We start from the raw sequence: 104590 nt of genomic DNA, 5'->3' as shown, positions 1-104590 counted from the left end.
ACAATGAATGCAGCCTCCGGATAAATGGTTTCCAGTTTGCAGAGAGTTAAATAAAGTTCGTTCAGAGCCATCGATGTGTCTGCTTGGGAGGGGATATATACGGCTGTGATTATAATCGAAGAGAATTCTCTTGGTAGATAATGCGGTCTACATTTGATTGTGAGGAATTCTAAATCAGGTGAACAGAAGGATTTGAGTTCCTGTATGTTTATTTCATCACACCATGTCACGTTGGCCATGAGGCATACGCCTCCGCCCCTCTTCTTACCAGAAAGATGTTTGTTTCTGTCAGCGCGATGCGTGGAGAAACCCGTTGGCTGCACCGCTTCGGATAGAGTCTCTCCAGTGAGCCATGTTTCAGTGAAGCAAAGGACGTTACAGTCTCTGATGTCCCTCTGGAATGCTACCCTTGCTCGGATTTCATCAACCTTGTTGTCAAGAGACTGGACATTGGCAAGAAGAATGCTAGGGAGTGGTGCGCGGTGTGCCCGTCTCCGGAGTCTGACCAGAAGACCGCCTCGTTTCCCTCTCTTTTGGAGTCGTTTTTTTGGTCGCTGCATAGGATCCACTCCGTTGTCCTGTTTGTAAGGCAGAACACAGGGTCCGCGTCGCGAAAAACATATTATTGGTCGTACTGATGGTGAGTTGACGCTGATGTTATATTCAGTAGTTCTTCTCGACTGTATGTAATGAAACCTAAGATGACCTGGGGTACTAATGTAAGAAATAACACGTAAAAAACAAAAAACTCCTAGTTTCCTAGGAACGCGAAGCGAGGCGGCCATCTCTGTCGGTCTGGTTGGACCGTGGGAAAGTTTACTATTAACCTAGTGAAGGCGCCTCTACATAAACACAGGCTAGCCATGCTAAAATGTACATGTTTTCAAGGCCTTGTATACACACGGGCACACACACACACACACACACACACACACACACACACAGGATGTGACATGTCCTTCCACACACTCCACTGTCAATTCACAGTGCAGCTCTCTGTCGGCCTATGGCTCAGTGACGCATACGAAACAAGGACAACCATTCATCTGCTAGTTAAAACCCCAAACTCTATAGTATCATTAAAATCTACCAGTCTGGATAGCTGCAAAGGTTTTGGGCAGTATTTCACCATATATTATAATATTAAGTTTATTTCCGAAACACTTTACAGTAAATTTTCAGAACTGTTGGTAAATTAGCAATTTTTCTTAAAGGAAATCACAAAAGAGATGGCATGGGGTTGTTCAATGACAGACGTGTTTGTTTGAAACCTATCATTGGATTTCAGAGACACAGACAATTAAACTCCCAGTGAAAAAAGTAGCACTGCAAAGTTTGTCAAATGTGACAAATAACTTTTAAAAATTGTGAAAAAGTGTACAAATGATACAGAACTGTGTAATCCTCTGATTCCAAGGGTTGCAAGTTTGAATCCAGCGATAGAAAGTTATTGTTTTAAACCAATTCCAAACTGTAACCCGTACCTTAACCATTCAGAGTTAATGCCTAAATTTAACCTTAAAGCGCTTCAAAATTTGACATTTGAGAAACATGGATAAACATCTAATTCTGACATGAGACAGAGCTAATTGAACCAAACACCATACCTTAAGGCTAGATTCATGATGTCTTGAACTTCTATGTAAAATATACGGGAAAGGAACACTCCATTCCAGCTAAACAATGGATATATAGCGTTTTGGAACAAAACCAATTTTAAATCCGAGGACAGTAATATTTTACAAAGGTACCAATGAGCATTGGTACCTTTGTGGATATAGCATTTTGTAGTGTGACATGTTGAGGTTGGACCCAGCTGCAGAGAAGAGACCAGGAATCAGTGGTTAAGGATAAACATAATACGTAACTGAGAACAGTAACAGAAATATTACAGTAACACTGGGGGGAACAACAAGCACTAAGTCTCAAACTCTCACTCAGGCGACAACCACGCACGGCACAAAACTCAAGCTTCTGCAAAGGACAACCGAAAATAAAAACACACCTCTTTTAACAGGGAAATCATAATGAGTAAACAGGACACACCTGAGTGTCGTTAATGTCTCTAGGACGGTCTCTGCCGCCCACTGGTGACAGGTGGAACCATGACATGTAGGGGCCGATTCCAACCTGAGTTAGCGTCTCCGTGTGTATTCTGACCTTGAACTTAATTAAGCATGAGATTAGCAGGCTATTCACCCGCTATTCGTTTTGGGTAGAGATCAGAGGAATCAAGGTGTGGCGGAGGTGTGTCTACAGATATGCTGTATTCTGACCTCGTGGAGTCTTCATTCAATAGGGTTTGCAGTATTTGTCTCTTTCTCAGCACCAATTGGTAGATTTAAAAATAATCTGATCTTGTATATCATTTAGGGTTTGGAAATTATTTACGATTGACCCCCGAAGATTGATGCCTTTGCCCCCGTGGAAATCGAATTTTGATATATATATTTTTTTAAACATACAAATCTGTCAGTTTAAGCTAGAGATATCTGTCTCAATCCACCTATGTCGCACATCCACACCTGCAGAGAAAGGTGACGGAGCTAGAGCGATGTTTGTCAGACCATGAGACATCCTGAAAATCATCTGTAGCGTGTCGAACGGTTTGTCTTACAAACTATTATGAGGAGGGATGACAGGAAGTGGTCTCAGCTGGGATGGGCGAGATTGGGATCATGGGGATTATGGGAGAGGAAGGCGGTGTGGCATCTGTCTGCTAAACAATAGCAGGGGATGGGTCAGAGGTCAGACAAACAGTGCAACACAGATGAACACCGTGTGATACTTCCCATTTCCCAACATAGTGCACTACTTTTAACCAGGGCTCTGTCCAAAAGTAGTGAACTAAAAAGGGAATAGGGTTCCATTTGGGATGCCGCCCAAGAGAATGTGTATGTGGGAGGGAGGATGAAAGGATGAAGGTGTGTGTGCGAGTATGCGTGTGTGAGTATGCGTGAGTGAGTATGCGTGTATGTTGGCTTCAACAGATGCCCTTTTTTGTGCAGAAATGTAGAAATGTCGGTCTCCATGAATGCATCATTCTCAGAAGAAAACCCCTGTCACGTGATGTAGTAGTTCCCCTGCAGTGAATGCATCCAAGGAGAGAGCCCAAGCTTATTTCTTTCCTTTCCAAAACACTTGAACGTGCTGTCTCTGACCAACTCTCTTGTTGTCTCTCTCAGAACGATTTTCTTGACCCTAACCAGTAAGGCTTCAAGACGGGTCACTCAACCGAGACTGCTCTGTGTAAAGGAGGCTCTCCGTACAGCCAAAGCTGACTCTCTCTCCTCTGTTCTCATCCTCCTAGATCTATACGCTGCCTTCAACACCGTGAACCATCAGATGCTCCTCTCCACCCTCTCAGGGCTGGGTGTCTCAGGCTCTGCATACTCTTTGGCTGCTCCTACCAGGTGATGTGGAGAGGATCTGTGTCTGCACCACATACTCTCACTACTGGTGTTCCGCAGGGCTCGGTCCTAGGCCCTCTCCTCTTCTCTTTACACACCGGCTAGATCATAGGTCATACATGGTATCTCCTATCATTGCTATGCTGATGACACTGAACTGCTTTTCTCCTTACCCCCTTCTGACACCCACACAGCGACACGCATCTTTGCGTCCCTGTCAGATACCTCAACTTCGATGTCTGCCCACCACCTCAAGCTCAACATCGGCAAGACTGAGCTGCTCTTCCTCCCGGGGAAGGCCTGCCCGCTCAAAGGCCTCTCCATCACGGTTGACAACTCCACAGTGTTGCCCTCCCAGAGTGCAAAGAACCTTGGCCTGACCTTGGACAACACCCTGTCATTCTCTGCGAACATCAAAGCAGTGACTCACTCCTGCAGGTTCATACTCTACAACATCCAAAGCGTATGACCCTCCCTTACACAGGAAGAGGCGCAAGTCCTAATCCAGGCACTTGTCATCTCCCATCTAGACTACTGTAACTCTCTATTGGTTGGGCTCCCCGCTTGTGCCATCAAACCCCTGCAACTTATCCAGAATGCTGCAGCCTGCCTGGTGTTCTCGCATGTCACCCCACTCCTCCGCACACTCCACTGGCTAAGCTCACATCCACTCCAAGACCATGGTGCTTGGCTACGCAGCTGGAAGAGGAACTGTACCTCCCTACCTTCAGGCTATGCTCAAACCCTACACCTAAACGCAACCACTCCGTTCTGCCTCCTCTGGTCTCTTGGCCCTCCCACCCCCACGAGAGGGCATCTCCTGCTCAGCCCAGTCCTAGCTTTTCTCTGTCCTGGCACACAAATGTTGGAACCAGCTTCCCCCTGAAACTAGGACAGCAGAGTCCCTGCCCATCTTTCTAAAGCACCTGAAACCCTACCTCTTCAAAGAGTATCTTAAATAATCCCCCTCCTCACCTCGACCCGCCCTCATTCTAAATGTACAGGTACACTTTATATGCAAAAGTATGTGGACACCCCTTCAAAAGTGGATTTGGCTATTTCAAACACACCCGTTACTGACAGGTGTATAAAATCGAGCACACAAACGCCATAGACAAACATTGCCAGTAGAATGGCCTTACTGAAGAGCTCAGTGACTTTCAATGTGGCAGCGTCATAGGATGCCACCATTCCAACAAGTCAGTTCGTCAAATTTCTGCCCTGCTAGAGCTGTCCCGGCCAACTGTAAGTGCTGTTATTGTGAAGTGGAAACATCTAGGAGCAACAACGGCTCAGCCGCAAAGTGGTAGTCCACACAAGCTCACAGAACAGGACCTCCGAGTGCTGAACTAAGAGTGTTGCACAAGAACTGTTCGTCAGGAACTGTTTGTTGGCAGCTTCATGAAATGGGTTTCCATGGCCAAGCAGCGGAACACAAGCCTATGATCACCATGTGCAATGCCAAGCGTAGGCTGGAGTGGTGTAAAGCTCACCGCCATTGGATTCTGGAGCAGTGGAAACGTGTTCTCTGGGAGTCCGACGGACAAATCTGGGTTTGGTGGATGCCAGGAGAACTCTGCCTGCCCTAATGCATAGTAAAGTTTGGTGAATGAGGAATAACGGTCTGGGGCTGTTTTTCATGGTTCGCGCTAGGCCCCTTAGTTCCATTGAAGGGACATTTTAATGCTACATGCAGAAAATGGTTTGTCGAGATCAGTGTGGAAGAAATTGACTGGCCTGCACAGAGCCCTGACCTCAACCCCATCGAACACCTTTGGGATTATTTCGAGCGCCGACTGCGAGCCAGACCTAATCGGCCAACATCAGTGCCTGACCTCACTAATGCTCTTGTGATTGAATGGAAGCAAGTCCCCGCAGCAATGTTCCAACATCTATTGGAAGGCCTTCCCAGAAGAGTGGGCTGTTTTAGCAGCAAAGAGGGGACCAACTCCATATTAATGCCAATGATTTTGGAATGAGATGTTCGACGATCATGAGTCCACATACTTTTGGTCATGTAGTGTATGTGGGTATGACTAATGGTGGCTACCAATAGTGGCTAATTTCTGACATGATACAAATGATAAAAAACACAGTGAAAAGTCTGGGCATATAATTAAAACATAAATCAACTTGGTAGGTTTGGCGCTGTACTGTCATTTGCGTATGGCTACGGAGATGTATAGCTTGGGTAGTTAGATAGATACAGTGCCTTGCGAAAGTATTCGGCCCCCTTGAACTTTGCGACCTTTTGCCACATTTCAGGCTTCAAACATAAAGATATAAAACTGTATTTTTGTGTGAAGAATCAACAACAAGTGGGAATAATTTTGCACGCCCAATTTTTCAGTTTTTGATATGTTAAAAAAGTTTGAAATATCCAATAAATGTCGTTCCACTTCATGATTGTGTCCCACTTGTTGTTGATTCTTCACAAAAAAATACAGTTTTATATCTTTATGTTTGAAGCCTGAAATGTGGCAAAAGGTCGCAAAGTTCAAGGGGGCCGAATACTTTCGCAAGGCACTGTAGCTAGAAAGACATCTAAATAGCTAGATATAAAGATATAAAACAATTGTCATTTATATTTACAATCATCCTCTCCAAGCGGATTGCTCATTTATCTAGCTCTTATCAATAGCTCTTATCAATAGCTCTTATCAATAGCTCTTATCAATTTGTAAATGACAGGGCATGGAGAATGGTGTTACTTCAGAAAAAAAAGAAAGTAGGATGTTCCACTTGGAATTGACAGGTTGCTCGACCTTATTCGTCATGCGATTCTCGTGCTTAAGTTCAAGGTCAGACTACGAATAAGGAGAAAGGTGCATAAAAAGAGAATTACGTTCCATTTACGCACACTTAACTCAGGTCGGAATCGGCCCCTATATTGAATAGGCAGAAAACTCCAGGTGAAAATCATGCATGATAGGTGCTATGTACGCACAGTAGGTGCTATACAAATAAAATGATAAAATGTCAATACTGTCACTTCAGAATGGTCAATATTTACTCTGTAAAATCGGTGTTTGTCTATCCGTGTTCCCTGAGTTAGTCTGTCCATGGTTTATATGGACAAATAACAGGCTATCCATGGTTTATAAGGACAAATAGCCTACCTCCGGCCTAAAATGGCACAAATCATCTCCATTCAGATATTTCAGCCATGGCTCTGTCTCGATCTGTCTCCGTCTCTGTCTCTCTGTGTGTGTGTGTGTGTGTGTGTGTGTGTGCGTGCGAGTGTGTGTGTGATGTTCCTTGTCTCTCGCTAACCGAGAATGACAGTGTGGTGTGTGTGCACAGAAGTGCATGAGTCTGTGTGTTTGCACACAAGCATGTGTATTGTTCCATCCCCGTAGGGATGTTCTCTTCTATGTCCTGACTCTCTGTCGATTGGGGACAGGAAGCCCTTAGGAAACCACAAATGTCAAATTGGTGCCATAACCTTAGAGAATGAGTGTACCGAAATGACACAACCAACTATCTAGTAGTACACACTGCACACTGCCATTACACAAAAGGCTGCTATTAGATCAATCTAGTCTGGCTTTGAGCCATTGATTGATGGATAGAATGTTTATATTGCAGCTATATTTTTTTTTTAGTATGGGCATCTAACAGATTATTCTTTGAAGCCATTCAATTAAGCATTTTTTTGTCTGGCGCAACAAAACATGCCTTGCATTTTGTTGATTGTATGTACAGTGCCTTCAAAAAGTATTTACACCCCTTGATGTTTTCTACATTTGTTGCGTTACAGCCTGAATTTTAAACTGATTAAATGTAAAATGTTGTGTCACTGGCCTGCATACAATACCCCATAAGGTCAAAGTGGAATTATGTTTTTAGAAATGCGTACAAAGTATTTAAAAATACGAAAAGCTGAAATGTCTGGAGTCAATAGGTATTCAACCCCTTTGTTATGGTTGAAGCCTAAATACATTCAGGATTACAATTTTGCTTTAACAAGTAATATAATAAGTTGCAGGGACTCACTCTGTGTGCGATAAGAGTATTTAACAAGATTTTTTAAATGACTACCTGTTCTCTGTAACCGCACATGCAATTCATTATCTGAAAGGTCCCTCAGGCAAGAATTTCAAACACAGATTCATCCACAAAGACCAGGGAGGTTTTCCAACTGCCTTGCAAATTGGTAGATGGGTAAAATACAAAATACAAAAGCAGACATTGAATATCCCTTTGAGCATAGTGAAGTTATTAATTACCCTTTGAATGGTGCATCAATACACCCAGTCACTACAAAGATACAGGCGTCCGTCCTAACTCGGTTGCCGGAGAGGAAGGAAAACAGTTTTAAACAGTTACAGAGTTTTAATGGATGTGATAGGAGAAAACTGAGGATGGATCAACAACATTGTAGTTACTCCACAATGCTAACCTACAAGTAAAAAGAAGGAACCCTGTACAGAATACAAATATTACCAAAAAAAAGCATCTGTTTACAAAAAGGACTAAAGTAAAACTGCAAAAAAAATGTGTCCTGTTTACAAAGCGTTATGTTTGGTGCAAGTCACTGAGTACCACTCTTTATATTTTCAAGTATGATAGTGGTTGCATCAAGTTATGAGTATTGCTTGTCTTGCATCACCTTATGGGTATGTTTGTCAGCGGCAAGGACTAGGGAGTCTTTTTTAGGATAAAAAGAAACGGAATAGAGCTAAGCACAGGCAAAATCCTAGATGAAAACCTGGTTTAGTCTTATTTCCACCAGACACTTGGAGATAAATTCATTTTTCAGCAGGACAATAACCTCAAACACAAGGCCAAATATACACTGGAGTTGCTTACCAAGAGTGTTCCTGAGTGGCCTAGTTACAGTTTGACTTAAATCGTCTTGAAAATCTATGGCAAGACTTGGCTGTCTAGCAATGATCAACAACCAATTTGACAGAGCTTGAATAATTTTTAAAATAATAATATGCAAATATTGTACAATCCAGGTGTGTAAAGCTCTTAGAGATTTACCTAGAAAGACTCACAGCTGTAATCGCTGAGAGTAAAGAGTAGTAAAGTACACACACGTGCAGAACACACACGCACCAGTGTGCACACACACACACACACACACACACACACAGGTATCAATCCAATATGGGGCACAAGGGCACTTGCGCCTTCAGATTTGTCTTGTTTAAAATAAAATAGATGCTCAATGAATTACTAAACTTCCTATTTTAAGCCCACGTTTTATCATAATTATTTATAAAAAGATCTGTCAGTGTTATTTTGAGAGAGGGCACACTGACTGGACCAGGAAAGGAGTAGCCTGGGTAGCGAGGACTGGGGCCTGGTTCCACGTGCATGTAAGGGCCTCCACCACCACATGCTCCTACCACGGGTGCTGGCTTGCTGGCTACTGGGGTTGGGCGGCCCATCCCCAGCCCCACTGACGTCAGTCACCCACACACCACAATACCTCTGTCGGGAGTTTTAAAACAAACTTTGCCTCCTGTCGTCAAGGCAACACGGACCCCGGCAACAGACCACCATGGAAAAAGCTGTCCGTTTGTGACCATGTGTACGGTAAACAGTCAGGTTTCTCTTAATCTGCAGGAAAGAGGAAAAGGGTTTGGGTTTCCGCCTATCGTCTTACGATGCAGCTCATACATCCTGCTGAGATAGGGAAAACAGACTAGACTGAAAATACCTTTTTCTATTTAGATATTACTACTACAGTACCTGTAATATTGTTCATTGATATCACAATTGTAGTAGAAACGAGGAGCAGGTGCTATGGCTACATTACATAGGAATAGTTATTGTAGAAGTGATAGTGACAAGCAGGGTATACATACAATTATGACTGAATAGAGCAAGGCAAGAAATGTACAGGAACGGTAGAGGAAGTTGTCACACTACGGTATTGATAACAGACGTGATAGTGGCAACATGAAAAGGGTAAACTGTTCAGTGTATGCCCTCGAGTTCTCTACCACGTACGCCTGATCCCGATTCTCTACCTCCCTGGGCTGTGACACTGGGTCTGTCGGTCATGGGAGAGTGGTTAGCACCCACTGGGCCTAGCGGATAGCATCGCTATCTCATGCATTTCCTGTTGAAATTTTTTTTTGCCTGCGTGCAGCAGTCTGTTACAGCAAAGTCAACGACATCACAGTGGAGAGAGAGAGAGAGAGAGAGAGAGACAAGCCGTGTCAAAAATGTATCCTTCCTCGCTGGCTTAGATGGGATGATCACACCCCGGGTGAGGCGTAGTGCTCAGGGGATGTGGCCAGTTCAAGTAAAAGCCGGTCAACTCAAGAGGGTCATCTGGATTTTCAATTCAATAATTGAAAAGGGCATTTATGTTCAATGACTTCTCAATAAACAGAAAAAGGATACCCTGATTGACCCCCATCCTTGGTATTGCTACTCTGCTCCTGCCACTGGACCTCTCATTCGGGACATCCGGACTGCCCAAGGTCGTGAACTACCTGGTGAATCTCATCAAATCCCCTCCTGCAGCCATTGCGATGCCCCGTCCTGTCCAGACAGAATGACACAGGGTCCCCTATGTTAGCAGCTGATGTTACTCTTCAATAACACAGACCCCAAAGCAAATCAAGGGGAGAAAAATAGGTTTATTCAAAGAGAACAAATCATGGACGTTATAGTGGGAAGTGGATGGTTCATTCTCCCGTCATCAGTGACTTTCTCCTCAGTGATTCTCTCCAAAGAAGAAAGGGACAGGATGTAGTTTTATAACCCAACCCTATAACCCAACCCTATAACCCAACCCTATAACCCAACCCTATAACCCAACACTATAACCCAACACTATAACCCAACACTATAACCCAACACTATAACCCAACCCTATAACCCAACCCTATAACCCAACCCTATAACCCAACCCTATAACCCAACCCTATAACCCAACACTATAACCCAACCCTATAACCCAACACTATAACCCAACCCTATAACCCAACCCTATAACCCAACCCTATAACCCAACACTATAACCCAACCCTATAACCCAACCCTATAACCCAACCCTATAACCCAACCCTATAACCCAACACTATAACCCAACCCTATAACCCAACACTATAACCCAACCCTATAACCCAACACTATAACCCAACACTATAACCCAACCCTATAACCCAAACCTATAACCCAACCCTATAACCCAACCCTATAACCCAACCCTATAACCCAACACTATAACCCAACACTATAACCCAACCCTATAACCCAACCCTATAACCCAACCCTATAACCCAACCCTTGCCAATTAGAATTCCTTGCAATAAAACTGGGCCAATGTCCAAATAACAAGCATCATATTTCAGGCTCAACGTATAAACAATTTGGACCAATGGGAACTTGCCATGTAGCTATGAGTCCCGGACTGAAATTCCTCCCATGTCTCTGACCCATTGATCATTAATCCCGTTACAGAAAAAAACACTTTCCATTGCTCGTTAGTACTCTTAGTCCTCTTGACTGTTAGTACTCCATTGACCTCTCGTCCTCTGCGTTGTGTATTTCTCTTTGAAATATTCTTACACCTGCATGGATCCTACCACTGCCACCAAATGATTGCAGGTCTGGAGCCCACTGCTGCCACCAACTGATTTCATAGTAGGTGAAAGGAAGGTTTCTATTGGCCTAAGTTGCTTTCACCCATCAAATCATGCCAGATCAGTGATTACGTCAAGGATGGGAGGAAGGAAGGATACATTGTGATAGTTTTGGAATGCAAACAAGAGGCTTTTGAGTAGACTAGAGCAGCCCTTTTCAAACCTCTCCTCAGGACCCCTAGACGTTCTATGTATTTGAACTATTCCAGAACTATCACACCTGATTCAACGTATCAACTAATCATCAAGCCCTTGACTACTTGAATCAGGTGCGCTAGTTCAGGGCTACAACAAAATTGTGAAACGTTTGGGGGGGGTCCCTGAGGAGAGGTTTGAAAAAGGCTGGACTAGAGGCTATTACCACAGTATACTTAATTTGAATTTCCTGTATGTTGTTCCTTTAAAACTAAAGTGTACTGACATCCTATATGACACTAGAATTACAGAAAAGGTAAGACATGAAACAATGCATAGAGTAAATTCATGCTCATTTTAATAATTTCATAAAAAATACGTGTTGAACACAATATACAATACCTTACCATGCACTGTGTGAGACTTCTGAGAAACACATGGGAAATATGGGTACATCTTAAACAATGTAATATTTCAATAAACATAAACAATGACCCGTCACCATACTTCATATAGGTTCACTGCAGCCTTCATATGGCTCCAGATAACAGGAAAACAATGGAAACCGAGGAATTACATTTCTGCCAACCACCTCAGTTTTCTGCCAAGTAACACAGATGTTTAAGAATGTTCTCTGGAAATCTGCAAAAACTTGAGTATTATACATTATAACAAATATTTCACTTGTTTTGACAGGTAATGGTAGTGCATATAAATTATACCAAACATACTTTTTGTGAATAGGATTCTACTTACAGATCAAAGTCATAAATACACTGTTTCAAACAGTTCATGGATCGACATAGGACTAGGTGCATGGACGAGGAGATTGTGCAGCTAAGTTATCCTCACACACACACACACACACACACACACACACACACACACACACACACACACACACACACACACACACACACACACACACACACAAAGGGAAGTATTGTCATCTAGTGATGTTATTCAGATCTCCCCACACTGTAGAAGCTGAGTGTTGAAGCTTCCATGGCAGTACCATTTAGATGTATTGTTGACAGAAGAGCAACTAGGTGCTGAGCTGTCCAGCTCGACAAAGTGCTGGACAGAAATCATGGATTTTTATTTTTTACATTACACTTCAGTATCTCCACTTCCTACAGGGGACCTTTTAGGTGACATTAAATTAACATAGAATCAACTTGTAGAAAGATTCTATTTGTTTTTGGTTTAGTTTCATTGTGTTTGTTGCTCTGCGATTCCTGCCAAACCTCGAGAGATGTGTTGTTGGCGGTGGTCACCTCAAGAGGGACCTGGCAACCAAAAGTATAACATCAGCTGATTGTCAAATATTGTTGTATGGAGGTTTGTTTTTTTGACATTGGTTGACCGTCACAAGGCTAGTCTAGGGCTTCAAAATATCATGTGACATTTTTCTCTTTCTCTTTGGAAAGAAACCACTCAATGGTTCATTTGATTGACCTTAATTGTCTTAAATACTGTGAATGAATTAGATTAGGAGATCCCATTTACTGGACTTCCATTCTTGGAAGGGAGATACGCAGAAATAATTCGATTTTTTTTGCGAAAGAATACTAAGATATTTAATTAAGTGCTAATCAGATGTGGCACAACACCTCTGTTGGACTGAGTTCCATCTGGCTGTTAAAGTGCTTTCATCAGGTCATCTTTGGAGCTTATTGGTTAGGACAGTTTACATTGACTTTCATTGGTTTTTCCCACTGGGAAAATTGGAATGATGGAGATAATTGCTTTTACGGTTGGCAAATACGTAAAATAATAAGGAGCAGGTTTGCAACAGCTTTGCTGCGAATATCCAACTTATGTGGCGTTTGTTAACATTGACTTGAGATTTGTGAGATAACACGTGACGCATAACATTGAGCGCCTAGTGCTATGAGTTGGGTGTGGAAAGAATAACCCGATTCTTTAGTTTAAACGCTGTTCTAGCTCTCAACCCTTGCGAATAAAAGTGCCACTTGTGCTGGGAAGTCCGACGATTTTGGAAAGTCCACAAAGCACAAATTGGGAATACACTATTGCTGAGAAGACATAAGGAAGACCGGAAGTATTTTCCTCTCATTCGAGAGACAACTAAGATGAGTTGTGTGTAGAAAACAAACATTTTATAATAACGACTTAAAACTGTTAAATAAATTATAAAAGGACATACAAAAGACACGGTCATAAAAAAAGGCACACGAAAGTCTTCAGACACGTGTTACAAATACCTGTGGACCACTAGTTGGAACTTTGAACGCTACCCGGCAACATCCCATCCAATCCCGTTACAAAGACCTGTGGACCACTAGTTGGAACTTTGAACGCTACCTGGCAACATCCCATCCAATCCCGTTACAAAACAAAACATATACCCGAAAACAGTCACGAAGAACAACAATCATTCTGAAGTGCAAGTGTCTCTCATCTTGTCCCAATTGAACACCATAGTCTCTTAGCGTAAATGAGCTTCATCTTATTTGTCAGAGCAAAGATTGTAGTATCTGGCTAAGGACTAAGATATGGTACTTCTGCCACACAGCGGTTCAACAGCACTCCTTCAAGGCAATCACGCTCTTCAACTCATCATAATCTGCTTTCGGAGGGTTCCCAAAACAAGTGTTGGGGTCCCCCACCCTCTTCTGCAGGGGCCCTAAGTCAGTCAGGCCCTCGCGCACAAGCAGAGCAGCTTCAAAGAGCCAGATTGCAGGATTCCTCCACTGCAATAAAACAAGATGCCAAACACAGCCTAAAACTGGTGCTTTTATAAAGATCACGGTCAAGGCTTGTTATGTGGGGGAAGCCCCACGTATCTCCATCTCTAGTCCACCCTGGTCCATTGGCGACCGTCCCCCTTCTGTCCCCCTCTCGCCCTCCTCCCTTCCTATCTGTCCATCCTCATCCTGTCCGTCATCTAGCGTCAGCTCAAACTGGAACTTGTGACCTCCTTCTCCGCCCTCTAGCTCTCCGTCTCCGGTGCAGAAGGGGGGAGAGGGGCTCTGGGGGATCATGCTCTGGTACCAGTTCCTGTTGTCTTCCAGGGTATCCAGGATATCCTGGGCGTCAGGGTGCACCAGGTCAGCCCACGTCTCCCACAGAGGGTGGACGATGTAGTCTATGAAGCCCACCTGGAGAGAGCGGGAGAAGAGAGAGAAGGGTGTAAGATTTCAGGATAGAATAGTGTGTACGAATACTGTATTAACAGCAGTAGAGAGGGGTCGAGAGAGCGTGTGTATGCAAACAGTATGTACAAGGAAACGTGTAAGATGTGTATACACGTGAGTATGCGAGCAGTGTGGGTACTGTACTGTGTGTGTACATACCTGTATATGTGTACATGTATTAGTAACCTACCTGGCTCTTCTCCACAGAAGCCGTATGCTTATCACACATGGGGCTGATCTCGATGCCTCTCTCCCTCTCCCGGTCTCCCTGGTGGGAGAACTCGTTCATGATGCGGTCGGTCCACTGGCGGTACAGGTCCAGTGACTTGGTCGGATTGCTCAGGTCTGCACAATGAACCATGTTACGCATCACCTGGAAGAGAGGACGGAGAGAAGATTGTGTGAGTTTGTGTGTGTGCGTGCGTGTACCTACATGCCTGTATGTGCACCTGTATGCATGCCTATGTGCCTGTGTGTGTTTTACTGCATGCGTTCTTGTGCATACGAGTGTGAGCTCCTACCTGTATCTTGTCTGTGTAGTTGTCTAGCAGCAGTACTCCAGAGCTGGTCACCTTCTTGGTCTCCACCATGGTCTTCAGGTCAGCCAGCAGGCTCATGTGTTTGGACATGTCAGTGGCCAGTACCTGGAGGGAGAGAGAGAGAGAGAGTGAGCGAGGTCGTTGTTAGTGATTTAGACATGTTTATGCTTCAGCAATATAGGATATAGTAAAACATATAGTACATGGAATTGAGACAGGGATAGAAAGATGGACCGTCGGACCGACCAACGCACGGTCGGCGACTCATACGAATGGGACATCGGCAACAAACACTTTTGGTCAGAACCGGGGCATTCTCTCACCATGTCTATGACCATTCTCCTGAGGGACTGGCGTTGTTTTTTGGTCAGGTTCTGAAAGATGTCACAGTTGTCCTCCTGCAGCAGCTTGAAGCCCACGGCCAGGTGGTGGTTCTCCAGGACCGACTCGTCGTTATACATCAGGGCCAGCTCGGAGTCTGGACGGACAGAGGGTGGGCAAGAGAGGCGGACTGATTAGAAGAAAAATGTCAAAAGCATTTTCTTATGTGGTTTTTGTGACGATGCATTTCAAACTTGAATATTTTTACTTGCATCTTCAAATATGCCAAGAAATTATAAAATGATAATATAAAGTGTACCAAAGCAGCAGAGAGGATGAATTGGGCGCTGTTGTTAAGATTTTGATGGAGAAAGTACTCACTGGTGTTAATGAGGAACTGGTTGGAGACCCCAGGATGGTCCACATCATGGATGGCTGCCGCAAAGATGGCCGCCAAGATCTCCAGATCTGTGAAGACGGCCTGTGATTGGACAGGAGAGATTTGATGAGTTTTCAACATTGAGAGTGAAGGTTTCACTGCAGTAAAAATCCTGCCTGACAAGACACGGTAACACACATTCATCAGGTAATAACTCATTCTGACATAACGAGGTGGGGTGACGGTGACATATTTAGGTGGAGTGGGGTGACATTGTTCATGTGTGTTTACTGATAACACTTGCTGGTATACATGATTTATAATTACTCGGGGCAGGGCTCTCCAACCCTGTTCCTGGAGAGCACACCTGGTTTGAATAATTAGCTGGTTGATAAGCTGAAATCAGGTTACAACTAGGGTTGACGCGAAAACCTTTTGAGGAGGGTAGCTCTCCAGGAACATGGCTGGAGAGCCCTGACTTAGGGGTTTGCTCCGTGACAGTGTTGCTAGTCACTCCTCAGAATATTCAACACGAAGCAAGAAGACAAAAAGCGGTGTGTATTAAGTGGAGCTGGGTCAGGTGACTTACGTCCAGAGCGGGTGTGGCGAGCAGGATGTGTGTGGACTGGGCCACGTCTGCAGCGTGGAGGCTGTTGTGGTATTCTACGTCGGCGTGGTAGTGCGCTTCCAGGGTCAACATGAAGGTCACGAATGTGTCCGCGGGGATCTTGAACGTCTTCATCAAGTCTCGCTCCTGCACGGGACACACAAAGAAACGCAACGCCGTTAGCTTGATGGGAATAAATGGGACCCATAACGTCTTCATTGGGTCTCGGCTCCCGCACGGGACACACAGAAACACACGACGCCACACCGCCACTCATTAACTAAAAGGAGAAATGTAACCCATTTACATGTGATACTGTATGTAACACAACAACCCATAAACACTCTGATGAACTTGTTACATTTTTCTTCAAATTACCATGGAGTTTGTCTTGTTTAAATTGCAATGACTGCATCAATCACAATGCAAAAGCTGCTGAGAAAAATGAATTGCCTGACTTGGCTGGCACTGTGTGTTAATGTCCACTTATCCACTTATCCATGTGACTAGATTCGTTCCTAGACTAGTTCCTACTACAGTAGCATAAGTAATCATTCAGCTACTGACCCAGAAGATGAGGACACATTATTGAGAACACGCAAGAACATGCTGATGTACAGTACTTTAGGCTGTGCTTTGGTGACTCACCCTCTCTGTGTGTGTGTGTGTGTGTGTGTGTGTGTGTGTGTGTGTCTGTCTGCAAGGCACCTCAGTCAGGGAAAACACAGCAATCTGACAGGAACGAAAGAGGAGGAAGAGGAGAATGAGGAAGAGGAGGAAGAGCACTGACCTGGAAGATGGTGTACATGGTGCATGTGAGCGGGCGGTTGTGGGAGTGCTCGGCCACCCTGAAGATGTTCAGACCCCACTTGTTGATGTCCTCAAGGTCCTGAGAAAGAGAGAGACATTGTCAGGGTACGCTCTTGCAGACAGATGGCCGGAAGGTGCAGTCACAATGCGAAGACAAATTAAATATCCAGATATTTGGATTGGAATTTAAAATTCAACAAATCAGAAAGTGCCGTTTGTTCGACGCTTCCATCTGTGTCCTTGTGCAGAATATGTACGCCTTAGGTTTGGGGACATCTACTTTATAAGCTACCTGTCGCCCCGTCTTAAACCTGAATTTACCCCAACCCCTGAGGTGTATACTACAAAGCAGGATCAATGAGTTAGCCAGCTAACTTGCCTAAATGTTCAGAAAAAGTACATTTGACATTTTTTTTCTTCTAAGATAAGCTTTAAATGGCCATGGTCTATAGTTGTCTCAACAATATTTATCCACATTTTTTTTATTTCTGGTTGTTTATCAAAGTTTGCTGGCTTTGTAGTATACCCCTATAAAGTAGAGACTTCCCCAGTACCTTAGACAGCAGGTCCTCCTGGTCTGTTTTGACCCCGAAGCGGCTGACGCTGCAGCCTTGGAGCACGGGGGTTTGGCTGACCTTCCTGACCCCACTGATCTGGGTCATCGTCCCTTGACACGGAGTCTGACCCCCCTGCTGGGTCTGGTGGTGGGTTCTCTTCTTCCTCTCCCTGGTCTTGGCCATAGGGCACGGCAACTCCAACTCATTCTGCTTGTCTGGAGGGAGAGAGGGATGGAGAGTGGGATGGGGAGAGAGGGATGGAGAGTGGGATGTGGAGAGAGGGATGGAGAGTGGGATGGGGAGAGAGGGATGGAGAGTGGGATGGGGAGAGAGGGATGGGGAGAGAGGGATGGAGAGACGGATGGAGAGTGGGATGGAGAGTGGGATGGAGAGTGGGATGGAGAGTGGGATGGAGAGTGGGATGGAGAGTGGGATGGAGAGAGGGATGGAGAGTGGGATGGAGAGAGGGATGGAGAGAGGGATGGAGAGAGGGATGGAGAGAGGGATGGAGAGAGGGATGGAGAGAGGGATGGAGAGAGGGATGGGGAGAGGGATGGGGAGAGGGATGGAGAGAGGGATGGGGAGAGGGATGGAGAGAGGGATGGAGAGAGGGATGGAGAGAGGGATGGAGAGAGGGATGGAGAGAGGGATGGAGAGGAGGATGGAGAGAGGGATGGAGAGAGGGATGGAGAGACGGATGGAGAGTGGGATGGAGAGTGGGATGGAGAGTGGGATGGAGAGTGGGATGGAGAGTGGGATGGAGAGAGGGATGGAGAGAGGGATGGAGAGGAGGATGGAGAGAGGGATGGAGAGAGGGATGGAGAGAGGGATGGAGAGAGGGATGGAGAGAGGGATGGAGAGAGGGATGGAGAGGAGGATGGAGAGAGGGATGGAGAGAGGGATGGAGAGAGGGATGGAGAGAGGGATGGAGAGAGGGATGGAGAGAGGGATGGAGAGGAGGATGGAGAGAGGGATGGAGAGAGGGATGGAGAGAGGGATGGAGAGAGGGATGGAGAGAGGGATGGAGAGAGGGATGGAGAGAGGGATGGAGAGAGGGATGGAGAGAGAGATGGAGAGAGGGATGGAGAGGAGGATGGAGAGAGGGATGGAGAGAGGGATGGAGAGAGGGATGGAGAGAGGGATGGAGAGAGGGATGGAGAGAGGGATGGAGAGGAGGATGGAGAGAGGGATGGAGAGGAGGATGGAGAGAGGGATGGAGAGAGGGATGGAGAGGAGGATGGAGAGGAGGATGGAGAGAGGGATGGAGAGAGGGATGGAGAGAGGGATGGAGAGAGGGATGGAGAGAGGGATGGAGAGAGGGATGGGGAGAGAGATGGAGAGAGGGATGGAGAGTGGGATGGAGAGAGGGATGGGGAGAGAGATGGAGAGAGGGATGGAGAGAGGGATGGAGAGAGGGATGGAGAGAGAGATAAAGGGTTAAAACTACTGCACCATAGAATGAAAACACTGAGTCGGAAAGACAGACTCACAAACAACATTTGTGGTCATTTCAATCACAAAGCAATACATACAGAATGTACATTTTGACACGACTCCGTTTTCTTTTGCAGTACATAAAATGAATTGACATGATAAAATGGTAATTACACCGCATTGGAAAAATAGGCTATATTGACTTGGAGTGGACAATCATTCAGTCAGACATGTATTTGAGTAACTGGTCTGAACTGGTTCTCTGACCACTCAGTCTTCCTATCTACTGATAGTCATTCAACTACTCTCTCAATCTTCCAAACAATCAAGCCCTTCTCTTGTTCTCTTTTGCCTTCTTCCGTCTCCTCCAGTTAAAATTCACCAGGAAAGAGCCAAATGACATTGAGCATAATACACTATTTCGATATTCAAATGTAGAGGGAACACATAAAGCCATATAAATAACATGTTAAAAACAAATATTTTGCAAAAACATGCCAATGAAAAACAATGGCGTAACATTTAGGATTTATTCGTAGAAAGAGAGAAATTCCATAATATTCAATGAGGCATCAATTCTCAGTGGAGATTATTAATAGTGTTTGCAGATCAATAAAAGTTTGTTGCCAAACCATAACACGGCATAGCAATGTTGGCTGCTGCTTTGTTGTATTAATAAAGGAGAAGCGTTTGGGGGATGGCTTGTTGCAGTGGAGCTGAAGCGAGCGACCTCTCTCGAGGCGCTACATGTTAGCGTCACGGGGTGTGTGCCGCTGACCGTGTGTATCTGCGGCTAACCGTGTGTTTTTCCACACATTGCCTCAGCTCTATTCTCTATGAGGCATAGGAAGATGATTTGCCTCGACCTGACAGGTACTAGCCGCAATGCAGAACACGAACCTTAAATCACTATCCCATTCTCTCTCACTTCCGCCCTCATATCTCCAACCCGCTTCGCTTTATTCTATCAACCTTAGCATCACGGTGTCTTTATAGCTTATCAGTTTTCCTCCCTTCTACACCATCTCCCTCTCTCCATCTGCTTTTTCATCCGTGAAGAGAAAGATGGAGGCTTGTTTACGAGTCGGTGCACTGCGCAGTTCTCTCAGAGTAGCAGTTTTCTCCGTGCTGGCGGAGAAGGTGGTGGTGTGAGCTGGCTAATTGGCAGGGAGCCATGGAACGTGTCACAGTTTTTAAAAAAAATGTATATATATATATATTTTTTTAGAGAGATGAGGCAACACCATATACAGGTAACAAACGCACTCTTTCGTTTTCTCTCCCTCGCTCTGCAGAACGACGGAGTCCCAGGGAAGAGTAGCATCGCTATTCATTTTCTCCCCCTCTCTGCAGCGAGGCAGAGGGAGCACTCCAGCAGACCAGATGAGACTGGTTTGAAACTATTGCAACCCCACGTTGGTACCCCCCACTCCGCAGCGTCTCATTCTCTCTGACCCCCAACCTCTTTTCTCCTCCTGCTTAATCATTTGTGATTATTATGATTTGTTTATCTTTGTGTAAAAACCAATAATAGCTAAAACATCACCATTCAGGCAAAGGTATAGTCCAATAGCAAAGCGAGAGGCAATACATGAGATTAGTTATTTTGTTTGTTTGTGAGTGTGTGTGTGTGTATGTTTTGTGTGGAGGCGTGTATGACTTGACTTACCAAGGAAGGTGTTGGAGATGAACTCTGACACCTGGTTGCCGGAGCGACTCATCTCTGACAGGTGGGTCAGCTCCCGGTTCAACATCCTCTTGAACTGGGGAGACACAAAATGACACAACACCATGTTAGGTCGCCATTAGATAGACACTTTAGCTCACTTGGTAGAGCATGGTGCTTGCGAAGCCAGGATAATGGGTTTAATTCCCGGGGACCACCCATATGTAGAACGTACTTTGCTTTGGATAAAAGTTTACCTCAGGTCAGCCATTTCCTGTTGCCAATTAGCAGTGGGAAGCATATAAACAGTTTTGTGTTGAATTGCAGTAACAGAAAATGACACAACACTGTGTTAGGTATACTGTGTTAGGTATACTGTGTTAGGTACACTGTGTTAGGTACACTGTGTTAGGTGTACTTCATGGAGACCAACAAGACATTGAACTGGGGAAATACAAAATTACACAACACCTTACTAGATATACTGCATGGAGACCAACAGGAAATGGCTTCCCTGGGGTAGTGGTATAACTTGTTTCCAGGGACTTTCCATTGACGTTAAGTAGTGATGAGCGGGTTGACTCATAAACCACATTCCCCCGCGGTGCAGGTGGGTTTAGGGTCATGAAATGTCGTGTGGATAAAGGGCGGGTTGGTGGCGGTCGGGTTGAAACAATACATAAAAAATAAAATATCGATAAATGTATAATTCTTGTGGCAATTTATATCTATAGGCTACATCGTTTTTTCCTCATTTGTAGGCTCTCTGGCATTAGCGCGTACACCTAAGCTTAAGGGCCTAACATTACACGTGCTAAATAGCCTACACTCCAAACCCTTTAGGAAACAGGCAGAAAAAGTTTGGTCTATTCACTAAGAAAAAAAGCTGTGAAATGGAGAGTTGAAAATAAAGAGAAGGGACGGCCAGAGAAGTCCTTTAGTGAAGTGGCAAAAGAGGAAGATAGCAGTGACTATGTTAGGTGTGTTGATTGTGAGGCGCTATACAAATTCGACAGTCACACGACTGGGATTTCAAATAGGCCTATGGCACGTCAAGAGAAAAACTGAAGCTTACTGTTCAAATGGGTTAAATGGAAACTGACTGTAGGTCTATACCTTCTCACAGTCTTAATATTAACTCCTACAGAATTAAGCATTTCTTGCAGTAAAATGATACACCAAATGTATATTTTGACTCGGGAACAAAATAATTATTCTTTCTTTCAGCATCTTGAGAGAATGTGAATGCGCACCTTCGCCTGTAGCAGTGCTACCTTTATCAACATCATAAAAGCTGATAGTATTTCAACCACATAACATAGCTGAACTGAAATCTTACTATAAACATGTTGGGTTGTTTTCACAGCTTTCTCTTTCCTTACAGACCTATTGCTGCACTTTTCCCCCAGTCCCTAAACTTCTTTCCTCCGCAAAAGAAGCAGAGATGACAGAGAGAACTTTTACCTATGTCAACTAGATTGAAGCATTCATTTATGACATTCTGGTGAGCAAGGGTTAATTTAGTCTTCTTGGGCAACATATAATGACAGAAGAGAAGCTGCATGTATCTAATTATAGGCAAGTTGACTAACAAATATCTTACTAAAATGTCGGAAATTCTAAGCAGAAACATATCTAATTAAGGCAACAACAAAAAATTCCTGCAACTTCTCAAAAAAATTGTTCCTCCATCTCTGTCTGTAGCCTACAGGGCATTTGCTACTGTATATTTGCGGATTAGGGTCAGAAGCAGTCCTCAGATTTCCCCTTTATCACATAGTCGGGTGATTGCGGATGGGTTATTAGCAATTGTGGGCGGGTGCAGGCGAACAAACAGCTGACCTGCACACCACCAATTGGAGTCCACTATTGGAGCCCAAGGGAATAGGCTTGTTTGTTTGATACCATTTAAGGACTTTGCATATCTTTATACAGTATAGGCTATTTGAGTGCCCTGTTTTGAGATATTTAGTAAACAAATCAAAGATTTCTGGATTAATATGTACAGCATAGGGTCAGAATCAACCAAATTTCTGCAATAGCTTTTCAACCAAACATTTACCCGCACACACATCTTATTCTGTTTAGAAGCTAATGCATAACATCTATGTTGTGAGATGGGATTCAGTTGAGATCATGGGCTGTAGTACCCAATCAATCTGACGCAATATTCAAATAAATACTAGAACGTGCTATAAGTATACACATATGAACCCCCCCCCCAACCGCCAAAACAACCAGTCTCTCCCCGCGAACACACATTTACCCCCAGTCCCCCCACACACCTTGATGTACCCCCAGGAGACACAGAGCATGGTGTTGGCTTCAGGCATGGTGCTGTACTGTAGCTGTATATCCTGTAGCTGTTCTATAGCTGTCACCCCTGGCTGTCCTCAACAGAAGCCCTGTCTGAATAGGCAAAACCAAGGCTTTCTTTCCTCAACAACCAACAGCCATGTCTCCATCTCTTCTATCTTGGTCTGTCAGCCTCTTTGGTGGTTCTTCGCAGAGTCACAGATGACAGATCAACGATAACCCCCACCAAGACGAGCACCTAGACCCCCGCCGAGTGCTCTTCCTCATTTCTGGAATCTCCCAGTGATATCTTCCCCAGTCACAGCAGCTAGTTGGATAGCGACTGTATTTCCTTCAGCAGTAGACGGTATTCCCCTGAACAGCAATATATAAGTAGGTCAGTAGGTAGGAAGCTTGTAGCTACATATGTAGAAACTATCTCTTAGGTACTGTAGGTGCCTCCCTTTAACCACAGTATCTCTTATCCATGTCTATACAGCCAATGGAAGACAAATGGTTCTCAAAGAGGAGATCCCAGTCCTATTGCATTGCTATCATATCTCTATGCATCCCAGAGGTAGCCAATGGAGGCGGGTTGCGGAGGGGATTCCAGTGCTATATCCATCCATCTGATGAGAGACTAAAAGGAGAGGCTAAGTGGCTTGAACGAGGGAAGAAAGAGCTGGAAGGGGGTTCCAACGGTGGCTAGGGATCCCCGGTGACTGGCTGAAGGGCCAGTGGAGGATCTCTCTCTCTCTCTCTCTCTCTCTCTCTCTCTCTCTCTCTCTCTCTCTCTCTCTCTCTCTCTCTCTCTCTCTCTCTCTCTCTCTCTCTCTCTCTCTCTCTCTCTCTCTCTCTCTCTCTCTCTCTCTCTCTCTCTCTCTCTCTCTCTCTCTCTCTCTCTCTCTCTCTCTCTCTCTCTCTCTCTCTCTCTCTCTCTCTCTCTCTCTCTCTCTCTCTCTCTCTCTCTCTCTCTCTCTCTCTCTCTCTCTCTCTCTCTCTCTCTCTCTCTCTCTCTCTCAGAGTCACGTGTACTGCATAGACGCTCTCACGGAGGTCTCTCCTCCAAACGCACGCGCACACACACACACACACTGCTGCGCATTACTCAGCTGAGTGAAGGGAGGCAGCTGTGCATCGTCCTGACTCTGGCCACTACTTCATCTCAATGTGTATGTCTGTGTCTGTATACATATGTGTCTTATTGCAATGATGCTGCCCCTGTGTGTCTTATTGCAATGATGCTGCCCCTGTGTGTCTTATCTCAATGATGCTGCCTCTGTATGTCTTATTGCAATGGGGCAGTATTTGAAGGTTATTTCAATGGCACTACTTAATTTTAAAAATGGGCTTGCTTTTCCTTTTTCACTAAATTAATATTTTACTTTTTTTATATTTTTCAAGACTTTCATTTAATTTAGCAAAAACCATTAATATAACTCAGACATCCACTGCCCACTCTTGAAAACTGATGCATGAAATCAAAGGTATCCTATTCATCTATATTTTCGACTTTACTTGTCAATTTTTATCTTGATCCAAATATAAAAATGTATGCGTTGTAATATGGTAATATGAGAAATAGCCAATCAAATATCCTGCAGCTAATTTACAGAATCACTTGGATTTGTTTTGTCCTTTCTAGCCAAAACTTGTTTCAAACAGGTGCTTTTTCAGTGAACCATTAAATCGCACCCTCTCTAGCAGTGAATGGCTGTCATATGGCAGACCGCGCCCCCCCCCCCCCCCCCAAAAAAAAAAAACACAACTTCCCAAACTGGAAATGTCCAAATCCAATACGGATATTCTGTTCAAGCGTATTTGTAATATATTCTTACTGAAGGCGTAAAGGTACTGAATCGTGACCTCTGTAAATTGACTCATATGAGTCAGACTATGTCTTCTGTGTTTCCCCGCTAGTCATACCGAGCTATGCCAGCACCATATGGTAGTCATACCGACGTTCAGTAGGCTAGCATACGCCAGCACCGTATGGTAGTCATACAACATCCGCAAACCATGCGTAATGCAGGATGACGGAAACATGAGTGTGTTCGAGTAGAACACATTACCCAACGCGCGCCGTTACTCACGCAGTTATGTCAGACTTGGGGAACACACTTGTGACAACAGGTTGTTATTTGGCACTTTCGAAAGCGAGTGTACATTTGTGTGGCGAATGAGCTCCGAGTATTGAAGTGTTAAGTGTTCACAATGTTGAAATGAACATATTCAAAGTAGGTAGTGATAAGATGAGCGCCACCGCAGGCTATGAAAGATGTCAAAAGGCGCTTTCAACAGGCTCCTTGGCGGATAATGTTATTCTGTATTCAGATAACCACTATCCGACCCACAAAACCATACATTATATTGTGTGCATGAATACACATGGATAGTGGAGGAGGTGAGGTTCCCACTTATATTGTAGGCTAAATTGTTTTGAGCTTGTGCAAAAGCCTCTATGGAAAAAAAATCCAATACATTATTACACTGTATTATCGTTAACTGGTGAACTAGTTTTTTCAAGTCTGAAACAACATATCAGATTATGTTCCAACTAGTCTGAACAACTCAACCATTGTCTGAATGACCCTAATCTCTAAAATAGACACAACATCGGAAATGCAGAAACTAAATTCCTGGACATACAGCATAATACTAAACCACTGTGAGGTTATTAGGTAATTTAATAGAGTTATGATTAGTTATTATGCTATTTATTACAATATTATCCATGAATGCTACTGTACTTTGAATGGAATTCAAAAGAGCAACACGTAGCCCTTTCCTGCAGTCAATGACCAAAAGTGCCCTCTTTGGCCTCATGGGTGGAATGTTATTCATATTTTTCAGAATTTCATCATTAATAAAAACTTTTTTTTTTTTTTAAACCCGATGAAAATCCAGTGTTTCTATGTCAAACCGTTTTGTTATTTCAGTCTTCTGTGATGTATATAAAAGTGTAATATTGGGACGTAAACTCAAAATGTAATACATTTAAACTCTATATCTGACATGGTACAAGTGTCTTCTTCGTTTTAAGCACATAACCATGTGTGTGAGGTGCAAACTTTTGTTTCAAAGTAGATTTGTTTTAGACTACCAAGACTAACTCTGACCCGGATTTAGCCCAATGCAGTAAAAGTGAAGTGAACGTTTTCTGTAAATAAATGACAATGCCAGAGCAAGTGTATGATCCAAACCCATACAATCTGACTAAGTCCCGACATTCAGATAAAAACAAATGTAGTGTACAAACTCACCTGTTTCCAACTTGTAAGCATCCCAAACGTTTTCTTGTTCGTCTCAGAGCAGCATAGTCCCATTATTGCAAAGGCAATGCCACACGTAAATAAAATAAATTATATAAATATCAATGTTAAAAAACTTGTGTTAAAACTTCTCTCAAATATGTTTAGCGTGTCGTGTCGCTGTTTCTCTCGCTCTCTGGGTCCGCTTCCTCTCTGTATTCAAGTCTACTCTCTTCTGGCGACAGTCAGGAAACGTAAAACAATAAAACATGACTGATTGGCTGGCTGGTTGACTGGCCCACACAGAGACTAAGCTAAACAACTCCTCCTCTATCATAATGTAGCGCCGTGCCTGTCGCCACCCTCCCTTCCTTCCCCACCAGCTTCCTCCTTCTGACTAAAGTTACTGTGGCAATTTACTGGTAAGAGCCTCTTGACAATGCCCCTGGCACTGACCTGTAATGTAGGCAAAGTCCCTCATTACAAAATACCAGGCAATCACACTGACGCACTGCACCGTAAACTATTTGGGGAGGAAAGTGAAAGATTACATTTGTGTCTATTTCGCAAGGTCCCACCGAGGGCACACTTGAAACATGTATTTAAATCACAATGTGACGTCCCTGTTTAAATAAAAGATAAAGCAGTGGAGGTCGATTTCCTTGTCCTACTCTCTGAGCAGATTTGCAATGTTGGCACAATGAAACTAGATTGGAGGTTTGGCCTTGATTTAAAGCAAAGAGATACAGTAGATTGCAACGCTAGCATAGTGCAATTCTGACCCAAGCCTAATATGACTCGAACCTGTGCCAGTCCCTGTGTCCTAGTTTGGAATGTTTGCAGGGTAAACAGCTGTAGTGGTCACGGACACACACACACACGGACACACACACACACACACACACACGGACACACACACACACGGACACACACAGACACACACGTATAACTAACCTTATGGAGACACAGAACTCAGTTTCATTCCAAATTCAATTTTTCCCTAACCCTACCCCTAACATTAACCCAAAAACCTAACCCTAAACATAATCCTAGCTCCTAACCCTAGTTCCTAAACCTAATTCTAACCTTAACCCTAAACCCCCTAGAATTAGCATTTTACCTTGTGGAGACTAACAAAATGTCCCAAGTTGGTCAGATTTTCTGGTCCCCACAAGTATAATTACATACACACACGTTTCCCACAGGGCTTGTGGGAAATTGTGTCTAGTAAGAAATCGTATAAAAATCAAGGCCATCATTTAATAGAAACATTTGCAGGTTATTTTGAATAAATCTTTGTGGTCTGAAAAGCAGTTTGTAGATACAAAGCCAATTTCTGTGCAGGCATAAAAAAGTTAAAGGACCTGCAACTCTAGAAAAATAAGTCTCATCTCATTAGTACAACTACTAGTCAAACACTATTATTATCAAACAGTCATTTAAAAAGCATTACCCTCCCTCAAGCCACTGACCCAAAAACTTCCACATCTGTTTCAATAATTCCGTCACTCTGGTCTAAAGACTGCAGCACTTTAAAGTGTAATGACCACATGTGAGTTAAAGTTTCCTACTAGCACTCAATGCTAGGCTAGCACGCTAGCCCGTAAAGCCGCTCTCGCTAACTGGATTCAGATGGCTGTGTTTGTCTAAGGCCCAGAGCTAACGTCAGTATGGACGTGTGAGGAACTTAATGACAGTGGTGCTAGAACAGCAGCTATAGCAGCTCGCTCCTCTGAGGTCATTGGAACTTTGGAGTGGCCTAACAGAACAGTGTGTGTGTGTGTGGTCCAAGCCCGGGATACACCTGTGGAAACCTCTCCTTGGAAACCTCCCCCTGGGGAAATACCCATTATAGGGTTAATTAGTTCCACCCCGAAAACATTGGATTCGATGGGACCATTCCTTCGTTGGGGATGTAGGCCTGCACATTGCTCCTTATGCTGGTCTGAAAAAAAAGCCTCCACACTCAGTGGACCAGGGTTAGGACCAACCAATGGAATAGTCCCCTATTTGAAAGAGAACAAGTACTGTTTGCCCTCCAGCTCTGGTTCATGCTATGAGATTTCCCACTTCGCAAAGTTCAAACGCATAACGTGAGCAGCATTTGGGGATTTTGCACCATTCTCAATATTATAGATCAATAAATGCCACGTGCCTCACAATCCACTGCACAAGAGGAGTCATCTGACCGGGGATTTGAACCTGCGACCTTCTAGCCTCCACTCCCCAGTCCTATTCCCAACACACTGGACTTGGGTTAACCGTCAAGCATCCATCTTAGAGGCCTATGACTCATGGTCAACAATGGCTCCAGTACCCTGTCTGAATGCTGAGTACTGAATGTTGTACTTGCGTGTGTTCAGGGTCTCCGGACTCATTGTGTTGAGTCCCTGTGACGTTGATAACAATAAAGGGAGGCCTTGACCTTAGGGGCCATTGTAGTCTGGTGTCCTGGGGAAAGGGTGAAGAGGAGGCTGTGTGGTGGTCAGGAAAAGAGACAGGAAACGCATGTCATGGTCACCGGTCAACACGGTTAGGGTTGGCGCTTCCTTTTGACCGCAACTCCACTGTAATGTCACTGTGTAGGACAGGGGAACTGAGAAGGGTGACCTACCAAGCTGAATCCTTAGCGTATTTTGGTCACCATACGGTCTACTCTCTATCTGAGTTTGCTGTGCAGTTATACATTATTTTACAGTAGGCTAATTGTAGAAAAGAGTGGAGGTGAGGTTCCCCTTGTAAGAGTGTTGAGAACATAAAAATAAAATAAAAATCACCACATAAATCAAATTCATGATCATTATTCATTAGTAAAAGTGCCATACGGCTAACCAACGTTGCCACCAACAGTATCAGCTAGCCTAGCACGCAAGTGTCAAATTAGACTGACTTCATAATAGTTCATCTAAAACCGTTATAAAACCAGAGTTATAGCAAGAAACGTCAGGTTTTGCTCATGTTTCCTGAAAACTGCTTAAGCCATTGAATAATGTCTGGCTAATATGAGCTATCCCAGACACGATGACGTCATCAGAAAAAAATACCTATCAGGCACGATGGTGACTATTATTCGTATTGTGTATCTAATTCATTAATATCACAGTCTTACACAGAAAAGACAACTAATGGATAGATTGGTATTCAGATAGGCGTCTTATTCAGCGAGAACAGTAGTCTATGGTCCTCTATGCAAACTCTCCACTGTTTGTGCATTTTACAGCAGAGCCATGAAACAGCAGTAGCCGTTGACACACACACACACACAACCGCAGGATGCTAACCACTTGGCAAGTACGTCAATGGGTCGTTCCACGAAATGAGGTCCCCTTCGGATAGTGTAACTTGGTGAGAAATAAACATGTTTTATTTCTCCTCATTTTAACATTCTGTCATAAGGAGCACATGTTCATCTTAATAAAACACTAATTCTCCCATCACAAGAGGTTAAATAAAAAAAAAAGACTATAGTAAGTGTATCAAACGTGCCAAATAAAGTTGATGATTTCATCTTAAATCAGCCATGGATCCCCTTGTGACAGGAGGAATGGAAGCCAGGGAGGGGCATTTTGAATGCAATCTTCACAAACAAAATAAAAATGTTTAAAACATTTCTAGCCTGTCTATCTATGAGTAACAGAATTGACGTGTTTATGCCTGAACCGCTGGGTTTTCCACCACAAAACACCAGAAAATGCCCCAAAATAGTAGAACCAGCTCACCTGCTTTACAGTACTGATTTAACTATTAGATGTTCAATGTTTCTTTAGAATGAAAAAAAAAGGAATACTTTCACTATATTAAAATGAGATCAGTTCACATAACAGGGTTTACCTTAAAATGAGGGTCAGGTTTTTTGATTTATTCCTTAATTAAAATCAATCACTAATCACATGAAATAAACAATCTCCAGAAATTATTTTGTCAAAGCAAGAAAATAACTAGGGCTTTACAATGACGGTGAAAACTTTTGAGGTCCACAGAGGTCATATAGAAAATTTGATTTATAGAATTGTACATGTGGTCTATATTAAAGGGCATTTCATTTAATACAACAGGTGTTTAAAATTCAATATTGGTGCACAATTTCTACTTAAAATATCAAAGGGATGCAAAAGGGACTCATTTCGTGGAACAACCCCAAAGTTAATCAAAGCATTCTTCATATTGCACAGTAAAGACTCAAAAGACACCAAGCAGCCTTAACATAAGTCCAATATTATCTCAAATCGAGTTCAATCCACATCTAGTTTCTGTGTACTATCATGCCGACAAGCTACTAACTAGATCATACAACAAAATATCATCACAGCAAGTCTCAATGCACTTAAGTGGTTCGTTTCAGGTTGTGTTATAGTAAGTTTGTGTGGTTGTTGTTGCATTATGGTCATGTTGAGTTGCAGTTGTGTTGTGGTTACATTACAGTGGTGAGGTGTTGCATTTGTGTTGTTGTTGCATTACGGTCATGCTGTGGTTATGTTATAGTTGTGTTGTGGTTGAGTCACGGTCATATAAACAACAGTTCATCTCAGTTTTACCTTGTTGGAAGCCATGTCGCTGACGGAACGGTAGGTCTGGATGGTCTCCAGCTGGTCAAGACACCAGTCCAGCTCCTCCATCGTCTCCATGGCCAGCTTCTGGTACGACTCGTCTGTCAACAGACACACAGCAGATACAAACTCAGGACGCAGTGGCTCCATGTCCGACACAGAGCATGGTGGGGGTCCCAGGGCAGTGTGGCCATGCCGTATGGGGGTCCCGGGATGTCCGGGTGGGGAGGCGTGAAGAGGCGAGCAGTGATCCTTCATCATACGTGGTGTTCCGGTTAACTCAAATGCACTATCAGTCAAGGAAAGAGGCTAAGAGTTGTAGTAGTGTCACCCTCTCTCTCTGTGTCAATGTGTCTATGCCCCTGCATTCCTTCTCTCTCTCGCTCACCCTCCCTCTCTCTTGCTCTCCCTCCCTCTCTCTTGCTCTCCCTCCCTCTCTCTTGCTCTCCCTCCCTCTCTCTCGCTCTCCTTAACCAAGTCGTGCGAGGTGGTTACGTCTGCTACTCTGCTCGCCTTGTGGCGTTGATGTGTCAGTGAGCCCCCCGGCCTGAGGAGGGTTTGAGGGGGAAGGGGGAGGTGGAGCCCTGCCAGTGCATTTACTCACCCTCCACGCACGAGACGTTTCACTTCAGAGTCGCAGGGCAGACACGCACCAGGGCTACACGGTTGTTTATAATGTACTGTATAGCCTCTATGGCTAATGGGGTTGGCTTGAGGAGAGGGACAGATCCTTAATACTGACAAACATGCAACTGTTAACACGTGTATGTCTAGGAGGCTTACACTGGGAAAACTATTCTGTTGCCCTTGGATAGAGAGTAGAGTCATGGAAAGAGAGAGGCAGGAGAAAGAGGGAGATATAGAGTGGAGAAAAGGGGGTACCAAAGAAATTAGAATACAAAAATGGAGAAAGACAAAGAGAAGAGAGCGATTGATGGATAGATAGACTAAAAGAGAGAGTGAGAAACCCGGCTGAAACATATCGGTCAGCAACTGAAAGCTTCAAAGAGGGACTTCAGAGAGCTGCAGACGCTCACACCACCGTGCTAGACCAACAAGCTCTCCTCACTCTGATCCCCCTGAAAGAGAGACACCCAGCTAACAACAAATGTTCCCACAACTTTAGAGAACGCTCCCTTAATTGTCTCATTAGGTTACGTTTTCATAGGAATGTTCCAGTGATGTGCAAGGACTGTTTCAAAGAGACCATTGACTTAATGTCCAACAGAACTTACACAGAACCATGTTCTCAGGATATTCAATATTAATGTTCTAGACGACACATTTCATTCGAACGTTGCAGGAATATCCCTGTGTCCCGTTTTTGGAGTGTTAGGAGAATATTCTATCAACGTCATGCCAAATATATACAGAACATGGTTTCCAAGTGTGATTTTTGATCAACCAAATTCACATGGAAATGTGAGTTCTAGATTTGTCATTCTCATTGAAAGCAAGTCTAAGAAGAGGTAGATACTGTACGTTCTATGTGCACTATTTCTATGCTTTCCGTTCTTAAGTTGAGTTTTTGCGTCTTTTACTTTTGGTTTTGTACACCAGATTCAAACAGCTGAAATTACAATATTTTTGGTTATGGAAAATATACTGAATGTCACAGCAGTTTAGATGGTACAATGATTCTCTACACAATGACTGCTTGTTTTGTCACATAAACTGAAATTAGGCAAACTATTCGAATTTCAGCAACCAGGAAATGGAGGAGCGATTTCTGCACATTGCACCTTTAAAATACTGTAGAATGAATGTGACTTAACCCCTACAAATATCACCAGGTGACGGGACTGCTCCCGTCTCCAGCATGGCCACATGGTAAGTAGTCTGTTTGCAAACAATTTGGAGAAAATGAGTGAGCAAGTTGGTAAATCATCATGTATTTTTGTGTCACTACCAAACATCCATGCTAAATAGGTTCTCTATGTAAAGTAAGGTTTTGGGACTAAAATATATGTTTGCTTGGATGTACATATGTCCGAAACAAAGATGTTTAGCTATGGGGATTCTTTAAAGTCCAAAATTGTCCACGCCCGAAACGGTCACAACCGACACCATAGAGATAGATACCTAGCGGACTCATCTTTGTATCTGTGCCATAATGGTCTGTGACCGCACGGGCAGCAGCATTGAGGACATCTCTATTATAAAGTTGCATGAGCCATGCTCTATCAACTGAGCTACAGAGAACCACCATGTGGGTAGTGGACAAGTGCACACTTCAGTGTAATGTACTGAGATGAATAGCCAGCAAGAGGGCTCTAACCGGTGGGACAGTATTCGAAAGGTTGCTTGTTCAAATCCCCAAGACGGCAAGGTGGAAAAATCTGCCATTTTGCCCTTGAGCATGGCAGTTAACCACCACACAGTTGTGCAACAAACTAGATATCAAAATCAAATAAAATTGTATTTTTCACATGTGCCAAATACAACCGGTGTAGACCTTACAGGGAAATGCTTAATAAATAAGTAAATACCTAAAAATAGTAAGAAATAAAAGTAAGAAATAATTCAAGAGCAGCAGTGAAATATCAATAGACCCATGGACCACATAAATGTGGTCTTTAACTTGTCATGGGGGAATCTCAATTGCTTACTTCTCGTGTCTTTCCTCGCCTCCTCCTCAAAACCCATTGGATAAGAAAGCCAGAGGCTCTCTCCCCTGACCTCCAATGGTTTTGAGAAGGAGGCGAGGAGAGATGTGAGGAGCATTCAATTGAGATTCTTCCATGGTTTCAACTCACTGGGTCCGGATCTTGGGGCCAATGTCCTCGTATGAATCTTGGTCTTGGCTCCTGGATATTACCTTAGTCTTTGGTATACAAAGCATAGGCAACCCAATTTGAAGAAGACAATGCACTCTGATCATTGATTGATCACTCCCAACCCATAGGAATCCCCACCTAATTGACTGCTTTAGTGGTTAGAGCGTTGGGCCAGTAACCGAAAGGTTACTGGATCGACTCCCCGATATGAAAAAGGTAAAAATCTGTCGTTCTGCCCCTGAGCAAGGCAGTTAACCCACTGTTCCCCGAGCGCCAAAGACGTGGATGTTGATTATGGCAGCCCCCCGCACCTCTCTGATTCAGAAGGGTTGGGTTAAATACGGAAGACACACTTCAGTTGAACGCATTCAGTTGTACAACTAACTAGGTATCCCCCTTTCCTTTCCTGTTAAAAGATGGAAGCCCTCAATGGCAAATGTCTATACTAAAACAAGTTATATCCATCAACAGTCCTCCATTTATCTCTACGATTGACACTTGTTAAGCCTGTTATTTTGCCAAAATAAAGATAGGTAATGTGATTGCAAATACAATTTATCTGTAATCAAAATGAGCATGGTTATCCCTTTATTGCAACTTTTTCACTATGTTTCGGAAGTGACACATTTAGTAAGGTGGTAAGGAACTCCGGTAACTATTTCAAATTTGCAATATTTGCTCCCAAGACTAAGGCACTGCATCTCAGTGCTAGAGGCCTCACTACAGGCACCCTGGTTCGAATCCAGGCTGTATCACAACCAGCCGTGATTGGGAGTCCTATAAGGCGGCGCACAATTAGCCCAGCGTTGTCCGGGTTTGGCCGGTGTAGGCAGTCATTGTAAATAAGAATTTGTTCTTAACTGACTTGCCAAGTTAAACAAAGGTTAAATGTAAAAAATAAACAAAGTGTGTGAGTAATATATATAAAAATATATATTTTTATTTCACCTTTATTTAACCAGGTAGGCAAGTTGAGAACTTGTTCTCATTTACAATTGCAACCTGGCCAAGACAAAGCAAAGCAGTTCGACACATACAACAACACAGAGTTACACATGGAGTAAAACAAACATACAGTCAATAATACAGTAGAAAAATAAGTATATATACAATGTGAGCAAATGAGGTGAGATAAGGGAGGTAAAGGCAAAAAAAAGGCCATGGTGGCGAAGTAAATACAATATAGCAAGTAAAACACTGGAATGGTAGATTTGCAGTGGAAGAATGTGCAAGGTAGAGAGAAATAATGGGGTGCAAAGGAGCAAAATAAATAAATACAGTAGGGGGAGAGGTAGTTGTTTGGGCTAAATTATAGGTGGGCTATGTACAGGTGCAGTAATCTGTGAGCTGCTCTGACAGCTGGTGCTTAAAGCTAGTGAGGGAGATAAGTGTTTCCAGTTTCAGAGATTTTTGTAGTTCGTTCCAGTCATTGGCAGCAGAGAACTGGAAGGAGAGGCGGCCAAAGGAATAATTGGTTTTGGGGGTGACCAGAGCGATATACCTGCTGGAGCGCATGCTACAGGTGGGTGCTGCTATGGTGACCAGCGAGCTGAGATAAGGGGGGACTTTACCTAGCACGGTCTTGTAGATGACCTGGAGCCAGTAGGTTTGGCGACGAGTATGAAGCGAGGGCCAGCCAACGAGAGCGTACAGGTCGCAGTGGTGGGTAGTATGTGGGGCTTTGGTGACGAAACGGATGGCACTGTGATAGACTGCATCCAGTTTATTGAGTAGGGTATTGGAGGCGATTTTGTAAATGACATCGCCGAAGTCGAGGATAGGTAGGATGGTCAGTTTTACAAGGGTATGTATGGCAGCATGAGTGAGGGATGCTTTGTTGCGAAATAGGAAGCCAATTCTAGATTTAACTTTGGATTGGAGATGTTTGATGCGAGTCTGGAAGGAGAGTCTACAGTCTAGCCAGACACCTAGGTATTTGTATTTGTCACATAATCTAAGTCAGAACCGTCCAGAGTAGTGATGTTGGACGGGCGGCCAGGTGCAGGCAGCGATGAATTTGAATTTAGTTTTACTTGTATTTAAGAGCAATTGGAGGCCATGGAAGGAGAGCTGTGTATATATACACACAGTTGAAGTAGGAAGTTTACATACACTTTAGCCAAATACATTACAATCCTTGTAAAAATTCCCTGTCCTAGGTCAGTTAGGATCACCACTTTATTTTAAGAATGTTAAATGTCCGAAAAATAGTTGAGAGAATGATTTATTTCGTTCATCACATTCCCAGTGGGTCAGAAGTTTACATACACTCAATTAGTATTTGGTAGCATTGCCTTAAAATTGTTTAAATTGGGTCAAACGTTTTGGGTAGGCTTCCACAAGCTTCCCACAAAAAGTTGGGTGAATTTTGGCCCATTCCTCCTGACAGAGCTTGTGTAACTGAGTCAGGTTTGTAGGCCTCCTTGCTCGCACACACTTTTTCAGTTCTGCCCACAACTTTTTTATAGGATTGAGGTCAGGGCTTTGTGATGGGCACTCCAGTACCTTGACTTTTTTTTGCCATTTTGCCACAACTTTGGAAGTATGCTTGGGGTCATTGTCCATTTGGAAGACCCATTTGCTCCCATCAGGAGCTTTAACTCCTGACTGATGTCTTGAGATGTTGCTTCAACATATCCACATAATTTTCCTTCCTCATCATGATGCCATCTATTTTGTGAAGTGCACCAGTCCCTCCTGCAGCAAAGCACCCCCACAACATGATGCCACGCCCGTGCTTCACGGTTGGGATGGTGTTCTTCGGCTTGCAAGCTTTTTCCTCCAAACACAATGATGGTCATTATGGCCAAACAGTTCTATTTTTGTTTCATCAGACCAGAGGACACTTCTCCAAAAAGTGCAATCTTTGTCCCCATGTGCAGTTGCAAACCGTAGTCTGGCTTTTTTATGGCGGTTTTGGAGCAGTGGCTTCTTCCTTGCTGAGCGGCTTTTCAGGTTATGTCGATATAGGACTTGTTTTAATGTGGATATAGATACTTTTGTACCCAAACGTTTCCTCCAGCATCTTCACAAGGTCCTTTGCTTTTGTTTTGGGATTGATTTGCACTTTTCGCACCAAAGTACCTTCATCTCTAGGAGACAGAACACGTCTCCTTCCTGAGCAATATGACGGCTGCATGGTCACATGATGTTTATCCTTCTATACTATTGTTGGTACAGATGAACGTGATACCTTCAGGCGTTTGGAATATGCTCCCAAGGATGAACCAGACTTGTTTTTCTGAGGTCTTGGCTGATTTCTTTTGATTTTCCCATTATGTCAAGCAAATAGGCACTGAGTTTGAAGGTAGGCCTTGAAATACATCCACAGGTACACCTCAAATTATGTCAATTAGCCTGTCAGAAGCTTCTAAAGCCATGACATCATTTTCTGGAATTTTCCAAGCTGTTTAAAGGCACAGTCAACTTACTGTATGTAAACTTCTGACCCACTGGAATTGTGATACAGTGAATTATAAGCAAAATAATCTTTATGTAAACAATTGTTAGAAAACTTACTTGTGTCATGCACAAAGTAGATGTCCTAACCAACTTGCCAAAACTATAGTCTGTTAACAGGACATTTGTGGAGTGTTTGAAAAACTAGTTTTAATGACTCCAGCCTAAGTGTATGTAAACTTCCGACTTCAACTGTATATGTGTGTATGTATGTATGTATGTATGCATGTATAATATATAAAATATATATGTGTGTGTAATATATATTGACCTGACATATGTTGGAAGACGTGTGCTGAGAGTTTTGGGAAAATAGGATACAAATTAGACAATTTCAACCCCCAATTTGTATCACTTCTGTAAAATGACCCATATATGATATTCTGAGAACATGGTAACCACATTCTGGGTAAGTTCTGTTTGACATTAAAGGAATGTTCTCCTAACTCTAAGACATGCTAAATAGGTTCTCAGGAGGCTTTCGCTAACATACATAGAATGTTCCCCTAACTAATGGAAAACTGGACACAAACATCAGGGGAACATTACGGGTAACATTACAAAAACGCTCTCTCTCTCCCTAGAATTGTTAGCTGGGGAGAGAGAGAAAGAGATTGAAAAAAAAAAAACATATCAAAAGGCAAGGCACATGCAACACGAGAGGCAAACTTTTACTCCCTAAGCTGGGGGGGGAGGAGAGAGAGACCAGACCCAGGGTTTGAGACACCAAGGCAACTTCCTCCCACAAAAAGCCTGGAGTGGATTTCTGGGAGGATGGATGACTGGACTGGAGTGGTTGGAGAGTCGTGGTGGACCATGACTGACATTTGACATGGAGAGGAACGTTTCTTTGACACAAAATCATGTGAGCCCCAGATCGGTCATACGTGGGGCTAGGAGTTTTCCTTGGAACAAGTGACCTGATCAATAAAGAAAGAGGTAATAGTTATTGCCAATAATGCATGGGGCCTAGTTATAGCCTATCTGGCCAAGAGTTTATCCTGTTCAAGTAACATGGTCAGGGGACAACTACTTGTCCTCGTCATACGGTGCTGTATCACTCACTGTGAACAGCAGTACCCACCGAAAAGGCTGCTCTGCCACTGAACATAGTTTCTGTGGGAAACGCCGATCTCCACTTTGAAGGAATCTCATATGGAACAGATCGGACCCATATGCTTCGCACAATGGGACAAACCAGTGTGTGTTACAGCAATTTTCGTCAATAACTTGGGGTAAAAGCACATCAAAGCGCTTTGACATCACAATGACGTCACCATCGCGAAACCTATGAACTTGTGTACTGTCAAAAAGAGCAGCCATGAAATCGGAGTTCCTCCTCAAAAAACCGAGTAGCAGAAGGCGAGTTACTGCAGAGGCCTATACTGCAGAGACCTATTTTCTCTCAACAACTTTTATGAAGACTCTGGACTATATCCATGTACAACAGGGTTGGTTAGGTGAATTATGCTTGAGTGATGAATAAACTTGCCTCAGACCTGAAGACTTATGTTAGCTCCTCAAGCGAATGCTTTAGTTAAGAGGGGTAACAGTCTTGTGGCACGCAGGAGACCCGGGTTCGAATCCTGGTCCGTCACACACAGGTGTCGTAGTGGTGGCCCTGAAAGTGACACTGAGTGACACATGCTACAGCTTCACCAAAAGGTGATGAATAACCTTGAATATGATGTGAAGACTTATGTTAGCTCCCCAAGTTAATGCTAAGTCTTGAGGCACGCAAGAAACAGTGGAGGTCCATCAAAGGGGAGCCTTCATAAAGGGGTGTGCTGGTGAAATCCGGCTTGCACCACAAAGCAGCTGCCTGGCCCGAGCCATCGGGGTGCGAGACGTGCCAAGAAGGTGGAACCACATCCTGCCTTTTCCCTCCATGGAGGATGTATAAAGGGACATTAGAGGGTTTCATAGTGCAGTCACCGCGCCAACATCAAAGACCACTAACTGAATCATTAAAACCGTCTGTAATGTGATTCCCTTCATAGGAGAAATAAATGGTGGTTGGTTGGTTCATTCTGTTCACACACACACACACACACACACACACACACACGTTATTAGGGAGGTGTTCCTGACCACATCACCTGACCAGGACAAACTCTGGTAAGCTAATTACATAGGCCCCAAAGTATTTCTGAGTCAGGTCATGTGGTTAGGAAAAACTTCTGGCCATAAGGTATGTTTGGATGAACCAAAAAGTTGACCACAGGCTTGTCTTGTTTAAAAAAAAAGTGCTGCACAATCTAGTGTCGTGAGTTGTGACAATACTGTATATGTGCATTGAGGTTTCGAAACATATAATGTCTTACTTGTTGTAGTGAGGAGCTGTAGTGTTTCAACTCAACCGAGACACAACAAGAATCGATAGGGCCCTAGTCCCAAGTTGATTATAAATGCACCACTATATAGGTCAGGAGACATTTCACAATGTCAACGGTGGCGGGGGTGATGCATTTCTTAGGTCGGAAAATAAACTCAAGAGAGACAGATCGCAACATACTTTTCCAGACAACAGGCCTTTTTTTTTTTTTTCAGACGGAGGTCTTCCTTTATTCGCAGCCAGACGTTGTTGGTCTTAATGCTTCAGCCATATGCTGCGAGCATGGGAGGAAAACAGGCCTCAGTGTGGATTTAGCCTTCTGTCCTCTCTCTCACTCTCCTTCTCTCTCTGTTGACTCTCTCAGTCCTCTCTCTGTCCTCTCCATCTCTCTCTCGTTTCCTCTCTCTAGCCCACAAACCAGCCTCTGTCAGAGACCCATCAGCGGCACCCACTAAGGCATGCCTGGGTATCCGCCCCAACACCCCACCTCCGTCCACCCATCCACCTCACACTGCCCCTTTCTCTCTCCTCAACCCCCCCCCCCCCCTCTCCACCCCTACTTCATGCCTGGATGAAGACCAGTGCTGACATAACTGGTCAGCACTATACATTAGAACAAACTGAGCGAAGCAAGCTAACTGGAACATATATATATGTGTGTCATTTTATAGGCCATGCTACAGTATGTACTAGTTCATTTACAGGAAAGTGCAGCAGCTATGGACCAAAACTTAGTTCCCTTTCTGTCGGTCAACTCGGTTAAACACCGCTATTGCGGATTTCGTGCGCCAAAGCCCTCTACTGAAGAACATTGGCCTTGTCAGGCGTCATTCTAATGAACACTGTGCCTCACCGGAAGACACATTCCTTCAATTCTTACGCTCTTGATCTCAAGCGGAGCTATACAATTCACGCATTTCTTAAAAATGAACATTTGAACGCATCATTTATCAGGCGTTTACTCCAACTTAACTGTCCCACTTATAAGGAGGGTGTTCTCATCCTTCTGGACTTGTCTTAAAGTTTGGTAACTAGTTTCTTGAAGTTCCCTACCAATTTGTTTAGTTATTCTTCTGCTTGTTTAGCCTCGCCAACTGGTTGTAAGTAAGATGAATAGCACAAACGAGTCGAAGGCGGCTGTTAACCCCTTACACACGTGAAAATGGGCCTATATGAAATGTAGGGCTAAATAGAAATGTTTATAAACAGAAGAACGAGAAAAAGCATATTCATGACCATGGTATCAACTGAAAGAGAACACATTGGACCTGATGGGGAAAGGATCAGACCAAAGGTGAGGACACAAGACTGAATCTCAACATTACCACTGTAATTTATGTGCATTGAAGTAGGTGCAAGATAAGAAAAGGGTTTGAGTGAGACGTCTAACAGGTGTCTCCAAGTGGCCCCACACACCTCTCCAAACTGTGCACAGTTCCTAAGTAATTTCAATTCACTTTCCTAGCTTTGCAATTGAGAAACTGAAGCAAATACACTTGTAGTTTTTTGTTTGGAACACAGACCTGCATCCCCACCATCACACAATTAGCGTTGTTGTTTACGCAATCCAAAAACGTTCCATTATAAATCGCAATCTGGGTCAGGTGGGCATCATTTGAAAGCTTATTCTATTGCCAACATGGCTAGCTAAGTTATAAAATACGATCTTACAGTGTTAGACTTTCAAAAGGCAATTCAGACAAACAGATTGTAATTTTGGTGCGTGTGGAGTGCATATGTGTTCTACAGCAAATTTTTCTTCACAATACAACAAACAGGCTCATTCTGTTCAGGACAACCCAGGATATAACGCAGTTCCTGCTTGTAAAACACAGTGATCATCAACGTTGATACTGTAAATGACATGAGTTTTCCAGTATGGAAATGTGATCTGCACATTTGGACTCGTGGGTGTGTTCTTCGCTTGTATGACATTAAAGCTGTATTCATTATCATCCTCAGCGTCTCATCTTTCAGAACACATCGACTCCTCTCGTTTTACAGAATTTCCCTCACTCAGACAACAAATGTGCAAAAGTAGCCCAATTACTGGGAGGGATAGGGGCATCTTCTCTTGTGGACTTGTGGTGCTCAAGTTTATAATGGCTGTCAGTCAAAACCGATACAGAGCTTTAAAGAGGAGAACCTGAGCTCTGACATCATGTATAGCATGTTACTGGACAGCCACCGAGTTCCTATTTAGGCACCTATCAATGACAAAATCGTACATTTTCGACCCGTATACAGGATGACAGTGGCTGTGAGTGAAAAGAGCTTGAGTTCCCAAACCTACCCGCAGTCATGTGGTTTCAGCATGTCTTTGAATGATACTCACAAGTGTTGTCTGGTACGTCTCGGGCTGAGTGCATGTTCAGGCTGCCCTGGATCGAACCAGCTCATGTGACCACTTTCGCTTGCTGGGAAGCTAGCTGGCTACCTAGACCATTGGCTAACAAAGGGATGCTATCCCCAACCCATAGCTCCCGATGAAGCACTGACCTGGCCACGGTTCTGACTGCTGAGGAGCCCTATGCAGAGCTCCCCTACAGTAGATGAGATTTGTGCTATGGATGATTTCATCTTGCGCACGTCGCACCGTCTCAGCGGTCTGGAGAAGCATGGGGGCTACCGTGGTGGTGTGGGCAGTTGTACACGGAGAGCCTATTTCTCCTACCAGGTTGTTGGTCTCGTTTTGAGGATAAAAAGCTGCACTTTTTCCTTACTCTGAGGACCTTTGCTGCTGCAGCGGCATCGTCTTCTAGAGCAGGGATTGACAGTCCTCAGGGGGCCTGATTGGTGTCAATCTTTAGTCCCAGCTAACACACCTGACTCCAATAATCAACTAATCATGATCTTCAGTTTAGAATGCAGTTTAGAATTATTTTGCTAGGGATGGGGGGAAAAAAGTGTGACAGCACTCTGGCCCCCGACGACTGGAGTTGCCCAGAGTTGCCTAGGGTTTACAGATAGAGTGCCTAAGCGAGCTGCCCTGGCTTCCGGGTCCACCCCCAAGTCTGCTCCTGCTTGTCCTGTTCCACAAGAGCAGTGCCAGTCTGCTTGGCACACGTAGCATTTTACTCCCAAGGGTGAAGTGAAAAGCTGGTCCCTCCGCCGGAAACCGAGCACGATGAGTGGGGAGGTGGCACGGCCAATCGGGTTACACCACTGGTAGTCGAAGCCCCCGAACCCAAAGTGGGACGGGCTTCCGGCAAACATCGGCACTTAAACACATTGTTTCTACTCCAAGTACCACAGTGGTATGAGTGTTGTGTCCTCCACGTGTGAGCTGAATAAAAATAGCATTTTCCCCACAGTCAGACACTCGGTTGTTGAGAATGGTGTAAATGAAAAGAGGGATCCTCCCCTGGGTACCTTTACCTCAGCGGAGTCTGAGTTTCAGGATACGGGGGTGGATCTGGGTCCGTGGTCAGATCACATGGAGCTATCCTTCCAGCATGGCGATATAGAACTGGCAAATATCGCAGTCTCCTTCAGGGTTACAAAGGACTCACATTCGGTTGACAACTTGGTTTCTCTGGCCAGTTCCAGGGTTTTTCGGGGGGCAGCAAAAGGTTGCTAGATCGAATCCCCGATCTGACAATGTAAAAATCTGTCTTTCTGCCCCTGAACAAGGCAGTTAAAGGCACTAGGCTGTAATGGTAAATAAGATTTCATTCTTAACTGACTTGCCTAGTTAAATAAAGGTTAAATAATAGAAAAATGTATAACAAAAAATCTATGAGACAGAGATAGAGGTTGTGGCTATAGAAGGGGAATCTCTGATCTATGTCGCCGAATGGCTGCCTGCTTGTCAGTAGAGTGGCCGTCCTCCCCTCAAATGGAAGGCATCAAGGTTTGGTGGCCAATACCTGCCACCAGTGTTAGCCGCAGTCAAGTACTAGCTCTTGTCCCAGGCGCACAGGCAGGTCTGGCACCAGCGTCCAGAGATTTGGAGTTTGGGCTTGGCCCCTGAAAAAGGTCCAATCTGACGGCAAGGGGTGTACCTCTGAACGTTATTGCTACTATAACGTCCGCAAGGGCACCGTCCCCGACAGGGTTGTATAGGTAGGTAGGTATAAGTGGCGGGCGTTCCAGATTTGGTGCCAAAGTAAAGGAATTGTTCCTTTTCAGAGCTCTCTGGTGCACATTTTAATGTTCCTACAGGTGCTTTTCGACCAGGGCCGTTCATTCTCCACCCTGAAGGTGTATATGGCAGCTATTTCAGCAAGTCATGTTGGAATTGATGGTGCAACTCCAGGGGCTCATTTTGAAACCTATTGCGCCCTTTTGAACCGATTAAGTTTGTGGATCTGAAGATACTCTCCTACAAGACAGCCCTGCTTGTGGCTTTGGCCTTGGCTAAACGCATTGAAGATCTCCACGCATTATCCGTTCACCCATCTTGTATGAAGTCCGTCCTTGGTGACTTTAAGGTCACATTCTGTCTGAATGCGGCCTTCTCCCCTAAGATCACGACTATCACCTACAGGTCTCTAGCTTTTGAGCTTTTTCCCTTTTCGCCTCCTCTGGGCGTTGGACACATTTCCAACTCATTCCATGGAGGGCTGAGTGTTTGCAGGTTTTCGCTCTACCCTTGTACTTGATTGATGAATTAAGGTCACTGATTAGTTAGGAACTCCTCTCACCTAGTTGTATAAGCCTTAATTGGACACAAATTGAAAGGAGAAATCAAAAACGACCCGCCTTGGAATGAGTTTGACATCCCTGCTGTAAGCGATATTTGTGCTGCGGCGAGTTGGGCATCTTCACACACTTTTGTGAGGTTTTATTGCTTGGATGTCACTGCCCCCAGTGTAGCCCACAGTGTTCCTTTGGCTGGACAGGAGAAGGTCAATAGGCAGCATGCAGATTGCACAATACCCAGGTGCCGCAGGATTTCCTGTCGGGTTGGAACTCTGGGTGGTCTGCCGTGGGCCATTACATTTGGTGTACACTGGGGTCGGCTTGTGGCGTGATTTCATGTCTCCATAGCTGTGTTGTACCGAGTTGACCGACTGAAAAGGAACTTACAGTTATGACTATACTTCCGGCGCCGACAGAGATGGCCGCCTCGCTTCGCGTTCCTAGGAAACTATGCAGTTTTTTGTTTTTTTACGTGTTATTTCTTACATTAGTACCCCAGGTCATTTTAGGTTTCATTACATACAGTCGAGAAGAACTACTGAATATAAGATCAGCGTCAACTCACCATCAGTACGACCAAGAATATGTTTTTCGCGACGCGGATCCTGTGTTCTGCCTTACAAACAGGACAACGGAGTGGATCCCATGCAGCGACCCAAAAAAACGACTCAGAAAAAGAGGGAAACGAGGCGATCTTCTGGTCAGACTCCGGAGACGGGCACACCGTGCACCACTCCCTAGCATTCTTCTTGCCAATGTTGTCAAGAGACTGGACAAGGTTGATGAAATCCGAGCAAGGGTAGCATTCCAGAGGGACATCAGAGACTGTAACGTTCTTTGCTTCACGGAAACATGGCTCACTGGAGAGACGCTATCCGAGGCGGTGCAGCCAACGGGTTTCTCCACGCATTGCGCCGACAGAAACAAACATCTTTCTGGTAAGAAGAGGGGCGGGGGCGTATGCCTTATGGCTAACGAGACATGGTGTGATGAAAGGAACAAACAGGAACTCAAATCCTTCTGTTCACCTGATTTAGAATTCCTCACAATCAAATGTAGACCGCATTATCTACCAAGAGAATTCTCTTCGATTATAATCACAGCCGTATATATCCCCCCCCAAGCAGACACATCGACGGCTCTGAACAAACTTTATTTAACTCTTTGCAAACTGGAAACCATTTATCCGGAGGCTGCATTCATTGTAGCTGGGGATTTTAACAAGGCTAATCTGAAAACAAGACTCCCTAAATTTTATCAGCATATCGATTGCGCAACCAGGGGTGGAAAGACCTTGGATCATTGTTACTCTAACTTCCGCGACGCATATAAGGCCCTGCCCCGCCCCCCTTTCGGAAAAGCTGACCACGACTCCATTTTGTTGATCCCTGCCTACAGACAGAAACTAAAACAAGAGGCTCCCACGCTGAGGTCTGTCCAACGCTGGTCCGACCAAGCTGACTCCACACTCCAAGACTGCTTCCATCACGTGGACTGGGATATGTTTCGTATTGCGTCAGATAACAATATTGACGAATACGCTGATTCGGTGTGCGAGTTCATTAGAATGTGCGTTGAAGATGTCGTTCCCATAGCAACGATTAAAACATTCCCTAACCAGAAACCGTGGATTGATGGCAGCATTCACGTGAAACTGAAAGCGCGAACCACTGCTTTTAATCAGGGCAAGGTGTCTGGTAACATGACCGAATACAAACAGTGCAGCTATTCCCTCCGCAAGGCTATCAAACAAGCTAAGCGTCAGTACAGAGACAAAGTAGAATCTCAATTCAACGGCTCAGACACAAGAGGCATGTGGCAGGGTCTACAGTCAATCACGGACTACAGGAAGAAATCCAGCCCAGTCACGGACCAGGATGTCTTGCTCCCAGGCAGACTACTGAGTAACACATTTAAACGTGTTAACCTTCGCAAGGCTGCAGGCCCAGACGGCATCCCCAGCCGCGCCCTCAGAGCATGCGCAGACCAGCTGGCCGGTGTGTTTACGGACATATTCAATCAATCCCTATACCAGTCTGCTGTTCCCACATGCTTCAAGAGGGCCACCATTGTTCCTGTTCCCAAGAAAGCTAAGGTAACTGAGCTAAACGACTACCGCCCCGTAGCACTCACTTCCGTCATCATGAAGTGCTTTGAGAGACTAGTCAAGGACCATATCACCTCCACCCTACCTGACACCCTAGACCCACTCCAATTTGCTTACCGCCCAAATAGGTCCACAGACGATGCAATCTCAACCACACTGCACACTGCCCTAACCCATCTGGACAAGAGGAATACCTATGTGAGAATGCTGTTCATCGACTACAGCTTGGCATTCAACACCATAGTACCCTCCAAGCTCGTCATCAAGCTCGAGACCCTGGGTCTCGACCCCGCCCTGTGCAACTGGGTACTGGACTTCCTGACGGGCCGCCCCCAGGTGGTGAGGGTAGGCAACAACATCTCCTCCCCGCTGATCCTCAACACTGGGGCCCCACAAGGGTGCGTTCTGAGTCCAGACAAACTGAATTGGTCCACTCACACAGACAGCATCGTGAAGAAGGCGCAGCAGCGCCTCTTCAACCTCAGGAGGCTGAAGAAATTCGGCTTGTCACCAAAAGCACTCACAAACTTCTACAGATGCACAATCGAGAGCATCCTGGCGGGCTGTATCACCGCCTGGTATGGCAACTGCACCGCCCTCAACCGTAAGGCTCTCCAGAGGGTAGTGAGGTCTGCACAACGCATCACCGGGGGCAAACTACCTGCCCTCCAGGACACCTACACCACCCGATGTCACAGGAAATGCCATAAAGATCATCAAGGACATCAACCACCCGAGCCACTGCCTGTTCACCCCGCTATCATCCAGAAGGCGAGGTCAGTACAGGTGCATCAAAGCTGGGACCGAGAGACTGAAAAACAGCTTCTATCTCAAGGCCATCAGACTGTTAAACAGCCACCACTAACATTGAGTGGCTGCTGCCAACACACTGACACTGACTCAACTCCAGCCACTTTAATAATGGGAATTGATGGGAAATGATGTAAATATATCACTAGCCACTTTAAACAATGCTACCTTATATAATGTTACTTACCCTACATTATTAATCTCATATGCATACGTATATACTGTACTCTATATCATCAACTGCATCCTTATGTAATACATGTATCACTAGCCACTTTAACCATGCCACTTTGTTTACATACTCATCTCATATGTATATACTGTACTCGATACCATCTACTGTATCTTGCCTATGCTGCTCTGTACCATCACTCATTCATATATCCTTATGTACATATTCTTTATCCCCTTACACTGTGTATAAGACAGTAGTTTTGGAATTGTTAGTTAGATTACTTGTTGGTTATTACTGCATTGTCGGAACTAGAAGCACAAGCATTTCGCTACACTCGCATTAACATCTGCTAACCATGTGTATGTGACAAATAAAATTTGATTTGATTTGATAACTACTGTTCCCTGAAGGAGGGAAACGAGATACAACCCGGAAACACACACCCAACAAATATTTTTGCACGTTCATCATCAGTTCATAAACTAAGACTAATTTGATTGGAGAATTTGATAAGTCATTAAGTTGATATGCACAGTATGTTTTACAATATCACATTGCAGTTGGTATAATATTTAATGATCCAAAAGTATCTTGGGAACCAGTGGAATTGGTAGACTTTTCTGGCCCGTCCAAAAACCACATCATGACTTTTTTTTCACAACCACCAGCATTGTTGATTGTGTCTCTTGAGAGTTTATAAGTGCGGCTCAATCTCTTTAAACTATCAACACAACAGTCAAGTTTGATTGACGCCCTCCCCACCACACACACACTCTCTCTCTCACCCACCACCACACACACACACACACACACACACAACCCCCAGCCTGAGGCCCTCACAATGCATTAGGGGGACTTTTCCTGCAGGGCTGCTGGCACGGGCTGACTCTAGGGATGGGCCGCAGTCAGCTTTATGGGTGTGCTGACGTCAATAACATAATTCAAATACTAAACCAGACTGCATGCTTCCAGCCCTCAGGATCCCTCTACTCTGGGCCAGACACAGGGAAAACACGACATGGATTTAACATTTACACGATAGGACTGAGTAACACTGAAAAGGACTGCTGCAGACTAGCACCCAGTGACAGAGTGATGCTTCTGATCGGATTTGGATTGGTTTATCATCATTAGTCATTTAGGTCAACATTGGATCATTCAGAGATCCTCACTGAACTTCTGGAGAGAGTTTGCTGCACTGAAAGTAAAGGGGCTGAATAATTTTGCACGCCCAATTTTTCAGTTTTTGATTTGTTAAAAAAGTTTGAAATATCCAATAAATGTCGTTCCACTTCATGATTGTGTCCCACTTGTTGTTGATTCTTCACAAAAAAATACAGTTTTATATCTTTATGTTTGAAGTCTGAAATGTGGCAAAAGGTCGCAAAGTTCAAGGGGACCGAATACTTTCGCAAGGCACTGCATGTCTGGTTTCAAGTTTAAAAACGTTGCAAGGTTAAACCTTTGTGTCTTTTCATTTTCATGCTGTTATATTATGTATCTGGCTGTTCTGACAGCTTTGCCAGTGCAAATAGCACAAAGATGGCGGATTATCCATTTAAAAACCTCATAAGGATCAGACCTCCCCCCCAATTTTCACCTAAAATGACATACCCAAATCTAACTGCCTGTAGCAAGGATATGCATATTCTTGATGACATTTTAAAAGGAAACACTTTGAAGTTTGTGGAAATGTGAAATTAATGCCAGAGAATATAACACATTAGATCTGGTAAAAGATAATACAAAGAAAAAAAATGTGTAAAAAAAAATAGTTGTTCCATCTTTGAAATGCAAGATAAAGGCCATAATGTATTATTCCAGTTTAGGCTCAATTTAGATTTTGGCAACTAGATGGCAGCGTTTCAGACTGATCCAATGAACCATTTGCATTTCTGTTCAAAATGTTTTATCAAGTCTGCCCAAATGTGCCTAATTGGTTTATTATTACATTTTCAAGTTCATAACTGCAGACTCCTAAAACAATAGCATGGTATTATTTCACTGTACTAGCTACTGTAAATTGGACAGTGCACTTAGATTAACAAGAATTTAAGCTTTCTGACCATATCAGATATGTCTATGTCCTGGGAAATGTTATTGTTACTTACTACCTCATGCTAATCACATAAGCACACGTTAGCTCAGCCATCCCGTGGACGGGACACCGGTCCTGTAGATGTTTAACATGGGCTACCTGCTAATTTTCAGCTGTGTTTCAACTTGTCAATTATAAATTATTTTCAAACAAGTTGTATTTTTTTAACAGTTTGAATTGAGGTGTGTTGAGGTCCTCATTAATTCACATAGAAGTAGTCCATTTCAGCGCTGCGGACAATCAATGTTTAGGCTTTACTGAGCCGGACAAACTTCTCTCTTCGAGGAGAGCCCACACGCTTCCCAAATGTTTGCACAGATCAAGTATGCATGAATTGGAAAATGTTCTGGCTGGCGCTCGCATTGCCTTCCTTGTTGTTTTCCTTGGACATGTGTGCGTTCCTATCAAAGTAAGTTCATTATTTTATGTATATCGTGTTGTCGTTTCTACTGTAGGCGCATACAGTACATATGTATGGAGCATAATGTATATACAGTTTTATTCACATTTTCAAGTACTGGTGACAAATAATGCATTCTGATTATTGCATAGATTGTAATGTACACCTATGATGTGTGTAAAACACTTTTTTGAAGGTTGCACTGATTATAATGAGCTAATGCTAAGCTATTTGCCAGCTATGTGTGGCGCCATGTTTGTTGATATTATACATGGATTTCTGGGTGTCACGTAAACATCTGTCAGACCAAAGATGTTATAATGAGGTGAAGGAGTGTTTTACTCATCGTTCGGGTAAACTTCCAGAAGTGAAGTGAATGACCATAGACGACACACACCCGTGAACATGCATACTATAAGCAGACTAGAAAGTGTTTTACTCAATTATTTAGATCAATGGTGAGCTCACCCGTGATGTGATTAATTATAAATTGTAATTGCTTAGCTAATTCATATTGTAGTTTCTATCAGCCGAGAGTTATAAAAATATGACCATTTGTGTTATGTCAATATTTCCTCAGTTAGCGCTAGGACAAATGTAGCCTACATTTTCCCGTTTAGATGATCGTGTTATGCTGTAGCTACTTCTGTGTATGTCTGAACATTGCATCCAGAAAGAAACTGGTCAAATTCTGGACATAACTTTGTAAAGACTTTGTTTGTGCACAATGTTTCTGTGAAAAAACAGCGTGGCCAGCTCAAATGCTGATTGTTGCATCAATCGAAAGTGGATGTTCTAAATATGCGTTCTAATCCCACCGGTTTGAGCATACACTGCAGGGACCACTGTAGAATGATCACACCAGTTTGTTGGTACGTGTCAAAAGGTTCATTCCAATTTTTCAGGGGGTGATGCAGCACCCTTAACACCCATACTTCCCGCGGCTATGGACACTGATGTGGCTTTCCAACAGCAAGGTGCAGTGTTACCATTGTTTACCAAAGTTGTTCTTTAGAATGTTGAAACAAAATGTCCCCAAACCCCATAAATCACACACTCACAAACTGCAAATGTGTGTACATTGTACAATCAATTGGGGAGAGAGAACCTAAAATATCATTCATTTGTACATATCCACTGTAAACATGAATTGTGGCAAAGTTGGTTCCTGTTTCAGTCACGTCTTTGGTCATGTTGGCGTGGGTCAAACAAAACACCCTAATGATTGGTTGACAATACAGCCTCCCACAATGCAGGTGATGGCTGTAGGATGAAGTTGGTGAAGAGCAATTACCATAGAGATATTTATATCTGTGCCATTAAAACGTCTGTGACAGCATAAGGCAGCGCCATTTAGGCAACAACCTATAGGAATTCACATCCAGTTGACTCCTTTAAAATGGTGAAAGCATGCTGGAAGCCCTCAATTGTTCTGCCTATGCTAAAACAGCATTTTGGCCACTATCATTCTCTATGGCAACAGCAAAAACCTGCAATCAAAACTTCATGACCTTTGTTCATGCAGTCGACATGTTGGTGCAAGTCAGATTTTTCTTGTCTCTTACAGGACCAATAAAAGCCCAGTACACTCATTTGGTGGGGGGTAAAAACGTAAAAACAAATAATAATTTTAGATTTTTATTTTATTTTTAAGTTGTGATTTATCAGGAACTAGTGCAGCACCCTCAGCCCCCCACTTCCTGCGGCTACGGGAATACACCGCTCTGTTTCAGTAACCTGTCTGTATAACCTGTTTTACATTCCACTATGCAATAATCTACCTCTCATGACGTAGTTTACAATATGAAACAAAAGGTGGATGAGCAATGTTTTGTGGGGCCCACACCCATGGGGAACTATGCACACAGTCACTTGTGTGTTTGTTTTTTTGGGGCTAGGAATGTGGTTGTTCGTAAAGTTTTGGCTCATTGAGTTCTCATTTTACAGAGTCGTGTGTGTTGAGGCTGACCAACGTTGGTGGGAAAGGGCCTACTGACACAAACAATTACACACACACACACACACACACACACACACACAAGCAAGCATACAGAGTATGCAGAGATATAAACACAGATTCCTGCAAGGGTTCAACACTCTGGGGGAAAAAACCAACAGTGAAAGGAAATAATAATAACCCTCATAAAATAATCCTACATTAGTATGGACATTAGAAGGACAGATGCACTGTATAAACATCCATAACGGTCCCATTCATACATTCACTGGTACAGTAAACATACATTTTCTGAGAGGCTGCTCAAAGGGAGTCAGTTAAAACGCTACATCCCCTCTAAAAGAAGATTAACAAGTCATCTAGCCACAATCCCCTTTCATGCTTTCAGAGCCAACCACCAGCCATGTATCCCCCTACTAGTTTACATGTTGTGACGCCCAGCAATATCCTTTAAAGATGAATTACAGAATACCGATCGTTGACCGCCAAAAGACGTCAGAACTGCGTATTTCCCTGAAACAAAATGGCATTTATCAAGACGCCAATGCACTAATACACACAGAAACATCCTCTGATCTAATACAGTGTTGTTGATATGAGCGGCTTGGTGGGATGGGGCCAAGATTCGGCATGAAGCATCAACTCAGAAATCAAACGCAGACATGAAAGATGGTTTTGAATGTTTTCACAATCGACTCACATTACCTCGTAATGGCAACATTGTAAACTAGCACCCAGTGACGCAGTGATGCTACTGTTCTAATTTGGATTGGGCCTCCTCCATCTCTCTTCCACTCTTTAACCTTGTGACACCGGACCGGTCTCTCTCTCCTGTTTATTTCATTTGGCATGGTTCTCTTTCTTTCTGGCTGTCCACTTGTTTATTGTGGTGAGAGCCTGGTTTCCGCTGGCCTCATGCAGTCTCAGGAAGGCTCTCTCTCTCTCTCTCTCTCTCTCTCTCTCTCTCTCTCTCTCTCTCTCTCTCTCTCTCTCTCTCTCTCTCTCTCTCTCTCTCTCTCTCTCTCTCTCTCTCTCTCTCTCTCTCTCTCTCTCTCTCTCTCTCTCTCTCTCTCTCTCTCTCTCTCTCTCTCTCTCTCTCTCTCTCTCTCTCTCTCTCTCTCTCTCTCTCTCTCTCTCTCTCTCTCTCTCTCTCTCTCTCTCTCTCTCTCTCTCTCTCAACTGCGCAATTACCGGAAAAACGCAGGTATCCTTTTTTTTCCCCCCATGACGTTGATCTTAAATGAAAGACTAGTCTCGTCTAACAACACAGACGCAAAACAGGAAAAATCTGTTCTCCCTTCCTTCTCCCGTTTCCTGTCATGGAAATTCTATTGGCTTTGACAAACAGAAGACAAAGAGCTGGATAGAAATGGGAGGATGTGAGGTTTTCTTTCCTATTGGCACGTTTGTTCATTGTTATGGTTCAAATCAGTATTAACAATGACTCGTTATTTAGGTTGATGTCATCTGTTGAGTACTTAAAAAGGCATTTAAGTAGAGGTTTGAAGAGTGACGGGTGCAGATTTCATGGAGTGTAAAATGTGCCAATCACCAACATTTGGAGAGGAGCACAACAGTGAATGTATTCTAAACGCAACTAGATAGATTTGATTGTGTCCTTGCTAGTCTTAAACAGTGTTGGTGTGCATGTGTGTGTCATACATACAATCAGCTTTCATTTTTGTATGTGCACAGTATCTGTACTTACATCGTTGTATTTATTAAAATTACTGTATGCTCTTTCAGTCCATTTCCCACAAAGTTGGGGTGTTTGTATGTGTTCCTGCCTCTGCATGTGCACGTGCGGGAAGGACAATGCAAAACTCCTCAATCGTCTTGTATTTTCTTCCCTGCAAGTCTACACTTGTTGTGATAGGAAGTGCCGAGGGCCCTTATGCGGGTCATCCTGACGTCAGTGAACTTGGACGGACCCGCGAAACAGGAATCCATCCCTTCTCCTTCATTCCTTCCATCCTCCACCTGACATCAATCTGGGATGTCTGGAGAAGCTTCTTCCCCTATCTTTTTCAGATTCTTTCTATCTCATCGTTCTCCGATTGCGACATCAGTGAAAAGGATGTTTTTTTTTTACGTTGTTGTTTAGTCGTCACGGTTCATTTCCTGTGATGATGATAATGGCATCATTGCACCCTTCAGCTGTGAGGGGAGCACACCTGGGTTCAAATAGTTTCGTTGTTTTCTTTCAAATTAACATTTGCTTAAACCAGTCTGGAGTGTCAGATGGGCCGAGTTTGCACTTTTGGAATTATTCAATTGGTTCTATTGAGCCAGGGAAGCTAAACAAATCATACAAAATCTTTGAAAGGAAAACAAATACAATTTGAACCCGGGTCTGGAGGGGCGCTTGTTTTTATGCCCAGTGTCTACTTAAGTGATAATGCCCGATAAGCCGGTTTTTGGAGGACATATTGGCAAGGGGCCTCCAAACACTGGCTTCAAGGTAATTATCACTTTTATACAACGGGTTACCATCATATTCAAATAATAATTTACATATTTTAATAAAAAAATGTTATTTTGATAAATGTATTCATACTACTTCATCCTTCCACAAGATATAGTCCCTACACAAATTTAGGGTTGCTCCCCAAGCCGGCTGGTCGTTTGTTCTATCGGTTCAGTTTCCAGAGATGTGACCCAGCGCTCTTATCCCTTGTTTGCTAGCTAGCCAACTACGGCTAACTTACAATCATGTCAAAAAGTGCAGCAAGAATAACAGCAAAATAGCTGCATTTGCATTTAAGCCGTTTTCTAGTGACATCTATTTGGATACATCCATAACAATGAGCTAATGATGCACCATTTCGACTGGCATAGAAAATGTGCTCTCTCGTCAGGACACTGTTGTTCAGAGCCAACAACACCGCTAACACAATCACTTCAAACTGAAGCTGGAAAAAAAGCAAACTAGCTGCACTTTGTTTCGTTTGACCTGTTTTCTATTGATAGTTCTTTGTACAGTGGTTGCTCCACTAAAATATTTTTGATTATGCTGCGGGACTTAGAGGTCATTTGTCACTACTACATTGCTCCAGCCAGCGCAAGGGGGAGTTAGAGCACTGATTATGCTTTTGGGTCCCAAGGTGCTACTGTGTCTCTAACTGACAATGAATGGGCGACATAAACCTAAATAGAAACTGATAATTGTGCATGACTTCAGTATTACTTACTAAAACTGTTGTTACACTAAGGTTTTTATTCTAAGAGAAACTTAGACTACAATTAGGATGTGGAAATGTTAGGATTATTTTGCTCTTACTGTAGTACTGTAGCCTACTCCCGACCGGTCACGTTGTGCAGCGCCTGAGTGACGCAGAGGTCTAAGACACTGCATCGCAGTGCAAGCTGTGATACAGATGCTGGTTCAATACCCGTGCCGGCCTCGATTGGGAGACCCATGACATGACTGTAGATTTTTGGTTTCTCTCCCTCTAAAAACAATCTGGTTTTATTTACAAATTATTAACAATGTCTCACCCCATGTTCAAGAATGGCATTTTTCGCACTCATTTTACATTATTTGAAAATTAAATCTCCAAAATATTGTTATTTTTTAAACAAAGCGATTATTATTAATTTAGAATTATATAAAATCCCCTTGGATATTCTCAAATCAAAGTTTGTTTGTCATGTACACACACACAGGTGTAGTAGACCTTACAGGGAAATGCTTTCTTACAGGCTCAAACCAATAGTGCAAAAAATGTATTAGGTGATCAATAGGTAAGTAAAGAAATAAAAACAACAGTAAAAAGACAGTGAAAAATAACAGTAGCGAGCCTATATACAGTAGCGAGGCTACATACAGGCACCGGTTAGTCGGGCTGATTGAGGTAGTATGTACATGTAGATATGGTTAAAGTGACTATGCGTATATGATGAACAGAGAGTAGCAGTAGCGTAAAAGTGGGGTTGGCGGATGGCGGGACACAATGCAGATAGCCCGGTTAGCCAATGTGCGGGAGCACTGGTTGGTTGGGCCAATTGAGGTAGTACACACATGAATGTATAGTTAAAGTCCCTATGCATATATGATAAACAGAGAGTAGCAGCAGCGTAAAAGAGGGGTGGGGGAGGGCACACAATACAGATAGTCCGGGTAGGCATTTGATGACCTGTTCAGGAATCTTATGGCTTGGGGGTTAAAACTGTTGAGAAGCCTTTTTGTCCTAGACATGGCACTCCGGTACCGCTTGCCATGCGGTAGTACAGAGAACAGTCTATGACTGACTATATTGGTCATATTGGTCATGGCTCCCGAGTGGAGCACAACGGGATTGCCTTGCAGTTCTCCAGCTGTTATCCACTGAAATAGCGGTGGGTGCGCGAGGTTCAAGGCACTTGGGCAGGGGGCACGGGATGGGCCGCAGAGCTGCACACAGAAGACGGACCTAGCCCATGGGGAAAGGATTAGGGAAACGTCCCCACCGTTCTTAGTGCCAGTCTGCACGTTCAAACAAACAATGTAACTAATAATGGCGTGAAAAATGCCCCTTAGATATGAATTTGGAGGGCAGATATTATTAAATATTAAACCTCTCACTAAAGGCGTCAGTCAAAAGTTAAATCCAGTTCAGATTGACGAAAAATGACATGAAAAGCAGACATTTGTAAATCCCAAACTCTAAAAGTAATTGGAAAAGGACCACCAGAGGGCAGGCTGGGCTCACGGATAGTAGCCTAACAAGGCATGGTAGACAAGGTAACCAGAGGCAATTAAGCACAGCTGACAGTACTAACGACATATTCTCCTTCCCCTATAAGAGAGAGTATGGAACCAGCAGAGGGGGGGGAGGGGAACTATCTCAGGAAGATGGCCACCGAGACAGAGGAGCTATCCACGAAGAACCATTAAGGCGGTGACAATCCCGTGACTTTTGTTGTAGTTTAAAGATAATCGTATTGTGTTCCTGTTTCATCTGGAGAAGAAGATGTATAGCTTTCCTTGGGAGATTTTCATTGATTATGTTGGAGTGTTTGTGTTGACCAAATGCCCTCAATAGAGAACTGTGTTCAATCAAGAAAACCTAATCCTGACTCGTTTATTCCACCTTCCCGCTTTAGAGTGACGCCCAATTACTTGGTCCGCTCACATTGGTGGAGAATGCGGGCATTAGGTGGACGAGTGACACAAGGATAAGTGAGTAAATCAAGATTCTCCCAGTAGACCCGGAGAAACCATTCAAGAACGATGGATAACGCCCTACTACAACAATTGTTCACGGCACAGTAGACAACCATAGAACTCCTGCAACAACAGGTGAGGCGGCGAGAAGAACCTAGAGTTAAGCCTAGAGCGGCTGCTCACGCCATCTTACCTCGTCTCTCCAAGGAGGATGATATTGAGGCCCTCCTTCAAAAGGACGGCCACCTTGGAAGAGTGGCCGCCCACAGAATGGGCGAGCGCATTAGCCCCTCTTTTGACCGGGGTGGCTCAGGAAGCCTATTTTGACCTGGATTCCCGCGAAGCTGCGGACTATGGGCGACTAAAAACTGAGATCCTGTCCCGGTACTAGCTGACTGCCAGAGATAGAGCCGTAAAGTTCTATCAATGGACCTATACAGCTGATCAACCCGTCCGTGCCCAGATCTTCACATTAATATGACTGACGAAACAGTGGCTAGAACCTGGAAAGGGAGTAGGACATGTGATAGAGACCCTCGTAGTGGACAAGATATTGAGGGAATTACCCAGTGACTTAAAAAGGGTTGTGGGGCAAGCCAACCAGTTGTCAGCCGACAACATAGCCCAGCTGGTGGAAACATATCGGTCTACAGGGGAGTTGTTAAAAAGTGACAAGGAGGAACGGAAGGATTCTTCCAATCCTGTACCACGACTCACCCCGGCACGTCCGCCACCGAAACGTCCAAACCCCCTCTTGAGGTGGGAGAAGTCAGCCACCACACACAGCAGGGTCGGTGTTATAAATGTCAGTCTCCCGACCATTATGCCCCACAATGTCCTAGCAAGGATGAGCCCATGGTCACAGAGTCATCACTGCCTACCCCCACACATCCCGTTTTGAGGGGGCAGGATCAACACTGTTGGTTAGCAGAGATCGCCCCAGCCCCAGAGATTCCGGTTCGAGTCGAAGGACAAGACGTGGTAGCCATTCTCGACTCGGGAAGTATGGTTACGTTAGTAGAGGAGCGGATGGTGACCTCCGCAACACTGCTACCAGACAAAGTAGCTGTATCCTGTATCCATGGAGACACCCACTATTACCCCACTGTGAATCTGCCTATTCTCACTCCAAAAGGAAGGTGTAAAGTCAGGGCAGGGAAAATGCCCCAGCTGAAGGTGCCATTATTGATCGGGAGAGACCGTCCCCTATATAAGGAGCTTCGGCAGATTATATTATGCACATGAAGAAGGGGGACAGGAAAGAGAAAATCCAAGCCCGAGGTAGTAGTCCTACAAGGAGACGTAGCTGCGTCCTCGTCCTCTGCAGCAGAGGAAGAAATAGCGACCCAACGTTTACGACAGATATTCCAGGAAACCACAGATGAAGACACCTGTGAAGGGTTATACACAACACAGGAAGGAAGGAGCAACCAGGCGCTAAGGGATATATTTGAAGCTCCATTCCAGACCCCTCCCAAAATCCGCCAGAGGACACGAGTACATCCTAGTGGTTATAGATTACGCTACCAAGTTCCCGGAGGCCATACCCCTGCGTAACATGTCGTCAAAGGGAATTGCCAAGGAGTTATTCATGATGTTCTCTCGTGTGGGCCTTCCCAAGACGATCTTAACCGATCGGGGAACCCCGTTCATGTCCCGGTTGATGAAGGACTTGTGTCGGTTATATCAGGTTCAACAGATACGTACAAGCATATTCCACCCTCAAACAGACGGGTTGTGTGAACTCTTGAACAAAACGATTAAAAGCATGTTGAGAAGAGTGGTGTCCCGAGACGGGAAAAACTGGGACATGCTTCTCCCACACTTAATGTTTCTCCTGCGAGAAGTACCCCAGGCATCCACTGGATTCTCTCCGTTTGAATTGCTCTATGGCAGACCCTGTCGAGGGATCCTCGACTTAGCCAAGGAGACATGGGAGACCCAACCATGCCCCTTTCGATCCACAATATAACATATTACCCTGATGAGAGACCGCCTGTCAGCAGTGTGACCCATAGTCAATGAGCATATGGAGAAGGCACAAAGGACCCAAGGCCGGGCCTATGATAAGTTCGCGACCCCTCGTGAGTTCACCGTGGGAGAGAAAGTGATGGTGCTCATGCCCACGGCCGAACATCGCTTGCTGGCGCAGTGGAGGGGGCCCTATGAGGTAATGAAAAGGGTCTCACCGGTCAATTACCTCATCAAGCAACCTGACAGGAAGAAGAAGGTCCAACTATCACATAAACCTGTCGAGGGATCCTCGACTTAGCCAAGGAGACATGGGAGACCCAACCATGCCCCTTTCGATCCACAATATAACATATTACCCTGATGAGAGACCGCCTGTCAGCAGTGTGACCCATAGTCAATGAGCATATGGAGAAGGCACAAAGGACCCAAGGCCGGGCCTATGATAAGTTCGCGACCCCTCGTGAGTTCACCGTGGGAGAGAAAGTGATGGTGCTCATGCCCACGGCCGAACATCGCTTGCTGGCGCAGTGGAGGGGGCCCTATGAGGTAATGAAAAGGGTCTCACCGGTCAATTACCTCATCAAGCAACCTGACAGGAGGAAGAAGGTCCAACTATCACATAAACCTGTTGAAGACGTACCATGGACGAGAGGAGGAGGTGGCTTTGATGGCCCTGGAGGGGTGAATTTATTTTACCTTTATTTTACTAGGCAAGTCAATTAAGAACAAATTCTTATTTTCAATGACGGCCTAGGAACAGTGGGTTAACTGCCTGTTCAGGGGCAGAACGACAGATTTGTACCTTGTCAGCTCGGGGATTCGAACTTGCAACCTTTCGGTTACTAGTCCAACGCTCTAACCACTAGGCTACCCTGCCGCCCCGGTTCGAGTCGAAGGACAAGATGTGGATGCCATCTCTACATTCGATGCGTATCCCATGCCCCGCGTGGATGAACTCTTGGTGCGCTTAGGAAAGGCCAAGTTCATCACCACCCTGGATTTGACGAAGGGATATTGGCAAGTGCCGGTGGCTCCTGAGGATCGCCCAAAAACTGCCTTCGCCACCCCAGATCGGCTTTTCCAGTATGTGAGGATGCCCTTCGGACTGCATGGTGCCGCTGCAACTTTCCAATGCCTCATGGATGCCATTCTACGGCCCCATCAAGAGTATGCAGCGGCGTACATAGACGATGTGGTCATTCACAGCGAGGACTGGGATAGTCACCTCCTGCGATTACGGGCGGTGCTCGTGAGTTTGGAAGCCACAGGATTGACAGCCAATCCAAATAAATGCTGCCTGGGCCTGTCCGAAGCGGAATACCTGGGGTACACCGTGGGGAATGGGAAAATACGCCCACAGGCAGAGAAGACCAGGGCAATTCGTGACTGGCATCGACCCCGGACCAAGCGAGACGTTCGGGCCTTCTTAGGGATAACGGGATATTATCGCCGTTTCATCCCGGGATATGCAACCATTGCCAACCCCCTCACAAACCTCATCAAGAAAAACCTGACAAACCAGGTAGAGTGGAAAGACGAGACGGAAGAGGCCTTTAATTGCTAAAAGATGGCCTGTGTTCTGATCCCGTTCTACAAGCTCCGGACTTCTCACAAGAGTTCATTGTGCAGGTCGATGGCTCGGATACGGGGCTCGGGGCCGTACTAGCTCAAGGTAAAGGCGAAGCAGAGAAGCCGATTCTCTTCATAAGTAGGAAGCTCAGCGATCGGGAACAGAGGTATGCTACCGTAGAGAAAGAGGCCTTCGACATTAAGTGGGCCCTCGATTATCTCCGGTACTACCTACTGGGTCGGAGGTTTGCATTAGTTACTGACCATGCGCCCCTCACGTGGATGGCTGGTAAGAGAAACAATAACAGAATAGCCAGATGGTTGTCATCTTTACAACCGTTCTCTTTCCATGTCATCCACAGGGCCGGATCGAGGAACGGGAATGCAGACGCGCTGTCCCGACGCGACCAAGACGTTGCGTCTGGCGCCCGACCCTCCGGTTCGGTCTTGAGGGTTAAGGTATGTGGAAGGACCACCAGAGGGCAGGCTGGGCTCACGGATAGTAGCCTAACAAGGCATGGGAGACAAGGTAACTAGAGGCAATTAAGCACAGCTGACGGTACTAATGACATATTCTCCTTCCCATATAAGAGAGAGTATGGAACCAGCAGAGGGGGGGAACTATCTCTGGAAGATGGCCACCGAGACAGAGGAGCTATCCATGAAGAACTACTAAGACGGTGACAATCCTGTTACTTTTGTTGTAGTTTAAATGTAATCGTATTGTGTTCCTGTTTCATCTGGAGAAGAAGATGTATGGTTTTCCTTGGGAGATTTTCATTTATTATGTTGGAGTGTTTGTGTTGACCAAATACCCTAATTAGAGAACTGTGTTCAATCAAGAAAACCTACTCCTAACTCGTTTATTCCACCTTCCCGCTTTAGAGTGACGCCCAATTACTTGGTCCGCTCACAGGAGATACAAATTATTTGACATTGTGGTTACAATAAAGAATGTAAAAAAGATGCTGAGTTTTTATTTACAGTAGTGATGGACAGCTTACAGTAGTGATGGACAGTAGTGATGGACAGCAAAACAGGTTTTCAAACACTTGTAGCCTGATTAGCAGGACAATAGAGTATTTATAGGCCAGCTACTGTAGGTTTGAGCATCCCCCTACTTGCAATGTATTCGATGCTTAAGTACTCTAAAGCGTTACATTTGCGAATAGTACGGTCCATGACAAAAATCCAAGTCTACCAGTATTTTTGAAATGTCTCCGGTAGATTTTCCGTTCCTCCTGAAAGCCCTAATCTGCTCACTTAAATTAATAGATATCTTGGTGCTACAGTATGTTGTTACAGCATAATCAAAGTGAGGACAATCGGCGATCTGCGGTATACTTATGGCCTATTGTAAGCTGAAAGTCACACCTTTCCAGTACTCCTCACCCGCCTCAAACTCCACCCTTAACACAGTTATCATTCAAAAACAAGCTGTTTATCTAAAAAAAAAAACGACATTGTGACCAAAGAGAAGACGAAATTGACATTGTTTTCATCAAGCCAGCTTCTTTCTATGGTGCTGCCCATTCCAGGGTTAAGACCGTAACCACGAGAGGACTTGAAAATGAGCCGGAGCTGAGAGGATCACCAAAAGTATTTGTTCCAGTGCATTTTCCTCTTTTTTAAAATGATATAGCCTAGCAATGTGTAGGCATACTGTGTATAACATCCATAATTAAATAAAGGTTGAATCACATTTTTAAAAAAAATACTAATTATTGTGTACTAAAAACGTAAATGTGTTTATGCAGAGCATACAACCATGCCGACAACCATCCGTGGAGATCAGTGGACAAAGGGCTGGACAATGGAGCGCACCGAAAAAAAACCGCATGGTTGCCAAGAAAGCGGTCAGCTTTACTAGATTCTTAAAATGTGTACGCAGCATGTGTGTTGGAGTCACTTTTAATTCTTAGTTGATCTACCGTTTCTATCATAGGCCACTGTAATCGATGGGGGCTCAGTGCGGCACCATTCTGCTCATCTGATGAAGGTGCACATGAATCAGATTCAAACTTTGAAGACTGAGATCGAGTCATTGAAGGCAGGCCAGCAGAAAGAGAAACATTATCTGAGGGCAGAGATACGGGCAACAGCTGATGCATTGGTCCAGAGTCAGGCGGCATTGGTGGAGAGTCAGGCGGAGAATGACACGTTGAAGAGGGTGAGGAACGAGATGGGAGTCACAATCCATGCCAGGCACACCTGTGAGCTCTGGAACTCCACCTCTGACATTCAGAGTCAACATACGTGGGCGGGTTCGTCATGTCGTTGGTTCACCCTGACATTTCCATTCCTCTTCTGACAACAGAACATGACCAACTGCTCACCAGGCACAGCATGGGCCGTTCGGACCGTTATGCTGTTCTGCTATTCCAAGGATGTGTAACCGAAGAGCGATACCATGAGTGGGCACAGAATACCAACTGGGATGGGTCCCGAGGCAAATGTTGCTTACTAGTGAAGCTCCGGGTGTTCATCATTAATACTGTGTCTCAGAAGTTCTGTCCATGACTGAAGCAACCCGAAAAAAATTTCAAGATGGAGTTAATGAGTACTTCAGGTCACTGAGAAAGTCTGGACATGGCTTGTCCTCCCTTATGTGAGGAATTAGGCCCTTTCCCATGTTTACTACAGTATGTACTGTAGGCTATGTCAGACTGCACAGTAGCCTAATAAACATGCTTTATTATCCAAATGTAAAATCAGTACTGTATTTCTGTACAGTACTGTATTTCTTAATCAGCATTTTATGCTTTTGTTAATAAAATAATGATAAAAATACTCTTTCAAAATGCAGATGTTTATTTAGTTACGGATCCATAACGAATTACTATGGGAATAAATATCACTGAATTACAGAGATATTGGAACAAACAAAAGAAGGTAGACAAATTGTTGCTTACAGGAAAATACTCCTTCAAACACATACTTTCACGTTGTACAGCGCCAATATGGCTATTATTAGCAGACCTATATTTTGGCCTTTATTCAGATTACAATTGTTCACTGTCGTTTTTTTGAAAACAAAATCATCTCCAAAACATCGTTATATATAGCCTACCTCCTGTGAACAACTATTTCAGCACCGTTTTGCGCTGCTCCGACACAAGCATGGAGAAACTAAAATGTTCAATTATATTCCATGATATTCTTAAGATATGTGTTGACTGAATATAAGCAAGTGATGTCTGCTAAATAATCAAGTTGATGGCACAGTCATATAGCCTCGGCACCTACATAAAGCTGTGTGTGGACGACGTCATGTAACCGCAAAATGTCAGATAAAGCATATACTGTACACTACTGTATTTCTTCATCAGCATCTTTATGCTTTCGTTAATAAAATAATGATAAAAATACTCAAAATGCAGATGTTTATTTAGTTATGGATCCATAATGAATTACTATGTGAATAAATATCATTGAATTACAGAAATATTGGAACAAAGCAGTCTAATAAAGGTAAAATTATTGCTTACTGGAAAATACTCTTTCAAACACACACGGTCACATTGTACAGTACCATTATGGCTATTAGCAGGTAGCTGGACAATAGACTTGCCTAGAAGGAGGGTAGGGGGAGAATTCTGTCGTCAAATGTATTTCTTAGTTAGGTTGGCTGTATCACAACCGGCTGTGATTGGTTGCATTTTAAATTTTATCCACCAGAAGAGACAAAATAAATACAACAAAATTATTATTATTATGTATTCCATCTGACAGTGATTGGGAGTCCCATAGGGCGACACACAATTGGCCCAGCGTTTCTCTCCCTCTAAAACCAGAAATAAATGTTTTGGCCTTTACAAATATTATTTTGGCATTTATTCAGATAACAATCGCTCACTTTTGTTTTTTTGAAAATGAAAACCTCATATCGTTATATATTATCAAGTTGATGGCACAATCATATAGCCCGGCACCTACATAAAGCTGAGTGACTCACTCATTCATGGCTTTGAATCAAAATAAATAAGTACCAATATTCTTTCTGATAGTCTTTAATAAAGAAATGTTTTCGTTACCCTGACCTGTCACTCCCTGATCTGTTTCACCTGTCCTTGTGCTTGTCTCCATCCCCCTCCAGGTGTTGCACATTTTCCCCATTATCCCATGGGTACTTATACTATGTTCTCTGTTTGTCTGTTGGTCTTGTTTGTCAAGTCAACCAGTGGTTTGTCTCAGCTCCTGCTTTTCCCAGTCTCTTTTTCTCGCCCTCCTGGTTTTGACCCTTGCCTGTCCTGACTCTGAGCCCGCCTGTCTGACCACTCTGCCTGCCCCTGACCCTGCCTGCCGTCCTGTACCTTTGCCCCTTCTCTGGAGTATCGACCCCTGCCTGCCTTGACATGCCCATTGCCTGCCCCTGTTTCTGTAATAAACATTGTTACTTCAACACAGTCTGCATTTGGGTCTTACCTGAAACGTGATATGGACACCATGTACAGTATTATAATAGCCCTCCCGATTGGCGCAGCAGTCTAAGAAACTGCATCGCAGTGTAAAACGCGTTGCTACAGATGCAGGTTTGATACCCATGCCGGCCACCAACGGGAGACCCATATGTAAATATTGGCGGTCACGTCATTGAAAAAAATATTTTGCGATATACTGTAGGCCTATCGTTGGCGACATGAGTCTCACTAGTGTTGAGTAATGTGCTGTTAGAAGTGGTGTAGGTCTTGTTTATTTAAAGAGCATATTGAAGTTAGAACCAGTACCAGTAGGATTTGAAGCAATAGCCTACCCGCTGTGGTCAACTATTTTAGCACCGTTTTGCGCTGCTCTGAGACAAGCATGGGGACTGGTCTTGATAAATCAATGAGATTTTTATTTTCACTGAATCTCCATTTGGGTATTGGTTAGACTACAATTATACAATTAGGGTGTAGTAATGTTATGCTCTTAGTACTGTAGCCTACTCCCGACCAGCAGGTTTTTTGATTTTATTGGAATAGAAACACCATAATAATCAAATTATTAAGCAACATTTCTTTAGAATCAGTCCCATATACTATGTTCTTACAAAAAAAGGTTTTAAATTCTCTAGTACTGCCACCATTGAAGGCTATCATATGCTTCTCAAATATGCCCTTTGGTGGTCAAACTAGCACTAACTAGCTTTAAATGGTTACAATGGCTGACACTTAAATAACATGGCAGTTTATAATAGCAATAAGGCACCTCAGGGGTTTGTGATATATGGCCAATATACCACAGCTAAGGGCAGTGTCCAGGCACTCCGCGATGCACCGTGCCCGAGAACAGCCCTTAGCCGTGGTATATTGGCCATATACCACACCCCTTGTGCCTTATTGCTTAATTATATTCCACCCCTACCCCTTTGGCTCTGTCTATTCATCTGTAGGTCTCCCTGTCTGTGTGTCTTTGGTGGAAAAATTGACACTTTTTATGACCAGCTGTGTGTTATGCATTACAAAGACATAGTGCATTATGAATGAATGCATTATAGCCTTTTGAGCATTCGCAGACTGCTATAAACAGAAACAAGCTGTTATGAATGGTTATAGCAAGCCTAATAATGCATACTCATACTTTGAATGTGAACTCAGCGTAATGTGACTAAGAGGATTGGTTGAGTTTATCAAAGAGCTCACCTGACAGACAGACTCTGGTTACAGGAGACTGTGGGGCGGCCGGTGACCTCCTAAAAACACAGAAGAGAGAGGAGAGAAACACTGGATATCAGTGCGGCACTGTACACATACATGTGCATGGACAAATGCATACCTGCGAGGAAACACACACACATACTTTGATGTACACACTTATAATTTAATATTTTGCTTGAATAAGACCTAAATAGAGTTCATTATCATGGGATTTAAGTATCAGTCCTGTGGTAATGCTAATATCTGTGTGTGTGTGTGTGTGTGTGGGGGGGGGGGGGGGGGGGGTCAATATTGACTCAATGTCTGCTGGTCATTCAACAACAATGAACCACTTCAATTGTCTGTCACTCAAACTCAGCTCTTAAAACTCTATTGTAATGTGTTTGCAATAGTTATTAGCTTGAGGACTTCGCTTTTAGGATTTTGTATTTACAATACAATCACTTTGCATGGAGACAGGGGTTGTTTCATACACACACACACAGTGGGGCAAAAAAGTATTTAGTCAGCCACCAATTGTGCAAGTTCTCCCACTTAAAAAGATGAGAGGCCTGTAATTTTCATCATAGGTACACTTCAACTATGACAGACAAAATGAGAAAAAAAAATCCAGAAAATCACATTGTAGGATTTTTTATTAATTTATTTGCAAAATATGGTGGAAAATAAGTAATATATATATACACACACACACACACACACACACAGTGGGGAGAACAAGTATTTGATACACTGCCGATTTTACAGGTTTTCCTACTTACAAAGCATGTAGAGGTCTGTAATTTTTATCATAGGTTCACTTCAACTGTGAGAGACGGAATCTAAGACAAAAATCCAGAAAATCACATTGTATGATTTTTAAGTAATTAATTTGCATTTTATTGCACGACATAAGTATTTGATACATCAGAAAAGCAGAACTTAATATTTGGTACAGAAACCTTTGTTTGCAATTACAGAGATCATACGTTTCCTGTAGTTCTTGACCAGGTTTGCACACACTGCAGCAGGGATTTTGGCCCACTCCTCCATACAGACCTTCTCCAGATCCTTCAGGTTTCGGGGCTGTCGCTGGGCAATACGGACTTTGAGCTCCCTCCAAAGATTTTATATTGGGTTCAGGTCTGGAGACTGGCTAGGCCACTCCAGGACCTTGAGATGCTTCTTACGGAGCCACTCCTTAGTTGCCCTGGCTGTGTGTTTCGGGTCGTTGTCATGCTGGAAGACCCAGCCACGACCCATCTTCAATGCTCATACTGAGGGAAGGAGGTTGTTGGGCAAGATCTCGCGATACATGGCCCCATCCATCCTCCCCTCAATACGGTGCAGTCGTCCTGTCCCCTTTGCAGAAAAGCATCCCCAAAGAATGATGTTTCCACCGCCATGCTTCACGGTTGGGATGGTGTTCTTGGGGTTGTACTCATCCTTCTTCTTCCTCCAAGCACGGCGAGTGGAGTTTAGACCAAAAAGCTCTATTTTTGTCTCATCGGACCACATGACCTTCACCCATTACTCCTCTGGATCATCCAGATGGTCATTGGCAAACTTCAGACGGGCCTGGACATGCGCTGGCCACAATATTTTACATTGGCCACCATATTTACATTGGCCACCATACATAAATATTCAGACCCTTTGCTATGAGACTCAAAATTGCGGTCATGTGTGTCCTGTTTCCATTGATAATCCTTGACATGTTTCTATAACTTGATTGGAGTCCACCGGTGGTAAATTCAATTGATTGGACATGATTTGGAAAGGCACACACCTGTCTATATAAAGGTCCCACAGTTGACAGTGCATGTAAGAGCAAAAACCAAGCCATGAGGTCAAAAGGAATTGTCCGTAGAGTTCCGAGACAGGGTTGTGTCGAGGTACAGATCTGGGGAAGAGTATCAAAACATTTATGCAGCATTGAATGTCCCCAAGAACACAGTGGCCTCCATCGTTTTTAAATGGAAGACGTTTGGAACCACCAAGAGCTGGCCGCCCGGCCAAACTGAGCAATTGGGGGAGAAGGGCCTTGGTCAGGGAGGTGACCAAGAACCCAATGTTCACTCTGCCAGAGCTCCAGAGTTCCTCTGTAGAGATGGGAGAAGCTTCCAGAAGGACAACCATCTCTGCACTCAACCAAGGCCTTTATGGTGGAGAAGTCAGACGGAAACCACTGTAAAAGGCAGGGACTGAGAGACTAGTCAGGATCGAGGGAAATATGTCATGATTGGCCTGTTCGGTTCAGGTTACCGTGGATCACAGTCTTACAGAGACACCTCTCACTCACACAGAGGGGGAGAGGTATAGAGGGATTGATGGGGGGGGGTGGTTTATGACACCTGACACCCATCGTAAGGCAGGAGACGAATCCTTTGTCCTCTCAGTGTAGAGGATTGGAATGTATGGTGGGCCTATGGAGACTCTACCTCAGGACGGTAACATGCAAAAAATTGACTTTGTGACAATATATTTCATCAGCCAAAATGGTGGTAACAACGATAGATGGAATATGAAAATGAATGTCGATTTATATTACTTAAAGTTAAATGACGACATTACAAAAACATTAACTTGAAGAGTTTTCATAATATGTACATGATGTTTACATACTGTGCGTTGTGTAGAAAATATCCAGATCAAATAGAATGTTTTTGTAAGGATGAACTGTGAATTTAGTGGTCTAAACTAGATCAGAGTAAAATCCAGATACCTTGCCTCGTAACTAGATACACCCCAGAGAACTTAACCTCCTCAGAAGTCCACTCTCACAGAACAAGTGCAAGGGAACAGACCACTAAGAGAAAGGACACTGACATCGTGTGGACAGAGACTTACACCCGGTAACGAAGGAGGTGCCGCCATCGGATATACCTCCTAAGCGGAACTCAGTCCACGAGGAGATACCCAATGGAGACCTTCAAATAATTACACCATTATAATTCTGACCCATAAGAGCGGCAGTTCGAGACAAGGTATTAGGGCTAAACTAAGCATAGTTTACAAATGTATCCAAGTGTGCTTTTCTCTCGTGCACTCTCTCACTCTAAATCCCCATCTTGTGTAACGTGTCATATTGTGTTGGCCCTGTTTCACTGTACTAAGTTCTGATCAATAGCCTTGACTGTGTGTTTGTGAATGTGTATCTTATGTTATAATTTAGCTTGTTAGTAAATAAATAAATAATCTCAATTGGTGTGGTTCGGAATGATTTAGTGAGAACCGGGTTTGTGCAGATTTACGACTTAAGCGACGTTCAGGGTGAGACTGTAGAGGATGTTAATTAATTGGCGACGGCTATGAAATCAATATTCTGATATTCTTTGAGTTCATTTGGGAAACGGTAACTCATTAAACAAACTTTTCCCATGGTGCCCCAGGTTACTGAGTTAATAGTTGCCTGATTAATTTAATCACGTAATTAGAGAAACAGTTCATTATTTGATGAATAGCAGTAAATGATACAACATTAAGACAATGAACAGAGCAAAGTACAGAGAGATCCTTCATGAAAACCTGCTCCAGAGCGCTCAGGACCTCATGCTGGGGTGAAGATTCATCTTACAACAGGACAATGACCAAAAGCACACAGCCAAGACAATGCAGGTGTGGCTTTGGGACAAGTCTGAATGTCCTTGAGTGGCCCAGCCAGAGCCCAGACTTGAACCCGATTGACCATCTCTGGAGAGACCTGAAAATAGCTGTGCAGCGACACTCCCCATCCAACTTGACAGAGCTTGAGATGATCTATAGAGAAAAATGGGAGAAACTCCCCAAATACAGGTGTGCCAAGCTTGTAGCGTCTTACCCAAGAAGACTCGAGGCTGTAATCGCTGCCATAGGTGCCCTCAACAAAGTACTGAGTAAAGGGTCTGAATACTTATATGAATGTGATATTTCAGTTTTTAGCAAAAATCCTAAAATCACTATGTGCAATGCCAAGCATCGGCTGGAGTGGTGTAAAGCTAGCCGCCGTTGGACTTGTTCTCTGGAGTGATGAATCACGCTTCACCACCTGGCAGTCACTCTACTCATGGTAATGTCACAAAAAAAGTTGGGTTATATAGAGAATATGCCCACTCTGGTATTGGCACATGCTCTGTAGCCAACAGCTCACAGATACCGTGCGGGTAGGCTACTCTACATGATGAGATTATTATGGACAAAAGAATGAGATTATTTTTATTTGTCAAACGGCAGCCAAGCATCGATCATCATGCCACCAGAATAAGATCCTTGATATTTATTGGACATGAGCGTCAACCTCATCACCGTGCACTTTCACCACCCTGTGAAGTTCATCGTAACTTATTTCATCTGTTGCCTTATAATCTGCATGCTTTCACGAGTCGAGGACCACACAATATGTCATCACGTTAATCCAAGTTCACTTCGGTATGATGGTTATGATATCAATGTTTGTACATAAAAGCATTTCCGCCGCCATTTCCAACATAATTCATTTTACACACAAAAAGATCCCACCTTGTCTAGCATATTTTGTTTTGTCGACATTTGGAAAGGTTACTGTCAAATTTGCTGTTTCCATCCAGTCTGACGTGACGTTTTTTATCCGACATGTTCTTTACTAGCATAAAAAGGTTGGATGGAAACCTGGTTATTGATACACTGTGGGTCCATTGGCGGCTAAAGAAATGAGCGCCTAGAACTCAGAGATCGCCTACAGGCCAACGCAGCAGGAGGCCTATAACTTCCATCATCAACTAAGTAAAATACATAAGCCAAAAGCCGACAAATAAAAACAGTGGAAAATATCCTGATGGAAATTCTGGTTATTTCAATCACATTCATCTTTCTACTCATATATACACTGCTAAAAAAATAAAGGGAACACTTAAACAACACAATCTAACTCCAAGTCAATCACACTTCTGTGAAATCAAACTGTCCACTTAGGAAGCAACACTGATTGACAATAAATTTCACATGCTGTTGTGCAAATGGAATAGACAACAGGTGGAAATTACAGGCAATTAGCAAGACACCCCCAATAAAGGAGTGGTTCTGCAGGTGGGGACCACAGACCACTTCTCAGTTCCTATGCTTCCTGGCTGTTTTGGTCACTTTTGAATGCTGGCGGTGCTTTCACTCTAGTGGTAGCATGAGACGGAGTCTACAACCCACACAAGTGGCTCAGGTAGTGCAGCTCATCCAGGATGACACATCAATGCGAGCTGTGGCAAGAAGGTTTGCTGCATCTGTCAGCGTAGTGTCCAGAGCATGGAGGCGCTACCAGGAGACAGGTCAGTACATCAGGAGATGGGAGGGCAACAACCCAGCAGCAGGACCGCTACCTCCGCCTTTGTGCAAGGAGGAGCAGGAGGAGCACTGCCAGAGCCCTGCAAAATGACCTCCAGCAGGCCACAAATGTGCATGTGTCTGCTCAAACGGTCAGAAACAGACTCCATGAGGGTGGTATGAGGGCCCGATGTCCACAGGTGGGGGTTGTACTTACAGCCCAACACCGTGCAGGACGTTAGGCATTTGCCAGAGAACACCAAGATTGGCAAATTCGCCACTGGCGCCCTGTGCTCTTCACAGATGAAAGCAGGTTCACACTGAGCACGTGACAGACGTGACAGTCTAGAGACGCCGTGGAGAACGTTCTGCTGCCTGAAACATCCTCCAGCATGACCGGTTTGGCGATGGGTCAGTCATGGTGTGGGGTGGCATTTCTTTGGGGGGCCGCACAGCCCTCCATGTGCTCGCCAGAGGTAGCCTGACTGCCATTAGGTACCGAGATGAGATCCTCAGACCCCTTGTGAGACATATGCTGGTGCGGTTGGCCCTGGGTTCCTCCTAATGCAAGACAATGCTAGACCTCATGTGGCTGGAGTGTGTCAGCAGTTCCTGCAAGAGGAAGGCATTGATGCTATGGACTGGCCTGCTCGTTCCCCAGACCTGAATCCAATTGAGCACATCTGGGACACCATGTCTCGCTCCATCCACCACAGACTGTCCAGGAGTTGGCGGATGCTTTAGTCCAGGTCTGGGAAGAGATCCCTCAGGAGACCATCCGCCACCTCATCATGAGCATGCCCAGGCATTGTAGGGAGGTCATACAGGCACGTGGAGGCCACACACACTACTGAGCCTCATTTTGACTTGTTTTAAGGACATTACATCAAAGTTGGATCAGCCTGTAGTGTGGTTTTCCACTTTAATTTTGAGTGTGACTCCAAATCCAGACCTCCATGGGTTGATAAATTTGATTTCCATTGATAATTTTTGTGTGATTTTGTTGTCAGCACATTCAACTATGTAAAGAAAAAAGTATTTAATAAGAATATTTCATTCATTCAGATCTAGGATGTGTTATTTTAGTGTTCCCTTATTTTTTTGAGCAGTGTATATACGCACACATTTCAACACTTCATATCTATCCCCTTACCTCATTTAACTACAAAAGTACACATGCCCGGGAGCAATTCAAAGTAGCAAGTTTTGTACAATTAGAAATGGCTTGTAGGCCACTTTCAGAAAGTATTCATACCCCTGGACTTATTCCACATTGTTGTGTTACAGCCTGAATTCAAAATGGATTGATCATCCATCTACACACAATACCCCATAATGATAAACTGAAAACATGGTTTTTAGACATTTTTGCAAATGTATTGAAAATGAAATACAGATATCTCATTTACATAAGAATTCACACCCCTGAGTCAATACATGTTAGAATCAATTTTGGCAGCGATTACAGCTGTGAGTCTTTCTGGTTAAGTCTCTAATAGCTTTGCACTCCTAGATTGTACACTATTTGCACATTATTTTTTAAATTCTTCAAGCTCTGTCAAGTTGGTTATTGATCATTTCTAGACAGCCATTTTCAAGTCTTGCCACACATTTTCTAGCTGATTTAAGTCAAAACTCTAACTAGGCCACTCAAGAACATTCTATGTCTTCTTGGTAAGCAACTGAATTAGGAAGGACACCTGTGTCTTTGTAGTGAGTGGGTATATTGATACACCATCCAAAGTGTAATTAATGACTTCACCATGTTCAAAGGGGTATCCAATGTCTGCTTTAAAAAAAAATGTTTTACCCATCTATCAATAGGTTCCCTTTTTTGTGAGGCATTGGAAAACCTCCCTGTTCTTTGTGGTTGAATCTTTATTTGAAATTCACGGCTTGACAGAGACCTTACAGAGAAATATATGTGTGGGGTACAGAGATGACGTAATCATTCAAAAATCATGTTAAACACTATTATTGCTCACAGACTTCCATGCAACTTATTATGTGACTTGTTAAGCAAATCTTGACTCCTGAACTTATTTAGGCTTGCCATAGCAAAGGGTTTGAATACTTATTGACTCAAACACATTTCAGCTTTCATTTTTAAACAATCTTGAAAAATGTCTAAAAACATAATTCCACTTTGACATTATGGGGTATCGTGTGCAGGCCAGCGACACAAAATCTCTATTTAATCTATTTCAAGTTCAGGCTGTAAACAAACAGAAATGTGGAAAAATTCAAGGGTGCGAATACTTTTCTGAAGGTGGTGTCTCAGTATGAAATCATCAACTTGACATGAGTGCCACCTAGTGGTTGGTTGAAACCTCAGGTCAAACTCTCTCCCGTATAGAATTCTCCAGCACACTGACTGATATGTGTGATCTTATGTTGCATTTACCCAGGGGTAAAACTTTTCAGTCCACCAACCACACTAAATTCATCAGCCACAAAGACTTACCAAGTTTCAGGGCAGACATAACACACCTTCTTTATTTCTTTGTGGATTTAGATAACTATATAAATGCATTGCATACAAATTCAATGTACATACTACATGCATGAGTTATTACATTTCAGACAGAAGCAAATTGTAGGTTCCCTTACTTATTGGAGGTGCATTGTACATTGGTCAAGGTGGTGAAGTTGTTCCTCACTGTGCGAAGACTGGCAAGAACCTTAAGCCAGAGAGCACGTCCAATGTTAAATCACATAATCATTCTGTAATAATCCATAATCATTCCAAACACTTTTTTTTTTATATATCTCAATGTAGATTCACAAATGGAGGACACGTTTACCTGAGCAAAAGGAGTCACAATCAGGTCTTCCCCATGCCTGAAGGGAAACAATAAAGATAGAGCTGTAATCAACCCTAGGGCCTAATGAATATATTTCAAATGACTGATTTCCTTATGTAACATTACTATACCGGACAAAAATGTAAACGCAACAATTTCAACGATTTTACTGAGTTACAGTTCATTTAAGAAAATCAGTCAATTGAAGTGCACTCATTAGGCCATAGGGCTTTAATACAGAAATAAATACTCCACAGCAGTGTATACATGTATCCAATACGCATTCCAATATTCCAAATCATGCATTGTACGAGTATTTGAAACGGAACTATATTAAAATGCATATTTCACCCCAAGGTAAAAAAATCCAACACTACTTTAGAAGCGGACTCACAGTTCTCCAGCGACCGAGGAGTTGCGGGACAACTCGCGGGACTTGGGCGACAGGTCGTAGTCCGAGTCGGAGCGGTAGAGGAAGGACTCGCGGCGCTGCCCGTGGCTCCCCATGTTGGGGTGCAGGACCAGGCCGGAGCTCGGGGATGCCTGGGGGTCCGACGGGCTGCAGCACGCAGAATTCTCCACATCGAAGCTGCAATAAGACACAGAGAGAGAGAGAGAGAGAGAGAGAGAGAGAGAGAGAGAGAGAGAGAGAGAGAGAGAGAGAGAGAGAGAGAGAGAAAACAGATGTCACTCACAGCGATGCACCTAGAATCGAGTGCTGAAGATTAGGGAAAAGGAGAGTAAGAATAGTCCACCCCAAAGTGGCAATTTTCCAGCAAACAGTGTAATCATAAGCAATGAAATATTGAATACTGAAATCAGTGGAAAACCTAGACTGTCAAGCCATTGGGGTTTTAGGCTAGGTTTCTGTAAAGCACTGTGACAACTGGTGATGTAAAATGGGCTTTACAAAAACAGTTGATTAATTGACACAGTGAACTACTACTGTATGACAGGACCTGTACAGTTAAATGCTAAAATGTTTATTCTATACTACTGAGCCATTTACTTTATGTTCGTATTCTTGTATTTTATTTCTTATTGTTGCATTGTTCGAGAAGGAACCTGCAAGTATACATTTCGTTGGACAGTGTATACCATGTGTATCCTGTAAATACAACTTGAAACCTGTACAGTAGGTGACAGAGAGATCATACAGTGATGCAGGAGAGGATTATCATTCACTGTCACTGAATTAACCAATCAGGTCATGACAAATAATGACTTAACCAATCGGGCCTGGACAAATGAGATTGACGGTAGTTTGATCAGATGAGTTGGCTGTGTTGTTCTATTGGGTCGGGGATCTTTTTATTACTTCAGCATCCTTGTTGGGCCTATATGTCTTATCAGTGAGGGTCTGTAGACAGTATTATACTATTTAATTCAATGTTCCGAGGATTCATTTGGGGGTACTGGGGAGGCAGATACATTGCGGGGATTGCCCCTTGCGACTGGACGTAATCGGCATTGAGCACAACACAGAGAAAATTAATCCGCACACCAAATTTCGCTGCACAGAGCTAAGGCAGCAATGCTTTGTGTGTGTGTGATGCAGACGACACACGATTGGCTCATAAGCTGATGACAGATAATAAACGGATTTCCTCTACTGATGACGCCAAACATTACAAAGTGCCAGAGAGGTCAAGAGGTGAGCAGCCAAGGCAGGTGAGCAGAGCAGATGCTAGATAGAATATCCTGCTCAGAGGGAGGGATACAAACAGAGGTGTACAAACAGAGATAAGGCACCAACTAAGTGGATGTGTGTGTGTGTGTGTGTGTGTGTGTGTGTGTACAAACAGAGATAAGGCACCAACTAAGTGGATGTATGTGTGTGTGTGCCTATTCATTTATATTTGAAACGTGCACACTCCAAATCCAACATGCACCAAGCCACTACCCAAAAATGCTTTGTTGCCCTCTCCAGTTAATATCAAACCATACCACAGCATGACCTTAAGGTGCTACGAATGTATAGTCCACAGAACACTCGCTAATCCTCCAACAGCAGAACACACTACTGTACTACTACATATAAAGCCTCACAGTTTAGCCTCTAGTGGCCTTATGACTCCAGGTTCCGTATTCACAAAGCCTCTCAGGGTAAGAGTGCTGATCTAGGGTCAGTTTAGCCTTTTAGATTATAATTATATGGACAGAGGGGACCTGATCCTAGATTCAGCACTCCTATTATGAGACGCTTGGGAATACTGACCCAACCTTTGACATCTATTTCCCCTCTACCACTCAGACTGCCTGGTAAATCAGTGCGGATCCTTAATGAAATTACACTGTTCCCATTTTAATATTTGCCCAGCAGCATATACCTCCACTGTAATCCCTACATGTATGATTATCCCAGAACATATCTCCATATCCCACTGAGGCATTTCCTACTCCCACACCTCCCAGCGACCATGAGATCAGATTGACATAATGGATGGCAAATACAAGCGTAGGAACACACACATTGACACACACACACACACACTTAATCTTACACTGAACCACGGCATGTTAGTAAAGTACATCATCTGTAAATGTGTATTCAAAGTTTTCATATTGCATTGCAAACACACAGCGGAATGCACCACCAAAGTAGCAATGTCTTTGCAAATCATTATTGTGCAAGGGCAATCCTATCTGAAATTACTTACTGTACAATAAGTAAATGTTGAAACAGCCATTCTACAATCTATCATACACAGGTATTTATGAAAATACTGCAACCTACCAAAAAAGTTTTAAAAAATGAATCAAGAAAGAAGAGTCACCTGTGAGTGGTGGAGGGGGAACGACTCCTGACCACCTCTTCACTAAAGTCAAAGTGCACCCTGCCCCTGTGACAGATCGGTGACCTGGTGTACATCATCTCCCCTGTACCTCCTCCTCTCTCCTTCCTCCTCCGGGTGGACATTTTGATTTCTCCTTTCTTTAATCAAGTTATCAAACACACTCGGAGCACACACACACACACACACACACACCCCTCCTCTGATCTGATAGACACCACACTGACACTACGCTCTGCTCGCGCACGCGCACACTGCGCACAATATCCCTGAACAGAGGCCAACAGTGTGATGGCTCAGGATTGGCTTGGCTGAGGGTAGAGCTGGGCTGGACTACATGGAATGGATTGTCTCTCTCAGTCTTTTCCTGTTCCTGTAGTATGGCCAGCCATCTGACTCTTGGTTCAACTCTGTCCGTCTAAGGGGGGACATTACAAGATGATTGGTATCATGAGCAAGACGGAGAATGATTGAAAGAGAGAGCGAGAGAGAGAATAAGTGAGAGATTAAAGAATAAAGGACAGCACAGTCACCACCAGGGGGCGACCTTCGCCATGTAAAAATGTTTTGGCTGCGAGGTTAATTAAATGTCTGATATTGCTTATAGTGGACTTCAGGAAAACATCAAAACCATGGGTAGCATGTGAACACTCTGCCTGATGCCGAAGTTCGATGCCATGCTTCCACCAGCACTTTGAAGCTACCAGTACAGTACTGATCACAAGAGCATGATGAAGCTAGCTTGTGCGCCCATACGCGAATGTCTCAAAGACGACGATTAGCAATACTATTACTCGTCTTAAAGTGGAACCGACAGCGTTTTAACTACTTTGCAGATATGAAACACACAGGCAATCATAATATCTGTGAAAAATACCAAATACCCAGTTTATTCTAAAATGCCAACTTTAAGATATTGTAACGACCCTGGGTTTATAAGCGCGGAAATCAACTCTGCCGCACGAGCATGCTTTTGCGGCACAGTCGATAGTGCGCCGGACCTCGGGCTCGAAGGTCGAGGGTTCGAGACCTGCTCCCTGCTGTTTCATTACAATATTTGACTCAGAATTTCATGACGTGAGGGCCTCCCGGGTGGCGCAGTGGTTAAGGGCGCTGTACTGCAGCGCCAGCTGTGCCATCAGAAGACCCATTTGCAACCAAGCTTTAACTTCTTGATTGATGTCTTCAGATGTTTATTCAATATATACACACATCATTTTCTTTCCTCATGATGCCATCTATTTTATGAAGTGCACCGGTCCCTCCTGCAGCAAAGCACCCCCACAACATGATTCTGTCACCACCGTGCTTCACGGTTGGGATGGCGTTCTTTGGCTTGCAAGCCTCCCCATTTTTCCTCCAAACATAACAATGGTCATTATGGCCAAACAGTTCTATTTTTGTTTCATCAGACCAGAGGACATTTCTCCAAAAAGTATGATCTTTGTCCCCATGTGCAGTTGCAAACAGTAGTCTGGCTTTTTATGGCGGTTTTGGAGCAGTGGCTTCTTCCATGCTGAGCGGCCTTTCAGGATATGTCTATATAGGACTCGTATTACTGTGGATATAGATACTTTTGTACCTGTTTCTTCCAGCATCTTCACAAGGTCCTTTGCTGTTGTTCTGGGATTTATTTGCACTTTTCGCACCAAAGTACGTGCATCTCTAGGTTTTTCCAAGATGGCGTAGCAGGACAGACGTTGTTTGTCGTTCTCCCGTGTAAATCTTCTATTTGTCTTTTTTGTATATATTTCAACATATTTTCAATCTCTTTTTCCATTTTTAAATTAAATATCCCTTCCAGCAACCCGCCTCACCAAATGTGATCTGCTATTTTTAGATCTAGCCATCAGAAGCTAACCAGCTAATTAGTTAGTAGCTAGTTAGTCATTGTTAGCCACTGCTAGCGGCCTTTACCTTTAGCACAGACACCAGCCGCTTTTAGCCTGGATAATACTTGCCAGCCTGCACAGCGTGTTATCAACCCTGTGCATATCAGACTGTTTTTCTCCACTACAACACCGGATTCCTGCCGTAAGCCTTGGACCACTACTCCTAGCTAACACAGAGTGGCCCAGCCCATGCCATGTCTGAATCCTGGCTTAGGAAGTTAGTCTGCAAAGTTCTGTTATACTTTTCAGGTCTATGCCCACACAGTTCGAGCTTCTAATTAAAAAAAATAATCTCTCCAGAAATATGTCTCTCACTGTTGCCGCCTGACCCCCTCAGCTCCCAGCGGTGCCCTGGACACCATGTGTGAATTGATTGCCCCCCCATCTTCAGAGTTCGTTCTGTTAGGTGACCTAAACTGGGATATGCTCGGCAGTCCTACAATCTGGCAGTCCTACAATCTAAGATAGATGCCCTCAATCTCACACAAATTATCAAGGAACCCTAAATCCGTAAACATGGGCACCCTCATAGATATCCTGACCAACTTGCCCTCCAAATGCACCTCTGCTGTTTTCAATCAGGATCTCAGTGATTACTGCCTCATTGCCCGCATCCGCTATGGGTCTGCGGTCAAACGACCACTCCTCATCACTGTCAAATGCTCCCTAAAACACTTCTGCGAGCAGGCCTTTCTAATCGACCTGGCCCAGGTATCCTGAAAGGATATTGGCCTCATTCCGTCAGTAGAGGATGCCTGATCGTTCTTTAAAAGTAATTTCCTTACAATCTTAAAAAAGCATGCCCCTTTCAAAAAAATGTAGAACTAAGAACAGATATAGCCCTTGGTTCACTCCAGACTTGACTGCCCTTGACCAGCACAAAAACATCCCGTGGCGCACTGCACTAGCTTCGAATACTCCCCGCGATATGCAACTTTTCAGGGAAGTCAGGAACCAAAGACTAGCTTTTTCAAACAGAAATTTGCATCCTCTAGCTCTAACTCCAAAAGAGGGAAACTAAAGTCCATGGAGAATAAGAGCACCTCCTCCTAGCTGCCCACTGCACTGAGGCTAGGAAACACTGTCACCACCGATAAATCCACGATAATCGAGAATTTCAATAAGCATTTCTCTACGGCTGGCTATGTTTTCCTCCTGGCTACCCCAACCCCGGCCAACAGCTCTGTACCCCCCACAGCTACTTTCCCAAGCCTTCCCAGCTTCTCCTTCACCCAAATCCAGAAAACAGATTTTCTGAAAGAGCTGCAAAACCTGGACCCGTACAAATCAGCTGGGCTAGACAATTTGAACCCTCTTTCTAAAATTATCCGCCGCCATTGTTGCAACCCCTATTACCAGTCTGTCCAACCTCTCTTTCGTATCGTCTGAGATCCCTAAAGATTGGAAAGCTGCCGCAGTCATCCCCCTCTTCAAAAGGGAGTGACACTCTAGACCCAAACTGTTACAGACCTATATCCATCCTGCCCTGCCTTTCTACAGTCTGCCAAAGCCAAGTTAACAAACAGATCACTGACCATTTCGAATCCCACCATACCTCTGCTGTGCAATCCGGTTTCCGAGCTGGTCACGGGTGCACCTCAGCCACGCTCAAGGTACTAAATTATATCATAACCGCCATCGATAAAAACACTGTACTGTGCAGCTGTCTTCACTGACCTGGCCAAGGCTTTCGACTCTGTCAATCATCGCATTCTTATCGGCAGACTCAACTGCCTTGGTTTCTCAAATGACTGCCTTGCCTGGTTCACCAACTACTTCTCTAATAGAATTCAGTATGTCAAATCGGAGGGCATGTTGTCCAGACCTCTGGCAGTCTCTATGGGGGTACCACTATTTTCTATGTATATATCAACGATATCGCGCTTGCTGCTGGTGATTCCCTGATCCACCTCTACGCAGAAGACACCATTCTGTATACATCTGGCCCTTCTTTGGACATTGTGTTAACAAACCTCCAATCGAGCTTCAATGCCATAAAACACTCCTTCCGTGGCCTCCAACTGTTCTTAAAACGCTCGTAAAACTAAATGCATGCTTTTCAACCGATCGCTACCCGCATCTGCCTGCCCGACTAGCATCACTACTCTGGACGGTTCTGACTTAGAATATGTGGACAACTACAAATACCTAGGTGTCTGGCTAGACTGTAAACTCTCCTTACAGACTTATATTAAATCTCCAATCCAAAATTAAATCTAGAATCGGCTTCCTATTTCGCAACAAATCCTCCTTCACACACATACCCTTGTAAAACTGACTATCCTACAGATCCTCGCCTTTGGCGGTGTCATTTACAAAATAGCCTCCAACACTCTACTCAGCAAACTGGATGCTGTCTATCACAGTGCCATTTGTTTTGTCACCAAAGCCCCATATACCACCCACCACTGCATGCTCTCATAGGCTGGTCCTCGCTACATATTCGTCGCCAGATCCACTGGCTAATGGTCATCTATAAGTCTTTGCTAGGTAAAGCTCTGCCTTATCTCAGCTCACTGGTCACCATAACACCCACCCGTAGCACGCACTCCAGAAGGTATATCTCACTGGTCATCCCCAAAGCCAACACCTCCTTTGGCCGCCTTTCCTTCCAGTTCTCTGCTGCCAATGACTGGAACGAATTGCACAAATCGCTGAAGTTGGAGACTTATATCTCCCTCACTAACTTTAAGCATCAGCTATCTGAGCAGCTTTCCAATCGATGCAGCTGTACAGAGCCCACCTGTAAATAGCCCATCCAATCTACCTACCACATCCCAATATTGTTTTTATTTACTTTTTTGGATCTATTGCACACCAGTATTTCTACTTGCACATCATCATCTGCACATCTATCACTCCAGTGTTTAATTTTCTAAATTGTAATAAATTCGTTACTATGGCCTCTTTATTGCCTTACCTCCTCAAGCCATTTGCACATACTGTATATATACATTTTCTAGTGTGTTATTGACTGTACATTTGTTTATGCCATGTGTAACTCTGTTGTTGTAAGTGTCGCACCGCTTTGCTTTATCTTGGCCAGGTCGCAGTTGTAAATGAGAACTTGCTCTCAACTATCCTACCTGGTTAAAATAAGGTGAAAAGAAAAAAAGAGAGAACGCGTCTCTTCCTGAGCGGTATGACGGCTGCGTGATCCCATGGTGTTTATACTTGCGTACAGATGCACAGATTAACATGGTACCTTCAGGCATTTGGAAATTGCTCCCAAGGTTGAACAACTTGTGGGTGTCTACAACTTTTTTTTCTGAAGTCTTGGCTGATTTCTTTTGATTTTCCCATGATGTCAAGCCAAGTGGCACTGAGTTTGAAGGTAGGCCTTGAAATACATCCACAGGTACACCTCCAATTGACTCAAATTATGTCAATTAGCCTATCAGAAGCTTCTAAAGCCATGACATAATTTTCTGGAATTTTCCAATCAGTTTACATACACTAAGTTGACTGTGCCTTTAAACTTCTGTCCCCCTGGAATTGTGAAGTGAAATAATCTGTCTTTAAACAATTGTTGGAAAAATTACTTGTGTCATGCACACAGTAGATGTCCTAACCGACTTGCCAAAACTATAGTTTGTTAACAAGAAATTTGTGGAGTGGCTGAAAAACCAGTTTTAATGACTCCAATCTAAGTGTATGTAAACTTCCAACTTCAACTGTACTTGGCGTCGATCAAATGGGCAGGCAGGCAGACAAATTCCCATTCAGTTGTCAAAACGTGGGTTGGGACAAGCATGCATTGGCAGACAAGCTGCAGAAGGGCGAGCAGGCTACTATTCCCCATAGTTTATTAGTACAATGTTGACTGCCAACTAGAAGCTGAAAAAGTTTGAGAAGGTTTCTACTGTTTCCTCATTAGATTTTAGCTCATCTTGTTCTGGCTAACATTAGCTGTTGATCTTTTTGTTGATGTTGTACATAGGCATCTGAGGGAGACATATCCTACCACTTCATGTTTGTTCGATCAATAGGACTGTAAAGTTCTCAAAATGTAAGTGGTGTATTTTGTGGCTTTTGGCGAATGCTTTCTAATGATCTAAAGTCACGCTGTTGCTATTGCCTGTAAACACACAGTCCAGTTCAAAGTGAATGATGGCAGGCCCATGTGGAAAATTGCTTATTTGCATATAGGCCTACTGTAGCTCTGATTGGCTGTGGCGCACGGTTTGTGTAGAGTCCGGTCCTGGACAAGACTGACACGTTTTAATTAGGTTTTATTTACTGCGGTGTCGATTAAGTGTTCAAATGCTTTCCCACTCTATATTGCTATATCATTTTCACAATGCCTTACTATACGCCATTCAAAATCATTCTATAAAAGTATAAAAATGTGAAAATGACCATATCTAAGTGAAAATGACCATATCTAAGTGCTCGCTTTTCATAAAACGTAAAAAATGCTCTCAGTTCCACATTAATTAATAGTGTCTGCTATACCTGTTTGGTTGCCACATCAGGCACACAAGCTGCTTTTTGTGGCCCCCATGATAACTGCAAAACTGACATTGACCCCAGGTAATTTGGGTTTAAAATTCTGCATTTAAACAAGTGAATGTATCCATTACTGTGTTAGAGCAGTGGAAAAGCAAAATGCTCTCAAGGGGGAAAGAGGGGATGACGTACTCTGCAGTGTGACCAGAGATGTGGAGTAGAGGGGAGTAGGGAGTAGGACAGGGTAGGAGACACTCAGTAAAGGGTCATGGGCCTTGGGCCAAACACAGCCAAAGGGATGGAATGATGACATGGAATGATGTCCAACTATTCTAAACCTTTGAATTCACTTTTAGAAACACCATATTTGCGCAATGCTGGCCGGTAGCCTATAGCCTAGTTTGTAAGTTAATTCAGCCTTAAAGACGCTCTTATATTCCCATGCCCTAATCATAGTCAACACAAATAGATTTTGTAATATGAATGGGTTAAAACATTAGAAAATTATTTTCCCCCAAATGAAAAAAGTGCATAGCTTGGCCGCTGTGTTAAAAAAAAAGAGCTTTTTCTCGAATTCATTGATGATCAGATACTTCAGTTTTAACTGCCTCTGTTGCACTACATTTTTACAGTTGACAGACAATATTAGTACTGTTATACTAGCTAGCAAACAATGTAACAAAAGTATAATTTCAGATTAGAACAATATTCCAATAGGCTCTGCATTTCAGGAAACACAGTAGCAAATACTGTACCTTTTTGTGCACTGTTAAATTATTTAGCTATTTATTAAACAACTTATGTCTTGAAGAAAACTCTGTTAATTCCACAGCCCTCACTGGCTTTTATACATTTGAAACGTGAGGTTGTCGACGACAGTTGCTATTAGTGACGTGCAGTTCACAAACAATTTCTTTTTTTAACAAGTTAAGTTTTAATGTCAAGTGCACAAGTACAGTGAAATGCCTTTCTTGCAAGCTACAAGTCCAATAATCTAGTAATCAATATCAATGTAGCACTAAAAAAAAACACGAGGTAGAACAAAAATACACAAGAAATAAAATTAAGAAAGAAGAACGAGAAAGTAAGAAGCTACAGTTGAAGTCGGAAGTTTACATACACCTTAGCCAAACACATTTAAACTCAGTTTTTCACAATTGCTGAAATTTATTCCTAGTAAAAATTCCCTGTCTTAGGTCAGTTAGGATCACCACTTTATTTTAAGAATGTGAAATGTCAGAATAATAGTAGAGATAATTATTTATTTCAGCTTTTATTTCTTTCTTTACATTCCCAGCGGGTCAGAAGTGTACATACACTCAATTAGTATTTGGTAGCATTGCCTTAAAATGGTTTAAATTGGGTCAAATGTTTTGGGTAGCCTTCCACAAGCTTCCCACAATAAGTTGGGTGAATTTTGGCCCATTCCTCCTGACAGAGCTGGTGTAACTGAGTCAGGTTTGAAGGCCTCCTTGCTCGCACACACTTTTTCAGTTCTGCCCACAAATGTTCTATAGGATTGAGGTCAGGGCTTTGTGATGACCACTCCAATACCTTGACTTTGTTAACCTTAACCCATTTTGCCACAACTTTGGAAGTATGCTTGGGGTCATTGTCCATTTGGAAGACCCATTTGCGACCAAGCTTTAACTGATGTCTTGCTTCATGGTTGGGATGGTGTTTTTCGGCTTGCAAGCGTCCCCATTTTTCCTCCAAACATAACGATGGTCATTATGGCCAAACAGTTATATTTTTGTTTCATCAGACCAGAGGACATTTTTCCAAAATGTACAATCTTTGTCCCCATGTGCAGTTGCAAACCGTAGTCTGGCTTTTTTATGGTGGTTTTGGAGCAGTGACTTCTTCCTTGTTGAGCTGCCTTTCAGGTAATGTCGATATAGAACTCGTTTTACTGTGGATATAGATACTTTTGTACCTGTTTCATCCAGAATCTTCACAAGGTCCTTTGCTGTTGTTCTGGGATTGATTTGCACTTTTCGCACCAAAGTACGCTCATCTCTAAGAGACAGTGTATGTAATCCTCTGACCCACTGGAATTGTGATAGATTATTTAACTTGTCTGTAAACAATTGTTGGAAAAATTACTTGTGTCATGCACACAGTAGATGTCCTAACCGACTTGCCAAAACTATAGTTTGTTAACAAGAAATTTGTGGAGTGGCTGAAAAACAAGTTTTAATGACTCCAACCTAAGTGTATGTAAACTTCCGACTCAGTTTCAATACCATATTTACAATGTGCAGGGACACTGGAGTGATCGAGGTACAGTGCATTCGGAAAGTACTCAGACCCCCTTGACTTTTTCCACATTTTGTTACATTACAGCCTTATTATAAAATTGATTAAATATACATTTTTTGCCCCTCAAGCTATACACAATACCCCATAATGACAAAGGAAAAACATGTGTTTAGAAATGTTTACATAAGTATTCAGACCCTTTATATACCAGTTCCTGGAAAATGTGAACTGAAACCATGACCTCAGAATCTGTGACCTAGTCTACAAATCATGTAGTTTTGCTTATTAACATGCTCTTCTTCTCACTTCAAGTATTCACCGGGGATGACATACTCTGGAAACAACAACACCCACAGTATTTTGTTCAGTATTTTTTTTTTCCTTCAAAGAATGATTACAGACATGTTAATAAGCAAACCTATATTATTTGTAGGCTAAGTCACAGTTTCTGAGGTCATGGTTTCAGTTCACATTTTCCAGGAACTGCAATGTATTCCTCCTGAGGCAACCAGAGGCCTACTGTACTTGAATTACCCAATATGCATTTCAACAGTGCCATTTCACACAATTACTTATCAAGGAAGGGGGGGGGGGAGGAATCACACAACAGTGACCAGGGTCTAAGAAATGAAGGTGAGGCAGAGGTCTGACTGCAGATACGTCGTATTCTCCATGCGCTGTAATTTACAAATGGATAACTATTGATATGAGCAAGATAAACAACTCATCCGTTTGTAACTACAAATAGTAATTGTTTTAGATGGTTATTCCTTGTGATCCCTGGAGACGAATGTGACACCAGCCATCTCCAAGCAAACGGAAAATCATATCAGCATGACATGTATTGTGGAACATTTCCACAGTGAAGTAGTCTATAAATAGCTGTGCCGTTATTCAGAATGGTTATTGTGTGCCATCATAATTTGCATGGATAAAATTTGGAGACCCTAGCTATAGGCTTCTGTAGGGCTGAACCTGCCGAGATCATGTACGTGCTTATGTTTTAATTATATACCTGGGCTTTCCTTCGTTTTAGTTTACAATTTGTATCATGTTACATATTAGCTACTATCGGGAGCCACCATCAGCAGTACCCGCATACATTTGGAACTGTCACTTTAGTGTTAGTTTCCTTCCATTTGTAGCTTACATATTGCATCATTCCATTCCGTTGACCTTTCGTTCCTCTGCCACGTCTGTGTAGTTGTTCCTGAGGGTCGCTAGCATTAGTGGATCATATTAAGCTAACGTGCTGCAATAAATTTGGGTCATGTAGCCTATTTGAATCATTATGGAACTCAGACCACACGTAGCAGGTTAAACCTGGGGCCCGGTGCACAGTTCACGACGACTGGACCGTTGTCATACAGTTCCATGATGAGTGCGGACTTAGGTTGATTTGTAGGACTATTGTTCCACCCTTATTGAACACTTTTCCACCTCTAATATTTCATGAATTGAACTTAAATATGACAACTTTCCAGATGAAGCAAACCACTGTATTTTTGATTCAACCATATATTTAGTGCATAAAGGCTCTCCAAACCTGTTTTTTGTTCAATGATTTATGCCTACTTTCCTAACCCTATTTGCCTAAATATTCTACAAGTTCAGAGTATTTTTAAAATTTTAAATCTATCAGTTTCAATGGAGACGAAAATGCACATTTAGATGGCTTTCTTTCATTGATCCCTATATTCTGAACCCGATGTATTCTAATCTAGCCTGTCGTCAAAATTCTAATTACAGGTACACCGTATTTAAAGTGATGCCTTAAGATACATGTAGTGAAACCCCTATAGGAAAATCTGTTGGCCATCGAGTGGGAGGGTTTTCAGTGGTTAAATTAGATGTATTCAGCGCGCAAGGGAACCACGCCTGCAAAGCCCAAGTCTGAAAACCAAATACTGAGAAGTGCGTAGAAAAGGCGTACAAATCCTAAGTCAGAATCGGCCCCCTTGTGAGCAATATGTTTGGAACATCAAATCGCAATAAAATATCAATATCAAATTGCAATACTTATAGAATTATGGTACATATACAATCAAAATAAATATCGTAATGTGATAATGTTGTATTGTGACGTCCTTGGCAACTCGCTGTCCTAACGCACACACAGACATACACACACCTACACAGCTCCAGGGCCTTACCAGGTATGGGCCACAGTGAAGCGCCTGTAACGGCGCTTGGTCACCACTTGTTTACGAAACCGTCTCGGAGAGTTGTGGGGTGAAACTCTCGTCCTCTTGTCCGATTCGGTTGGCCCACATGAGTCTGTATTCTGTTCCGACTCTGTTCGGTCCCCATGGGCCTCCATAGCTAGGATCTTGGTTTAGATCAGAGTCCAGTCCACTCAGTCCCAAAGAGTGGAGCTCAAGCGTGAGTCTACAGCACTGTACCCGCCAGAGAGCTGGTGGACAGAGCAGGGTTCTTCCGACAGCTCTAGTTCGCAGACTTCTTTGACGAGCTCTTCTTCTCACTTCAAGTGTTCGCCGGGGGTGATATTCTTTCCTTCACTCTCCCGTTGTCTCAGGCACCTACCTGCTCTTTGTTTACTTCACTTAAACAATCTCTAACCCACTTTCCCTCTTCCATACAGTTCCATCTCTCTCTCCAGTCAGGGACCACTGTAAGCCCAGAAAGTGATAAGTAGGATGTCCCTTTTAGGGTCCGCCCCCTCTGTAATATTCTTGAGGGGGGGGGGGGGGGGGGGGGGGGGGCTATTGGTGATCACCTCGATTGATGTTGATTGGCTTACCACAACTGTCTGTTGCTCTGTACAGTGACTGGAACTCAACAGTTCAACACAACCTCACTTCACAAAGCACATGAATTAAATAGGCACCGCAACTGGTTTTAGAGCACTTTGTCTCCACCCAGTGGTTGTTGGATGAAAGTGCACTTTGCTGTGCTGAATGTACAAAACAGATTTGCTTCTCTGACTCTACAAACACATAATATACTTCAGCGTAGAGTAAGATGCAATTCAGCAAAAAATATTATCATGGTATGCTATGCTCTACAGATGCAGGAGAACACAGGATGGGTTGACCTCAGGTAATACTGCACAGGTACTGTCCTCCAGGAGTGCTGCCTTAGAAGTCCAGAGTTGCCAACCTCCCAAAACGTTGAGCTATGACCTACGATATCTCACCTGTTGGGGTCGACATGGGTAATGTCGATGCGTGGTGGAGGTCGAAAGGGCAGGCTGGTGGGTCGGGCCATGGCACACTCCTCTGGCGTGCGGCCCAGATCACTCTCCGCCTGTCGCCATGACAACGGGGGCAGCATTAGCGTGCCTGAGTGACGCCTGCGGCCCCGACGAAGGTCCACCCCCGGGGTGCTGCCGAACAGGGGCACTCCCGGAGGCTCCTTGGTTTCCTGAAAGGCAAAAGTTGAGAGATTGTTTGTAGAACATTAAATAGAAGTTAATGGCCAAGAGTAAGAGGCAGTGGAGACGTTGAGAGAATGTTGCTATAGCGTTTAGAGGCGCGGGTTTACAGAATAAGGGTTATAGATAAGACTAAAAAGGCATGGGAAAGTTGACAGAATGTTGATATAACATTGAAATAAATGATGGGTAAGACTCAGTGGAGATAAACAAAAAGGCAAGAGATTTTTTTCTGCAGTTAAGTGTCATTTCTTGCATATTATATTACATCAGCATGCACTGCTTCGAATAAACCCAAACTAGCCCCTATGTCGACGCATTTCAGTGTACATTATTAATTCAAGGTATTACTTTGTCTATTTCAAAGGATGTCAAAATCCTAATATTTTGTCAGTTCCGTACACATAGCACTAGGGGGCACTCTAGGGCCTGCTGGGAGACTACAGTACTCTGAAAACCCAAGATACGGATAAATCAGAACCAAAACTAGAAAAGGAGCCAGACCAGGATTTTCACTTCAAGTCTTTTTACAGATAATCTCTTCCAGCTGGTCACATTTTGGAGTACAGAGCGTACTGGATTTTAAAAACGTCTCCAATGTTTCCCAGAAGATCACGTTTTCGTGGGGGAAATGCATTATGTTGTTATATTATGTTGACCAATTTGACTACAACTCAACACACTAAAACATTTCTGTGATATTTGATAAACACACACACACACAAAAAAAAAAAAAAAGAAGTGTTGTCTACTCAAAAGGTCATTCCAAACGGCAACACGTGAGTTTTATGCAGTGTACAAAACATTAAGGACACCTTCCTAATATTTAGACGTCCTTTGGGTGGTGGACCATTCTTGATACACACAGGAAACAGATGGCACCTGACACCTAAAAGGCACTAATCATTTTGTCTTGCCCCTTCACCCTCTGAATGGCACACATTCCATGTCTCAATTTTCTCAAGGCTTAAAAATTCTTATTTAAACCGTATCCTCCCTTTAATCTATCCGACACTGATTGAAGTGGCTTTAACAAGTGGCATCAATAAGGGATCATAGCTTTCGCCTGGATTCACCTGGTCAGTCAGTCATGGAAAGAGCAGGTGTTCATAATGTTTTGTACACTCAGTGTGTTTGTATATATATATATATATATATATATATATATATATGTATGTGCGTGCGTGTATGTGTCCGTGTGTCCAGAATTATTTAACCCCTTAATAAAGATGAGCAAAAAAAATGTGTAAAATGAATAATACAAATTCTAAGCTATATTGTACACCATTTTCTGGTTTTATTATTATAGTATTCTATTCTAACACAATTGCTCAGAGAAAGATTTTGTTTAAGACGTAATACAAAACATCTAAAAAGATATGGGTTAAAATGATTGGATTCCCTGTATTCAATACTCCCTCACCTTGCGAATTCGACAGACTTTTTTTCTGAAATGTTTTATGAGATTGGAGAACACACTGGGAGAGATTTTAGACCATTCCTCCATACAGAATCTTTCCAGATCCTTTGAGATCCTTCGTCTGCGCTTATGGGCTGCCCTCGGAGACTGAGATGGCCATTGCAAAATGTTGATTTTGTGGTCAAATAACCATTTGTTGGTGGAATGTAATGTCTGCTTGCCTTGCTGGAAGATCCATTTGCGGACAGTTTTCAGCCTCCTGGCAAAGGCAACCAGGTTTTTGGTAAAAATGTTTTGATACTTGAATAAGTTCACGATGCCATTGAACTTAACAAGGGCCCCAGGACCAGTGGAAGCAAAATATCCCCATAACATCAAAGATACACCACCATATTTTACAGTAGGGATTAGGTATTTTCTGCATATGCATTCTTCTTTCGAAAACCAAAATTCACCATTGGTGTACATGGCCAAAAACCTCTACTTTCATGACAGCTGACCATAGCACCATCTGGAGTTTGCTAAACGGCATTGGCACATGGATTGGAACTGGCGCTACGGTCATATGACATGAAAATAGAGCTCTTTGGCCACGCACACCAGCAGTGGGTTTGGCCTTCGAAAGAACAATGGATCAGTATTTGTAGTATTTCTGTGTGTGTTTTATATGTCTGTGTCAATGTTGTGACTTTCTCTGTAATGGTGGGTTGTAAAACATGGCAGTTTCAGCGAGGGGCTCCTGGCAGAGTGAGGATATACATCACCCTCTGTTTTACATTCACTCAGTCAAAGTGTAAAAGAACAAGGGAAAAGGAGGCAATCGAGGAATTCCTAAAACGCTGTCTGTGTGAGTGATAGGTGAGGTGGTGTTTGCGGAGAATGGATTGTGTGTGTGTGTGTGTGTGTGTGTGTGCCCACATCCACTGCATACATGATAACAGGGTATGCCTGTGGAGAGACAGTGAATGCATAAGAGAGAAAGAGATGAATCACGGAAAAGCTACTTCCCTCTAGTCAGCGGATGCTTCCTCAATGCAAACCAATCTCAGCACTGCTTAACAGTCCATTGTAAATTGAATATTTTTGCTTCTTTGCACCCCAGGATCTCCACTTGCACATTAATCTTCTGCACATCTGTCTCTCCAGTGTTTAATTGCTAAATTGTAATTATTTTGCCACTATGGCCTATTTATTGCCTTTACCTCCCTTATCTTACCTTATCTTATATATATATATATATATATTTCAATTTATTTTCAATCTCTTCTCAAATTGTTTTATTCGATTATACCTTCCGGTAACTTGCCTCACCCAATGTGATACGGAATCGCTATTATTTTCAATTTTAGAACACATTCAAGAATCTCCAGAAGCTAACCAGCTAATTAGCTACAAGCTATTTGTTAGCCACCGCTAGAGGCTTTTACCTTCTGCACAGATACCAGTCCTGTTTTTAGCCTGGATAATACTCACCTGTCTACCAATTTCTGACTGACTGTCTCTCCACAACAACGCCGGATTCCTGACGCAATCCCTGGACCACTACTTCTGATCTTCACAGCTCGCTCGCTCACAGCTCGCTCGCTCGCTCGCAGCTAGCTCGCTCGCTCACAGCTAGCTCGCTCACAGCTAGCTCGCTCGCTCACAGCTAGCTCGCTCACAGCTAGCTCGCTCACAGCTAGCTCGCTCACAGCTAGCTCGCTCACAGCTAGCTCGCTCACAGCTAGCTTTCACTCACAGCTAGCTTTCACTCACAGCTAGCTTTCACTCACAGCTAGCTTTCACTCACAGCTAGCTTTCACTCACCGTGGCACCTAGTACCGAAGCTATTCCCTGAGGCCCACCTCCAGGCCTACTCAGCTGTTCACCCGAACCCCACTCATACACGGCTAGAGCCCAAAACTCCACCGGATCCTTGCTGTAAACTCTGGACCTTGGCACCGGATCACCGCTGCTACCGATTGGATATAGTGGCTAATGCCACTGCCACGAAGCTAGCACCAGTTAGCCGTGAGCCAGGCACATCTCCTGGCGAGCAAACTAAATTCCACAATACTTCTTTCGCCATCTGGCTTGGATTCTCTGTCGACACGGCGCCCCGCCGCACCACCACGACTGGTCTGCCGACGAATACTCCATCCACTGTGCCTTCATCCGGCCTCCGTCGGAGCAGATGCTACTAACTTTAAAACGCTGTGCCGCTAGCGTAGTGGGGCTCCCCTGTTCCATCTACTGCTGCCCCCTGGACACTATGATCACTTGGCTACATAGCTGATGCCTACTGGACTGTCCATTAATCACGGTACTCCATTCTGTTTATACATTTTTTATCTGTCGGCCCCAGCCGCGAACTCAGGCTCTGTGTGTAGTTAATCCGACCCTCTCTGCCTAGTCATCGCCATTTTACCTGCTGTTGTTGTGTTAGCTGATTAGCTGTTGTTGTCTCACCTGTTGTTTTAGCTAGCTCTCCCAATCAACACCTGTGATTACTTTATGCCTTTCTGTATGTCTCTCTCAAATGTCAATATGCCTTGTGTACTGTTGTTCAGGTTAGTTATCATTGTTTTAGTTTACAATGGAACCTTAGTTCCTCTCTTCATACCTCTGATACCTCCTTTGTCCCACCTCCCACACATGCGGTGACCTCACCCATTACAACCAGCATGTCCAGAGATACAACCTCCCTTATCATCTGCCTGGGCTTACCTCCGCTGTACCCGCACCCCACCATACCCCTGTCTGCACATTATGCCCTGAATATATTCTACCACGCCCAGAAATCTTTGTCCCCAACGCTCTAGGCGACCAGTTTTGATAGCCTTTAGCCGCACCCTCATTCTACGCCTCTGTTCTGCGGGTGATGTGGAGGTAAACCCAGGCCCTGCATGTCCCCAGGCACCCTCATTTGTTGACTTTGTGATCGAAAAAGCCTTGGTTTCATGCATGTCAACATCAGAAGCCTCCTCCCTTTGTTTTACTCACTGCTTTAGCACACTTTGCCAACCCTGATGTCCTTGCTGTGTCTGAATCCTGGCTTAGGAAGGCCACCAAAAATGTGGAGATTTCCATACCCAACTATAACATTTTCCGTCAAGATAGAACTGCCAAAGGGGGAGGAGTTGCAGTCTACTGCAGAGATAGCCTGCAAAGTAATGTCATACTTTCCAGGTCTATACCCAAACAGTTTTGAATTTCTAATTTAAAAAATGAATCTCTCCTGAAATAAGTCTCTCACTGTTGCCGCCTGCTACCGACCCCCCTCAGCCCCCAGCTGTGCCCTGGACACCATTTGTCAATCCTACAATCTAAGCTAGATGCCCTCAATCTCACACAAATCATCAAGGAACCCACCAGGTACAACCCTAAATCTGTAAACAAGGGCACCCTCAGACATTATCCTGACCAACTGACCCTCCAAATACACCTCCGCTGTCTTCAATCAGGATCTCAGCGATCACTGCCTCATTGCCTGTATCCGCTACGGGTCCGCAGTCAAACGACCACCATCACTGTCAAACGCTCCCTAATACAGTTCTGCGAGCAGGCCTTTCTAATCGACCTGGCCCGGGTATCCTGGAAGGATATTGACCTCATCCCATCAGTTGAGGATGCCTGGTCATTCTTTAAAAGTAACTTCCTCACCATCTTAGATAAGCATGCTCCGTTCAAAAAATGCAGAACTAAGAACAGATTTACCCCCTGGGTCACTCCAGACCTGACTGCCCTCGACCAGCACAAAAACATTCTGTGGCGGACTGCAATAGCATCGAATAGTCCCCGCAATATGCAACTGTTCAGGGAAGTCAGGAACCAATACACGTCAGTCAGGAAATCAAAGGCCAGCTTTTTCAAGCAGAAATTTGCATCCTGTAGCTCTAACTCCAAAAAGTTCTGGGACACTGTAAAGTCCATGGAGAAGAAGAGACCATCCTCCCAGCTGCCCACTGCACTGAGGCTAGGTAACACGGTCACCACCGATAAATCCATGATAATCGAAAACTTCAACAAGCATTTCTCAACGGCTGGCCATGCCTTCCTCCTGGCTACTCCAACCTCGGCCAACAGCTCCACCCCCCCCGCAGCTACTCGCCCAAGCCTCCCCAGCTTCTCCTTTACCCAAATCCAGATAGCAGATGTTCTGAAAGAGCTGCAAAACCTGGACCCGTACAAATCAGCTGGGCTTGACAATCTGGACCCTCTATTTCTGAAACTATCCGCCGCCATTGTCGCAACCCCTATTACCAGCCTGTTCAACCTCTCTTTCATATTGTCTGAGATCCCCAAGGACTGGAAAGCTGCCGCGGTCATCCCCCTCTTCAAAAGGGGGAGACACCCTGGACCCAAACTATTACAGACCTATATCCATCCTGCCCTGCCTATCGAAGGTCTTGGAAAGCCAAGTCAACAAACAGATCACTGACCATCTCGAATCCCACCGTACCTTCTCCGCTGTGCAATCTGGTTTCCGAGCCGGTCACGGGTGCACCTCAGCCACGCTAAAGGTACTAAACGATATCATAACTGCCATCGATAAAAGACAGTACTGTGCAGCCGTCTTCATCGACCTGGCCAAGGCTTTCGACTCTGTCAATCACCATATTCTTATCGGCAGACTCAGTAGCCACGGTTTTTCTAAAGACTGCCTTGCCTGGGTCTCCGAACAACTTTGCAGTCAGAGTTCAGTGTGTCAAATCGGAGGGCATGTTGTCCGGTCTTCTGGCAGTCTATGCGGGTGCCACAGGGTTAAATTCTCGGGCTGACTCTTTTCTCTGTATATATCAATGATGTTGCTCTTGCTGCGGGCGATTCCCTGATCCACCTCTACGCAGACAATCACCATTCTGTATACCTCTGGCCCTTCCTTGGACACTGTGCTTTCTAACCTCCAAACAAGCTTCAATGCCATACAACACTCCTTCCGTGGCCTCCAACTGCTCTTAAACGCTAGTAAAACCAAATGCATGCTTTTCAACCATTCGCTGCCTGCACCCGCACACCCGACTAGCATCACCACCCTGGATGGTTGAGACCTAGAATATGTGGACATCTATAAGTACCTAGGTGTCTGGCTAGACTGTAAACTCTCCTTCCAGACTCATATCAAACATCTCCAATCCAAAATCAAATCTAGAATCGGCTTTCTATTTCGCAACAAAGCCTCCTTCACTCACACCCTCACGCCGCCAAACTTACCATCCTACCAATCCTCGACTTCGGCGATGTCATCTACAAAATGGCTTCCAATACTCTACTCAGCAAACTGAATGCAGTTTATCACAATGCCATCCGCTGTTACTAAAGCACCTTATACCACCCACCACTGCGACCTGTATGCTCTAGTCGGCTGGCCCTCGCTACATATTCGTCGCCAGACCCACTGGCTCCAGGTCATCTACAAGTCCATGCTAGGTAAAGCTACGCCTTATCTCAGTTCACTGGTCACGATGGCAACACCCACCCGTAGCACGCACTCCAGCAGGTGTATCTCACTGATCATCCCTAAAGCAAACACCTCATTTGGCCGCCTTTCCTTCCAGTTCTCTGCTGCCTGTGACTGGAACGAATTGCAGAAATCGTTGAAGTTGGAGACTTATCTCCCTCACCAACGTTAAACATCTGCTATCTGAGCAGCTAACCGATCGCTGCAGCTGTACATAGTCCATCGGTAAATAGCCCACCCAATTTACCTACCTCATCCCCATACTGTTTTTTTTTATTTACTTTTCTGCTCTTTTGCACACCAGTATCTCTACCTGCACATGACCATCTGATAATTTATCAATCCAGTGTAAATCTGCTAAATTGTAAATATTTGCCTACCTCCTCATGCCTTTTGCACACAATGTATATAGACTATTAAAAAAATAATAATTATACTGTGTTATTGACTTGTTTATTGTTTACTCCATGTGTAACTCTGTGTTGCTGTCTGTTCACACTGCTATGCTTTATCTTGGCCAGGTCGCAGTTGTAAATGAGAACTTGTTCTCAACTAGCCTACCTGGTTAAATAAAGGTGAAATAAAACATGTTTATTCCATGTGTTGTTGTTTGTGTCGCACTGCTTTGCTTTATCTTGGCCAGGTCGCAGTTGCCTACCTGGTATAATAAAGGTGAAATAAAATGTAACAAAAATAAACATTGCTCTGCCCTCCGGTCACCTACTCCTCTTCCTTACTTTCCCTCATCATCCTCTTCCATCTCCTCCCTCCGTGGCAGTGTCATCCCTCTGTCCCCATGCCAGAGTGACATACACCATACTGCTCTCCCCTCTTTATCCTTTCCCTCCAACTCCCTCCTCCTCACCTCTTCCTCTCTTTCCTCATGTGACTCTTCCATCTCCTCTGCTCTCTCCACACACAGTGAGGTGTGGGTCCTTCTGTCCCCTAGCTTGTGTCAGAGTGACATGCATCACACTTCTCTGCCCTCAGGGCAACTCCGAGATAATCTCAGAGGCTGGTCTTGAGTCTAATGGTTAAGATTAGGATTTGGGGGAAGGCAAGCTGATCCTAGGTCTGTACCTAGCCATAGGGGCCACTTCAGCACACTGTAGCTAAGGACAGGGCAGAATGAGCGGAGGGCTTGACTAAGTGTTAAAGCCATTACTATGATCATGTGTTCTATTTACTTGACTTTGACAAACGGTATGTATTACATACCTATTGTGCTGTGTTTTCTCTTCCTAAAACAAGTGTGAGCATAAACATTTGAGATTTTACTGTATCACAAACTCTACTACTGGGGTGTTATTGGATAGGCTAGTGCAATTTGCACTAGTGCCATAAGACTGTAGTCTCTCTCGTTCTCTCCCTCTACCTTCTGTCCTCTCTCCAACACCTCCTGCTGAGTTCACAAGACCAGCAGTCCACAACTCTGTGACCCAGTAAAGATGCATGTGGAGAGCGAGACAGCCAGAGGGGGAAGAGAGAGAAATACATGGCAAGACTAACACGGAGAGAGAAAGGGAAAGAACACCAGGATTCAGCTAGACAGACAAACACAGGGGGAAAGATAGTTTTTCTAACACATGGGAATATAGAGACTAAAATAAGAGTGAGATTAGAAAGAGAAGATCTTGAAAATGGGAGGTCGACTGGAAGATATAGAGACAGGCGGAGGGAGTGAGGGGGGGGGGGGAAGAGAGACTGATGAGAGCAAAAGATAGCGACAAAGATGGACAGACTGATGAGAGCGGGCGAGAGAGAAAGAACAGACAGAGGATGGAGATAGCGAACAGCCCCACCTGCTCCTAGTCAGTCCCTGCTGTAATTGACTGAGAGTAAACACAGCACTGCTGAGTCCTCTGGTATTTTGAGGGAAATCTAATTTGTCTGATGTATCCCTGCTGTCTGCAATGGGAGAGTGGCAGTCCAATCTGGCAACCCTGAGATGGGCTTTGTCCATTACGTTTCACGTGTCAAATAAGTGCCGTCATAACAGGACATTTCGATGGCAACATGTCCATGCGTTACAATGTGTTCATGACGTGAAAGGCTTTTTCCTTGTGTTACAAAAGCGCCGTAATATTTCAGTGTCAACATGTCAATATGTTATACACGTATTTATAGTGTGTTTTACCGTGTTGTGTATTCATCCCATGTTGATTAGTTCTCTCCAAGAGCCGGACATGTGTAACTAATTTGTGATAGATAAGCTGTTCTTACTTTGAATTGGAAAAAGGACAGGGAAAAATACTTGTACACAGTGCATTCGGAAAGTATTCAGATCCCTTGACCTTTTCAACATTTTGTTACTGTAAGGGAAAATGTGGGACTATGTATGCTATTGGGACTATGTATGCTATTGGGACTACAGATGCTCAGGGACTATCGATACTGTGGAGACTATTTGGCAACTATGGAGACTAGAGAGGAACCACAGACGATATGTATGCATAGGAGGTCATGACAAGAGAATCATTGGGGATGCATAAGGAGTTCTAAGGGAGATTATTGAGTATGTTTGGGAATAGTACTAAGTGAATGTGGATGAGAGTATTGTGTGCTTGACTAACTAACGGAGCAGGGGTTTAGCCTCGGTGTGAGAGCTGTGTGAGTGTGGGATGACGTGTTAAGCTGGAAGTTTTTCCCCCCAAAAGAGTTCAAGAAAGGGATTAAGCATGGGAAACGGAAATAGTAAGAGTAGGATGGAGGATACTATATAAAGCTGTAAGAAGAATGATGGTGAAGCATGTGGAGCCGGAGAAGAAAAAAAGAGGAAGAAGAAAAAAAGAAAGCCTGGCTGGCCTTTCATCATCCATGGGGCCCCCACCCCGGGGCCCCCACCCCCTTGTATCCACCTCTGCCAAATCTTCCACCAGCAGACGGAGATGGTGGGCCCCCCCCATAACCTAGATGGGGGTTGGGCCTGTGTCAGGTGGAGGAGCCATGGGATTAGGAGCTGTTGAAGGAGCTGTAGAAGTTGCTGGAGCTGAAGACAGAAAGCTAAAAGCAAAAACAAGGACCAGAGCGAACGAGCAGAGAGGAACAGAGAGGGAGAGACTGGATTTGCTACAACTGTGGGAAGTTAGGGCATCTTTCAAGGCACTGTCCTGGAGCAGGAGAAGCACAAGGAGAGTGGCCGTCCTCACGTGCACAACCCATTTGGAAGAGGAGGTGGACGAGCGGGCTACCAAGCAAAGGATGAGGCGGAAACAGAAGAAGAAACTTGTGAAAAAAAATAATGAAGAACCAGAATGTCAAATGCTAAAATTGACCACCTTGTCAACCCTGCAAGGAATGGAGGAAGACATTGTTGAGTATTGTGTCACCCTTGCAGTGTTCTTTGAACTTGGCAGGTGGAGCGGAGCACTGTTTGAGCCCAGGTGATTTCGTGGTGGTCAAAGGGTTCAGGAGAAAGAGTTGGAAAGACCGCCGTTAGAGAGAGCCGTACCAAGTTCTTTTGACCACCCCAACTGTGGTCAAGGTTGCTGAAAAGAGAAACCTGGATCCACTTGTCGCACGGCAGACGAGTTCCCGATCCAGCAAAAGATTGGGCCTCGCCAGTTCCAGTGGTGCAGTGTGGCCCTTCTCTGCTTTAGCACAGGTGTGCTAATAAAAACAGTAGGCTGTGCTCTTGTGTGAAACCTGACAGAGGTTAGAAGGAGTCCTGAGCGAAAGGGACTGACGCTGGCCCGGAGTAGAGGTCCAGAAGTAGATGTTCATCGGAGAAGGAGAGCCCTGCTGGGCCCTCATAACCACGAGGACAATCTGTTCCTCTCTAGAGCAGAAATGGTTCCCTGAACTGCCCCTGAACTGGCTGTACTGTTGGGTGTGTTGTGACCGCTATGAGAACCGTTCCAAACGATAAGAGTCTGAAGGCTCTGTTTAGAGACGACAAACTTCCTGGAATGAGGAGAGATAAGAGTTCTCTAGCTGACGTTACACACTCCAGCACCTGCCTCCAGGTTCTTTGATGTATATTTTTCCTGGTTATGGAGTTGCATGTACGCTAGACCAAATTCATGATAATCGCTAAACACGTGGAGAAAATTGCCAATGCTACTCGAAATGTCCTGGAAAAATTGAATGACGAACTGAAAGAATTGCATAAATTGGCTCTGTAAAACAGAGAGGCCCGTGACTATCTTTTGGGGCACTTGTGCAATAATTGGAGATGAGTGTTGCACTTTTGTACTCTAATGTTACCGATCTGGCTGAATACATTGCCACCGTGGCAAAGAACAATCCCTCACAGCCAGAGTGGACGCTTGCAACTTGGTTGAAATCCCTGTTTGAAAGATGGGGATCCCAAATTGCCCAATGGGCTGCAGCGTGTGTTTTTTTTTTAACTTAGTCTGTCTAATTGTATTACTAACATGTTGTAAGGCTATTTGTAACTCCCTAGCTGATAAGGTTTCGGCAGCCATTATGTTTAATGCTCCTCAAGTGGATGGTGAAACTGATGAGCTGCCGACGCTGGATGAGGTTCCTTTTCCCCCTGTAGATAAGGACAATGAGTGAGAATTGAAAGTAGTTTTTGTTTGACAAGTTTGGAAGGCCCTTGCGGATTTGTTTTAAAAAAAAAAATCTATATTTTATGTTTTGACTAGTCTCAGGGACAGTTGGTGCAGAACAGATGTCACTGCAACCCGATTGTGGTAAGACCTATGTAAACAATGGTTCATCATTGAGAGATTTAGTCACCTCTGAGTCTACAGTGTATTTGTGTGTATTTTAGATCGTAAAACCCAGAGTGAAGGGTTTGAAAGGATGAAGTGTCTGATTTTATATGTTCATTTCACTTACTTTAATAAACATATTTTGATAGAACCTCCTTTGATAGAAGCTATAATCTAATGCTTACCTTAACATTTTATGATAATTATCACAGAGTGATAAGAGGCAATGTGAGGGAAAATGTTCTGTTTGTGTATCAAATCAAAGCTACGTTCTAATAACCAATTAGAAAAGTTCATGCAGGTGTCTGACTGATCGTGTACGGAGGAATCCTCACTATCATTAATAGGCAACATGGCAGTACGCCCAGAACATTGCTATGGGAACAGAGGCATCTCAGTTTCAAGGTCTCAACTTGGAGAGGAAGTCTCGTGAGGCATTGGTCAGTCACATGCAGGAGCCAACGTTAATGACGAATTATGATTAATTTAAAATCATGCAAATATGTCTGTGTAAGCGGTATAAGAGAACGGAAGGGACCGCCCCGGTGAAACTCCCGATCGACATGTGTACTTGGTGCCTTGAGTTGGGTGGACCCTCTCCAGCGAGCTGATAATAAAGAATGATTAGTTTAAGATTGACTTCGAGAGTCCCCCGTGTAGAGTTTCCACAACATTATCTTACAGCGTTATTCTAAAATATATATATATATATATTTTTTAAATCCCATTAATTCATCTACACCCTGTTAATATCACATTTACATAAGTATTCAGGCCCTTTACTCCGTACTTTGTTGAAGCACCTTTGGCAGTGATTACAGCCTTGAGTCTTCTTCGGTATAACGCCACAAGCTTGGCACACCTGTATTTGAGTTTCTCCCATTCTTCTCTGCAGATCCTCTCAAGCTCGGTCAGGTTGGAAGGGGAGCGTCGCTTCACAGCTTTTTTCAGGTCTCTCCAGAAATGTTTGATCGGGTTCAAGTCCGGGCTCTGGCTGGGCCACTCAAGGACATTCAGACTTGTCCCGAAGACACTCCTTTGTTGTCTTGGCTGTGTGCTTAGTGCCATTGTCCTGTTGGAAGGTGAACCATTGCCCCAGTCTGAGGTCTTAAGCACTCTGGAGCAGGTTTTCATCAAGGACCTCTCTGTACTTTGCTCTGTTAATCTTTCTCTCTTTCCTGACTAGTCTCCCAGTCCCTGCCGCTGAAAAACATCCCCACAGCATGATGCTGCCACACCCATGCTTCACTGTAGGGATGGTGCCAAGTTTCCTCCAGATGTGACGCTTGGCATTCAGGCCAAAGAGTTCAATCTTGGTTTCATCAGACCAGAGAATCTTGTTTCTCATGGTCTGAGAGTCCCTTAGGTGCCCCTTGACAAACTCTAAGTTGGGTGTCATGTGCTTTTTACTGAGGAGTGGCTTCCGTCAGGCCACTCTACCATAAAGGCCTGATTGGTGGAGTGCTGCAGAGATGGTTGTCCTTCTGGAAGGTTCTCCCATCTCCACAGAGGAACTCTGGAGCTTTGTTAGTGACCATGGAGTTCTTGGTCACCTCCCTGACCAAGACCCTTCTCCCCCGATTGCGGAGTTTGGCCGGGCGGCCAGCTCTAGGAAGAGTCTTTTTGGTTTCAAACTCCTTCCATTAAAGAATGATGGAGGCCGCTTTGTTCTTGGGTTCCATCAATGCTGCAGAAATGTTTTGGTACCCTTACCCGACACAAACCTGTTTCGAAGCTCTATGGACAATTCCTTCGACCTCATGGCTTCGTTTTTGCTCTGACTTGCACTGTCAACTGTGGGACCTTATATAGACAGGTGTGTGGCTTTCCAAATCATGTCCAATCAATTGAATTTACCACAGGTGAATCAAGTTGTAGAAACAAGGATGATCAATGGAAACAGGATACACCTGAGCTCAATTTCGAGTCTCATAGCAAGGGGTCTGAATACTTATGTAAATAACGTATTTCTGTTTTCGCTTTGTCATTATGGGGTATTGTGTGTAGATTGATGGGGATTAGTATGCATTTAACATAACAAAATAAGGAAAAGTCAAGGTGTCTGAATACTTTCCAAATTAACTTTTTATTTTACCTTTATTTAACCAGGTAGGCCAGTTGAGAACAAGTTCTCATTTACAACTGCAACCTGGCCAAGATAAAGCAAAGCAGTGCTACAACAGAGATACACAATGTGTGTGTGTGAGAGATATATATATATATATATACACACACATATATATATATATATATATATATATATATATATATATATATATATATATATATATATATATATATATATATATATATATATATATATATATATATATATATATACACACATATAACTTTTCCACTTTTGTGAATTTCCATCTAGCTGAGGGCTGTTTAATGTCGGTCCTGGAGGGCTGAGACATGTCTGGTTTTCATCCTCTCCTTCTAATAAAGGACTAATTCAGACCTGGAACACCATGTGAGTGCAATTATCTACTGGGTAGCAAACAATTACCCAAGGACATAGAAAATGATGGGCGGTTCAGAACTATAAGAGCTGAAGGTGCCTCGAGAATACCTAGGAGAGCAGAGTGGCCCTGGGAGTTGCCTGATTCAAAATGGTCTTTCTGGAAACTGTGAAACAAAATGAGCTGGCCTGCCCATCTGATAATAAACAGAGCTTTCTTCCATCTGAGGAGTGAGGAGAAACAGATGGGCCTTTCTCTGTCTCTTTTCTCTCTCTTGCGCACACTCTTGGTTCCCCTCGTTTTCTCACTCCCTCCCTCCTTCCCTTCTCTTCCTTGCCCCTCCGTCTCTCTCTCGCTCTCCCTTTGTCACCCTCTCTCCATATCTTTCTTTCCACAACCCCCCCCTCTCTTTTTTCCTCTCCCTCTCCTCCTCTCTCTCTGCAGTGTGTACTGTCGAACACCCCTCTGTTTCTGGACGGTCATCTGCTCATGACTCACTGCCTTCCAGACAGTACCTTCCTCTATTTCTGTTAGTAGTGAAAGGTTAGAGGATCATAGACGGCACACCCAATAGGCTAGGGGAAGCTATGCTTAAGTCATTAATACATTTTTTATAAAATGCCTATGTACCGCTTATGGATTTGTTAAAGACCTTCTTTAGCTACATATGTTGACTTAAGTATTTATGAAATGCTTATGCACTGCTTAAGAGTGTGTTATGACGTCCTAATGTAGGTACTCTTCATTTTTATGTGTTTGGCTACCGATATGGGAGGACCTACTGTACTAGCTGGCCAAAACTACCACACTGGGTTTTGTTGCCATTTGAGAGGGAAACTAATGTAATTTCACGCAGTAGGGTAAATTATTATCCAAGTAATGAATATATATATAACACTACATTGTTGCCAAACAATGACTAGTAAGCTAAAGCAAACTGCTACACCTCCTGAATGGAAAGATGCTGTCAAAACAAGGTGTGAATAATAAGTGAGGTGTGTTCTGGCGATGTTGTAGTCTCTTTAGACAGACGGGTTGCCTCCCTCAATAGATATTGTCAGTGTATTTCACAGGAGGGTAGTTTGACAGCTAATGTTAACGTTACAAGCTTACAACCACTGACTGGCTCTAATACTGCATTCGTGTCATGTGGGAAAATCAGAAACTCAAGACTCATTTCCGACTTGGTTACTCGTTGTAGAAAGATGATACCTCCCAAATGTGAAACTTAGGTATCAGACACAACCTACAGAAAGCTCTACGCAAATAAGTTACAATCATTTTAAAATCAGAAGTCCCGAGTTTCCAACATGACGTGAACGCGGCCTTTTGCCTAGCTATCAGATTCCGCACTGTATCCGCATCTCTAATGTTTTCCTATCGAAACTCGTGATTTGTTGGGAGAATTGTCTGTCTGAAGAGTACCCCCCCAAAAAATGTTTTTCCCCTTTCAAAGTGGCCAAGAAAATCCGACATGATTCCCAGACCTAGTGCTGTTGCCCTAGCGATGCAGCTAATGTACTCACGTCGCCTGGTGTCACCGCTAACACACTCCTGCTCTTCTTCATCCTGTCACCACGTCAGTCAGACACTTTCACTCTTCTTTTATACACTTATCCTCTATCCCTCATTTACTGGGGCCTTCACCAGCACACCTAGCATTGGAGAGGAAGAAAGGGATGGATTGAGAGAGAAAAAAAGCAAGAGAATTAAATTAGATAATCACACACTGTCGTCGGTTTCGGCATGACACAGACATTTTGTGGAATATTCTCTGTTGGATAATTGGAGTGGGTTCAGCTGACAGAGGATTACGCATTCTAATAACAGTGATAACAGTGTTATCACAAGATTCAGTGATGACATTATCATAAGTAGCAGGAAGACTTCCGACACAAAGATAGCACGAAACAAGAGGCTACTCTTCT

General features: G+C 43.9%; 1 protein-coding gene across 1 annotated transcript; it reads right to left on the bottom strand.

The window, feature by feature from the left end:
* Positions 1-11491: 11491 nt before the first annotated feature.
* Positions 11492-104271, bottom strand: LOC139386512 (3',5'-cyclic-AMP phosphodiesterase 4B-like). The gene is made up of 16 exons (XM_071132091.1): positions 104189-104271; positions 88422-88648; positions 74261-74455; positions 73867-73903; positions 73673-73743; positions 65798-65847; positions 30711-30823; positions 20633-20726; positions 17527-17744; positions 16953-17051; positions 16145-16309; positions 15558-15657; positions 15179-15333; positions 14838-14960; positions 14507-14689; positions 11492-14280 (listed from the first exon to the last, which is right to left on the bottom strand). The coding sequence occupies exons 1-16, from the start codon at positions 104228-104230 to the stop codon at positions 13942-13944; spliced, it is 2211 nt and encodes a 736-aa protein (XP_070988192.1). The 5' UTR covers positions 104231-104271; the 3' UTR covers positions 11492-13941.
* Positions 104272-104590: the final 319 nt, after the last annotated feature.

Source organism: Oncorhynchus clarkii, chromosome 28, assembly GCF_045791955.1.
Source record: "Oncorhynchus clarkii lewisi isolate Uvic-CL-2024 chromosome 28, UVic_Ocla_1.0, whole genome shotgun sequence".
NCBI lineage: Eukaryota > Metazoa > Chordata > Actinopteri > Salmoniformes > Salmonidae > Oncorhynchus > Oncorhynchus clarkii.
This window is presented reverse-complemented; position numbering and strand designations above follow the sequence as displayed.

Bases quoted from the DNA above. Each gene is read 5' to 3' on its own strand.
- LOC139386512 (XM_071132091.1), bottom strand. From the start codon at position 104,230: ATGAAGAAGAGCAGGAGTGTGTTAGCGGTGACACCAGGCGAC. The intron at 17,052-17,526 runs GTACTGGGGAAG...TCTCTTTCTCAG, and splicing joins AGGAGGACCTGCTGTCTAAG to GACCTTGAGGACATCAACAA. The intron at 14,690-14,837 runs GTAGGAGCTCAC...CCTCTCTTCCAG, and splicing joins ACTACACAGACAAGATACAG to GTGATGCGTAACATGGTTCA.